The 143356-nt window shown below is 48.2% G+C and overlaps 2 protein-coding genes and 1 long non-coding RNA gene across 5 annotated transcripts; 1 reads left to right on the top strand and 2 right to left on the bottom strand.

The window, feature by feature from the left end:
- The first annotated feature begins 14254 nt into the window (after nucleotides 1-14254).
- LOC131509700 (uncharacterized) lies at nucleotides 14255-36630 on the top strand. Of its 2 annotated transcripts, XR_009260655.1 has the most exons (4): nucleotides 14255-14467; nucleotides 15153-15318; nucleotides 32839-32877; nucleotides 36521-36630. It is a non-coding gene; the product is annotated as an uncharacterized LOC131509700 (long non-coding RNA). The 2 variants fall into 2 exon arrangements; XR_009260654.1 differs by lacking the exon at nucleotides 14255-14467 and having other exon boundaries at nucleotides 14968-15318.
- Nucleotides 36631-70556: 33926 nt separating this feature from the next.
- On the bottom strand, nucleotides 70557-87848 carry LOC131508574 (tubulin polymerization-promoting protein-like). Its single transcript, XM_058723561.1, has 3 exons — nucleotides 87640-87848; nucleotides 75125-75278; nucleotides 70557-74955 (listed from the first exon to the last, which is right to left on the bottom strand). Exons 1-3 carry the CDS (start codon nucleotides 87846-87848, stop codon nucleotides 74761-74763), a joined length of 558 nt encoding a protein of 185 aa, XP_058579544.1. The 3' UTR covers nucleotides 70557-74760.
- Nucleotides 87849-93619: 5771 nt separating this feature from the next.
- LOC131509698 (palmitoyltransferase ZDHHC11-like) lies at nucleotides 93620-133595 on the bottom strand. 2 transcript variants are annotated; one of them, XM_058725721.1, is made up of 16 exons: nucleotides 133509-133595; nucleotides 132221-132486; nucleotides 130604-130816; nucleotides 126289-126464; nucleotides 125744-125845; nucleotides 122742-122866; nucleotides 120448-120600; nucleotides 117896-118005; nucleotides 116605-116636; nucleotides 113823-113910; nucleotides 111601-111635; nucleotides 109799-109883; nucleotides 105254-105288; nucleotides 103675-103768; nucleotides 98197-98269; nucleotides 93620-94477 (listed from the first exon to the last, which is right to left on the bottom strand). In XM_058725721.1, the coding sequence occupies exons 3-16, from the start codon at nucleotides 130814-130816 to the stop codon at nucleotides 94182-94184; spliced, it is 1617 nt and encodes a 538-aa protein (XP_058581704.1). In that variant the 5' UTR covers nucleotides 132221-132486; nucleotides 133509-133595; the 3' UTR covers nucleotides 93620-94181. The 2 variants fall into 2 exon arrangements, with proteins under 2 accessions (XP_058581704.1, XP_058581705.1); XM_058725722.1 differs by lacking the exons at nucleotides 132221-132486; nucleotides 133509-133595 and having other exon boundaries at nucleotides 130604-131385.
- Nucleotides 133596-143356: the final 9761 nt, after the last annotated feature.

Below are 143356 nucleotides of genomic sequence, written 5' to 3'. Positions count from 1 at the left end.
CTCAGGATCCACATAAGAGTGAAACCATATGGTATCTGTCTTTCTCTGTACGGCTTATTTCACTTAGCATCACACTCTCCAGTTCCATCCACGTTGCTACAAAAGGCCATATTTCATTCTTTCTCATTGCCACGTAGTATTCCATTGTGTATATAAACCACAATTTCTTTATCCATTCATCAGTTGATGGACGTTTAGGCTCTTTCCATAATTTGGCTATTGTTGAGAGTGCTGCTATAAACATTGGGGTACAAGTGCCCCTATGCATCAGTACTCCTGTATCTCTTGGGTAAATTCCTAGCAGTGCTATTGCTGGGTCATAGGGTAGGTCTATTTTTAATTTTCTGAGGAACCTCCACACTGCTTTCCAGAGCGGCTGCACCAGTTTGCATTCCCACCAACAGTGCAAGAGGGTTCCCGTTTCTCCACATCCTCTCCAGCATCTATAGTCTCCTGATTTGTTCATTTTGGTCACTCTGACTGGCGTGAGGTGATATCTGAGTGTGGTTTTGATTTGTATTTCCCTGATGAGGAGAGACGTTGAACATCTTTTCATGTGCCTGTTGGCCATCCGGATGTCTTCTTTAGAGAAGTGTCTATTCATGTTTTCTGCCCATTTCTTCACTGGGTTATTTGTTTTTCGGGTGTGGAGTTTGGTGAGCTCTTTATAGATTTTGGATACTAGCCCTTTGTCCCATATGTCATTTGCAAATATCTTTTCCCATTCCGTTGGTTGCCTTTTAGTTTTGTTGGTTATTTCCTTTGCTGTGCAGAAGCTTTTTATCTTCATAAGGTCCCAGTAATTCACTTTTGCTTTTAATTCCCTTGCCTTTGGGGATGTGTCGAGTAAGAGATTGCTACAGCTGAGGTCAGAGAGGTCTTTTCCTGGTTTCTCCTCTAGGGTTTTGATGGTTTCCTGTGTCACATTCAGGCCCTTTATCCATTTTGAGTTTATTTTTGTGAATGGTGTGAGAAAGTGGTCTAGTTTCAACCTTCTGCATGTTGCTGTCCAGGTCTCCCAGCACCATTTGTTAAAGAGACTGTCTTTTTTCCGTTGGATGTTCTTTCCTGCTTTGTCAAAGATGAGTTGGCCATATGTTTTTGGGTCTAGTTCTGGGGTTTCTATTCTATTCCATTGGTCTATGTGTCTGTTTTTGTGCCAATACCATGCTGTCTTGATGATGACAGCTTTGTAGTAGAGGCTAAAGTCTGGGATTGTGATGCCTCCTGCTTTGGTCTTCTTCTTCAAAATTACTTTGGCTATTCGGGGCCTTTTGTGTTTCCATATGAATTTTAGAATTGCTTGTTCTAGCTTCGAGAAGAACGCTGGTGCAATTTTGATTGGGATTGCATTGAATGTGTAGATAGCTTTGGGTAGTATTGACATTTTGACAATATTTATTCTTCCAATCCATGAGCAGGGAATGTCTTTCCATTTCTTTATATCTTCTTCAATTACCTTCATAAGCTTTCTATAGTTTTCAGCATACAGATCTTTTACATCTTTGGTTAGATTTATTCCTAGGTATTTTATGCTTCTTGGTGCAATTGTGAATGGGATCAGTTTCTTTATTTGTCTTTCTGATGCTTCATTGTTAATGTATAAGAATGCAACTGATTTCTGTACATTGATTTTGTATCCTGCAACTTTGCTGAAAACATGTATCAGTTCTAGCAGACTTTTGGTGGAGTCTATCGGATTTTCCGTGTATAATATCATGTCATCTGCAAAAAGCGAAAGCTTGACTTCATCTTTGCCAATTTTGATGCCTTTGATTTCCTTTTGTTGTCTGATTGCTGATGCTAGAACTTCCAACACTATGTTAAACAACAGCGGTGAGAGTGGGCATCCCTGTCGTGTTCCTGATCTCAGGGAAAAAGCTCTCAGTTTTTCCCCGTTGAGGATGATGTTAGCTGTGGGCTTTTCATAAATGGCTTTTAGGATCTTTAAGTATGTTCCTTCTATCCCGACTTTCTCAAGGGTTTTTATTAAGAAACGGTGCTGGATTTTGTCAAAGGCCTTTTCTGCATCGGTTGACAGGACCATATGGTTCTTATCTTTTCTTTTATTAATGTGATGTATCACGTTGATTGATTTGCGAATGTTGAACCAGCCCTGCATCCCAGGAATGAATCCCACTTGATCATGGTGAATAATTCTTTTTATATGCTGTTGAATTCGATTTGCTAGTATCTTATTGAGAATTTTTGCATCCATATTCATCAAGGATATTGGCCTGTAGTTCTCTTTTTTTACTGGGTCTCTGTCTGGTTTGGGAATCAAAGTAATACTGGCTTCATAGAATGAGTCTGGAAGTTTTCCTTCCCTTTCTATTTCTTGGAATAGCTTGAGAAGGATAGGTGTTATCTCTGCTTTAAACGTCTGGTAGAACTCCCCTGGGAAGCCATCTGGTCCTTGACTCTTATTTGTTGGGAGATTTTTGATAACCGATTCAATTTCTTCGCTGGTTATGGGTATGTTCAAGCTTTCTATTTCCTCCTGATTGAGTTTTGGAAGAGTGTGGGTGTTTAGGAATTTGTCCATTTCTTCCAGGTTGTCCAATTTGTTGGCATATAATTTTTCATAGTATTCCCTGATAATTGTTTGTATCTCTGAGGGATTGGTTGTAATAATTCCATTTTCATTCATGATTTTATCTATTTGGGTCATCTCCCTTTTCTTTTTGAGAAGCCTGGCTAGAGGTTTGTCAATTTTGTTTATTTTTTCAAAAAACCAACTCTTGGTTTCGTTGATCTGCTCCACAGTTTTTTTAGATTCTATATTGTTTATTTCTGTTCTGATCTTTATTATTTCTCTTCTTCTGCTGGGTTTAGGCTGCCTTTGCTGTTCTGCTTCTATCTCCTTTAGGTGTGCTGTTAGATTTTGTATTTGGGATTTTTCTTGTTTCTTGAGATAGGCCTGGATTGCAATGTATTTTCCTCTCAGGACTGCCTTCGCTGCGTCCCAAAGCGTTTGGATTGTTGTATTTTCATTTTCGTTTGTTTCCATATATTTTTTAATTTCTTCTCTAATTGCCTGGTTGACCCACTCATTCGTTAGTAGGGTGTTCTTTAACCTCCATGCTTTTGGAGGTTTTCCAGACTTTTTCCTGTGGTTGATTTCAAGCTTCATAGTATTGTGGTCTGAAAGTATGCATGGTATAATATCAATTCTTGTATACTTATGAAGGGCTGTTTTGTGACCCAGTATATGATCTATCTTGGAGAATGTTCCATGTGCACTCGAGAAGAAAGTATATTCTGTTGCTTTGGGATGCAGAGTTCTACATATATCTGTCAAGTCCATCTGATCCAATGTGTCATTCAGGGCCCTTGTTTCTTTATTGACCGTGTGTCTAGATGATCTATCCATTTCTGTAAGTGGAGTGTTAAAGTCCCCTGCAATTATCACATTCTTATCAATAAGGTTGCTTATGTTTGTGAGTAATTGTTTTATATATTTGGGGGCTCCGGTATTCGGCGCATAGACATTTATAATTGTTACCTCTTCCTGATGGATAGACCCTGTAATTATTATATAATGCCCTTCTTCATCTCTTGTTACAGCCGTTAAAGTCTAGTTTGTCTGATATAAGTATGGCTACTCCAGCTTTCTTTTGGCTTCCAGTAGCATGATAAATAGTTCTCCATCCCCTCACTCTCAATCTAAAGGTGTCCTCAGATCTCAAATGAGTCTCTTGTAGACAGCAAATAGATGGGTCTTGTTTTTTTATCCATTCTGATATCCTATGTCTTTTGGTTGGTGCATTTAATCCATTTACATTCAGTGTTCTTATAGAAAGATACGGGTTTAGAGTCATTGCGATGTCTGTATGTTTTATGCTTGTAGTGATGTCTCTGGTACTTTGTCGCACAGGATCCCCCTTAGGATCTCTTGTAGGGCTGGTTTAGTGGTGACAAATTCCTTCAGTTTTTGTTTGGGAAGATCTTTATCTCTCCTTCTATTCTAAATGATAGACTTGCTGGATAAAGGATTCTCGGCTGCATATTTTTTCTGTTCAATACATTGAAGATCTCGTGCCAATCCTTTCTGGCCTGCCAAGTTTCAAAAGAGAGATCAGTCATGAGTCTTATAGGTCTCCCTTTATAAGTTAGGGCACGTTTATCCCTTGCTGCTTTCAGAATTTTCTCTTTATCCTTGTATTTTGCCAGTTTGACTATGATATGTCGTGCAGAAGATCGATTCAAGTTACGTCTGAAGGGAGTTCTCTGTGCCTCTTGGATTTCAATGCCTTTTTCCTTCCCCAGTTCAGGAAAGTTCTCAGCTATTATTTCTTCAAGTACCCCTTCAGCACCTTTCCCTCTCTCTTCCTCCTCTGGGATACCAATTATGCGTATATTATTTCTTTTTAGTGTGTCACTTAGTTCTCTAATTTTCCCCTCATACTCCTGGATTTTTTTAATCTCTCTTTTTCTCACCTTCCTCTTTTTCCATAACTTTATCTTCTAGTTCACCTATTCTCTCCTCTGCCTCTTCAATCCAAGCCGTCGTTGTTTCCATTTTGTTTTGCATTTAGTTTAAAGCGTTTTTCAGGTCCTCCTGACTGTTCCTTAGTCCCTTGATCTCTGTAGCAAGAGATTCTCTGCTGTCCTCTATACTGTTTTCAAGCCCAGCGATTAATTTTATGACTATTATTCTAAATTCACTTTCTGTTATATTATTTAAATCCTTTTTGATCAGTTCATTAGCTGTTGTTATTTCCTGGAGATTCTTCTGAGGGGAATTCTTCCGTTTGGTCATTTTGGATAGTCCCTGGAGTGGTGCGGACCTGCAGGGCACTTCCCCTGTGCTGTGGTGTATAACTGGAGCTGGTGGGCAGAGTCGCAGTCAGACCTGATGTCTGCCCCCAGCCCACCACTGGGGCCACAGTCAGACTGGTGAGTGCCTTCTCTTCCCCTCTCCTAGGGGCAGGATTCACTGTGGGGTGGTGTGGCCCATCTGGGCTACTTGCACACTGCCAGGCTTGTGGAGCTGGAGATCTGGCGTATTAGCTGAGGTGGGTAGGCAAGGTGCACGGGGGCAGGAGGGACAGGCTTAGCTCGCTTCTCCTTAGGTGATCCACTTCAGGAGGGGCCCTGTGGCAGCGGGAGGGAGTCAGACCCGCTGCTGCAGGGGTGGCTCCGCAGAAGCACCACGTTGGGTGTTTGCGTGGAGCAAGCAAGTTCCCTGGCAGGGACTGGTTCCCTTTGGGATTTTGGCTGGGGGATGGGCGAGGGAGATGGCGCTGGCGAGCACCTTTGTTCCCTGCCAAACTGAGCTCTGTCGTCCCGGGGCTCAGCAACTCTCCCTCCCTTTGTCCTCCAGGCTTCCCGCTTTCTGAGCAGAGCTGTTAACTTATGACCTCCCAGATGCTAAGAAAGTCCCGCTTGCTGTCGGAACACACTTCGTCCGGCTCCTCCGCTTTTGCGAGCCAGACTCCGGGTCTCTGCTTGGCCGGCGGGCCGCCCCTCCGCCCCGGCTCCCTCCCTCCAGTCCGTGGAGCGCGCACCGCCTCTCCGCCCTTCCTACCCTCTTCCTTGGGCCTCTCGTCTGCGCTTGGCTCCAGAGACTCCGTTCTGCTAGTTTCTGGTGGTTTTCTGGGTTAGTTAGGCAGGTGTAGGTGGAATCTAAGTGATCAGCAGGATGCGCGGTGAGCCCAGCGTCCTCCTAAGCCACTATCTTCCCTAAACCTCGCTTACCAGTTCTTGAGAGTATCTGCAGTGTGTGACATTTTCTAATTTTCTCAGCTTTAAAGTCCTGTCCTCACCACTAAATAAATAGATCTTCAAGAGGTAGTTCTTATGGGGTAGTAACTACTCTCAGCAAGCCCAATCTTAAATCACATCAACACAAAATTACTTTAATTAAAAAGAAAACTAAAACACAAACACTACAGACACATATCCATATCCATATATATATATATATACACACACACACACATACCTGCAGTTCTCTAGAGATCACCCACTTAAACTTTCCTTAAAGTTCAAATAATATATTCCTGAATTTAACGTGGATCATATGATACAAAAATCTTTGGTTTCATTCATCTCATTATTTACAAGTCAGTCTTTTCCAGCAAACAGTTAAATAATTTTTTAAAATTAACTGACAATTCTAATGACATATTCACAGTTGCCTAATAGGCTAAAGAAAAAAAGACTCCAAGGAAAAGCAAATAGAGGCCCATTCAACCTCCTTTTAACAACAGTAAAACTCCAGTACTTTCTCACAGTTGAGTCTCCAAGCATTTATTTCCCTTCCTTCTAATTTTAACCACACAGCCAACGTTGCCTTATCTTCCTTTACATTTGTTGTGAAATCTTCTGCCACTTTTCTTTTCCCTCTCTTGTTGAAGTTGTCAGTCTCTATTTTCCCTTCAGTATTTCACTCAGCCTTAATGAAAATTAACCTCACAGTCAAAATAAAATGGAGCTTAATGGGAGAAAAGAAGAAGGTAATACGTTTGTAAGAAAACTGATGCCATACTTAGGAAAATCAGTGTCAAAAGCTGTGATCATGGTATCACTTAATGATACAACGTAACGCAGCTGATGTAAAGTGATCCTGAGTATAAGTAATTGTGTCTGAGAGAACACAGGTGTGAGTGTACATAACCACCCACTGGATTCTACTCAGGATCTGGGAAGGTCATATGTGGTCATCACATTCAGGACCTCATACCAAAATAGCAGCACCTTTGATGATAAAAGATAAGGCTGGAGCATGAACAGAAAACCAATTGTCTTCTTTATAATGCAGAAAGCTCACACTGCAAGGCATTTCCATTCTAATAGAAATACACTTCACGCTTTCCACAGATCAAAAGATATTTGAGTCTCTCATATCTGGCATATGAGGATATTTCACTTTATGTTCCAGACAATTCTTCCTCTCTCTCTTCTTCTCCCTTCACTCCCCTTCCCTGTTCTCTCCTCCTTGACCCCAGACCATGTTTCCTTACTAAATCACACCACAAGCAATAGTTTCAACTTTACCTAATCAAATACACATAAACTGATCACAGTGATTAAATGATGAAGCACCAACCAAAGATTTACAGTAGGCTCTATAGAAAATGAAGGATACAACATCTCCAGTAAAGCTTATACTTTCAAACTGGTAAACTTTCTGTCTATTCACTTTTGGTTCCCTGGATTTTGATAATTTTTTGTAAATCTGAAGTTCAAGAAACCAAAGAAAATCCACGAGAGATCTTTAGGGTACAATGATAATCTGGTGTCGAAGTTTTACCTCTTCCTAAACAATAAAAAAAAAAAAAACCTGAAACTACATATAAAATGTAATTAAAAATCATCCATATTTCTCTAGTAATCCAGTGTTCAGAAACAGTTGATTCTGGAATAAATAGGTTTGTAAATTTTTTAGTGTGATTAATTATGATTTAGTAAGAGTAACTAAGTTTTATTAGTTTGCCTGAATTTATGATCTTTTTCTTTTTTAAAAGCAGTATCTTCGGGGCACATGGTAGCTCAGCTGGTTAAATGTCAAACTCTTGGGTTCAAGTCTGGGTCAACTCCCGGCTGGACATGAAGACTGCTTGGGATTCTCTCTCTCTCTCCCTCTGCCCCTCTCCTCTACTCATGCTCTTTCTAAATTTACAAAAAATTAAAAACTGAAAAACAAATAAAAAATAAAAGTGCTCTCTTCGCTGACAGTCAATTCTATTTGTGGCCATAACATTCAAGATTCTGAATGCTTCTTCAGTCTCCATTTTCGTATTTATTGTTTTTTTTTTTTGTAGACACATTGTTTTTTTCTTATTTGAGGGAAAGAATGCATGCACAAGCAGAAAGAAGGGGCGGATGGAGAGAGACAGAGAGAGAGAATCTTAAGCAGGCTTCACACTCAGCAGGGAGCCTGATGTGGGGTTCCATTCCACGACCCTGGGATCATCACCTGAGCCAGTATCAAGAGTTGGATGTTCAGTCAACTGAGCCATCCACGTGTCCCTCCATTCTCTTATTTATTAAAGAGTCATGGCCATCCATTCTTAAAGGCAAAACTATCCGAGGCTCCTGTATAAAAGTACCCAGGTGATTCTAGATCTATCATTTAGTGGTTAATACATGTTTTTTGGCTATTGACTCCCTTTTGCGGAAATATTCATCTCCTACTCTCAATTCATGTGGTTCCTATGAAACTGATTCCATTCATAGGTACAGGCCTGGCATATGACTCAAACCTGGCCAACAAAAGCCTCACATTTGTCTACCTCAGTGATTGGCTCAAGGATACACACTGACCTCATGAGAACCAACTAAAGCAGGTTTTACTAAGATTTCCCACAGAGAATTCATCTGCTTTCTTTGCAGTCGTTGGCCTAGTGGTACCCAACTTGCAAACACAAGAAGTCTACCTGACAATGGAGCTTATATGAAAGAGAACCAGGGTCTGGAGAGAACAAATGGATTGAGGGACATTGTTTGATCCTCTGAATTAAGCAGCTAATGAGTTTATATATATTGCTGGAAGTCTCAGTTTCCAGGGATAATGATTCTGACTTTTGTTTAAAGCAATTTGAGTTAAATTTTATGTACCTTGCAACCAAAATAGTCTTAACGGACACACAGCAATGATCACTCTCACTTCATATATTCTGTAGAAATTAAAACTGTACAAACTGTCAATGTAATAATATACAGGTTTAAATTACTTAGCATATATTAAGGAAGGCTTGTTTTTAATCTCTCTGATAGGATTTAATTTCTACAAAGAATATTTTATCTTATAATTAGCCATGTTCTCCCATATGAAAAGGAAAACTGAGAAGCACCTGGGTGGCTGAGTTGGTTAAGTGTCAGACCCTTGGTTTAGACTCCGATCATGATCTCGCAGGTTCATAGGTTTGAGTCCTGCATCAGCTCAGCTCTGACAATGCAGCCCTGCTAAGGATTAGCTCTCCTTCTCTCCCTCTCTCCCTCTCTCGCTCTCCCAAAATAATTAAACTTAAAAAAAAAAAAAGGAAGACTGAGATAGATAAATTTTTCAAGAGCTTATTTGATCACACTTCTAATGGAATTGCAGGGCAAACCAAGAATAGTTGGAAGCATTCCACCCACAGAAGCTAGGGGCAAGGTTTTTATAGAGGAGAAAAAGAAGCAAAGCAATTATTTGACTGGTTATAGCTTAAGCAGTTGTCTGATTTGGGAAAGCCTAGGTGGCTGTTTGTGACTGGCTGTCCTCAGGGTTCATTTTCTTGAATTCAAATGCACGGACTCAGGCTTAGTGTTTGGTTTGCTTAATGAAGCATTAGAGCCACCCCTGTCTAGTGGCCTCCTGCTTTAAATATTTTCACACCAGCATATATTCTCCATAGGTTTAAGTTTAAATATAATGAGCAGGGACAGAAACAAACCTTGCTGAAGCAAAACTGTTAGGGATACTTCCTTTTCTTTTAAGTTTATTTATTTATTGAGAGAAAGAGAGAGACAAAGAGCTTGAGTGGGGGAGGGCCAGAGAGAGAGGGAATAGAGAGACCCAAGCAGGCTCTGTGCTGATAGCAGCACACGCTGAGAGCAGCATGGAGTCTGACTTGGGGCTTGATCCTTCGAACCGTGAGATCATGACCTGAGCCAAAATCAAGAGTTAGACGCTTAAAAGACTGAGCCACCCTCGTATACCATTAGGGATGATTCCAACCTGACCTTCTCAATTTAACTTTAATACTAACAGAGACAAGGATGGTTCACACTGTACAAATATCTTTCTTATTCAATTATTAGATGGATTTTTTATGAATGAATTTTATCAGAACTGCTAATGGATTAGATAATTGCTCATCGTTTAGCAATAACAGAACTCCATAATATTTTATTTCATTTATGGGGTTATTTACTTAAAGCATAATTATATTTATTGTCATGATAAAAAGATTTCTGGTTTTTTTTTCTTTTTTCTTTGAGAGAGACAGAACACAAGTTGGGGAGACGGGCAGTTGGAGAGAGAAAGAATCTCAGGCAGCCTCCACATTCATCATGGAGCCTGATGCGGGGCTCAGTCCCACCAACCTGGGATCATAAACTGAGCCAAATCAAGAGTCTGACGATCAGTCACCTGAGCCACCCAGGAGCCCCAAAGTGGGTTTCTGATATGATTTCTCAGTACCTTAAGTATTGGAAATCTTCAAACTGGTCTTTCTAACGATTATTTTCAGGCTATCAGGCCAAATTTTCTCTCTATATCACCTGCTTTGTGCTATATGCTATATTGCTCTGGGTATTACAATCATAATTTATGCCAGTGTGTGTTGAGATGTCACTTTTATGTATTTGGTCTTAATTATTAATTGCATAAATGCCTGTTTGCATGTATTTGTCAAAAATTGACTTTTAGGGAGAGTAGTATTGGTTTTTACATTTTTCTAACGCTTTCAAACACATTTCTGTCTCAGTTATCATCACCTAGGACGTTTTTCTTCTTAATTAGATTGCTGTGAATGTGCTAAGGTACTATCTCTCCACCTCAAGCCCCCATCTTCTCAGTTCTCTGATTACATGGCAACACGTTCTCTAACTTTTGCTTCAGTTGCTTCAGTTTTATGACATTATCTAAGTCACACCTCTTAACTGAAAGAACCTTTTCACCAGAAAATGCAGATCCCACTAAGAGTCAAAAACCCTCGATATTGAGTTACTTTCTATGAACTACATTAAGCGTTTCCTCCACCTCAAAGTCACAAGTATTTTGTTGTTATTTAAATACCATATGATACGTGTTCACCAGAGCCTTGCAGTTAAGATACACTCAATGATTATGTTGAGTCATAAGAAAACCCATTGACTGACAGAGGTAATGGACACCATACATTTTTGCTTCTCAGTCTTTTCAATTGTGGCATTCGACATAAGTCTGTTAGCTGAAATAAGAATTTCTAGGCTGATCAGTAATTCAATAAATTATTAACTTCAGTTGAATACATGTGTCAACACGTAATTAAGAAGGTCATCAACTCAACAAGAATGATGCTACCATCTTCATTGTGTATTAACAACCTCTCAAAGAGTAGCTCTTCAGTCTTCGGGGTTTGCGCTGAATTCATGTTTTGAATACAATTCTTAATCCAAGATTAATTCATTTAAACTTTACCTTTGTGTACAACCTATCTTCTTCAAGCAGGCTTTAGTGGGACTATTGGAACTCAGGGCCTCTATAATGCCAAAGTGTAAGACTAAAGGAGTTTAATATGAGAACATTTATATTTTATCAGAACATGTGAAAAGTCATCTTCTCCATTTGTATTTTGGTCTACCACATTATTTCATGAAACTATTTTCTCCTGAAAATCAATTTGGCACAAAGCTTTATTGTATAACCTGTTATATACAATGCATTAGGTAATAAGAATTTCAAGTTAGAATGGTTACTTCTTTTGAGAAATGTCCATTATTATTTACAAATATTTTAAAATCTCTAACAACATACAATGAGATATGATAATAACTGTATGTGGTCAACTCCCCTAATGGTACAATGGGAAGAATGTAGATACTGATGAAGGCTGAGAAAATGTTTCAAAAAGTAGAATTCGAAATTTTAGGATTGATAAACAGCACTTTTATAAAAGGGTGAAATTAAAGGAAATAAAAAGTGATCACAAGGATGAAGTATCAGCACTACATCATTACAGAGCAGTCAGGAAACTAACCTTAGTTTGTCAATGAGGTGGATGACATAAAACATTAAAATCCAGGGATGTCTGGGCGGCTCAGTCCGTTAAGTGTCTGACTTCAGCTCAGGTCATAATCTCGCGGTTCCTGGGTTCAACCCCACATCAGGCTTTGTACTGACAGATCAGAGCCTGGAGCCTGCTTTGGATTCTGTGTCTCCCTCTTTCACTGCCCCTCCCCCACTCACACTCTGTCCCTCTCCCTCTCAAAAAAATAAACATTAAAAAAAATTAAAATCCAGACAGATATTTTCAAAACATTATTGTGCAGACAGTAGATTCACAAAAATACAAGTATTATCAATTGACAATTATGGGGATTTCTTTAGAAACTCTGAGCTGTTTCTTTAGAAACAACTCAGTTGTTCCTGTCATCACTCCTCTGATTTGTAAACGAAAATAACAATACAGTATTCAGTAGCAATAATTTAGAGAGAAAATAATCAAATAAACTTTGAACTTGAGGTGAGAAGCATAGTTAAATAAGAAGAGAACCCAAAGCAGTTAAACAAAATACATTTTAAAAATTAAAAATCAGATGAAGAGAGACAGGAGAAAAACTAGGATGCAAGAGTTTTATGAAAACAAAGGGAAGAAAGTATGTTTCCTCCCCTGTTTTTTTTCTTGTATGAGAATGCACACTTAAGGCTTTATCACAACTTGTTATTTTTAGTTCACAGTTCTTAATAGACAAGCTAACCTATAATTACCAAAGAATCACTAGGAGTAGTTCTTCAGATAACAGGACACTGAAAACACATTTCCACTTAACAGGAGGGGATTAGTTGGTAGAATGTGTTAGAAAAGCTGCAAATCTCCTACAACAAATATCAATCCTCTCATTCGGGGGTTGTTTTTCATCACTGACTAAAAAATATAGTCAATCCATTAAACTTTCTTTCAAGTTCTAAAATTGTCCCAGGTGAATTATCAGGGTTTTTTCCCCATCATGTCACTCTGGTGGGCTGATAAAGACCCAAAAACAACATATGGTCAAATGTTTACTGTCAAACAGCAATCTCGTAACGTTAAAAGAAAATGGGTTTTGGATTCAAAACTACATTAAAGAAACACTTTTGTTCGTTTGTTGTTAGTTTATTATGTGCCAAAAACTGAGGTGGGCACAAGCACCCCCCCCTCAAAACAAAACAAAAACCCACAAAACTAAAAAACAGAAAAACAAATGTATTACCATTTAGTGATAAAATTAAACAACAACAACAAAAGAACACACAAATACCAACAACACGATATGATGTGGTAAAACATTCTGAAAAGACAGAAGGGAAAGTGACTTTTTGTAAGGTGAGAAAAAGGCAAGTAGTTAACTAACTTGGATCTTAAAAGAGAAGTTGTTTTCCTTTTGTTGTTATTGATTTTTGTCTTTTTTTTTTCTGAAAAGAAGTAGAGGAAGGCAAAGGGGAATAAGTGTTAAGGTATGAACCCTATTCATGTTTGAGTAGCATCAAGCTTTCTCTGAGATTGGAATTTAGACACACACACACACACACACACACACACACACACAGACGGAGGTAGTAAATGATTGGTAAGGCTGTTCTACTAGAAATCATCCCTGTATTAGCCAGGGTTCTCTAGAAAAAGAGAACTAATAGGATGTAGACACACAGATTAGAAAGATAAGGAAGGGAGGGAGATTTACTATAGGAATTGACTCATGCAGTTGCAGAGATCTAAAAGTCCCATAATCTTCCCTCCACAAATTGGTATAATTCAATCCATGTCCAAAGGCCCTTGTACCAGGGGCTCTGATATTTGAACACAGGAAAAGATGAATATCCAAGCTCAAGAGAAAGAGTGAATTTGCCCTTCCTTTGTCTTTTGGTTCTATTCAGGCCCTCAACAGATTGGATGAGGTCTACTCACATTGGTGAGGGCACACGTCTTTATTCAGTCTCCTGAATGAAATGCTAATCTCTTCCACAAATACCCTCACTGACCACCCAGATATAATGTTTTCCCAGATGTTTGCATTCTATAGCTCAGTTAACACATAAAATCAACCAATACCGTCGCCACTAGCTCCCAGACTTTTCACAAATCTGCAGCTATCCCATCATTTAAGTTCCAGTTCAGATAATGTAATTCCATTGTAATCCCTGATGCTCTAATCTAAATCAAAATTGCACCTCGTCTCCAGCCTGATCACATCATCCTGTTTCACTTGAGGCGCGAGGCTGTGGAGTCAGCGGCGTCAGCGGCTGCTCGAGGTGGGGGCGGCGTGAGGCGGCGGCGGTGGCGTTGGCGGCGCCAGGCGGTGTTGGCGGCGGCGGAGGCTTCAGGGAAGTTGCAAGGGCGGGGCGGTGCGAGGGAGCTGCGGCGTCGGTGGCGTCTGTGGCAGCGAGAGGCAAGGGCAGCTCGAGGCGGGGGCGGCGCGAGGCGGGGGCGTTGGCGGCGGGAGGCGGTGTGGGCGGTGTGGGAGGCTTCATGGGCGTTGCGAGGGAGCCGTGGCGTCGGTGTCGTCTGGCGGCGCGAGGCAAGGGCTGCTCCAGGCGGGAGCGGCACGAGCTGTCGCAGCGACCACGTGAGGCGAGGCGGCGGCGCGAGGCGAGGTTGGCGCGAGGCGGCGGCAAGGCAGCTGCGGAGGCGCGGGGTGACGCAGCGGCTCCAGGCGGCGAGGCGGCCACGCTCCGGCCGGGTCCCCACTGCTCCAGGCGGCGCCATGGATGAGGCCGTGGGCCACCTTAAGCAAGCGCCGCCCTGCGTTGCCGAGGCGCCGAATGTCCACTTGGAGGTGCACCAGAGGAGCACAGGTGAGCCTGGGCACCGCACCCAAGCGGAGCCTGACGGCCCTGGGATGAAGGGGCGTGTGTGCCAGTTATCCTCAGAGCTGGCGTTTGTCGGGCTGTTCGGTCACCCTAGCTGCCCACCACCTGACGTCTCAGGACCCCAGGCGAATCCGCGTGGTCCGCAGTTTTCAGAGGGGTCTGGGTGTGGCTTGTGTGGGGCAGGCGCCCGGGACGGTGGACCCTCCCGGGCCTGCCTGCCGCAGAGGGCGAGGCCGAGGGGGAGGCCGGCTGGGGCAGTGTGGGAGGTGGAGCGGAGGCAGGTATGGTCCAGAACCGGTCAGCGTCCTGGAAGCCTTGAAGGCCAGTCGGAAAGTGTCAGAGTTTTCCCACGTGAATCAGAGGCCTCGGGCTTTTGTTAAAATGCGGACTCGAGCTGCAACCCCACGGCTGTGGGAGCTTTGCGCCTTGGTTCCTAACAGTAGCAGCACTAGCGAGAGCTCGCGGCACGCGCCAGGCCTGTGTGTCCGGGCTGATCTTCCGTTGGGGCAGCCGCGGGTGGCAGGAGCTGTTGCTGTGGCCTCTTGGCGTATGGAGAGCAGGGCTTGGCTTGGGGCTGAACCCCCAGGCGAGCCCACGGCTGTGCTCTGAAAGGTCTGACTTTGTAGAAGGCACTTGTTACCATCCTGACCTCTGTGTCTTGTGTTTCCAGCCCTGCCAAAAAAGAACATACTAAGCTGAGCGTTAGAAAGCTGATCAACAGACATAACATTTTGTTTGGTGACTACATGTGGACCGAGTTTGATGATCCTTTTCTGAGCAGAAACGTGCAGTGTGTGTCTATTGTTGCCACAGAGTTGAAGGTTCAAGACCCACAGGTGACTAATTCATATTGCCAAGAAATCGCTAATTCATAGCCGAATACAAAGTCAGTGTCATGGGGGCACCAGGCTGGCTCATCTAGCAGATCATGCGATCTTGATTTTGGGTTCCTGGGTTCAAGCCCCACATCGGGTGGAGTTTACTTTAAAAAAATTTTAACAATATTTATTCTTCCAATCCATTAGCACGGATTGTTTTTCCTTTTCTTTATATCTTCTTCAATTTCCTTCATAAGCTTTCTATACTTTTCAGCATACAGATCTTTTACATCTTTGGTTAGGTTTATTCCTAGGTATTTTATGCTTCTAGGTGCAATTGTGAATGGGATCAGTTTCTCCATTTGTCTTTCTGTTGCCTCATTATTAGTGTATAAGAATGCAATTGATTTTTATACATTGGTTTAGTATCCTGCAACTTTGCTGAATTCATGTATCAGTTCTAGCAGACTTTTGGTGGAGTCTGTTGGGGTTTCCACGTATAATATCATGTCATCTGCAGAAAGGGAAAGCTTGACTTCATCCTTGCCAATTTTGATGCCTTTGATTTCCTTTTGGTGTCTGACTGCTGATGCTAGTGTTATGCCCAGAATTCGTGATCCCCAAATACCGCCAGGGAGCCGAGTCCGATGTAAAAGCAAAAGAGCCTTTATTCGAGCTAGCTCGAGCTCAATCCCCTACCTGCACTGACGCAGCGGTGAGATACCGGGGAGAGAGAGAGCGAGTTTCCAAAGCCCAAAGGTTTTATTGGGGCCTAGGGGCAGTTGGTGAGGTAATAGCTATGGCCTCAGCTGATTGGCTGGGGAAGGGTCCCAGTTCTGTTGGGCAGGTGGGGGAGGGGGTTGCTCAAGGGGAGCACCAACTCCCCTAAGGGCAGTTGGTGAGGTCCGAGTTCTGTTAGGCAGGTGGGGGAGGGGGTGGCTCAAGGGGAGGAGGTGTGCCCTAAGGGCAGTTGGTGAGGTCTGAGTTCTGTTAGGCAGGTGGGGGAGGGGGTGGCTCAAGGGGAGGAGGTGTGGTCAAGGTGAAGGACACAGAACAAGATGGAGTCGGCTGGCGTAGGCCTGCCCTTTCATTCCCCCCTTGTCATGTAGCTTACGGACCCAATCATGGGACTGGCTGCATTTATGGTGACAAGGGGAACAGAGTTGGAGGTTTACGCAAAGTTCTGGGAAGCAAGTGTCCCTGGGGTGGCTCTGGGAGGTCTGAAAAGTATTGTCCACAAGCTGGTGTCTATGATCTGCCAGGTGATGTTTGGGGGGGCGTGGGGACTCCCGGCAGCATGAGCAATGACAAGCAGAGTTAACAGAGTTATCAATATTAGGTGGGTCGAATGGGCTGTAGCTTGAGCTTGAGCGGGTTGTGTTGGTCCTGACTGATGGCCCATCGCGTGACAAAGTCCTTCCGGATCGAGGAGGGGTCTGCTGGCCGAACGTGGGTGTGATGGACCCACGTCGCGATGCCGTCTACTTTGAGAGCGGTGGGGGTTAACACCACGATGTAGGGTCCCTTCCAGCGCGGCTCGAGGGTCTCTCGGTGGTGCCTCTTGACGTAGACCCAGTTCTCCCGGCCTGTACTGGTGAGGTGTTGGGGTCGGGCCAGCCTCGTAGATGGGATGGAGGCGCGGCCAAATGTCCTTGTGCGCCCTCTGGAGCCCTCTCAAGGAAAGAAAAAGTTCTCGATCTTTAAACTCAGCAATAAGTTCAGCTCGAAGGCTGGGAATAACAGGGGGTGGCCTGCCAAACATGATCTCGTAGGGAGTAAAACCCAGAGTGTAAGGAGTGTTTCTAACCCGGTAAAGGGAGTACGGTAGGAGAGTCACCCAGTCCCCGCCAGTCTCCATGGTTAATTTGGTAAGGGTCTCTTTTAGGGTTCTATTCATTCTTTCTACCTGTCCTGAGCTCTGGGGCCTATAAGCACAATGTAATTTCCAGTTTGCCTCCACGGCCTTGGCTACTGCCTGTGTTATCTGTGAGATAAAAGCTGGTCCATTGTCTGATCCTACCATGGCAGGAAAACCATACCTGGGTAAAATGTCTTCTAGTAGCTTCTTAGCCACCGTCTGAGCCGTTTCATGCTTGGTTGGGTATGCCTCCACCCAGCCAGAGAAGGTGTCTGAAAATACTAAAAGATATTTATAACCATACTTTCCTGGTTTGACTTCAGTGAAGTCGACTTCCCATTGGGCTCCCGGTCTGGTGCCTCTGAGCCTGGTTCCTTTTTTATTTGATGTGGCTCTCGCGTTGGTGAGTTGGCAGGTCTTGCAGGCAGATACAACTTGCTGTATTTTGGTGTCCTGTTGGTGAATCTTGATTCCGGCATGTCGGATTAAGTCTTTTAATTTTCGGGCCCCCATGTGAGTAGACCGATGCATGTGCTCTAATATTGAGACTCCGAGCCGGTCTGGCAGCACGAGCTCCTTGTTAGGTGTATACCACCATCCCTTTATCTCCTGGGCCATGGGGAGTTTCTTGATCCACTGTAACTCCTCCTGGGAGTATTTGGGCTGGTCTGGTAAAACTGGGTCTCCCGGGCCCGGTAGTTGTATGGTCCTGGTGGGGACTGAAGTAAGGGCGACTGCCTTGGCTGCCTGGTCAGCCTTTCGATTACCTGTAGCTACTGGGTTATCAGCTTTTTGGTGCCCTTGGCAGTGGATAATTGCTAGCTTGGCAGGAAGCCATAAGGCCGTAAGCAGGTTAAGTATCTCCTGCTTATTTTTTATAGTCCGTCCTTCTGCTGTCAGTAACCCCCTCTCCTGATAAATTGCCCCATGAATATGAGCTGTGGCAAACGCATAACAGCTGTCTGTGTAGATGTTAAGCCGTTTTCCAGCTCCCAGCATCAGCGCCTTGGGGAGGGCTATGAGCTCTGCTCGCTGGGCTGACATTCCGGAGGGTAGAGCCTCCGCCCATACAGTGTCTGTTTCGGTGACCACCGCTGCACCCGCATACCTGTGTCCGTCTTGCACAAAGCTGCTGCCATCAGTGAACCAAGTAGCCTCAGCATCGGGGAGGGGCCGGTCGGTCAGGTCCGTCTGGAATCCATGTACTTGTTCCAGAATTCCCACACAGTCATGTAATGGAGTACCTAGGTCAGGGTCGGGCAGCAGGGTTGCAGGATTGAGGGCTGGACTGGGGTGGAACTGCACTCGTGGAGGGTTGAGTAGGAGGCTCTGGTAATGAGTCATACGTGTATTGCTCATCCATCTATCCGGAGGCTGTTTCAGGACCCCTTCAATGGTGTGTGGTGTCGTGATCCAGATCTCCTGTCCTAGGGTCAGCTTGTCTGCATCCTTGACTAGGAGTGCTGTCGCCGCAATAATTCTTAGGCATGGCGGCCAGCCGGCAGCCACTGGATCTAGTTTCTTAGACAGGTAAGCCACTGGGCGGTTCCAGGGGCCTAAGGCTTGAGTTAGAACCCCTTTTGCTATTCCCTTATGTTCGTCTACAAAGAGGTGGAAGGGTTTCGTAATGTCTGGTAAGCCCAGGGCTGGGGCACTTAGGAGGGCCTTTTTTAACTGATTAAAGGCAATTTCTTCTTTTTCAGTCCATTTAAATGTTTTCCCCTGTTTGGTAGCTTCATATAGGGGCCTGGCAATCTCAGCAAAACCTGGAACCCAGAGGCGGCAGTAGCCGGCTGATCCTAGGAATTCCGTCACTTCTCTTCGGGAGGTAGGAGTAGGGATCTTTAGGACAGTTTCTTTTCTGGCATCTGATAACCGCCGCTGTCCGCCCTCCAGGATATATCCCAGGTAACTTACCCTCTCCCTGCATATCTGAGCCTTCTTCGCAGATGCCCGGTACCCTAAGGCCCCCAGAGTAGCCAGCAGGTCCTGGGTCCCTCGCTCGCAGTCTTTGGCCGTGTCGGCAGCAATCAGGATGTCATCTACGTACTGTAGAAGGGTGAGGCCAGGGTGCTCCCTTCTGTACTCACCCAGGCCCTCGTGTAGTGCCTCGTCGAAGATGGTGGGTGAATTTTTGAATCCCTGAGGTAGCCGTGTCCAGGTGAGCTGCCCACTGTAGCCCTCCTCCGGATCATGCCACTCGAAGGCGAACAAGGGTTGGCTCTGGGGTGCCAGCGGCAGACTGAAGAAGGCATCCTTTAAATCTAGTACAGTATACCAGACCCTGGAGGGCGCCAAGGAGCTCAAGAGATTATATGGGTTGGGAACAGTTGGGTGTATGTCCGCGACCCTCTTATTTACTTCCCAGAGTTCTTGTACCGGTCGGTAGTCATTTGTGTGAGGCTTTTTGACCAGCAGTAGGGGGGTGTTCCAGGCAGACTGGCAAGGAACTAGTACCCCTAGGCTTCGTAGTCTCCGGATGTGTGTCTGGATCCCCTTCCGGGCCTCCTGAGACATGGGGTATTATTTGATCCTTACCGGACTCTGTCCTGGCTTGACCTCTACCAGGACTGGGGTCCTGTGAGCGGCTAGTCCCATCCCCCCCTGTCTCTGCCCAAACCGAGGGGAATTCTTGTAGCCATCTGTCTATATTATCCTCTCTCGGGAGCGCCTCCTGGTGGAGGAGGTATTCATCCTCCAGTTTCATGGTCAGGACCTGGATGGGGTGGCCCTTGCCATCGGTGACCTGAGGCCCCCCTTGTCCGAAAGTTATCTGAGCTCCAATCTTGGTCAGTAAGTCCTGTCCTAACAGCGGGTAGGGGCATTCTGGTATTACCATAAAGGAGTGGGATACCCGGCCCGTTCCCAAATCTACCGTTCTTCGGGTAGTCCATGAATACTGGCTCATACCAGTTGCCCCTTGTACCCAGGACTTCTTGCTAGCTAGTTTTCCTTGTGGGGTGCGGAGGACCGAATGTTGTGCTCCGGTGTCGACAAGGAAGTCGACAGGGGTCCCCTCCACTTTAAGAGTTACCCTGGGTTCGGGGAGAGGGTCCGAACCCCGACTCCCCTAATCACTTAGTTCATCTAGCTCTAGGACTTTTACTCGATCAGTCTTGCTTCCCTTCCCGCCAGCACTTTTTGGACAATCTCGGGCCCAATGCCCTATCTGCTTGCAGTATGCGCACTGATCCTTCTGCAGCCTCTGCTTCCCCACCTTGGTGGTTCCTTTACCTTTTCTTGCATTGTCTGCCAGCTGCCGGAGACGGCGGTCTCGTTCCTCGGGGGAGTCAGCAGTGGTAGCTAGTAGTATTCTGGCCAGGTCTCGAGTCTGCTTACTGCTGGCAGCCGCCATGGCGCGAGCCTGCTTGTCCTCAGGAGGCTCCGGTTATTATATACCTTTTTGGCTACCACCAGTAAGTCCTGCAGACTTTTTTCTCCTAGTCTACCTATTTTCTGTAATTTTCTCCTAATGTCTATGGCCGATTGGTTTACAAAGGCCATGATAACAGCTGCCTTGCTTTCTGGAGCCTCTGGATCCCTGGGGGTATAGGTACACAATGCCTCCATGATCCGTTCTAAAAAGGCAGCCGGAGATTCATCTTTTCCCTGTTGTCCATTTCCTACTTTGGCCAAATTGGTTGGCTTTCTAGCAGCCATTCGGAGACCCCCCCCCCCCCATTAGAGTCTGGAGGTAGACCCGGAGCCTCTCCTTACCTTCTGCCGTGTTGAAATCCCACTGGGGCCGAGTTAAGGGGAAGGAGGCATCTGTCTGAGCCTGGTTGGTGGTGGGATTCCCGTCTGCGCCTGGAACTAGTTTTCGGGCCCCATTGAGGATTCTTTCTCTTTCTTCAGTCGTGAACAGGACCTGCAAAAGCTTCTGGCAATCGTCCCACGTGGGCTGATGGGTAAAAAGAACAGAGTCTAATAAATCAATAAGCCCTGCCAGTTTCTCGGAAAACTTAGGATTCTGAGCTTTCCAATTGTAGAGGTCACTAGTGGCGAAAGGCCAAAAGTGATGGGGCTGATTCCCCTCTGCGTCTGGGGGTCCGGTGGCTCGCAGGGGCAGAACAGTGGAGTCGGCGGCGGCGGAGGCGGATTGCTCCCTCTGAGCCCTTTGTCTGGTAAAGGGCGGGCTTCCCACTGGAGCGTTTCTGCCTCCTGCTCTCGGAATAGCAATGCCTCCCCCGGACGGGGAGGATGGTGTTCTTCCGGCATCCTAGAGGGGTTATACAGGGGAGGAAAAATTAATTCTTCTTCAGTCCCCCCTTGTAGGACAGGGTAGAGGGGTGCTGAAGGCTGGGTAAGACTTTTCTTCTTTGTCCCCTGCAAAGCAAGAATGGGTTTTGGCTCCAGAAGGAGTGGGTCTAGGAAAGGCTTACGCCAAGAGGCTGGGTCTTCTACAAGGTCCTACCAAGTGATAATGTAAGGGAGCTGATCAAGATGGCCCATCTTAGGCTGAGAGATGATACTCCTGACTCGGTGGATGGTAGGGAGGTCGAAGGTCCCCTCTGGTGGCCGTCCGACATTGAAAGTTGGCCACACGCTAGAACAAAAAAACTGCCACCGACCCTCTCGGACTTCCACACTGAGGTTGTTAGCTCTTCCCCTCACATCCTTGAAGTGATCAATCATAATACTTAGAGGAGTAGTCTGAGTCCCATAACGTCCGTCCAGTAAGTCCACAGAGCAAAACAGAGAAACACAAAAACAGACAAACAGAGGGCCCCTAGAAAGTCTTCCAACTCCATGGAAGCAAAACTGAAAGCTAGCTTAGACCTTTGAGGGGATTCCACGTCCCTCCAAAACCGATGAGGGGATTCCACGTCCCTCCAAAACCGATGAGGGGATTCCATGTCCCTCCAAAACCGATGAGGGGATTCCAGGTCCCTCCAAAACAGATGAGGCGATTCCACGTCCCTCCAAAACCAATGAGGGGATTCCACGTCCCTCCAAAACCGATGAGGGGAAATCATGTCCCTCCAAAACAGATGAGGGGATTCCACGTCCCTCCAAAACCAATGAGGGGATTCCACGTCCCTCCAAAGACGATGGCCTCACGCCGACCAGCGGGAGCGACCCGCCTCGTCTCAGACCTTTGAGGGGATTCCACGTGCCTCCAAAACCGATGAGGGGATTCCACGTCCCTCCAAAACAGATGAGGGGATTCCACGTCCCTCCAAAACAGATGAGGGGATTCCACGTCCCTCCAGAAGGGAGAATCGGAACGTCTTCCAAAACTCCCAGCCCGTGGTCCTCCAGTGCGTCCACTTAGACCGCGTCGGGCACTACCAGAATTAAATGAGCTCACACGGAAAAGACAGAACAGACAGACACTAACCGTGGCCAGTCAGGCTCTCCGGGTCGGGGGTCCCTCGGGGGTCTTGGGGATCCCAGACGAGCCCCCAAATGTTATGCCCAGAATTCGTGATCCCCAAATACCGCCAGGGAGCCGAGTCCGATGTAAAAGCAAAAGAGCCTTTATTTGAGCTAGCTCAAGCTCAATCCCCTACCTGCACCGACGCAGCGGTGAGATACCAGGGAGAGAGAGAGCGAGTTTCCAAAGCCCAAAGGTTTTATTGGGGCCTAGGGGCAGTTGGTGAGGTAATAGCTATGGCCTCAGCTGATTGGCTGGGGAAGGGTCCCAGTTCTGTTGGGCAGGTGGGGGAGGGGGTTGCTCAAGGGGAGCACCAACTCCCCTAAGGGCAGTTGGTGAGGTCCGAGTTCTGTTAGGCAGGTGGGGGAGGGGGTGGCTCAAGGGGAGGTGGTGTGGTCAAGGTGAAGGACACAGAACAAGATGGAGTTGGCTGGTGTAGGCCCGCCCTTTCACTAGAACTTCCAACACTGTGTTAAACAACAGCAGTCAGAGTGGACATCCCTGTCATGTTCCTAATCTCAGGGGGAAAGCTCTCAGTTTTTCCCCACTGAGGATGATATTAGCTGTGGGCTTTTCATAAATGGCTTTTAGGATGCTTAACTATGTTCCTTCTATCCCAACTGTCTTGAGGGTTTTTATTATGAAAGCATGCTGAATTTTGTCATATGCTTTTTCTGCATGGATTGACAGGATCATATGGTTCTTATCTTTTCTTTTATTAAGGTGATGTATCACATTGATTGATTTGCGAATGTTGAACGAGCCCTGTAGCCCAGGAATGAATCCCACTTGATCATGGGGAAAATTCACTTTATATGCTGTTGAATTAGATTTGCTAGTATCTTATTGAGAAGTTTTGCATCCATATTCATCAGGGATATTGGCCTGTAGTTGTCTGTTTTTGCTGGGAGTCTGTCTGGTTTAGGAATCAAAGAAATGCTGGCTTCATAGAATGAGTCTGGAAGTTTTCCTTCCCTTTCTATTTTTTGGAACAGCTTCAGAAGGGTAGGTATTATCTCTGCTTTAAATGTCTGGTAGAATTCCCCAGGGAAGCCATCTGGTCCTGGACTCTTACTTGTTGGGAGATGCTTGATAACTGATTCAATTTCTTCGCTGGTTATGGGTCTGTTCAAGTTTTCCTTTTCTTTCTGTTTGAGTTTTGGATGTGTGTGGGTGCTGAGAAATTTGTCCATTTCTTCCAGGTTGTCCAGTTTGTTGGCATATAGTTTTTCATAGCATTCCCTGCTAATTGTTTGTACTTCTGAGGGATTGGTTGTAATCATTCCATTTTCATTCATGATTTTATCTATTTGGGTCATCTCCCTTTTCTTTTTGAGAAGCCTGGCTAGAGGTTTATCAATCTTGTTTGTTTTTTTCAAAAAACCAACTCTTGGTTTCATTGATCTGCTCTACAGGATTTTTTTGGTTCTATGTTGTTTATTTCTGCTCTGATCTTTATTATTTCTCTTCTTCTGCTGGGTTCTGGGTGTCTTTGCTGTTCTGCTTCTATTTCCTTTAGGTGTGCTGTTAGATTTTGTATTTGGGATTTTTCTTGTTTCTTGAGATAGGCCTGGATTGACATGTATTTTCCTCTCAGGACTGTCTTCGCTGCATCCCAAAGCGTTTGATTGCTGTATTTTCGTTTTCATTTATTTCCATGTATTTTTTAATTTCTTCTCTAATTGCCTGGTTGATCCATTCACTCTTTAGTAGGGTGTTCTTTAACCTCCGTGCCTTTGGAGGTTTTCCAGACTTTTTCCTGTGGTTGATTTCACGTTTCATAGCATTGTGGTCTAAAAGTGTGCATGGTATGATCTCAATTCTTGTATACTTATTAAGGTCTGTTTGGTGACCCAGTATGTGATCTATCTTGGAGAATGTTCCATGTACACTTGAGAAGAAAGTATATTCTGTTGCTTTGGGATGCAGAGTTCTAAATATATCTGTCAAGTCCATCTGATCCAATGTATCATTCAGGGCCCTTGTTTCTTTTTTTTTTTTTTTTTTTTTTTTTTTTTAATTTTTTTTTTTTCAACGTTTTTTATTTATTTTTGGGACAGAGAGAGACAGAGCATGAACGGGGGAGGGGCAGAGAGAGAGGGAGACACAGAATCGGAAACAGGCTCCAGGCTCCGAGCCATCAGCCCAGAGCCTGATGCGGGGCTCGAACTCACGGACCGCGAGATCGTGACCTGGCTGAAGTCGGACGCTTAACCGACTGCGCCACCCAGGCGCCCCAGGGCCCTTGTTTCTTTATTGATCCTGTGTCTAGATGACCTATCCATTGTTGTAAGTGGGGTATTAAAGTCCCCTGCAATTACTGCATTCTTATCAATAAGGTTGCATATGTTTGTGATTAATTGTTTTATATATTTGGGGGCTCCCAAATTTGGCGCATAGACACTTAACAATTGTTAGCTCTTCCTGATGGATAGACTCTGTAATTATTATATAATGCCCTTCTTCATCTCTTGTTATCCCCTTTAATTTAAAGTGTAGTTTGTCTGATAAATGTATGGCTACTCCAGCTTTCTTTTGACTTCCAGTAGCATGATAGATAGTTCTCCATCCCTTCACTTTCAATCTGAAGGTGTCCTCAGGTCTAAAATGAGTCTCTTGTAGACAGCAAACTGATGGGTCTTGTGTTTTTTTCTTTTTTTAATCCATTCTGATACCCTATGTCTGTTGGTTGGAGCATTTAGTCCATTTATATTCGGTGTTGTTATTGAAAGATATGGGTTTAGATTCATTGTGATGTCTGTAGTTTTCATGCTTGTAATGATGTCTCTGGTACTTTGTGGTCCTTGCAACATTTTACTCACTGAATCCCCTTAGGATCTCTTGTAGGGCTGGTTTAGTGGTGATGAATTCCTTCAGTTTTTGTTTGGGAAGACCTTTATCTGTCCTTCTATTCTGAGTGAGAGACTTGCTGGAGAAAGGATTCTTGGCTGCATATTTTTTCTGTTCATTATTACATTGAAGTATTCCTGCCATTCCTTTCTGGCCTGCCAGGTTTCAGTAGATAGATCTGTCATCAGTCTTATCGGTCTCCCTTTATATGTTGGAGCATGTTTATCCCTAGCTGCTTTCAGAATTTTCTCCCTATCCTTGTACTTGCCAGTTTCACTATGATATGTAGTGCAGAAGATCAATTGAAGTTACATCTGAATTGAGTCTCTGTGCCTCTTGGATTTCAATGCCTTTTTCCTTCCCCACATCAGGAAAGTTCTCAGCTATGATTTGTTCAAGTACACTTTCAGCCCCTTTCTCTCTCTCTTCCTCTTCTGAAATTCCTGTTATGCGGATATTGTTCTGTTTGATTGCCTCACTTAGTTCTCTAATTCTCCCCTCATACTCCTGGATTTTTTTCTCTCTCTTTTTGTCAGCTTCCTCTTTTCCAATAATTTTATCTTCTAATTCACCTATTCTCTCCTCTGCCTCTTCAATCCGTGCTATTGTCACCTCCATTTTATTTTACACCTTATTTATAGCATTTTTTAGCTCCTCATGACTATTTCTTAGTCCCTTGATCTCTGTAGTAATAGATTCTTTCCTGTCCTCTATGCTTTTTTCAAGCCCAAGGATTAATTTTATGACTATTATTCTAAATCCTTGTTCTGTTTTATTGCTTAAATCATGTTTGATCAATTCGTTAGCTGTCGCTACTTCCTGGGATTTCTTTTGAGGAGAATTCTTCCGTTTCATCATTTTGGATAGTCCCTGGGGTGGCGCCCAACTGCAGGGCACTTCCCCTGTGTTGTTTGGAGTAACTTGTGTTGGTGGGCAGGGCCGCAGTCAGACCCAATGTCTGTCCCCAGTCCACCGCTTGGGCCAGAGTCAGACTGGTGTGCACCTTACGTTCCCCTCTCCCAGGGGCAGGACTCATTGTGAACTGGTGTGGGCCCTCTCTGGGCTACTTGCACACTGCCAGGTTTGTGCTGCTTTGATGGGATCTGGCGTATTAGGCAGGGTGGATCTGCAACGTGCACAGGGGTGGGCGGGGCAGGCTTAGCTTCTTTGCTGTAAGTGGTCCCCTGCGGGAGGGGCCCTGTAGCACCTGGAGGGAGGTAGCAGACCCGTCGGAGGGATGGATCCACAGAAGCACAGCGTTGGGTGTTTGCATGGTGCAAGCAAGTTTGGTGAGGGGAACTGTTTCCCTTTGGGATTTCGGCCGGGAGATGGGAGAGGGAGATGGTGCTGGCCAGCACCTTTGTTCCCCGCCGAGCTAAGCTCCGTCTTCAGGGCTCATCAACTCTCCCGGGGTCCTCTCGCCCTCCCAGATCTCCGAGGGTAGAATTGTTGACTTTTAACATTCCAGATATTAAGTCCTGCTGGCTGTTAGAACTCACGCAGTCTGTCCCCTCCACTTTTGCAAGCCAGACGCAGGGGCTATGCCTTACTGGGCGGGCTGCCCCTCCACCACACCAGCCCCATCCCACCAGTCCGTGTAGCGCACACCGCCTCTCCGCCCTTCCTACCCTCTTCCGTGGGCCTCTTGTCTATGCTTGGCTCCGGAGGGTCCGTTCTGCTCGTCTTCTGGCGGTTTTGTGGCTTGTTTAGGCAGGTGTGGGTGGAATCCAAGCGATCAGCAGGACAAGGTGAGCCCAGCATCCTCCTACGCTGCCATCTTCTCCTCCCTTTCACTTCTGTATGTTTTAAAAGAAATTCCATTAAATAGTGTGAGCCTCTGAATTGTATTTAATAATGAAAGACAAAACAAAGTATCTCCCTTCAGGTTTTTTATTTCATAACTCCTTTCCTTGTCTAGCAGTAGGGAAGTTTTATTCTGGTTAAAGACTCAACTTTTATGAAAATAATGATTATGAATGAAAATGTTTAAATATGATCTGGAAGATAAAGTTGGGTATTTAAAATATGTGAAAATGCCAGTGGTGTTTGTTACATATTTTTAAAACCTGAATCATATCTTACTGGTTTGAAACACTTCATGGGATTTGGCGGAAGTTGTTTTTAATGTTTATTTCGAGAGAGAGCACGAGCGAGGGAGGGACAAAGAGAGAGGGAGACCCAGAATCTAAAGCTGACTTCAGGCTCTGAGCTGTCAGCACAGAGCTCGATGCAAGGCTTGAACTCATGAACCATGAGATCATGACCTAAGCCAAAGTCCAACACTTAATCGACTAAGCCACCGAGGTGCCTCTGGCAGAAATGTTTAACATGTGTGTTCTGGAATTTTTAGTTATTTTATGGAAATGATAAAAGTTATTTTGAAATAGAACATAAGAATTACATGTGTTAACTTGGAAAGCAAGGAAACCTACATCTATATGCATTAAGTCAAGAAGACAGAAACTACTGCAGGTTTTTCAGTTATTTTATTTTATAGTTAGGTGTTCTGAGAAAACTTGCTTAGTGCTTGCTTGTTTGTTTTAATGGCTAAAAGAAATGTTTAGAATAGTTGGTTTCATTTTTTTCCAGTATATTACCCTAGGTATGCGGTGACAAAGTCACTGATATTCCCTGGTCTGAAGTAGACCAGGACCTTTTTTAAAGTTTGTACTGAGTTCGTTCTCTCTCTCTCTCTCTCCCTCTCTCTCTCTCTCTCTCTCTCTCTCTGTATGTGTGTGTGTGTGTGTGTGTGTGTGTGTGTGTATACACATATACATACAGAAAAGTGCACATATTGTAGGAGTGAACCTCAATGATTTTTACCAAGTGAATATCCCTGTCCCTTGCATCCAGATAAAGAAACAGATCACCTGGCACCCCATTAGGCTGTCTCCTGCTTCCCCAAAAGGTAGTACATTGTCCTAACTTCTTACAGCATATGCTAGTCTTGTCTGCTGTAATTTCATATAAAAGGGATAATACAGTATGTGTACTTTCATGACTGACTACTTTAACTTAACATTGTTTGTATAATTCATCCATATCGTTGCATGTAGTTGTAGACAGCCATCATCATTGCTCTAAGTATCCCTATTATGTGAATATACCCCAATGTATCCTTCTGTTGTTACTGAAGATTTGAGTAATATCCAGGTTTCAGCGACCACAAGTAGTATGTTGTGAACATGTTATTCTGTGTCTTTTGGTAAACATTTGTACACATTTATGATGAGCATATGCCTAGAGAAATGGAGCTCTGGGACCATAGAGGTGGCCTAAGTTCACTTTCAGTAGAAACAGCCAGCTAGGCTCCTAAAGAGTTTGTGCCAAGTTTACAGCTCCAGAAGCTGTGTCTGAGAATTCTGGTTGTTGTCCATCCTCATCAACGCTTGGTATTTTCTCTTTCCTTTCTGTATTTTCTGTTTTTATTACTTTCTAAAATTTTATTGTATCTTTTCACTAATCTCTGCACCCAATGTGGGGCTCAGACTCAGAACCCTAAGATGAAGAGTCTCACGCTTTATCAACTGAGTCCGTCAGGAGCCCCTATTTCTGTACTTTCTAAATGGCTTGGGTGATTTATTGAAAGGTATTTCATTATGGTTTTAATTTGTATTTCCTTGATGGATTTTCGTCGGTTTAACGGCCCTTTGTGTCCCCTCAAAGAGAGGTTTTTTAAGGCAGAGGAATGTTTTCAAAAGTGATAGATGGGCAGGGAAAAGGATGAGTAGATATGACATGGAATCAGGGAGCTGCCCCTGCCTCTGTCCTAGAGAGCACTCCCAGTTAAGCTGAGGCACTGCTTCTGAAACGGAGCTTCCTCACCTGCTGCTGTGAGTACCTGCATATGCTGGAGTCTACACCCTCTTGGTAGTTGACTTTCTGCTACTTTGAGAGTTGAAAACAGAAGGATTTTTCCCTCACTTTTGCCTTTTAAATTCCTACCAGTGCCTCCCGTTTGAGGGACCTATCAGGAAACAAGGCCAGAGAATCTGCAAGTGTCCTTTTCAGCACACCACCTTTCCCTCAGAGCAAATAAAAAAGCTTGGGCAGTCAGAAAGTAAACTGCATCCTGACTATGTCGATCCCAGTGCTCTTTACCTTAGCCCTCTAAATATTAAGGAGCAAGGGGAGGTTTGTAAGGATGGTAGCCATAGCAATCTGCATATCAATGTGCACCAACATTTTCAGGCAAATATTTAACCAATAGATTTCATGTGTGTAAGCCTTTTATAAAGTGCTCTGGAGAAGTAAAAAGTAAAGTACTTGCCCTCATACCTTTATAACTTCTTAGGGAATAAAGAAAAATACACATGGAACATCGGCGAATAATAAAGAAAATTGGGAGGGTAAATTGTGATAGTAGACAATGAGTCCTGAATGATTTGTCTGAGAGCAGGAGAGAAGAAATGGCAGCTAAAGTAGTTGAGCATGCCATGGGGTTGACTTGATCTCAAAAGGTAAACGCTGTTTGTAGAGGTGAAGGAAAGAAAGAACAGCATTCTGGGCCACAGGAACAATATGAATGGAATAGAGAGCACAGGATTAAGCCGTGGCATCTTTCCAAAACATTAAGATCCTGTCTTATTTTGACCTCAAGTATGCTTTAGAAGAATAACACAGAGTTAACAACCTAAATTTTTATAGCAAGTTTGCTGTGAACTTAGAAATCTGGAAACCACACTGCAGTAGGAATAAGGGAACTAAGATGTTCACTTGAGAGGGTAGAAACCTAAAAGGAATGCCTATGAAGTGTTAGGTAGAAGAGAGTGTAAACTTTTTTAGTCATTTGGAGAGGAAGAGCTTGAATCAATGCACTGCAGTTAGAGGTGCTCAGTTATAAATTCAATGAAAAGGAATTTTTTAAGTTTATTTTGAGATAGGATACACAAGTGGAGGAGGGGCAGAAAGAAAGGGAGAGAGAATTTCAAGCAGGCACCACGCTGTCCATGAGGAGCCTGATGTGGGGTTCAAACTCAGGAACCACAAGACCATGAGCTGAGCTGAAGTCAGAAGCTTAACCAACTGAGCCACACAGGTGCCCCAGTGAAAAAGAATTTTTTGAACAATTGCTATCCAAAAATGAAACCCACTGCTCGTGTAGATGTAATATCTTGAGCCCTGAATTATTCTCACAGAAATTAAGTGACCAAGTATATCAGGGAATTCCTGTAATCAGAACGAAGAGGATGATCACCAAGTCCCTTTTCAAAAAATAGGGGCAGTTGGGGTGGCATTTATCAAGAAACCTGAAAGCCGGTTAGTTTACACTTTAAAAACTGATACAATTAGTTTTTCCTACCTGTCTACTTTGTGCCAGGTGCAGTCAAGAGTATGGTGAATAAAATAATTCTGTGTCCTCTAAAACAAATGTGAAGAAACTTTAGTCTTAGAAGGTGCTCCATGAAAAAAAAAAAATTAGTCTGAAGGAAAACAATTTTGAGAAATTCTGTACCCACTTACCTTTTTAATAGTAATTCACAGAATATAAAAGTTTCATGGCTCTGTGATGTCCTTTAATAAATGACTTTGCTTAATCTCTGAATCATGCAGCGTTCTCCAAATTTATCTCAAAAAATAATCTGTTTAAAGTGCATCAACATTCTGGATCTGGTGTTTCTACAGAATTAATTTTGGGGGTACAATTTAATTATAACCACAACTGCTGCCTATGGGTGCCTATGGTTCTAGCAAAGGAAATAGGTAAAACACAATCTGTTTCAACATTGGAGAGGGGCAGAAACTCATTTCTGGAAAAGGTAGTACATACCTAGAACCTATAGGATAGGTTATATTACTGGGAAAGAGGATGGGAAAAGAGTGTTTGAGACCTAGGAAACTCCAAATGTGAGGGGCTACTTGTGATTATGATACACTCTTGAACAGCATGGCACATTTTAAAGAAATGCTTAATATGGAATATATATTTAATGTATATTTAACACAGATTTGTTTTGTGTCTCACATTTTTTTGTAAGCCCACTACAAAGGTTATTGACACACAGAAATAATGGCCCAAATGTGGGAAAGAAATGTAGGGGCACTCTGGTCAGAAACCTTTGCTAGAATGGTCTAACATGAACCTCTTCTCTGTTTAAATGTTTTTAGTCACTGAAAACACTCTTATCTCATGATGTATTTTTTCCTCCTTATAGTAAGATGAAATCCACCTTTCTGGAACTTTCACCTGCCCCAGGTCTGCATTCTTGAGTTGCAGAGAAAGAACTCTGGGCTTTATTACTGTGGGAGTACCAGAGTCATTGTCTATTGGTGATGGAATTTAAAATAAGGATCTATTTAATGGAGTTTTCAGTTGCGCTGCACATTAATTTTAATACCAGACACTTCACCGCTTTTAATATGTGAAATATATCTGTATGTCTTAAAGTTTTCTTAAAGTTTTCTTGAGTTTTATAGAACCTGTATTTATCAAGGGAGTATTTTGGGGATTTGGTTTTGGCATCGTTTTGTAAAAATGTTAGATCTTAGGAATATTTTCATAATTCAGCAGGGTGTGCCATGTTAATGGACATGAGCAGCAGGATCCTTGGACCACATACTAGAATTACTCCTCAGAGTGCTTGTAATTTCAATTCCAGAGCCTAATGATAGCTGTAATCCATTTGTTTGTCTTCTCTTTTTGAAAGTGATTCATGGCAGCCCACTGATTTTGGAAATCTATTTCTTCTGCTCAATTCGAAGTTGGTAGTCAAAATTTAAATTAAAGTGGTATTGGAAAAAGACATGGTAGGGATTGAAAAAAAGGAATGGATAGAAAAATATTTTCTATGAGCAAAAGATGCTTTTAAAAACCACTTAAATCACTCAGGGACAAATTAGAATTTTCGTTCTTCTTTTTCATCTCAGGCTTCAGTGTTTAGAATTCTAAAGTTGAAGGAAAATATATTCTTCTCTTGGTTGAAATTAAATGGTTTTAAATTACTCAATAACTTCCAATTCTAGTTTAAACATGAGATATATGCAATATATCTTCACACGTTGTATGTATGTGGTATAATTGGTATTTCAAATTTAATATGTATAAAACTTTTCTTTAAATGAGTTAAAATTACTTTGGCTCAACTTTTAACAGAATTCAAATTTTAGATATGCTCTAATTCCATTGGAACAAATTCCATGATTTTATAAAATGAGGAAACTGAGTCGAGTAAAGGTTAAATAATTAATATTAGAATTAGACGTGGAAAGGTCTTGAGTATTTTCACTCTATATGGTTGGTGTGCTTTTTTTTTTTACTTACTAAGAGACAAATAGTGTTACAACAAATGTAAAATTGTTTTGATTATTCAAATAGTGATGGGAGTCTTACTTTAATAAATATGGTTCAGTTCAAGAAAAAAGAGAAATCAGAATATGAAAATAAAACTTAAACCTAAATCACATATGATGTGATACTCATATTTCTAATCTTCTTTTTTTTTTTTGTCATCAGGGAAATCATCTTTTGGGATCTTATGAAGAACTTCTTATGGTAAGAACATATAATCAACCAAATTTTTATAAAACGATCATAACATGTTTATTGCATGACATTCTCTGTGTTTTCAGATACAATGTCCAATAAACAAAGGGCTGAGAAAAAGTAGATGGCTCGTCTTTACATTCTTTTTTTCCAATTAACCTGATTTATTCATTTATTGACTTATTGATTTGAAACATAACCTGGTTTGTTTTATTATAGTACCTATCACCACCAGATTGTTAATTTGTTTATACCTTTGTTGACTGTCTTTATCACTAGAAGGTACTTCCAGGGGTGCTAAAATGCTTACTTACTGACAAACATCTGACCTATACTAGAATTTTGTTGAATGGATGGCTTATACCAATATAATGATCACCTATTATGTACCAGTCACTGAGCTAGATTGCTTCAAAGAAACATTTCCATTTATCCTGACAGTAAACCTAAGAGGTAGGTATTAGCTCCATTTTATAGTCAAGGAAGTCTGAGAGCAGGAAAATTATTTGCTCTAGGTTGTTATTATTAAGAAGGTGCTAGAACTTGAAGTTTCATTTAGCAATGTCAGATATCAAACTCTTATGGAGTAGATAGCCTGAAACTCAAAATTTGAAAATTATGTAAAGGAGAAAATGAACAGGAAACTTACACAAAGTCCAGAAGCAATGTTTAAACACAAATTCCATTTCAGAAAACCTCACGGATCACTGATCCTGGGATATCTGCATGTGATCCTGGATAACTGATTCCCTAGTTCCAACTTATTCATGCATATTTGACACATGTCTAGCAAAATGAATAAAATTTTTGAAATGGAATATAAGCTAGTTTTAATTATTTAGGTGCTTATTAACCACTTGATTCCATATTTGTCTTGTAAATAATAGAAACATTGGTAGACCGAGAGGGTATTATACCAAGTAAAATAAGTCAGAGAAAGACAAATACTATATAATTTCACTAATATGGGTAATCTAAAAAACAAAACAAATGAATAACAAACTGAAAAAATGGATAAATGGACAAAACATCAACTAACAAAGATTCTTAAATAGATAGAACAAAGTGATGGTTGCCAGAGGGGAGGTCGATGGCAGTAAAACTGATGTTGAAAGAGAGTGATATCCCTGAGTAGAGTGAAACCAAGAATTAGCTAAATCAAGGCAAGACGGAGATATAGAGTAAGTTAAAAGTAAATTAAATAATTGCTTTTTATTGATGTGTGTAAGCATCCTTACTCTTGTTGTTGTTGTTGTTGTTGTTGTTATGGTTAATGCTGGTATATCTCTGAAATTAGTAATCTTGCTTAGTGTATCTAAGAAACATATGCTTTCCCCATCATGTTCTCTTCCTTTTGAAATTTTTGTGAATTGAAATAAACCTTTGGTTTATTTACTACCTGTATGTATTGAAATGAGTGCCAGGTTTACATTCATAGATCAACTTGTAAAGGATTGGAAGCATAGTGTTTTCCTTAAGGACTAAGGACACCCGTCTAATTTGCTGGGCTATGGCACACCAAAGTGCCAGGGTATGTTTTATAGCATTGTTACTAATCTAATAATCTGCATTCCTCTGATGAGGTGTACATGCTGGCCTGGTACCTTACCTCCACTCATCTAACCTTAAACCCTGGGGAAAAACCCCAATATTTTGCAAGATAACCATGTGGGAAGGAGATTGTTCTGAGTAACCCAAAAGTATCATCAAATGTGTATTTATGTACAGAGATTGTGTGTGTATATGTATTTATATGTGCATGTATGTATATGACTACAAATAGTAAACTACTGCTGTATCATACAAAACTTGTAGGGTTGAAGGTCAAGACGGGGAGACTAAAAAGAGACTACATTTGCTGAGTTTTAAGGAATTATTAAGGAATCCTTTAAGATTCACATTCAAAAATTTGGAAAGAAACCAGTCTTCTCTCTTCTTTGTTCCATTCTCTCTTCTCCCCTCCTCTCCCTTCCACTCCCTCTCTCTCCCTAATATGTATGTACATGACCAGAAAGTAAATGTTTGAACTTGTGAATATGGAAATTTTATTGTCATTTACATGAAATTAGAATGTTGGAAGAATCACCTCCTATAAATTGGTATCTCTAAGATTTGTAAGATCTTTGAGAGAGTGATTGAAGTAGAAACTAAAATCTTCAAGAAATGAAGAGGAATAACCTGAGGGATAGGAGCTAACTCTCAAGAGTGGTATGCGGTAATATCTGATGACATGATTCAAAGCTAGAGTAATTCAGAGAGAAGGAAGAGGGAATAATCTAGAACTGGAGATGAGCTGTAAAGAGAACGAACACTTGTCCCCGTACAGTCTCAAGCATGTGAGGAAGGACGGTGTAAAACAAAATGATCCATTGGGAAAACACTTTTCTCAGAGAAGATCCAGGGCTCCTTTGAGCAAGGTGAGGAAGGGAACATTCAGAGTCAAGTGTCAAGATCCTGGGGACTTTGAAGATGATGCATTGTGAATTGCACAGAACACAGTGGGCAAGTTTTAGGAACTGTGGAAAGCTGAGAGAGGGGGAATAAACAGGAGCTGTGCAGAGTCTAAAGGGGTGAAAGTGTGGGAATTGAGAACAATGCCAGGAGGTTTTGATGATGATCTGAAAGAAGCCAGAACAGAGGGTGTGGGGGTAGTGGTCTTATAGAAGGGAGAAGTGGTGAGAACCTTTTTGTGTCTGGGGTACCCTGTGTAGTACTTGTGAAGGCAGTGGGAAGCAGGAAAAGTCCAGTACTGTACCCATACACCTCTCTTTTGACCATAGTTGTGGAAGCTTTTGACATCTGCTGAAGGGTTGGTTCTCTCTTAATCTGGGAGCGAAATGTTAGAATTTTGCAGTAAATTTCTAGTTCATATAATACTTATTTTTAAAGTGAGTAATAAAAAAATTACTTATATTCTGACCAGGCCAATTGTAATTTCTTGAGATTACGTGGGAAGAGATGGTGGGCATTATCTCAGGGTTTCCCACAAAATTTTACATTGAATAGGAATCTTGTTTAGATCAATCTCAAATTATTTTTCCTTATTTTCCCAAATTATTTTGCATTAAGCAATAGGTGGTTATGTTTAAAAGCTATCCCTTTTGTATTTAATTTCTCCCTTGACTTGATTAAGCTCAACAATTTTTCACTGCAAGATTTCTCTCACCAGGAGGTCTTTCACAGCTCTCCTTGTTATCCTTCCTCTTCTTTTGGTTGTCTGGTAATGAAATCATCATCCTATCTTTTACAGCATCACAGGCTGATAACAGCATGAACACAGTCAGGGGATTCTTGCTCTCATTAAGCTTTTAATTTCTTTATTGACTTTAAATTTGAGAGGCTTTTTTTAATAATGAGAAAGAAACATGTTTGTATGTTGGGTTAATAGCATTGTATTGAGTAGACTGTAGATGATATTTGGGGGGGGGGAGGATAAGCTTTTCTCTTATCCTAATTAGAAATGAGATGTTTTCCATTTCTGAACTCCTTGTTTTTAAAGGAGACCTTCCACCATATGAATTACACTATAAACATTGCACTACTTTCTAGAAGATTTTAATACTTCCTAGAAAGATTTTAAGAAGACAGTGACTCTTAGGTGAAGCTCTCTAAACACCATTTTAGCTGATTTGTCTATGTTTTTAAAATGCAGTGAACAAGTATTTATTGAACACCTCCATTGTGCTATGCACTCTTCTAAGCAATGAGCATCATTGGTGCTTCACGGAAAAAAAAAATGTGGTTGCTCTCAAAGAACCTATATTATAGTAGCAGAGATACACAATGAACAGGTAAACTGATTTAAATAATGTTCTTAAATTGTCAATAGTTATATGAAACATGAAAAAAATTAAGCAGGATTACATGATGGAGTGTCTGGTGGGATGGAGGGTGGGAACGCCCAAGAAGGTGGTTAGAGAAGGTTTCTCTGCACAGCTCATAATTCAGCCAAAAGAATTATTTATTACATTTAATATTTTTCTCACTAGGTTTGGAAAACTGATTACATCTGCATATTGAATTAGGGTAGCATATCAGTATTTGGCATTGAAACTAATGGGAAGAAATAAAGATTTATTTTAAATAGTAAATAACTTACATAAAAGGATACAATCAAATATATTTACTTTTATTTGAGGTTCTTGAAATAATTAGAGCCTTGCCATAAAGGGGAAAAATGAAACAGGTAAACGTGCACAAAACCTGGATGTAACTCCACTGTGGGTAATATTCTATAGCTCTCCAACTAGTTGACACTAGTCACATGTGACTACTGAACATTTGAAACAAGGCTTGTATCTCACACTGAGATGTGTGGTAACATAATCTATTTCAAAGACCTAGTACAGCAAAATATGTATATATGTATGTATATACATTACAGGTTGAAATATAATATTTGGACATATTAGGTTTAATTACGTATATAATTAAAAATTATATATAATTGTACATATTTAGTATATAAATATATAAATAAGTATATACACATATAGACTTAATTGATTTTACTGGCTTCTTTTTACTTTTTAAAATGTGGCTACTAGCAAATTTAAAATTCTTTTTTGTGGTCACATTTTATTTCTATTGGTCAACACTGTTCCATAGAATTGCTAGTACCTCAAGCATATTGCAGAGAATTTACAGCCTAGTCGTTTAGGTGAATTAAATGTTCGTGAAAGATGGCATATTTTCCAATTTACATGACAAAATCCAAGTAGAATTTATTTAAGACAAAATAATACTGAGGTTATATTATAACCAATGTCTATTAATGTTTGGAAATAATGTGCTAAAACAGAATAATCTTTGAAATCTAGTGATTTTTATATGCTTTTAGGAAAAAGAGCATTCTAATTTGTTGGGAGACATAGATTGTCGTCTAGAATACCTAGCTACATTGTCTAAGTTAAATGGATAATTTTTCAGTCTTCATGACCATGTACAGTCTGCACTAAAAGTTAGCTGTATTTTTTAGGGACCACCTTTGGGTATAAGTAAGTGTTAGCTTTCATAAATGAAGCGATTCTAACTGGAAATTGCATTGATAGTTTTCATCTCATGCAAATATCTTTGCACACAGACTTGGCCTAAGTAATTCAAGCAGTCATACCATCAGAAAAACATGTTCTCTAGGTTGAAATAGTTCTGATGAGAAAGAGGTTATCTTCTCTTGTCACTTGTTTGCTTGCTTGCTTGCTTGCTTGCTTGCTTGTTTTACACAGTCATTCCCCATGCTTGTAAGGCCTATTTTAAAGGCAAAAATACTCAGAATAAAATATTATACCTGTTCACAATGACCAGTTTAAGGTAAATAGAAAAGACAGACCCAGTTTTAAAGTCTTTAAGCACATAAAGTTTCTATAGAGTTCTTGACTTGACAGAGCACGATACTACCCAGTATGGTAAATATTTTTTTAGAATTTCCAAATGCTAGGGTTCTTCCAGGCCAAGTGGAATCCTCTTTAATAGTGACTAACTGCTTATTTGAGAATAAGCTCTTGTGATGGAGATTTTTCCTGAAGGATTACCTGTTTTTTATTCCATACATAGGGGAATCTCTTGTTGGTGTCGCTGAAATTTCTAGTCTTTGCATAGTGATCACTGTAATTGCCTAACAGTTACTCTAATACTTAGCGACCTGAAGCAACAGTTTTGTGAGCCTCACTGATTCTATGAGCTAAAATTTTAAGGCAGTCTGGAGCACCTGGATGGCTCAGTTGGTTAAGCGTCTGACTTCAGCTCAAGTCATGATACCGTGGTTCATGGGTTTGAGCCCCACCTCGGGCTGTGTGCTGACAGCTCCAAGCCTGGACCCTGCTTCAGATTCTGTGTCTCACTCTTTCTTTGCCCTTGTCCTGCTTATGCTCTGTCTTTCTCAAAAACAAATAAACATCAAAAAACAATGTAAAAAATTTTAGGGAAGCCATAGCAGACATAGATTTTCACTGTTTAGTGATGACGGGGTCCAGAGCTGGAGAGACTTCACACTTGCAGGTGAATGTACAGTTTCACCTGGAGTTGTCTTAATTCACAAATATGGCAGTTCATTTCCAATATTAGCTTGGACCTTAACCTGGATTCTCAAATGGCGCATCTACCTGTGGTGCTTTCATGGGTCTTAGGCTTCCTCATAGCATAGCTTCTTCAGATTGGTTAGATCCTTACATGTCATTTCAGAGTTGTGCAAATGAGTGTTAGGGTGAACAAGACAGAAACTGCACTGGTTTCTGTGACTTAGCTACAGAAATCTTACAGTGTCTCTGCTGCCCCTTGTATTTGTTGCAAGCAAATTACAAACCCACCCAGACTCAAGGGAAGGTGGGAGCATAGACTTTATCTCCTGATGGAAGACGTATCAGAACTTGCACGCATGTTTTGAAACCTTCAAATACTGGGGGACCAGGCTCTCTTCAGAATGAGTATTAGGCACCTAGGTGGCTCTGTCGGTTTAGCGCCCAACTTCATCCCAGATCAGGCTCTCATGGTTAGTGGGTTTGAGCCCCACATCGGGCTCTGTGCTGACAGCTCAGAGCCTGGAGCCTGCTTTATATACTGTGTCTCCATCTCTCTCTGCCCCTCCCTCCCCCACCCCCCCCCTCAAAAATGAATGAAAAAAAGGTTAAATAAATGAGTCTTGAAAGATAATTACAGAATTGCAAGGCAGGTTCTAACGAAACAGCTGTTTTTCTGGTAGTCTAATACAGATAATTAGACGATTTTTATTAATGGGTATTGGGGGTGGTAGGAGAAAAGTTCTTTGATCCATTAAGAAATTAACAGATAACTAATTTTTTGGAAACTTGAAAAGATTTGGAATTTAAACTTTCAGCAACAAATCTTTTTTTGATTTATCTATAATAACTTTCATTTTCCTCAAACTTTATCTTTTTTAATTCTGAAAATAAATGCATTAGTCTCATTTTTTGAATAAATATTATATGCATATACATAATAGAAAATTAACCCCTCCTGAATGAGACTGTGATCTTTGGATAATCATTACTTCTTTCATTCCTTAAGCTTTTGAAACTGATTTAGGATTATATGCTTTCTTATTTTTAAAATAATCACTCTCTGAAATGATCTTTGAAATACTGTGTGCTCATCTGTTGCTTTCATGCACATATAAGATGCATCTCTAATTACTCCCGCAGAATATTCCCGTGGGTACAAATACATGGACCCTACTTTTATGGAATTTACATTTTTAGTGGAAAGATACATAGAATAAATAAATATGTAAGTGACAAAAAACATCAGGAAGTCATAAGTTTTATGGGGAAGGAAAAATAGGGTAAAAACAAAAGACAGAGCAAGTATAACAAGATAATGTGACAGGACTGGAGAGAAGGTGCAATTTTGACTTAGATTAGAGCATCAGGGAAGATCTCAATGGAATTACAATATCTGAACTGGAACTTAAGTGATGGGATAGTTGCAGATTTGTGAAAAGTCTGGGAGCTAGTGGCGACGGTATTGGTTGATTTTATGTGTTAACTGAGCTATAGAATGCAAACAGCTGGGAAAACATTATATCTGGGTGGTCAGTGAGGGTATTTGTGGAAGAGATTAGCATTTCATTCAGGAGACTGAATAAAGACGTGCGCCCTCACCAATGTGAGTAGACCTCATCCAATCTGTTGAGGGCCTGAATAGAACCAAAAGACAAAGGAAGGGCAAATTCACTCTTTCTCTTGAGCTTGGATATTCATCTTTTCCTGTGTTCAAATATCAGAGCCCCTGGTACAAGGGCCTTTGGACATGGATTGAATTATACCAATTTGTGGAGGGAAGATTATGGGACTTTTAGATCTCTGCAACTGCATGAGTCAATTCCTATAGTAAATCTCCCTCCCTTCCTTATCTTTCTAATCTGTGTGTCTACATCCTATTAGTTCTCTTTTTCTAGAGAACCCTGGCTAATACAGGGATGATTTCTAGTAGAACAGCCTTACCAATCATTTACTACCTCCGTCTGTGTGTGTGTGTGTGTGTGTGTGTGTGTGTGTGTCTAAATTCCAATCTCAGAGAAAGCTTGATGCTACTCAAACATGAATAGGGTTCATACCTTAACACTTATTCCCCTTTGCCTTCCTCTACTTCTTTTCAGAAAAAAAAAAGACAAAAATCAATAACAACAAAAGGAAAACAACTTCTCTTTTAAGATCCAAGTTAGTTAACTACTTGCCTTTTTCTCACCTTACAAAAAGTCACTTTCCCTTCTGTCTTTTCAGAATGTTTTACCACATCATATCGTGTTGTTGGTATTTGTGTGTTCTTTTGTTGTTGTTGTTTAATTTTATCACTAAATGGTAATACATTTGTTTTTCTGTTTTTTAGTTTTGTGGGTTTTTGTTTTGTTTTGAGGGGGGGGTGCTTGTGCCCACCTCAGTTTTTGGCACATAATAAACTAACAACAAACGAACAAAAGTGTTTCTTTAATGTAGTTTTGAATCCAAAACCCATTTTCTTTTAACGTTACGAGATTGCTGTTTGACAGTAAACATTTGACCATATGTTGTTTTTGGGTCTTTATCAGCCCACCAGAGTGACATGATGGGGAAAAAACCCTGATAATTCACCTGGGACAATTTTAGAACTTGAAAGAAAGTTTAATGGATTGACTATATTTTTTAGTCAGTGATGAAAAACAACCCCCGAATGAGAGGATTGATATTTGTTGTAGGAGATTTGCAGCTTTTCTAACACATTCTACCAACTAATCCCCTCCTGTTAAGTGGAAATGTGTTTTCAGTGTCCTGTTATCTGAAGAACTACTCCTAGTGATTCTTTGGTAATTATAGGTTAGCTTGTCTATTAAGAACTGTGAACTAAAAATAACAAGTTGTGATAAAGCCTTAAGTGTGCATTCTCATACAAGAAAAAAAACAGGGGAGGAAACATACTTTCTTCCCTTTGTTTTCATAAAACTCTTGCATCCTAGTTTTTCTCCTGTCTCTCTTCATCTGATTTTTAATTTTTAAAATGTATTTTGTTTAACTGCTTTGGGTTCTCTTCTTATTTAACTATGCTTCTCACCTCAAGTTCAAAGTTTATTTGATTATTTTCTCTCTAAATTATTGCTACTGAATACTGTATTGTTATTTTCGTTTACAAATCAGAGGAGTGATGACAGGAACAACTGAGTTGTTTCTAAAGAAACAGCTCAGAGTTTCTAAAGAAATCCCCATAATTGTCAATTGATAATACTTGTATTTTTGTGAATCTACTGTCTGCACAATAATGTTTTGAAAATATCTGTCTGGATTTTAATTTTTTTTAATGTTTATTTTTTTGAGAGGGAGAGGGACAGAGTGTGAGTGGGGGAGGGGCAGTGAAAGAGGGAGACACAGAATCCAAAGCAGGCTCCAGGCTCTGATCTGTCAGTACAAAGCCTGATGTGGGGTTGAACCCAGGAACCGCGAGATTATGACCTGAGCTGAAGTCAGACACTTAACGGACTGAGCCGCCCAGACATCCCTGGATTTTAATGTTTTATGTCATCCACCTCATTGACAAACTAAGGTTAGTTTCCTGACTGCTCTGTAATGATGTAGTGCTGATACTTCATCCTTGTGATCACTTTTTATTTCCTTTAATTTCACCCTTTTATAAAAGTGCTGTTTATCAATCCTAAAATTTCGAATTCTACTTTTTGAAACATTTTCTCAGCCTTCATCAGTATCTACATTCTTCCCATTGTACCATTAGGGGAGTTGACCACATACAGTTATTATCATATCTCATTGTATGTTGTTAGAGATTTTAAAATATTTGTAAATAATAATGGACATTTCTCAAAAGAAGTAACCATTCTAACTTGAAATTCTTATTACCTAATGCATTGTATATAACAGGTTATACAATAAAGCTTTGTGCCAAATTGATTTTCAGGAGAAAATAGTTTCATGAAATAATGTGGTAGACCAAAATACAAATGGAGAAGATGACTTTTCACATGTTCTGATAAAATATAAATGTTCTCATATTAAACTCCTTTAGTCTTACACTTTGGCATTATAGAGTCCCTGAGTTCCAATAGTCCCACTAAAGCCTGCTTGAAGAAGATAGGTTGTACACAAAGGTAAAGTTTAAATGAATTAATCTTGGATTAAGAATTGTATTCAAAACATGAATTCAGCGCAAACCCCGAAGACTGAAGAGCTACTCTTTGAGAGGTTGTTAATACACAATGAAGATGGTAGCATCATTCTTGTTGAGTTGATGACCTTCTTAATTACGTGTTGACACATGTATTCAACTGAAGTTAATAATTTATTGAATTACTGATCAGCCTAGAAATTCTTATTTCAGCTAACAGACTTATGTCGAATGCCACAATTGAAAAGACTGAGAAGCAAAAATGTATGGTGTCCATTACCTCTGTCAGTCAATGGGTTTTCTTATGACTCAACATAATCATTGAGTGTATCTTAACTGCAAGGCTCTGGTGAACACGTATCATATGGTATTTAAATAACAACAAAATACTTGTGACTTTGAGGTGGAGGAAACGCTTAATGTAGTTCATAGAAAGTAACTCAATATCGAGGGTTTTTGACTCTTAGTGGGATCTGCATTTTCTGGTGAAAAGGTTCTTTCAGTTAAGAGGTGTGACTTAGATAATGTCATAAAACTGAAGCAACTGAAGCAAAAGTTAGAGAACGTGTTGCCATGTAATCAGAGAACTGAGAAGATGGGGGCTTGAGGTGGAGAGATAGTACCTTAGCACATTCACAGCAATCTAATTAAGAAGAAAAACGTCCTAGGTGATGATAACTGAGACAGAAATGTGTTTGAAAGCGTTAGAAAAATGTAAAAACCAATACTACTCTCCCTAAAAGTCAATTTTTGACAAATACATGCAAACAGGCATTTATGCAATTAATAATTAAGACCAAATACATAAAAGTGACATCTCAACACACACTGGCATAAATTATGATTGTAATACCCAGAGCAATATAGCATATAGCACAAAGCAGGTGATATAGAGAGAAAATTTGGCCTGATAGCCTGAAAATAATCGTTAGAAAGACCAGTTTGAAGATTTCCAATACTTAAGGTACTGAGAAATCATATCAGAAACCCACTTTGGGGCTCCTGGGTGGCTCAGGTGACTGATCGTCAGACTCTTGATTTGGCTCAGTTTATGATCCCAGGTTGGTGGGACTGAGCCCCGCATCAGGCTCCATGATGAATGTGGAGGCTGCCTGAGATTCTTTCTCTCTCCAACTGCCCGTCTCCCCAACTTGTGTTCTGTCTCTCTCAAAGAAAAAAGAAAAAAAAACCAGAAATCTTTTTATCATGACAATAAATATAATTATGCTTTAAGTAAATAACCCCATAAATGAAATAAAATATTATGGAGTTCTGTTATTGCTAAACGATGAGCAATTATCTAATCCATTAGCAGTTCTGATAAAATTCATTCATAAAAAATCCATCTAATAATTGAATAAGAAAGATATTTGTACAGTGTGAACCATCCTTGTCTCTGTTAGTATTAAAGTTAAATTGAGAAGGTCAGGTTGGAATCATCCCTAATGGTATACGAGGGTGGCTCAGTCTTTTAAGCGTCTAACTCTTGATTTTGGCTCAGGTCATGATCTCACGGTTCGAAGGATCAAGCCCCAAGTCAGACTCCATGCTGCTCTCAGCGTGTGCTGCTATCAGCACAGAGCCTGCTTGGGTCTCTCTATTCCCTCTCTCTCTGGCCCTCCCCCACTCAAGCTCTTTGTCTCTCTCTTTCTCTCAATAAATAAATAAACTTAAAAGAAAAGGAAGTATCCCTAACAGTTTTGCTTCAGCAAGGTTTGTTTCTGTCCCTGCTCATTATATTTAAACTTAAACCTATGGAGAATATATGCTGGTGTGAAAATATTTAAAGCAGGAGGCCACTAGACAGGGGTGGCTCTAATGCTTCATTAAGCAAACCAAACACTAAGGCTGAGTCCGTGCATTTGAATTCAAGAAAATGAACCCTGAGGACAGCCAGTCACAAACAGCCACCTAGGCTTTCCCAAATCAGACAACTGCTTAAGCTATAACCAGTCAAATAATTGCTTTGCTTCTTTTTCTCCTCTATAAAAACCTTGCCCCTAGCTTCTGTGGGTGGAATGCTTCCAACTATTCTTGGTTTGCCCTGCAATTCCATTAGAAGTGTGATCAAATAAGCTCTTGAAAAATTTATCTATCTCAGTCTTCCTTTTTTTTTTTTAAGTTTAATTATTTTGGGAGAGCGAGAGAGGGAGAGAGGGAGAGAAGGAGAGCTAATCCTTAGCAGGGCTGCATTGTCAGAGCTGAGCTGATGCAGGACTCAAACCTATGAACCTGCGAGATCATGATCGGAGTCTAAACCAAGGGTCTGACACTTAACCAACTCAGCCACCCAGGTGCTTCTCAGTTTTCCTTTTCATATGGGAGAACATGGCTAATTATAAGATAAAATATTCTTTGTAGAAATTAAATCCTATCAGAGAGATTAAAAACAAGCCTTCCTTAATATATGCTAAGTAATTTAAACCTGTATATTATTACATTGACAGTTTGTACAGTTTTAATTTCTACAGAATATATGAAGTGAGAGTGATCATTGCTGTGTGTCCGTTAAGACTATTTTGGTTGCAAGGTACATAAAATTTAACTCAAATTGCTTTAAACAAAAGTCAGAATCATTATCCCTGGAAACTGAGACTTCCAGCAATATATATAAACTCATTAGCTGCTTAATTCAGAGGATCAAACAATGTCCCTCAATCCATTTGTTCTCTCCAGACCCTGGTTCTCTTTCATATAAGCTCCATTGTCAGGTAGACTTCTTGTGTTTGCAAGTTGGGTACCACTAGGCCAACGACTGCAAAGAAAGCAGATGAATTCTCTGTGGGAAATCTTAGTAAAACCTGCTTTAGTTGGTTCTCATGAGGTCAGTGTGTATCCTTGAGCCAATCACTGAGGTAGACAAATGTGAGGCTTTTGTTGGCCAGGTTTGAGTCATATGCCAGGCCTGTACCTATGAATGGAATCAGTTTCATGGGAACCACATGAATTGAGAGTAGGAGATGAATATTTCCCCAAAAGGGAGTCAATAGCCAAAAAACATGTATTAACCACTAAATGATAGATCTAGAATCACCTGGGTACTTTTATACAGGAGCCTCGGATAGTTTTGCCTTTAAGAATGGATGGCCATGACTCTTTAATAAATAAGAGAATGGAGGGACACGTGGATGGCTCAGTTGACTGAACATCCAACTCTTGATACTGGCTCAGGTGATGATCCCAGGGTCGTGGAATGGAACCCCACATCAGGCTCCCTGCTGAGTGTGAAGCCTGCTTAAGATTCTCTCTCTCTGTCTCTCTCCATCCGCCCCTTCTTTCTGCTTGTGCATGCATTCTTTCCCTCAAATAAGAAAAAAACAATGTGTCTACAAAAAAAAAAACAATAAATACGAAAATGGAGACTGAAGAAGCATTCAGAATCTTGAATGTTATGGCCACAAATAGAATTAACTGTCAGCGAAGAGAGCACTTTTATTTTTTATTTGTTTTTCAGTTTTTAATTTTTTGTAAATTTAGAAAGAGCATGAGTAGAGGAGAGGGGCAGAGGGAGAGAGAGAGAGAATCCCAAGCAGTCTTCATGTCCAGCCGGGAGTTGACCCAGACTTGAACCCAAGAGTTTGACATTTAACCAGCTGAGCTACCATGTGCCCCGAAGATACTGCTTTTAAAAAAGAAAAAGATCATAAATTCAGCAAACTAATAAAACTTAGTTACTCTTACTAAATCATAATTAATCACACTAAAAAATTTACAAACCTATTTATTCCAGAATCAACTGTTTCTGAACACTGGATTACTAGAGAAATATGGATGATTTTTAATTACATTTTATATGTAGTTTCAGGTTTTTTTTTTTTTATTGTTTAGGAAGAGGTAAAACTTCGACACCAGATTATCATTGTACCCTAAAGATCTCTCGTGGATTTTCTTTGGTTTCTTGAACTTCAGATTTACAAAAAATTATCAAAATCCAGGGAACCAAAAGTGAATAGACAGAAAGTTTACCAGTTTGAAAGTATAAGCTTTACTGGAGATGTTGTATCCTTCATTTTCTATAGAGCCTACTGTAAATCTTTGGTTGGTGCTTCATCATTTAATCACTGTGATCAGTTTATGTGTATTTGATTAGGTAAAGTTGAAACTATTGCTTGTGGTGTGATTTAGTAAGGAAACATGGTCTGGGGTCAAGGAGGAGAGAACAGGGAAGGGGAGTGAAGGGAGAAGAAGAGAGAGAGGAAGAATTGTCTGGAACATAAAGTGAAATATCCTCATATGCCAGATATGAGAGACTCAAATATCTTTTGATCTGTGGAAAGCGTGAAGTGTATTTCTATTAGAATGGAAATGCCTTGCAGTGTGAGCTTTCTGCATTATAAAGAAGACAATTGGTTTTCTGTTCATGCTCCAGCCTTATCTTTTATCATCAAAGGTGCTGCTATTTTGGTATGAGGTCCTGAATGTGATGACCACATATGACCTTCCCAGATCCTGAGTAGAATCCAGTGGGTGGTTATGTACACTCACACCTGTGTTCTCTCAGACACAATTACTTATACTCAGGATCACTTTACATCAGCTGCGTTACGTTGTATCATTAAGTGATACCATGATCACAGCTTTTGACACTGATTTTCCTAAGTATGGCATCAGTTTTCTTACAAACGTATTACCTTCTTCTTTTCTCCCATTAAGCTCCATTTTATTTTGACTGTGAGGTTAATTTTCATTAAGGCTGAGTGAAATACTGAAGGGAAAATAGAGACTGACAACTTCAACAAGAGAGGGAAAAGAAAAGTGGCAGAAGATTTCACAACAAATGTAAAGGAAGATAAGGCAACGTTGGCTGTGTGGTTAAAATTAGAAGGAAGGGAAATAAATGCTTGGAGACTCAACTGTGAGAAAGTACTGGAGTTTTACTGTTGTTAAAAGGAGGTTGAATGGGCCTCTATTTGCTTTTCCTTGGAGTCTTTTTTTCTTTAGCCTATTAGGCAACTGTGAATATGTCATTAGAATTGTCAGTTAATTTTAAAAAATTATTTAACTGTTTGCTGGAAAAGACTGACTTGTAAATAATGAGATGAATGAAACCAAAGATTTTTGTATCATATGATCCACGTTAAATTCAGGAATATATTATTTGAACTTTAAGGAAAGTTTAAGTGGGTGATCTCTAGAGAACTGCAGGTATGTGTGTGTGTGTGTATATATATATATATATGGATATGGATATGTGTCTGTAGTGTTTGTGTTTTAGTTTTCTTTTTAATTAAAGTAATTTTGTGTTGATGTGATTTAAGATTGGGCTTGCTGAGAGTAGTTACTACCCCATAAGAACTACCTCTTGAAGATCTATTTATTTAGTGGTGAGGACAGGACTTTAAAGCTGAGAAAATTAGAAAATGTCACACACTGCAGATACTCTCAAGAACTGGTAAGCGAGGTTTAGGGAAGATAGTGGCTTAGGAGGACGCTGGGCTCACCGCGCATCCTGCTGATCACTTAGATTCCACCTACACCTGCCTAACTAACCCAGAAAACCACCAGAAACTAGCAGAACGGAGTCTCTGGAGCCAAGCGCAGATGAGAGGCCCAAGGAAGAGGGTAGGAAGGGCGGAGAGGCGGTGCGTGCTCCACGGACTGGAGGGAGGGAGCCGGGGCGGAGGGGCGGCCTGCCGGCCAAGCAGAGACCCCGAGTCTGGCTCGCAAAAGCGGAGGAGCCGGACGAAGTGTGTTCTGACAGCAAGCGGGACTTGCTTAGCATCTGGGAGGTCATAAGTTAACAGCTCTGCTCAGAAAGCGGGAAGCCTGGAGGACAAAGGGAGGGAGAGTTGCTGAGCCCCGGGACGACAGAGCTCAGTTTGGCAGGGAACAAAGGTGCTCGCCAGCGCCATCTCCCTCGCCCATCCCCCAGCCAAAATCCCAAAGGGAACCAGTCCCTGCCAGGGAACTTGCTTGCTCCGCGCAAACACCCAACGTGGTGCTTCTGCGGAGCCACCCCTCCAGCAGCGGGTCTGACTCCCTCCCGCTGCCACAGGGCCCCTCCTGAAGTGGATCACCTAAGGAGAAGCGAGCTAAGCCTGTCCCTCCTGCCCCCGTGCACCTTGCCTACCCACCTCAGCTAATATGCCAGATCTCCAGCTCCACAAGCCTGGCAGTGTGCAAGTAGCCCAGATGGGCCACACCACCCCACAGTGAATCCTGCCCCTAGGAGAGGGGAAGAGAAGGCACCAGTCTGACTGTGGCCCCAGTGGTGGGCTGGGGGCAGACATCAGGTCTGACTGCGACTCTGCCCACCAGCTCCAGTTATACACCACAGCACAGGGGAAGTGCCCTGCAGGTCCACACCACTCCAGGGACTATCCAAAATGACCAAACGGAAGAATTCCCCTCAGAAGAATCTCCAGGAAATAACAACAGCTAATGAACTGATCAAAAAGGATTTAAATAATATAACAGAAAGTGAATTTAGAATAATAGTCATAAAATTAATCGCTGGGCTTGAAAACAGTATAGAGGACAGCAGAGAATCTCTTGCTACAGAGATCAAGGGACTAAGGAACAGTCAGGAGGACCTGAAAAACGCTTTAAACTAAATGCAAAACAAAATGGAAACAACGACGGCTTGGATTGAAGAGGCAGAGGAGAGAATAGGTGAACTAGAAGATAAAGTTATGGAAAAAGAGGAAGCTGAGAAAAAGAGAGATAAAAAAATCCAGGAGTATGAGGGGAAAATTAGAGAACTAAGTGACACACTAAAAAGAAATAATATACGCATAATTGGTATCCCAGAGGAGGAAGAGAGAGGGAAAGGTGCTGAAGGGGTACTTGAAGAAATAATAGCTGAGAACTTTCCTGAACTGGGGAAGGAAAAAGGCATTGAAATCCAAGAGGCACAGAGAACTCCCTTCAGACGTAACTTGAATCGATCTTCTGCACGACATATCATAGTCAAACTGGCAAAATACAAGGATAAAGAGAAAATTCTGAAAGCAGCAAGGGATAAACGTGCCCTAACTTATAAAGGGAGACCTATAAGACTCATGACTGATCTCTCTTTTGAAACTTGGCAGGCCAGAAAGGATTGGCACGAGATCTTCAATGTATTGAACAGAAAAAAATATGCAGCTGAGAATCCTTTATCCAGCAAGTCTATCATTTAGAATAGAAGGAGAGATAAAGATCTTCCCAAACAAAAACTGAAGGAATTTGTCACCACTAAACCAGCCCTACAAGAGATCCTAAGGGGGATCCTGTGCGACAAAGTACCAGAGACATCACTACAAGCATAAAACATACAGACATCGCAATGACTCTAAACCCGTATCTTTCTATAAGAACACTGAATGTAAATGGATTAAATGCACCAACCAAAAGACATAGGATATCAGAATGGATAAAAAAACAAGACCCATCTATTTGCTGTCTACAAGAGACTCATTTGAGATCTGAGGACACCTTTAGATTGAGAGTGAGGGGATGGAGAACTATTTATCATGCTACTGGAAGCCAAAAGAAAGCTGGAGTAGCCATACTTATATCAGACAAACTAGACTTTAACGGCTGTAACAAGAGATGAAGAAGGGCATTATATAATAATTACAGGGTCTATCCATCAGGAAGAGGTAACAATTATAAATGTCTATGCGCCGAATACCGGAGCCCCCAAATATATAAAACAATTACTCACAAACATAAGCAACCTTATTGATAAGAATGTGATAATTGCAGGGGACTTTAACACTCCACTTACAGAAATGGATAGATCATCTAGACACACGGTCAATAAAGAAACAAGGGCCCTGAATGACACATTGGATCAGATGGACTTGACAGATATATGTAGAACTCTGCATCCCAAAGCAACAGAATATACTTTCTTCTCGAGTGCACATGGAACATTCTCCAAGATAGATCATATACTGGGTCACAAAACAGCCCTTCATAAGTATACAAGAATTGAAATTATACCATGCATACTTTCAGACCACAATGCTATGAAGCTTGAAATCAACCACAGGAAAAAGTCTGGAAAACCTCCAAAAGCATGGAGGTTAAAGAACACCCTACTAACGAATGAGTGGGTCAACCAGGCAATTAGAGAAGAAATTAAAAAATATATGGAAACAAACGAAAATGAAAATACAACAATCCAAACGCTTTGGGACGCAGCGAAGGCAGTCCTGAGAGGAAAATACATTGCAATCCAGGCCTATCTCAAGAAACAAGAAAAATCCCAAATACAAAATCTAACAGCACACCTAAAGGAGATAGAAGCAGAACAGCAAAGGCAGCCTAAACCCAGCAGAAGAAGAGAAATAATAAAGATCAGAACAGAAATAAACAATATAGAATCTAAAAAAACTGTAGAGCAGATCAACGAAACCAAGAGTTGGTTTTTTGAAAAAATAAACAAAATTGACAAACCTCTAGCCAGGCTTCTCAAAAAGAAAAGGGAGATGACCCAAATAGATAAAATCATGAATGAAAATGGAATTATTACAACCAATCCCTCAGAGATACAAACAATTATCAGGGAATACTATGAAAAATTATATGCCAACAAATTGGACAACCTGGAAGAAATGGACAAATTCCTAAACACCCACACTCTTCCAAAACTCAATCAGGAGGAAATAGAAAGCTTGAACAGACCCATAACCAGAGAAGAAATTGAATCGGTTATCAAAAATCTCCCAACAAATAAGAGTCCAGGACCAGATGGCTTCCCAGGGGAGTTCTACCAGACGTTTAAAGCAGAGATAACACCTATCCTTCTCAAGCTATTCCAAGAAATAGAAAGGGAAGGAAAACTTCCAGACTCATTCTATGAAGCCAGTATTACTTTGATTCCCAAACCAGACAGAGACCCAGTAAAAAAAGAGAACTACAGGCCAATATCCTTGATGAATATGGATGCAAAAATTCTCAATAAGATACTAGCAAATCGAATTCAACAGCATATAAAAAGAATTATTCACCATGATCAAGTGGGATTCATTCCTGGGATGCAGGGCTGGTTCAACATTCGCAAATCAATCAACGTGATACATCACATTAATAAAAGAAAAGATAAGAACCATATGGTCCTGTCAACCGATGCAGAAAAGGCCTTTGACAAAATCCAGCACTGTTTCTTAATAAAAACCCTCAAGAAAGTCGAGATAGAAGGAACATACTTAAAGATCCTAAAAGCCATTTATGAAAAGCCCACAGCTAACATCATCCTCAACGGGGAAAAACTGAGAGCTTTTCCCTGAGATCAGGAACACGACAGGGATGCCCACTCTCACCGCTGTTGTTTAACATAGTGTTGGAAGTTCTAGCATCAGCAATCAGACAACAAAAGGAAATCAAAGGCATCAAAATTGGCAAAGATGAAGTCAAGCTTTCGCTTTTTGCAGATGACATGATATTATACACGGAAAATCCGATAGACTCCACCAAAAGTCTGCTAGAACTGATACATGTTTTCAGCAAAGTTGCAGGATACAAAATCAATGTACAGAAATCAGTTGCATTCTTATACATTAACAATGAAGCATCAGAAAGACAAATAAAGAAACTGATCCCATTCACAATTGCACCAAGAAGCATAAAATACCTAGGAATAAATCTAACCAAAGATGTAAAAGATCTGTATGCTGAAAACTATAGAAAGCTTATGAAGGTAATTGAAGAAGATATAAAGAAATGGAAAGACATTCCCTGCTCATGGATTGGAAGAATAAATATTGTCAAAATGTCAATACTACCCAAAGCTATCTACACATTCAATGCAATCCCAATCAAAATTGCACCAGCGTTCTTCTCGAAGCTAGAAGAAGCAATTCTAAAATTCATATGGAAACACAAAAGGCCCCGAATAGCCAAAGTAATTTTGAAGAAGAAGACCAAAGCAGGAGGCATCACAATCCCAGACTTTAGCCTCTACTACAAAGCTGTCATCATCAAGACAGCATGGTATTGGCACAAAAACAGACACATAGACCAATGGAATAGAATAGAAACCCCAGAACTAGACCCACAAACGTATGGCCAACTCATCTTTGACAAAGCAGGAAAGAACATCCAACGGAAAAAAGACAGTCTCTTTAACAAATGGTGCTGGGAGACCTGGACAGCAACATGCAGAAGGTTGAAACTAGACCACTTTCTCACACCATTCACAAAAACAAACTCAAAATGGATAAAGGGACTCAATGTGACACAGGAAACCATCAAAACCCTAGAGGAGAAACCAGGAAAAGACCTCTCTGACCTCAGCTGTAGCAATCTCTTACTCGACACATCCCCAAAGGCAAGGGAATTAAAAGCAAAAGTGAATTACTGGGACCTTATGAAGATAAAAAGCTTCTGCACAGCAAAGGAAATAACCAACAAAACTAAAAGGCAACCAACGGAATGGGAAAAGATATTTGCAAATGACATATGGGACAAAGGGCTAGTATCCAAAATCTATAAAGAGCTCACCAAACTCCACACCCGAAAAACAAATAACCCAGTGAAGAAATGGGCAGAAAACATGAATAGACACTTCTCTAAAGAAGACATCCGGATGGCCAACAGGCACATGAAAAGATGTTCAACGTCTCTCCTCATCAGGGAAATACAAATCAAAACCACACTCAGATATCACCTCACGCCAGTCAGAGTGACCAAAATGAAGAAATCAGGAGACTATAGATGCTGGAGAGGATGTGGAGAAACGGGAACCCTCTTGCACTGTTGGTGGGAATGCAAACTGGTGCAGCCGCTCTGGAAAGCAGTGTGGAGGTTCCTCAGAAAATTAAAAATAGACCTACCCTATGACCCAGCAATAGCACTGCTAGGAATTTACCCAAGAGATACAGGAGTACTGATGCACAGGGGCACTTGTACCCCAATGTTTATAGCAGCACTCTCAACAATAGCCAAATTATGGAAAGAGCCTAAACGTCCATCAACTGATGAATGGATAAAGAAATTGTGGTTTATATACACAATGGAGTACTACATGGCAATGAGAAAGAACGAAATATGGCCCTTTGTAGCAACGTGGATGGAAGTGGAGAGTGTGATGCTAATTGAAATAAGCCATACAGAGAAAGACAGGTACCATATGTTTCCACTCTTATGTGGATCCTGAGAAACTTAACAGAAACCCATGGGGGAGGGGAAGGAAAAAAAAAAGAGGTTAGAGTGGGAGAGAGCCAAAGCATAAGAGACTCTTAAAAACTGAGAACAAACTGAGGGTTGATGGGGGGTGGGAGGGAGGGGAGGGTGGGTGATGGGTATTGAGGAGGGCACCTTTTGGGATGAGCACTGGGTGTTGTATGGAAACCAATTTGACAATAAATTTCATATATTGAAACAAAAAAAAGCACAGCTCCTATCCATGGGCTCAAGATGTGCTCTGAGAAGGACAGTGGGCACAGGACATTCACATCGGCAGTGTCACACTCAGGGACATGGCATCATGAGTGGAGCCAGCCAGACATTTGAATTACAATTTTTCTCTCTACTTCTGCATTTCGTTTAAACAGAGACCATAAAATTGATTTCCTATAAAAGAGACATCAACTGGGAGCATGGGACCAAACACTGTTACCATAAATTAGAATTCTAGGATGCCACCATTTCCTAAAGCCATCTTATTTTATACATAAAAGTACTTTTTATATCTTATCTACCTTAATTACCTTGACTTATTTAAGTAAAAAACCTGCATGCCCTTTCAAAAGCTTTTATATCACCGTACTAATGGGAAAAACTGGGTATACCCTAGATCCATCAGGATGACATTACTTGTATTATGACAATATCCACATATAGTGTAAGAAGAAAATATCCAGAACATTTAGGACAGGAAAGCAGATTTCTACATGAAGCAACATATTCAAGAATTACCATGTCAGGGGCACCTGGGTGGCTCAGTCGGTTAGTGTCTGATTCTTGGTTTTGGCTTAGGTCATGATTTCAGAGTCGTTGAGATCAAGTCCAGGTTGGGCTCTGTGATGACAGCATGGAGGCTGCTTAGAATTCTCTGTCTCCCTCCTCCCCCACTCACACACTCTCTCAAAATAAATACATGTTTTTTTAAACAAATAATCCAGTGAAGAAATGGGCAGAAGACATGAATAGACACTTTTCCAAAGACATCCAGACAGCCAACAGACACATGAAAAGATGCTCAATGTCGCTCTTCATCAGGGAAATACAAATTAAAACCACACTCAGATACCACCTCATGCCAGTTAGAGTGGCTAAAATGAACAAATCAGGAGACTACAGATGCTGGAGAGGATGTGGAGAAACGGGAACCCTCTTGCACTGTTGGTGGGAATGCAAAGTGGTGCAGCTGCTCTGGAAAACAGTATGGAAGTTCCTCAAAAAATTAAAAATAGAACTACCCTATGACACAGCAATAGCACTGTTAGGAATTTACCCAATGGATACAGGAGTGCTGATGCATAGGGGCACTTGTACCCCAATGTTTATAGCAGCACTTTCAAACAAAGGCCAAGTTATGGGGAGAGCCCAAATGTCCATCAACTGATGAATGGATAAAGGAGATGTGGTTTATGTTTACAACGGAATAGTACTTGGCAACAACAAAGAATGAAATCTGGCCATTTGCAGCAATGTGGATGGAACTGGAGGGTATTATGTTAAATGGAATATGTCAGACAAAGAAGGACAGATAGCATATGTTTTCACTCGTATGTGGATCCTGAGAAACTTAACAGAAGACCATGGGGGAGGGGAAGGGGAAGGGGAAAAAAAAAGTTACAGAGAGGGAGGGAGGCAAACCATAGGAGACTCTTAAATACAGAGAACAAGCAAATGGGTGGGGGGCAGGGAGGGGAAAGTGAGTGATGGGCAATGAGGAGGGCACGTGTTGGGGTGAGCACTGGATGTTTTATGGAAGCCAGTTTGACAAATTATATTTAAATAAATAAATAGGTTAAAAAAAAAAAGAACTGGTAAGCAAATGAATAGGTCTTTTACCTGGGACCTTAGAATCTCAAATCAAATTTGCCCAATTTTGGTGCATATTGAAAAATATTTTGTATGTTCTGTGCTTCTGGTATTTATATATTAATGTATTTGAAACAAACAAAACTTACATGTTTAAGTATTTTGAAACAAAAAAGTGCACTAGGCATAGAAGTTTCAGAGAATGTAAGGATCTACAGTGATGAAACCTTTAATATAATTAGAATTGTCAATTTTCCTTCTTCTCCCTGAAAATAGACTTGATAAAATTGGGAGAATACTTAAAGTTTACATGTCAGTCATATCATCATCATTGTTCAGAGACTTCAGTATATAAACTGTCTCATCATTTGATCTGATTAGATTTGTCCTAATCTGTTTTTTAAAGGGTGATTTTTTTTGTATTTTTATAATTTAAAAAAAATTGGAAAACTTGAAAATTAAATTGTTAAAATAATATTTAAAGCATCCATAATCCTGCTATTCAGAGAAAACATTTTGTATATTTTAATTTACTCTAGTCTTTCTATAAATATCATTGTTTTTAATTGAGTATATCAGGGTTTTTGACTTTTATTTTAAAATTTTATTATAGATAATTTCCTATATTAGAATACTCTCAAGATAAGTTTGATGCATACTTGATATTTCAGTCTTTGAATATGCTGTAATTTATTTAAAATTTCCACATAATTCAAGTATGTTCTTTTTTCCATTTCAGACAAAATTGTAAGTATCTGTATACATTAGTCTTCGCAAATTAGATCATTTATAATATATATACATATATTTATTTATTTTTTTTCAATATATGAAATTTATTGTCAAATTGGTTTCCATACAACACCCAGTGCTCATCCCAAAAGGTGCCCTCTTCAATACCCATCACCCACCCTCCCCTCCCTCCCACCCCCCATCAACCCTCAGTTTGTTCTCAGTTTTTAAGAGTCTCTTATGCTTTGGCTCTCTCCCACTCTAACCTCTTTTTTTTTTTTTTCCTTCCCCTCCCCCATGGGTTTCTGTTAAGTTTCTCAGGATCCACATAAGAGTGAAACCATATGGTATCTGTCTTTCTCTGTACGGCTTATTTCACTTAGCATCACACTCTCCAGTTCCATCCACGTTGCTACAAAAGGCCATATTTCATTCTTTCTCATTGCCACGTAGTATTCCATTGTGTATATAAACCACAATTTCTTTATCCATTCATCAGTTGATGGACGTTTAGGCTCTTTCCATAATTTGGCTATTGTTGAGAGTGCTGCTATAAACATTGGGGTACAAGTGCCCCTATGCATCAGTACTCCTGTATCTCTTGGGTAAATTCCTAGCAGTGCTATTGCTGGGTCATAGGGTAGGTCTATTTTTAATTTTCTGAGGAACCTCCACACTGCTTTCCAGAGCGGCTGCACCAGTTTGCATTCCCACCAACAGTGCAAGAGGGTTCCCGTTTCTCCACATCCTCTCCAGCATCTATAGTCTCCTGATTTGTTCATTTTGGTCACTCTGACTGGCATGAGGTGATATCTGAGTGTGGTTTTGATTTGTATTTCCCTGATAAGGAGCGACGTTGAACATCTTTTCATGTGCCTGTTGGCCATCCGGATGTCTTCTTTAGAGAAGTGTCTATTCATGTTTTCTGCCCATTTCTTCACTGGGTTATTTGTTTTTCGGGTGTGGAGTTTGGTGAGCTCTTTATAGATTTTGGATACTAGCCCTTTGTCCCATATGTCATTTGCAAATATCTTTTCCCATTCCGTTGGTTGCCTTTTAGTTTTGTTGGTTGTTTCCTTTGCTGTGCAGAAGCTTTTTATCTTCATAAGGTCCCAGTACTTCACTTTTGCTTTTAATTCCCTTGCCTTTGGGGATGTGTCGAGTAAGAGATTGCTACAGCTGAGGTCAGAGAGGTCTTTTCCTGGTTTCTCCTCTAGGGTTTTGATGGTTTCCTGTGTCACATTCAGGTCCTTTATCCATTTTGAGTTTGTTTTTGTGAATGGTGTGAGAAAGTGGTCTAGTTTCAACCTTCTGCATGTTGCTGTCCAGGTCTCCCAGCACCATTTGTTAAAGAGACTGTCTTTTTTCCGTTGGATGTTCTTTCCTGCTTTGTCAAAGATGAGTTGGCCATACGTTTGTGGGTCTAGTTCTGGGGTTTCTATTCTATTCCATTGGTCTTTGTGTCTGTTTTTGTGCCAATACCATGCTGTCTTGATGATGACAGCTTTGTAGTAGAGGCTAAAGTCTGGGATTGTGATGCCTCCTGCTTTGGTCTTTTTTTTTTTTTTTTAATTTTTTTTTCAACGTTTTTTATTTATTTTTGGGACAGAGAGAGACAGAGCATGAACGGGGGAGGGGCAGAGAGAGAGGGAGACACAGAATCGGAAACAGGCTCCAGGCTCCGAGCCATCAGCCCAGAGCCTGACGCGGGGCTCGAACTCATGGACCACGAGATCGTGACCTGGCTGAAGTCGGACGCTTAACCGACTGCGCCACCCAGGCGCCCCTCCTGCTTTGGTCTTCTTCTTCAAAATTACTTTGGCTATTCGGGGCCTTATGTGGTTCCATATGGATTTTAGGATTGCTTGTTCTAGTTTCGAGAAGAACGCTGGTGCAATTTTGATTGGGATTGCACTGAATGTGTAGATAGCTTTGGGTAGTATTGACATTTTGTCAATATTTATTCTTCCAATCCATGAGCAGGGAATGTCTTTCCATTTCTTTATATCTTCTTCAATTACCTTCATAAGCTTTCTATAGTTTTCAGCATACAGATCTTTTACATCTTTGGTTAGATTTATTCCTAGGTATATATACATATATTTAAAAGATGCTACCTGGTAATGACTTTGTAGATACAACACTAAAGACACCATCCATGAAAGAAATAAATGACAAACTGGATAAAAATTGAAATTAAAGCCTTTTGCTCTGTGAAAGATAATGTCAAGAGAATGAGAAGATAAGTAAAACATTGGGAGAAAATAATTAAAAATACATTCTCATAAACGACTGTTTTCTAAAATATGCAAAGAACACTTAAATCTCAACAATAAGAAAACAAAAAACTTAATTAAAATATGGACCAAAGACCTGAATAGACACTTCACCAAAGAAGATAGAAAGATGGCAAGTAAGTATCTAAACGGATGCTTCACATTATATGTCATCAGGGAATTACAAATGAAAACAATGTTCCACTACACACCTATTAGAATGGCCAAAATCCAAAACGCCAAATGCTAGCAAGGATGTGGAACAATGGGAACTCTGATTTATTGCTAGTAAGAATGTAAAATGATGCAGCCACTGTGGAACCCAGTTTGGTGTTTTCTTACAAAACTAATTGTAGTGGGGCACCTGGGTGGCTCAATCAGTTAGGTATCCGAGTTCATCTTAGGTCATAATCTTATAGATCATGGGTTCAAGCCTTAAGTTGGGCTCTGTGCTGACACCTCAGAGCCTGGAGCCTGCTTCAGGTTCTGCTGCCCTTTCCCTGATCACACTCTGTCTCTCTCATAAAATAATAAACATTTAAAATAATTAAAAAAAAAAAGAATCACAGTCTCCAGCAATATACTGCTTGGTATTTTTCCAAAGGAGTTCAATGTTTATGTTAAAGATTTACACCCACACAAAAACCTGTACTTGGATGTTTGTAGCACATTTACTCTAATTCAGCAAAACGTGCAAGCCACCTTATAATATTATCCAGCGCTGAAAAAACAAAAACAAAAACAAAAACAAAAACAAAAACAAAAACCTATCATGCCATGAAAAGACATGGAGGAAACATACATGCATATTACTAAGTGGAAGAGGCCAATCTGAAAAGGCTATGTACCGGGTGATTCCAACTCTATGACATTGTGGAAAAATCAAAATTATGTAGACAATAAAATGATCTGTGGTTGCCAAGGGTTCTGGGCAGGGAAGGATGAATAGGAAGATCATAGAGGATTTTTAGGGCAATGAAAATACTCTTTATGATACTGTACTGATGGATATATGTCATTATATATTTGTTCAGACCCATACAATATGTAACTAAGATAAGCCCTGTAGTTTGTATGAATCTAAAACTTCTGTATAAAAATAAAGGTCAAATTTTAAAAAATGCTGACTAGATTGACAAAAATCATATCATATTTTAATTTGCATTTCATTTCTAGTAAATGAGGAAAGAACTTTATTTATTTATTTATTTATTTATTTAATTTATTTTTTAAGGTTTATTTTTATTTATTTTGAAAAAGAAAGAGCAAGTGGGGGAGGGGCACAGAGAGAGAGAATCCCAAGCAGGCTCCAAGCTGTCAGAGCAGAGGTGGATACGGGGCTTGAACCCATTAACCATGAGAACATGACCTGAGGTTGAAGTCAAGAGTCAGATGCTTAACCGACTGAGCTACCCAGGCACCATGAAAAAAAGAACTTTTAAAACAAATGTATTATTCCTTCTGAATTTTGTTTCTTAATTGCATATTTATATAATTTGCCTTATTTTTTATTGCTTTTTAGTATTTTTTTTTTCAGTATCCGTATTCAATTCTGTGATCTACTAGGACTTTGAGGCTTGATGAAGACTATAAGCATTCTTTAAATAAAAAATGATTAACTGGCATTCATACCCAATTTGTGAGCTAGTAGCCACTTTACTCTTTTTCTTAAAGACAGCATTTATAAAACATGACCCTGTCCAAGCTGTATCCCATGGTTGTAGTGTTATTGGTAGGGACAAGTCATTATTAGTTATTGAGGAGGTAATGTAAGGTAAGCTTCTGTTTCTATACATGTGGACAGTACTGCCTGGGGAATGATTGCACATTTGTGACCAGAGGAGTAAATATGTGAGAGCCTTGGTTTTTTAAATGTTGTCTGCCTATGCATAACTGTTTTACTGTCTAAAGAATGCTAGAGATAGAAGATGCAGAGGTTCTATTCAACTTCATACCTCCTCGGATATTTTGAATGTTATGACTACAGAATAACACATGACATTGTGAGCAGTAGAAAGACTACAATTATTGGCTTACACTCTAAAACACTTTAAAACTTGGTTCTTGTCAATCCATACTTTTAAACAGCTGTTTTAAAATCTTGCTATTTGTTGGTATACCTTTAAACAGCTGTTTGAAAATCTTGGTTATTTTGGGGGCACCTGGGTGGCTCAGTAGGTTAAGCATCTAACTCTTGATTTGGGCTCATGTCATGATCTCACAGTCATGCTACTGAGCCCCATGCTATGCTCAGCTCTGACAGCCTGGAGCCTGCTTAGGATTCTCTCTATCCCTCCCTCTTCCCCTCTCTCAAAAGAAATACACATTAAAAAAGAAAAAAAAAATCTTGGTTATTTTCAAAGAGAAAGAATGAGCCCAACTCATGAGAAATGGTGCAGCAGATAGTAGGGTGTCCTGTAACATTTTCCAAATCTGCTTTCTTTTGTAGGATACAACATTTACTGAGAATGCTAATTTCAAACTTTGTGCTAGGGCAGTATTGTCCAATAAAATTGTAATGGGAAACGGAAATGTGAATCTCATATGTAATTTAAAAATTTTTATAGCCAGACTACTATACTATATACACTATAAAATATTTCAATGTTGTATTTTAGCAAATATATAAAACTATTACTATGTCAACATCAAACCATTATAAAAATTAATGAGGTTTTTACCTATTTTTGTACTAGGACCTAAATACCTGCTTTATATTTTAAACTTACAGCACATCTCAGTTCAGAGTAGTGACACATTTCAAGGGCCCAATAACTATACATGACTGGTGACTGGTGGCTGTTAAATGACATGCAGAGAGTTCTAGGTTCTCAAACATGACCTATTCCTAACTTCTGATTATGCCAATAGATATGTGGAAGTTGAGAGACAAGAGTAAGGGATTGGGTTTGAATTCTAAATTCTAACAATATACCAAAATCAAAAGGAGTGGTTGGTTAATAGCTAAGAATGTAAAACCCATCATTGGTTACATATGAAATCAATAAATGATTTTTTTGTGTGTGAATAAGACAGAGTGTAATGGTAGATAAGAACTGACAAGTTTTTCAGCTTTGCAGGTAAATTCTAAGTTTGAAATAAGAGTTATTCCTATTGATAGTGAAAGAAGCAAGCAGAACTCTTAATCACCCATGGTAGATGTGGGGTCAGAATGGTATGTAGATCTAAGGGAAATTAGTTAGAAGTAAGAAGTCTCAAAAATTAGCCAAAAAATATCCTTAGGAGTTTGGATCGCACCTTCATTTAATTTTCTCCAGTTCCCAGGAGAAACTAGAGACGATTGGTCCACCTTTGAGAGCTTATTAAAAACTAATTCAGATGAGTTAAATGAGTCAGTTATAATATTGCCTGAGGATTCCAGAAGAAAAATAAAATTTAAAAAAATGTTGATTTTCCCTATCTTTTAGTTGTAAACACCACTCAAAATCACCTAATCTTTGTAAAAGAAAATTCTACATATCACAGTAAGACTTCCCAGAAAAAACAAGTTTTTTGTTTGTTTGTTTGTTTGTTTGTTTGTTTTCCTGGTATATCTTATGTAAGTATTTGTTTATGGCATTTCTTTGTCATCTTATGTTAGTGGTTCTGATTATTGTCTTCATGTCTATGATCAGCAGCAGGAAAAAGTCAAACCTTAAAATAAGGTCTTCCCAAATGTAGAGTTAAGATGTTAAGAATTAACACACATGTATTTTCTCAAGGAGATAATCTGGTAACTGCTCTCTTTGGAAATATGATTTAATGTTTCACGATACAGACAGAGAGTACAATCTTATTTGTAGCAAGTAATCTGTGAGTATATTTTATTTAGTGTCCTACTAAATTACCTCTAACAGCCAGACGTTCTGGAAGAACAATTAGGTCTAATGAGTGATTCTTCAAAATTTAACCAAGAGAGAACACTGAATTTCTTTTCAGGGCTAAATATAGCTTCAGTGTAACCAAGTATTTCCTAGCATCACGAGATTTATGCAGTTACTTTTTAAATTAAGAATCTTATGCCTAGAGGGGCACTTGGGTGGCTCAGTTGGTTAAGCATTGGACTTCAGCTCAGGTCATGATCTCGCGGTCCATGAGTTCAAGCCCTGTGTAGGGCTGTGTGCTGACAGCTCAGAGCCTGGAGCCTACTTTGAATTCTGTGTCTCCCTCTCTGTGCACTTCCCCTGTTTGCGTCGTGTGTCTCTCTCTGTCAAAAATAAATAAACATCGGGGCGCCTGGGTGGCGCAGTCGGTTAAGCGTCCGACTTCAGCCAGGTCACGATCTCGCGGTCCGTGAGTTCGAGCCCCGCGTCGGGCTCTGGGCTGATGGCTCGGAGCCTGGAGCCTGTTTCCGATTCTGTGTCTCCCTCTCTCTCTGCCCCTCCCCCGTTCATGCTCTGTCTCTCTCTGTCCCAAAAATAAAAAAAAATAAAAAACGTTGAAAAAAAATTTTTTTAAAAATAAAAAATAAAAAATAAATAAACATCAACAATTTTTTTTAGAAAAGAATCTCATACATAAAGAAGCACAAGAATTATATACCATTCTTTTAACAATGTAGCTTCTTATATCTTTTGAATCTGTTTTAAATTCCATCAGTAGTGACCACCAATTTGTTCAGCTCTTTTAGATACTGTAGTGGATGTGTGAGGCTTTTTCTACATATGTGGCTTCTCTGGTGTAAACAAGTCTATTTGACATCTTCTTCAGAAGGTAATGTCTATCTGTAGCATATGAGCATTCTGTAAAAATAAATCTCACTGCAGTTTAATGAAATTGTTATACAATAATGTAAGTTTTCTGAACTATAATATGAAACATTAAAGGGGTTTTCTTCTTCTTCCTTCTTTTTATAGTATACTAGAAATCTTATTTGGCCTGAGAAAATAGGACAACTAATATTTAGTAATCTTTTTAAAGTTTATCTCCTGTTAACATGTAACACCTTTCCTGGCCACTAGGGTCTTGGAACTCTTCTCTAGTTACTTCCCTCCATAACACTGCCCAACTTCAAGGACAAATTTCTAGATCATTGTCTGCATCTCACTATCTTTTATAATTGTTTGTTTTCCAAATCTTAAAACCCTTTATCTGAAACCATCTATCTTTCCAACCTCAGTGGCACGGCCATTGAGCGTAGCTGCCATCCCCCACCGCACCCCACCCTTACATCTCCACCTGCCTCCTCCATTCCCTACCTCCAGTGACCTAGAAATTGAGCTCCTTTAATGGGTCATTCTGTAGCAGGCTTTGTTTTCCTGTTTATGTGGCCTGGACACAGTCATCGCTCATTTCAAATGTGCTCGCTTAAGACTTTTTATTCTTTTGTTCCTCTTCACCTTTCACCACAGAAAACTTGCCATTGATAACAGGGATTGGTCCAAGAATTTTGTGTGTCTCCTTGTCATCTCAGATGCTTAGGACTTCTACAGAAACATGACATAGCTATACTGATCAGGTCCATTAGGGTTATGAGTGTAGAATCTTCTGCCTTAACTGCATTCTCTCTCTCTCTCTTTTTGTTTTGTTTTGTTGTGTTTAGGTTTTTTGTTTGTTTGTTTGTTGGCTTTTTTGGGTTTTTGGTTTTCCCAAGGCATTTCTTTGGGCAGACCTAGGGACAGGGAAGCTCTTTTGATGCTACTTTTTTTCTCTTTCAGGACTTGAAACAAGTGTGAAGAGGCTCTCTGGTGAGATCGTGGAGTTGAAGCAGCATCTGGAGCATTATGACAAGGTCCGGGAGCTGACCCAGATGCTGCGGGAGAGCCACAGGTGCCTGTCCGGGGCAGCGGGGGTGGGCAGGGGGAAGCAGGGCCAGCCCCAGTGACAGCAGGGTACGCAGAGGAGTCGCCTGGTGGCTTCGCAGCATGCAGGCCCTGTGCCACACGCATCACGCGTCTCCGGTTGACTTACAACTCCCCTGAGCTCCCCTTTCTTCAGGAAAAGCAAGTCCCTTCTTGCTGCTGCATCTGTGAGGGGCAGGTGAGAGCTGCTGAGAGACTCTGGGCTGTCTTGGTCCACCCTGCGTGGTTCCTGTCAGTTCTCCTAGTGCGCGGGGCCTCCCCCTTTACTCCCAGCTGTGTGCTGGGTGGTGAGAAGGGAGCAGGCAGTGTGGGGGCTGTCCAGGTGGAGCCTCAGTTTCTATCCAGAGAATCGTGTGCTGGGAAGCAGGTGCAGGGAGGAGGCATGCCGCCCACTGGGTGGTGTGAGGTGTACTTTGTGGAGGTGCAGAGCATGAGCCCAACTCACCCCTACTCCCCCACTTTGGGCTGAATCCCACACACCTCCCCCAGGCTCGAGTGCAGCACGGCCCTAGGTGGAGCCAGGCTGTGACGCTGGGGGGTCAGCAGGCCTACCCCAAGCACGAGGTACAGAGGGGAAGGGGCTCCTGGGAGATGAGCTGGAGCATAGATGGAGCAGCGGAAGGGAGCAAAAGGTAGCTGTCATGGGTGTAGGGGGGGGATAGGTGAGGCAGGATGGCTCCCAGAACCCGATGGGCCCCCATCTGCAGCACTGTGGGCTCCGTGTGGACTGGGCTGCCATGCAGTGGGTGGAGGTGGGGGGCAGTGGTGGTCCACACTGACTTCATCCACTCTGGGCCTTAGCCTGGCCGGAGCAGATGGCTGGTGCCTGCACAGGAGGTCTGTCTTCGGGGGCATGCGTCTGTGGGAAGACGGCCCCGCTCCCATCTATCCCTGGTCGCTGCCGACTGGAGGGCGAGGGCACTTCGCAGATGGCCGAGTGGGCAGTACAGGGCCGCTTCTTCCCTGAAGTCCTTCCAAAGGCAACCGTGGTCAACACTGTAAAACCAGGATTCTTCAGTTACGCAGTCACTATTGTCAGAATTATTCAGGGAGCCCCTTTACATTGGACCGGGAGATAGAAATATGTCAGTCTTTGGATCTGTTCCAGAATGAGAACATTGTTCTGCTAGCTGGGAAGATGATGATGGTTTTTTCAGAAAACAGGTGTGGCTGGAGTAGCGAGGCACCCCTCCGTCATCTGTTGCCTTCACCCGTCCGTCTGGGTGCTGAGCCTGCACGTGGCCTGGTGGCCGAGGGCTCGGGTCACGCGTAGCCTCATGCCATCTGGAGGCCAGGGGTGGATGGCAGGAGCCGGAGCCGGTGGGAGACGGGAGGGTGTTGGCTGCGGGGACGGTGTGGACGGGGAGGGCCCCGGCCAGGTGAGGGAGGATGCTGCTGGAGAGGAGGCGGCAGGCGGTCCTCAGGAGTCACTCCCCCGAGCCCTCCTCCAGCTCCCTGGTCAGCACCAAGGAGGAACAACACCTCCTGCAGGAACTGAGCCAGGCACGCGCGCAACACAAGGCCCAGGTGGAGCAGCTGCACTGGAGCTACAAGGAGCTCAAGAAGATGCTGGGCCTGTTTCCACGCGGCGGCTGCTAGGCCGCGTCTGGGTCGCCTCCACGCACCTAGTAAACCGCGGAAGCTCTTTTCTACCTGGTACGATTGTGGGGCAGAGCTGTGCCTCCCGTTCATAATCAGCTGAAGTTTTGAAACGTGTTCAGGGCCTACAGCTCAGTTTTCTAAAACACCCTGAAAAGATGGGATTGATCTGCCAGTAGGCGAGTCTGCGAACAAGGACATGTAGGGGTAGTATTTGCAGGGAGGTGCTAACCAGGGTGGCTCCCTCTGAATCCACGCTGCTCCTGCTCCTGAGATTGCAAAAAAAAAAAAAAAGGATTAATCCAAGCCCTTCACATGTTTTGAGACAAGACATATTGATGTTTTTTGAGACCAGCATCATTAATTTTCCATGAAATATCTTGAGATAAAATGCAGTATTTTTCTCCCTAATGTAAGAGCACTGTGTGTGATTAAATAATTTTGTGTGGCAAGATAAACTAACATTCTAAAAAGTGACTTTTTATAAATTGTGACTGAGATCTTCTCACTGAATTCTTTCATGAAGCAAGCTAGGCGCAGGTGGGACAGGTACGTTCCAAGATTCAATAAAAAAGTAACACATTTTGGGGAAACATTAAAAATACCATTTTGTGACATCACTGCCTCACAGTGGAAGTATTTCCCCAGGCGCTCTCTTGCTTACAATTACAGTGCATTTCTGAAAATTAGAGCGCACACAGACAAAATACTAGATTTTTAGTTTGGAAACTTCTTATCTTATTTAAATACTTGGCTTCTAGGTAAAACAAAGTACTTTTTTAAACCAATGCCTACTTAATTTATGGAGAAGAGCAGGCAGGCCTACAGGTGCCTGGAACACCAGTCGGGCTCTGCCACTGGTGTTCGGGGGTCGGGCGTTTCCCTCAGGAACCGGGTGGTCTCCCTGGTTCCCTCCTGTCTGGTCCTGGCTGTGTCCTTTGGCATCAGTTTCTCTGCAACTTAGCAGGAAAACATGTTACAGCAAATATGGTTTTTGTGGGGGAGTGCAATTTCTTTCATCATACCATTTTTTTTTTTTTTTATTGAAAAGATTTTAGCATTCAACCATTTTAGGCTTGTTGGAAACGCTCACCATGCTATTACTTTATGTTCCTCTTGTTTGGGTTTTGTTGAGCTTCTTAGACCTGTGACTTTATAATTTTCATCAAATCTGGGAAAGTTTTGCCACCATTTCTTCAACATGGTTATTCGATCCAGCTTCTGTCCCACCCTCCCTCCCGGACCCCAGTTACACCCAGACCACTTGGTAGCATCCCCACGGGTCCCCAGACTTCGGGTCTTTTTTCCCATCTTTTGTTCTTGCCCTCCGTTGGGTCATTTCTGCTGCCTTGTCACAGGCCTCACCCATTCTGCAGTTGGGCCTGTGTAGACAATGGATTTTTAATTTCAGAAATTACGCATGTTTTTAGTTCTAAAATCCCATTTGGTTCTTTCTTATTAACTTTGTGTCCCATTATGTTCATGTTTCACTTAACTCCTGAACCATGTTCTTAACGCCTTTGCTTGCAGGTAATTTCAGATGATTTCTAGAATGGTTACACTGATGCTCTGTTAGAAGTGTATTAGTTTCTGTCGGTCCATGTTTCCAGCACTTACTGTCAAAGTTTTAATGTTTTCATTCTAGAGGGTGTGTGATGCATAGTGTTTCTGTAGATAGACTTTATCAAGTTAAAGAAGCTCCTTGTAGTGTTAATTTGCCAAGACATTTTTTATCGTGAATGGGTGAATTTTATCACTTTTTCTGCAGCCATTGAAGATGACCATGTGGTTTTTCTCCTTTATTCTGTTCATGTGGTTAATTTCGGTAATTTGATAACGTAAAACAACCGAAATTTTCTGGGTTAAGCACAGCCTAGTAATGATGGGTTTTCCTTTGCAAACATACTTTTGGATTTGGTTACTATTTTGTTTAGGATTTTGTATTCTGGGTACCCCACTTAATGTCTGACATTTAATTATTGGAATTCTCTGGGTCTCCATTTCCTCATCTGTAGAAAGGGGTAATAAGTGCCTGCCCCCGCTGTCGTGAAGAGGAAGCGGTAGCTAGAGTCTGGTCCCAGGACCCCGCTGATGCGGCACCACATGGTGTGGTTGTTGGCTGGGACGGCAGCAGGAACCAGTCCTGTCCCCGCGGTGACACCACCTACGGTCCTCTCTTAAGATGCCGCTATCCTCAGCGTTCGCACCGCCACGCCATGCCCGTGATAGAAGTTCAGCTGTGCACCCTTCTCTGCTTTCTAGGAGAATTCAGGACAGGTTGTAACTCTCTCTTCCCTGCGTGTGTGATGGAACTTGCTGAGGAAGCCAGTCGGGCCTGAAATGCTCTTTGTGGGAGACTTCTGGCCACGGGTTTAGTTCCCTTAAGCCTCTTCTCACAGAGCACCGTCCACCCCTCCATTCGCCAGCCCCCCGCAGCGGGTTTGGGGCCATGTGGTTCATTCTGAGTGGGACAGAGAAGAGCTGCCAGGCCACCAGGGTGGCCACCATCCCCTCCGTAGCCTGCTGGCGGTGCCACTGACCAGCGGGCCTGTTTCTCTCCTGGGGGCAGAGAGCCCTCCTTGACCTCTGCTGGACTCCGTGTGCATAAGAAAGGAATGTCACTGTGTCAGCCACTAGGTTTGGGGGTTTTTCTACTTTGCCAGTAGTTACTCGGCCTAAGCCCTGGGATGGCGCAGGCTGTCCCTTTCTTCCTGAGTTCTCATAAGGGCTGTATCTCGAATTCGCTTGTATTGCCTAATTGTCCAAGTTTTTGGCCTAACAGTCTTTTAATGGCATTTCCATGGCCTCAGCATCTGGAGCTGTGTCCCTAAGGCAGACCTGTCGGGGTGGTGGTTGCTTCAAGCAAGTCCTTGACATTCGGGGAAGGGAAGGGACGTGGGTGAGCGATGGCCACGGGTTGCTCCCGACCTCAAGCTCCACTTCCGCTTTCAAGCCAAGGACACGCCAGGGCGGCCCTGGCCGGTGACAGAGCAGGCAGAACACCAGGGCCAGCTGCGGGGCTCTGGCGGGGCCGGCGAGGCTTGGTCCGCACCTGCGTCCTCCCCACAGTGCTGGGGCCACCCCGTCTCCCTGGCCGTGGTTCATGCTGGTCCATGGCGCCGCGTTCTCTCTCACTTCCTCTCCTGCACCACAGCTTCTGTTCCTTTCCATCTTTAATGGAAATTACTGATGCATTCGGCTCTAAAACCTTTACTTTATCGCTTTTCTCTCTTTTCTCTTGCCATATCGCCTGACATAATCGATACGCTTTTGTTTCTTCTTGTTTTGTATTCTGTTTCTTCTGTGATTGTCCCCTTCTATACTGTAGCCATTTTCACCTCTGCTGGTTTTGGAAGCTATGCGTTCTTTCTGGCATATTATCACAGCTGGTGTTCATCTAATCAGGGCTTCTGCTCCCCCGGTAGCGTACAGGAGCCATGAGCATGTACCTCCCTGGGCACCCTTCGGCTTCCATGTGATGGTTTTTAAGGGTTTTTTGGTTTTTGGTTTAGTATTTTTTTGTTTTGTTTTGTTTTTGAGAGAGAACGACAGAGAGAGAGAGAGAGAGAGAGAGAGAGAGAGAGAGAGAGAGAGAATCCCAACCAAGTAGGTTCCACCCCCAGCACAGAGGCTCACTCTGGGCTAGAACTCACAAACTGTGGGATCATGACCTGAGCTGAAATAAAGAGTCGGACACTTAACTGACTGGGCCACCCAGGTGCCCCAGTGTTCGAGTATTTTAGTGAAATATTTTTTTCCCACAGAAATCATTTATTTATAGGGTTTTTGTATGGTTACTTACTGCCCATTTTTTGAGCCACTTCCCTGCAGACATTCTGTCTGTGGTCATGTTCTTGCTGCAATTAGACTTACTTTTAATGTCTGCTGGTGCAGTTTTCCTTGTTGTAGTCTTAGAATGAATGCCTTTATCTTCAGTTTTGAAAACTATTTCACAGAGGATTTCATGTTGGTACTTACTCGAGGACATCATTGCTATGTCTGGGCCCCCACCCGGGGCTGCACCAGGGCAAGATTGGAACGAGCCTGGGACTACGAGGCAGGTGGCCTGGGGTCAGGCCAGGAGTCACCCTGTCTAAATGAGGAAGCAAAAGTTTCCTCCCTGTGGGGAGGTGACGTGAGACCCTGTGAGCTGTGGCTCCCATCCCTCCCACAGCCCCTCCCACAGCCCGTCCATGTTAGATGTTAGTGCCTGTGTGCGACTGCTGGTGTAGGTGGTGCACCTTGAGGACAACAGATCCACATTTCAACACCTTTATTTATCACTTTACCAATTTGACACACAATGTTAACAGCAAACACAGGAGGAGCAGTATGGAGACAGACACGAGCTGCTTCACTACAGGTTTGCAGGTCAGGCCTTGACGGCAGCTCTGACCGGGGACACAGTGCCTCATGCTCTGGGGAGGGAGAGGAGGGCCACCCCGATCCCATACATATCCCTGGTTGAGTGCGGCTTTGAGACGCCAGCAGACGTGCCTTTCTGAGTCAGAACACCCAAGACGTCGACTCTACTCTTCACTATCACACTGATAAAGTGATACACTCAGGACTCCCTAATGGTAACAAAACAGTGTAAAAATATATTTCCCTTTCCTGAAAAAAACTTAGTACAAACTAGTAGTATACGATCCCTTTCAAGTTTCTTTTAAGTTGTGCGGGTTTCCTTTCTGTTTGGCTTGGTTTGGGTTTTCAAGAGTCTAGAGGGAGAGAAAAAAACCTCTCGAAGCTCAGGGTGGCCACTGCCCAGCCCACCTGGGGCCATGCCCTCCACATGCCCAGGGACAGAGGCCATACCCTGAACCACCAGGTTCCACAGTGTTCAGTAGTCAATCAGTGGAGGGGAACTGTTCACGGTCAGTGTTTTAAGGATATTCTAGCCTATTGGTAACTTCACAGTACAGCTGAATTTTCAACCTGGCCTGCATGGAACAGGTGACCACAGGGTGTCCCATGTGGCGTGGACTGCAAGACGGGGGAGCCGCCAACTTGTGTATGAAGAGAGCTGGGCTGGGTCCCCAGGGCAGGGCCAGCACATGCTTTTCCCGTAAAGGGCCAGATGGTGAAAATTTTAGGTGTCCCCTCCTACCACCACCAGGCGACATAGCGCAAAACCGGCCATACGTCATGCCCGACTGAGCACACGGGCACAGCTGGGCGCCAAAAAACTATTCACAGAAGCAGTCTGGGGTGGGGGCATGAGCCCGCTGCCGCAGGCCCTGTCCACGAGCAGCCAGAGGGACGCCCGTGGCCTGTCCTGAGCGCTGAGCACGGGGACGCAGACGCAGAGCCACACCAACAGGAAGTGGTGCCAGCGAGCCGCCTGTGCGCACTGTTCCCCGGCTTCTCGCATCGGCTGTGATTTTCATCTGCCGCAAACGTAGGACTGGGGACACTAGAGGTGTGAAAATACTCCGGTATAAATATATATCTTCTGCGATAACATCCTAAACTTACATGATTTGAACTTCACTTTGGTAAAGCTGACTGTTACCGCCACCTAGTTGCCTATCCTATCACGTTAAATAGAAATAAATAAGTGTTCTGGTGTGATCAGTGTTAAGCACCCTCCTCCAGTTCTCCTGACACTCACATGCTGTCAGCCCTGCCCTCCCTGGCAGAACGTGTCCTGTCTCCTCGTGCTGTGCGGTCTCTCGCTCACAGATAGACGCTGGATTTCTGGGTAACCACAGTTAGTAGAAGATAATTGGCATTGCATATAACATGCAGCAAAGACACACACCCTGCCTGTGTGTTCTCAGTGTTCAGACGCCGATGGAGGAGCACGCGTGTGCGTGTGTGTGCGCGCGCATGCACACATGTTCTGTGTGCGGGGGCCACACACATGCGGGGACACGTTTAGCAGATTATTTTAAGCTGATGGAATGGAGAGCACTGAGGACTCGTGATGGAGTCTTTGCCACCTCCCCCTCCTTTTGAGGGAACGTCCAGGCTTTGTCTGGGGACGGGTACCATCTGAAGAGGCTTTGGGGTTGGGCAGGGGAGGCAGGGGAGACTGTAGCCCCTGTGGGGCCAACCGGACCTCCCTGCTGTGGGACGGGGTGGACCGCCAAGGGGACCCATTCACAAACCCCATGGGAAGGTGCTGTGAGAACAGTCAGGAGCACATTGGGAAACACTGGTCACAAGTGAGCAGCTCAGCTCCACCAGACTGTGGCACTGGTGCCTTCCACTAAGAAGAGGGCTCCTGCTCTGGGGAAGGGCGTGACAGCAGGGGTCCCCGTGGGCAGGCAGATGTGTGGTTTCTCTTGCTTAGACCCCAATCTCCCAGGGTTGTCCTGGGGAGGCTGTTTTGCCTGGAGACCACGCTCTGGCACAGAAGATGGCCTCCTGGGAGTGAGAGGGGCTGAGAAGGGCCGGTGGAAGGGGGTTGTGCATTCCCGGTACAGGCTGTGGCATGGGGACCCTCGTCCCTCGGCTCACTGGGGCATGCACACTGTGGGGGCCAAGGTCCTGCTGGACTCCAGTGTCCACGCTGTGTCATGGCTGTGACGGGGGGGCCCAGGCGGTAATGGCAGGAGGCGGAGCCCCACCGCCTCAGACGGTGCTCCCCAACATGGTGCCCAAGAGGATCTGGGAGGAGGTCTGGTTTGTGATCTGCTCGTTGTTGAGAAACATTTGTCATGTTCAGAGTCGCCTTCCAACATTTCCCACGTCCTCCCCTTGCCTCCAGATCCTCACCGCAGTCCAGCCGGGGATACTGTGTCCTGCTTGCTTGTCCCTCCTCCAGCACTCAGTCCTTGGTTTCCCCACCTTCCCCCACCATGGGGTGGAGAGGCCTGGCTGGGCAGCTCAGGATCGCCAAGGTAGAAACTAGAGACTGCAGTGAGCACAGGTGACTCAAGGCCTGCAACCATCTCAGATTTTTCCCTGCACTGGGAAGTCTCAGAACCTCGGAAGGAAGCTGCTGGCGAGGCCCCACCGTGGGGGCGAGGGGGAGGACCACATCCCTTTGGAGGGGCCATGCTGGATGGGAGCTCGAGCCCCAAGCCCCACCACACAGACGAGGGACCATCCCTAGCTCTAGCGATGACCAGCATGCCCTTTGGGCACAGGGAGACGGGTGCGTGTGCCACCCCAATGCTGGTATTTATTTCAACAGCCTGTGCTGTGCGCCAGGGAGTGCCCCCAACCAGCCAGCTGCCACGGACACAGAACAGTGGCCAGGGTGGACGGGCTCCAAGAAGCATTTCCCTGAGGCTCCCATGGGCTTTTCCCAAGACCAGCGCCAGGACCACACAGCCCCACCAGTCACTTGCCAGGCTTGGTGGCACTTCTGCAAGGGGACATGTCCCCATGAAGCCACTGTGATAAGAGTCCCAATGCTTGGCTCCCCTGTCCAGCCTCATGGAGAAACCAAATGCCAACAAATGCTGCTGGCCTCGGAGCCCTTTGTGGGCCTGCCTCTCTTGTGTGGTTTTCTGCATTTGCAGGGGTTGGGAGAGGTTAGGGAACACTCATGCAGAGACTGAACCACTGAGATCTGTGCCACGTGCCAGTGAACAGGGAGCAGCCACAGGGACCCACAGCCCGAAGGCCCTGAGTGCAGAGTGGGGCCCTGGACAGAAGACACCATCATGCCAGCAAAGTGACTGCATGGGAAGCCTTAGCCAGCAGGGTCTCCTGGCCTAGAGACACAAACGGCAGGAGAGAAAGGGGCAGAAATGGTATTCTGTCTTTGCTGAACCATTCTGGGAACAAATACATTTCCAGTTTATTCTTAGAAAAACACAATAAAGTGAACGGTCTTGTCCTTGGTTTCCATTTTGACAACTTCAGACCGTGTTCCTCTGGTCCACTGAGGAGCCCCTTCCACTGGCTCACCTTCCTCCAGCTCCACAACGTGTGTGCGTGTGTGTGTGTGAGCATGTGCGTGTGTGCAAGCACACACATCACATGTAGGTATGTGTGAGTGTGTGTGCACATGCAAGCACCTGTCCCACCTCTCCACACCTTCATGATGTCCTGTTAGCAGCTCACTTCTGTCTTCTTGGTGCTGCTGGTTAGTGCGTTAGCTTGTGCTGCCCTCAAGGTTCCAGGGAGGGGTTTGCAGGTCAGCAGGGGGCCAGCTTCTGACAGGGTCTGTCCCACTCACCCCTTATGGCCCACCGGCCCCTTTAAAATGGACTTTTCGCCTGTAAGCCAGGTAGTTAGTGTGGTCTGGTCCCAGGAGACGCTCTGAAAAAGGCCATTTGTTGTCGGCCAGCACTGGACGCGGCAGGTGTGTTCAAAATGGTCAGTGATTTCGGGGCCTCACTTGGGGGTCAGAGAGAAGCATGCCAGGCCCCAAGCAGGGGGAGGCCTGACTGCCACCCCCACGGTCCCCCGGGGCCCCAGCCTTGAGTTCTTCCCCAGGGAGCAAGGGAATGTAATGAAGTGTGAGGTGGCATGGGCCCCAGCGGGAAGGGCTGCTCCTGGGCTGGCTACTTGCCACCCTGTACCTTCTGGTCATAGGTGCCCGCGTGCTTATAGCCCGGTACGTAGCCTGACTCATCCACCAGGTCCACACGGCCCACCTTGCTTTTGCCCTTGCCTGATGGGTCGAAGCATTCCTTGTGGGAGCCCGTGAACTTGGTCATGTCCGTGAGCTGGGACACAGTGGGCGACGAGATGGCCTTCTGTAGAGGGAGAGAATGGGGCGCGCCCATGTGAGCGCAAGGGGCCAAGTGAGCACGTGAGGCTGTCGGCAGCTGGGTCGGCACACCCCCAGGGAGTAACACGTCCCCTGTCCCACCCCAGACCCCATGGGCTGCTGCCCTCCAGGGAGTCCCTGCTAGCCATGCTCACCATCACCCCTGAGATGATGGGGGCCTTGCCCTCAATGAGCCTGTGCACCTCACGGACGGCCCCCTCGCTGCTCTTGTCTTTGAATCTCTTCTTGGAGAGCTCTTCAAGTGCCTCCTTGAACTGCTCGAATGTGATGGTCCAGCAGGATTTCCCTCTGAGGGAGGAGAGCGCTCAGGGCCCAGGCCAGGGCCACTCCCCTCCATAACTCACAGCCCCACCAAGTAGCGCCCCCAGAACCTGCTGACATCCGGGGACCAGGTGATGTCAGGGGACCCCTTCCCAGGGACCTGGTGGCATCAGGAGACCCCTGCCCAGGGACCAAGTGACATTGGGGAAACCCTGGCCCTGCCCAGGGACCTGATGACATCGGGAGACTACCTCCCAGGGACCTGGTGACATCGGGGGACCCCTGCCCCTGTCTGGGCACCCAGTGACATCGGGGTAACCCTCCCCCCACCCAGGGACCAGTGACATCAGGGGATCCCTACCCAGGAACCTGGTGGGGGCCCAGTGGCCTTGGGGAACCCCCACCTCTCTCCCACAGCAGAAATCAAGTCTAACGTTAAAATACAGAATATGCCCCTCCCCCGCCCTGGTGTGCACTGTTTTTGCCCAACAGTCAGCCGCCATGGGCTACGGCAGCAAATATAAATTGTCTTGGAAAAAAGCTTAAAGGAACTATATCCTTTATGAACTGGACATTAAAACAAAGCTGCTGTCTGGTTCTAAAATGGGGCGTGTGTGGCGTCCACTCAGAGAAGGAGGGAAAAAGTCAGGTCAAGAAGCTCGTCCCATCTGAACCACACAGAGGCCAAGTCCTGCCTGGGGCCACCGTGGCCCGATGTCCCTGTCATCATACAGGGACGGAGTCGGGTGGCGGCCTCACCAATACGCCCAGCAAAGTGGTCCCAGGGCCTGTCCCTCCTCCCAGGACCCCCACTGCCCCCACCTGAAAGCCACCTGCCTAAGGGGCACAAGGTGGCTAGGGGCAGATGCAGCCCTATTCACTCCTTGCCGCAGGCCACTCACAAAATTTCAGGAAGATTCTAAACTGTGCACTTTTTATAATTTTTACTAAAAAACCATTTTTACCACTTTGACTGGATCTCTCCTGCTAATCCATGGAGTGAGTTGTCAGGGTTTTAGAACAAGAGGTCCTGTGGGGGCGGCTCCCTGCCATTCAGGGACACCCTGTGGGTGCAGAGGCCTGAGTGGGACGGCCCTGCAGATGTCCACGAGCAGATGGCCCAGAACAGCCACAATAACCACGAAGGCACAGGGACAGACCCACACGAGGGTTTCCACGGAAGAGCAAAGAAAGGCAGCCCAGCAGAGAAAGGGCCGTCTCTAAACAGCTGATGCTGGTACAGTGGGGACCCAGCCCTGCACTGTGCCTCGAAGTGCCTACAGAGACTCACTCAAAATGGGCCATCGTCCTAAGTTCAGCACAAAACCTAGAACTATAAACTTCTGGAAGAATACCTAAGAGAAAAACTTTGTGATCTTGGGTGAAGCAAAGATTTCTTAGAAACAACACCAAAAAAGTCCATAAAAGAGACAAGGAATTGGAATGCACCGAAATTTAAAACACCACACCCTTGAAAAGATGCTGTTTTGAGGAATACAAAATGAGCCACAGATGGGGAGAAAATACGGGCAAACAGACACCTGAAAGAGAAAGCTTTTCAAACTTAACAACAGGGAGAATCCCGCATAGAAAACAGGGCAAAATACCCGAACCAGACACTGTCCAGGAAGACCCCTGGGTGGCCCGCGCAGAGCACACAAAGCACCACCCCACATGGCGAGTCTTACCAGACTGGACGGCCAGCGTGGCTGAAGCCAGTGAAATGGCCACACCGGGAGGATGTGGTCAGCTGGGCACTCCGACGTGGCGTCCACCCGGGGAGGCAGTTTGGCAGTTACGGCTCTGAGCCCCCAAGTCTGGGCTCGACACAGGACAGACGCACCATAGTCCCACGTAAACCATGTAGTCAGGTGTCCTTCAGCAGTGAACAGATGGACACCACACGCAGGGACTCAGAGGCACTTGACGTGCCCGTTGGAAGACACGGGACACAGCCCACAGTCGGGGATTGGGGCTGGGAAGCCTGAGCCCCCACGGGGCCTGCACTCAGAACACAAATGCCCCTTCTGTCCTCGGGTGCTGGTCCCGACCACGACCGCACAGCAGGGGCTGGTGACCTGGTGGGTGCAGGGCTTCCTCAGACCCAGTGGTGGGCAGTGGGCTCTGCCCCCGCAGCAGTTGGCCTCGACCCCCCCACCCAGCCTCTGGGGAAACGTTCCTCGGCAGCAAGGTTCCTCACAGCAGCCGCCCCACATGGAGATCCCTGCCCTGCTGCCTGGCCAAGGCCCTGTTTGTTTGTCCTGGGCCGTCAAAGGCACTCCTGTCTCCTATTCACGCCCTGCCCGGGTGGCATGTGGATACCAGGCCTGACGGCCAGCCCCGGGACTGGCCGCCGGAGCACGCAGCCCTCTCTGGGCACCGCGGCACCAGGCGCCACCAGTGGGAGTCACTTGAGCTGGGGGTGGGGGGAAAGGCTGACGGGGGCTCCCATCAGAGGGCCACATTCAGAGCTGGTGGACACGGGCCTAAGGCCGACTCTCCCACTCCACCTGGCTGGGCCAGGTGTCCCCAAGTGTCCCCATCGTGATTGCCCATCAGGGAGTTCTCCCCAGGGGACCCGGCACCCTGCTGCTGAGAGCAATGCACAGCGAGTTCTAGAATGACAATGCCCGTCTCTTCCCCAGAGACACTGATCACATTACACTGCTCTCTGGACACAGAGTGAGCCTGTTCTCCAGAGTCCACAGAACTGGAGGGTGTCCCCACACTGAAACCCCCTCTCCCAGCTCCAGGCCTGGCTGGCCAGTGCCCTGCCTGCAGGCCCGCCCAGCAGTAATGGGGTCACTGATCACACACAAGGCCCCATGAGCTGGGGTTTCACTTTGCTTCCCAAGCCTTGTGTCCCCTAGGCCTCCAGACCCAACTCAGGGTGGGCAGGGGGCTAAACCCTGCCAGTGCCAAAGGTCACCTGGGGACACTGGGGCTGGCGGGGGCCCGGGCAGCCCTCCAGAGACAGGCGTATGTCCCTCCAGGGCCAACAGCAGGAAAGCTCCCGGGCTTCGGGCCAAAATGTGCCAGCACCTCCATGATTCAAGACCGATGGCACTCCCAGGGACACCTCTCCAAGAGGTGGCAGGCAGCATGCTGGGTCTTCACGGAGAACTTGGCATTCATGTGGGAAGAAGCTACTGGCCCCCCATGCCCCGCCCCGCAGCAAAGCCAGGGCCCTGGGTGACCTGTCCAGAGGGCAGCCTGGCTGGCCAGGATGCCCGTGCAGGCAGGAAGTGGGGTGTCAAGGGGCCACTTAAGGCCCTGATGAGGCTCAGTGAGAAGGAGGGGCCTGTGGGGAATTCCTTTGGGCTGGCAGGAGTGAGGGGCTCCTGGGGGAGCTGTCATTGTGGCTGTGATGTAGCGGCGATGCCCTCACATCATGCCTGACCTGGGGCAGTTCCCAGGCCAGACCAGCAGCTCCAACTGCACGCTGTGCCCAAGGAGGACCGCCGGTGGGACGCCTGGGGGGCTCTGTCCATCAAGTGTCTGACTTTAGCTCAGGTCATGGTCTCAACGGTACCCGAAGCCCGGCTTTGGGTCTGTGCTGACAGCTCGGAGCCTGCTACCGACCCTCTGTCCTCTCTCTCTGCCCCTCCCCTGCGTTCGCTTGCTCTTGCCCTCTCTCTTAAAAAAAATAAACAACAGAAAAAGGAGGACCAATTGAAGCCAGACCTTCCTGGCAGACAGTGGCCGCCCTGCTCCTACCCAGGGCTCCCCATTGCTGCTGATCCACCCGCCTATCAGGGCCTGGGCACAACCATGATGCTGTGGGGCTGTAGGGGCCGCGGGGAGGCCCTGACCTGCCTGAAGGGGCAGCTGTGGCCCCGACTCTTCCCGGCCAAGTAGGAAAAAGCCACCCTAGCGTGCTTGCTTCATGCAGGTGCCTGGGGCTGGGCTTGCCCTGTGAGGGGCAGGGGCGGGGTCCCTGGGGGCTCCAGCCACCACCCCCACCCACAACCTGCACCCCTAATTGCCATCGTGGCTATGGCAGGGGATGGGCTATGAAACAGACCCACTGAGGTCACTGAAACCATTTCTGAGCATTTGGGGAAGGCCACCTTAAAAGGACAAAAGGTGTGCTAAGACCCAGCATCCACATCAACCCAGCAAGGGGCCAAGTGTCAGCAACTCCCCAATTCCAGACACACCAGGCTGCCCATTGTGGAGGCCCTACATGGCCTCAGGCCAGGAGAGGGCCCCCACAGAGAAGGCCTCAGCCACATGGCCATCCTGACCCCGCCGCTGACCCCAAATGCCCACGCTCACTTGCCCCCTGCCTGGAGAGTGTGGGCCCTGGGCAGACCCAGCACAGGGGAGCCCTTGTCCCTGGTGTCTCTGGGATGTGTCCGCACGCACAGGGCCCTGCCAACCTCAACCAGACCTCCCGTGGATGCCCCTGCCCCACAATCGTGCTGGACCGGCGGCAGGCAGCATCTGGACTGTGTTCCGTGGAGAAGGCTTAGCTCTGTTATTCCCGCTTCCTGCCTCGGACAAATCCCACCATGTCCGGGCCGTGGCCACGTCCTGGCTGGGGCCACAGGGTGTGTGGCAAGAATGGAGCCGGTCAGTGGCCAACAGGCCCCAGGGAGCCCCACCAAGGTGCTTCTTCCTAACCTGAGACCCAGACACCAGCATCATGTTGCAGGAAACATGGCCCCTCACTCTGAACACACAGCAACCCCAAAATAGGCGCATGCATGGGCCAGGAGGCCGCCCTCTGCCCCCCTTGGCCGGGCCCTCCACCTGCACCCCACGCGAGCACACAGGCCTAACTGAGGGGACGCTGTCGTCCAGGCTCCCCACATGGGGCTGTCAGGGTGCTATTTGTGCAGGATAGCACACAGAGTCTGGATTAATTAGTATTTCAGACCCACCGAGGTCTGCCCCTCGGGGCGGAGAGGGTGCCAGAAGGCTTTGTCTTGGTAACAATAGCGTTCAATCGAGATCCGGTGTGGAGCTGCAAGAAATTTTTTTAAACAACCTCCTTAAGCCTCAACTGCCTAAAGCAAAACTTACAGAAAAGGTGACACAGGACAGACCCCGACAGACCACTGTCAGCTGCCACATGGACATCAGCACACAGAATTCCTGACCAGGAACACTGGAATTCCCTGTTAGTGATGTTCCTGCAACAGAAGCAGGTGTGTCTGTGAGCATGACCAGGTGTGTCTGTGAACAGAGCCAGGTGTGTCTGTGAGCAGGACCAGGTGTCTGTGCGCAGGCTCTGTGGAAGAGCTGCACTTACACTAGAATCGGAGACCAGGGATGGTGTGCAGAGTGGGGTAAGGTGGGGGCCGGCAGGACACATGTGTCTGGGAATCTGGACAGGCCACAGGGAAGCCAGAGCTCACCCAGACCCCCATCCCCCAGTCCTCCACATGCTGCTGGCTTCTGTCATTCTTCCTGGGGGCTGCATGAGCCCCTCCTCTGGCACCATCTCCCTGGGAACCTCTGGCCTGGAGGTGAGCAGCCTCCCAGAGACCCTCTCTGAGAAATGCCAGCCCCTCCTCCTGCCTACCTGCCCCTGGGCCCCCGCTCTGAGAGGGGGGAGAGCCCACCAGTGTGACCCCAAGTCCCCCAGCACACTTCCCAGGCTCTGTCCTGACTCCTGAAACTCCATGTTGGTGTCCTTGAAGGAGCCAGGTCCTGCCAAGCTGGTACCCAGGTGTCCTGCACTGGCCTCCCCGTGCTGCTGGGGTGCGGTGTGAGTCTAGGCCCCTGAAACAGGGGGAGCCAGTGTCCTCCTCAGGGATACCCTGCGGCCACAAACCCAGAAGAGGCAGATATTCTTTGCTAAATAACAGGGCTGGAGTGTCCTGAAGCCTTGGAACCTATAGCGTTCCCTGGAGAATTCCCTATTTGCGTGCAGGGAGAATTCCCTATTTGCGCAGGCCTGTGTGGGGCTGCTCACCCCGCCAAGCCCCTCGGCTCCCAGAAGTACCCGCCCACGAAAGGCAGGATCTTGTTCTGGGCTCTTGCCTTAACCTCTTCCGCTAAAGGCACAGCGCCAGCCCCTCTGGGTACAGTGGAGTCTGCACGGGACACACTGTGTTGCAAGTGGGATTGAGAACCAGGCTCTGGGCCCCTGAGGGACACCACAGGCCCTGTAGGGGGATAGGGCTCCTGGGGGCAGGCGCATCAGAGGGAAGCTTCTGGAAGCCACTCTGGCTCTCCCTGAGCCCCTGCTCAGTGTCCCTGCTGTTCACTCCCACGTCTCCCGGATCTTGACACCTGGGCCCAGGCCAGCAAAAGCTCTAGGTGCTGAAGCCCTTGGGATGGTCGCTGGGCCCACCGATGGGACGCCGGGGCCCAGGGTCCAGACCGAGACCCCATTTCTGTGCAAGAACCCTCGGCATGAGGACACCACAGCATGAGGGGCACCACGGCACACCCCCAATCACGAAAGAGGGCCTCAGAACCAAGGAGAGCAGAGTGGCATGGGAGGGTGGCCCCGGGTTACCAGCAGGGACAGAGGAGAAGGGGGTTCAGCCCACCTGGGCCCTCTGGGGCCCCCTGGCTCTGAGATGGCTGCCCAGGCCCACACTAGCCCGTGGCTCACCGTCTGGGCCACAGGTTCTCTAAGACCTGTCCTAAGATGCTCTGCCCACAAGTCCCAGCCATGACACAGAAAACACTGAAGCCCTGAGGGTGCGGGTGCCGCATTTCCCACACTTTACACTCTGGTCTTGGTGGGCTGAACCAGAGGGAGACTTGAGGCTCCCGGACAGATGTCCCCGGGCAGGTGGTGCCCTACGGGCTGGATGAGGACACAGGTAGAAACTTCTAGCCGCTCAGTCACCCAGCACCTGGCCCCACAAGTGCACGGCCAGGGGTCTCTGTCAGCGCCTGCAGGCAGCCTGAGGGCAAGTGGAGTGGGCTGAAAGGTGGCCCCGAGAAAGGAACGGCCACATCCTAACCCCCAGAACTGTGAATGTGACCTTGTTTGGAGAAAGGGTCTTTGCAGGTGTCATCAAGCTGAAGGTATCAAGGCAAGGTCTGATTTGCCTGGCGGCCCTGAACCCAATGACAAGTGTGGGGGTGGGGGGCGTGGGGGGGCAGGTCCTACACAGCCCTGCTGCAGGGGCAAGGCAGCCAGGTCCCAGCCTCGGTGGGAGCCAGAGTCACTCCACATCGCAGGCAGACCTGAGGAGCTGCCCATGGATACAAAAACTGTCCTTCACAATCCTAAACAAAACATTAACCAACAGAATCCCGTCATACTAATGCCACCGTCATAAACGCAGGGAGAGCATCTGACAGAAGTCAGCATCTATGCATCATGCGAATTCTTAGTAAATCGAAAAAAGAGGAAACTCCTTAATCTGAGAAAAAGGGCCACTTGAAAAAAACTGAAAAATGCCGCCACACTTGAAATATTGAAAGCGTTTGTTTTTAAGTTGGGCAAGTACTATATTCCCCATGTCAGTACAGTAAGGCAAGAAAAGGAAATGAAGATATAAAAATTGTTAGGGAAAAAAACTCATCATCTGCAGTTTCTAGGGTTGTGCACACACCAAACCCAAAGGGATCCCAGGACGATTATTAGCATCAATAAGTGAGTCTAGTGGTGTTTCTGGATACGTGGTCAACACACAAAAGGCCATTTCATTTCTGCATAACAGCAAAGATGCACAGTAAAAAGCATTTAGAAATGCAACATTTAAAATATGAAGAAATACAAGTTCCTAGGAACACCGCTCACAGAGGACGCACAGTCAACACAGAAAACTCGGCCACTGAAGGAAACAAAAGGCCTAAATGATGACGTTATGAACATGGGTTGGAATCTACATACAGAAAGATGTCAGCTGTCCCTAAATTTAACCAGCCTTAACTTAATCTGGATAAAAACTCCGACAACTTTTGTGTCTAGTATCCAGATGCACTGAGCTGGGAGAAGGGCTGTGAATACACAGTGATTTTAAAAGGACAAGATTTGCTCCACGGGCATGGAGACTCAAGAGAAAGGTCTGGAAGCAAAGACAGCACCAATGGGACAGAATCAACAATGGGAGGGATGCCAGAGCCCAAACACATGTGCACACGTGTGTGACAAGGTGGCCCTGCAGAAAAAAGGGAGGAGCATATTTTCAGTAAATGGCAGACGCAGGGGAGACGGGGCATCGACACCACCCTTCAGGCGCTCCGAGGACTGAAGTAGGAAAGGCAAAATCCTCACGAAGGTGAGGGCTGAGGGTATCTGACGTCCTGGGGATAGAGAAAGATCCACTGCACAAGCCTCAAAAATCACTGCCCTTAAAGGAAACAATTCTAGGATGGCACCAGGCTGAAATCAAGAACTTCTGTTCATCAAAAAATATCACCGATGGAGAGAAAAGGGAAGCCATGGGGTAGGAGAAGATACAAATATGGGCTTGTCTCCAGAACCTGCAAAGGACCCTACAACTCAATGAGAAAAAGGCAGCAAGTCCAGAGAAGCAGGCAGGGGCCCCTGCCAGGGTGGAAGGCCCAGTGGGGCAGGGCCTGCAGGGTGTCAGGAGAATGGAGCCTCAGACCCCAAGGACGCGGGGGACAACTGACCAAGCAGCAGGAATCAGAACCAGGGCGCAGCGGGCCACGCGGCCGAGGGGGCCGTCCACCCACAGACGTGCGACCTGCTGCCAGGGAAAGGGTGCAGCGAGTCCTGAGGGAGCAGGCCAGGGGCCGTCAAAGGCCGAGGGGCACAGGGCCAGGGGCCCCAGGGGCTGCCACAACTGGTCCTCCGAAGCACCGAGAAGGGGGCCACCCTAGAGCGTCTCCCACCCACCAGCTCCTGCCCCTCAAGCCAGGGGCCCTTCCAGCTGGCCGGACCATGGGACACAGCCAAATGACAAAGAACCAGCCTCCCCTGTTCCCTCAGGGGACAGGCAAACGTTCTGGAGAGACCCCACACAGAGACAGGGGAGCCTCGTGCCAGCCACTCAACCCAGACTCAACTAAGCAGGGCAGCCTCGGGTGGTCCTGTCTGGCCAGCAAACCCCTAGCCGAGGTCAGGGAGTGGGGACCACTGTCTGTGCCAAGCCCTGCTGGGTGGCAGAGTCATGAGCAAAAGCAAATGGGGTCACTGTCTTAAAGCCCTGGTTTGGGGACAGTCTGTCCTACGGTATTAAATGACGGGAGCGGGGTCGAGGGTCAGTGAGTGCACGAAGTGCGTACACCTGGATGGAGAAGGAGGGTGTGGGTGGGCTTTCTACAGACAGCTTGTGACGCAGCGCCGCAGGCACACTCGAGGAGCACCTGACTTAACCTGACTTAACGTCGGTTCTGGGCCCAGACCCACACCTGCACTGCACGCCCCACACCCTGCCCACCTGGCGCCCCCTGCCCCCCCCACCCCCCTGTGCAGGTGAGACAGCGGGGCATGTGGGGACTGCACGAGGTGACCCGGGGGCACCGGCTGCTGGGTACTGTCCCCAGTGCAGTGGGGCTTCCCACCTGGCAGGTGCTCAGCAGACATGCAGTCACACAGGTGTGACAGGGAGAGATCTGGGGAAACGTGGCTCAGGGCCGGAGGTCACATGGAGCCCACGCAGGGGCACTGCACTTATGCCAAGAGAACCAGAGACACAGGCACCCTGGGGACATGCTGGAGACATGCAGGGACACGTGGGGACACACAGGGACATACGCTGGGGACACATGGGTGCGCCCCACCACAGAGGCAGCAGGAGGAGTGGAAAAGGCTCCAGGTGGTTTTAACATCTAGGCTTGAGCAAAGGTAAGAATCCATCATTCCTCACCACAAACCTAATTAAAAACAAGAAAAAGTCGGTGTGAACGTGCTCCTCCCAGGACCGGCTGGCAGGTCCCCCTGCTGAGAGAAGCTAGGGCTGGGGGCGAAGGCTGGGAAGGCAGAAAACTGTCACTGCTTTACACTCTATGCAAGACTTTAGACTCTTCACCAAGAAGGTCCTGTGTTTGAATGCTAAATTACACCTCCCGGCTGACGGCCGTCCTGTGCTATTGCACAGTTCCAGGGAATAAGGAGCTTGGAAGCAGACTGACACCCCACATCAGATGAGAGGTGGGGAGGAGGGAGGAGCAGCCCCCCCCCCACAGGCCGCTCCTGGGGCTCACACAGGGCCGCACCCTCACCCGAGGCCCCAGCAGGGCCAACCCCGCACCCCGCACTCTCCGCTGCTGCAAAGGGTCCCCCTGAAGACGCACTGCTGAGGGCAGACACCAGGGCTCTGTCCTCACCCAGAAAGGCTGGAGACCACGTCTGAGCCCCAGGTGCAGGTGCGCTCCATCCCCCCACCCCCTTGAGGTAAGGCTGCTGCTTACACACAGGCAAGTGTCTGCCAGGTCCAGGGTCTGTGGGCTCAGGGGCACACCGCCCCGGCCCCACCGCCCTCCAGCTGGAGCCACGCTGAGCCCAGAGAGGACCTGACACTTCAAGGTGCAGCAGGGCCCTTGCCTTGTGGTCCCAAGATCCCCAGACATGCTCCTCCTGCCTCACCAGCAACATCACCAGCTATAAACAGGCCTGGCTTCCAGGCAGCACAGCCTCTCCCAGAGGAAGCTTTTCATTCTCAATCTCTCCTGCCTGGAGCACTCTGCGGCCCTGAGGACCGTCTGGCTGCTAAAAGCCTTCTCTGCATCCTCAAGCAGTGATGAGTGATTTAATTTTCTTTAAATTCTCCTGTGATTTACACATTTTCCACCATGAGTATTTATAACCTTGTATACACTTTTACAACAGTTATTTACTGAGACTTCAAAGGATTCGGGAAGAGGAGCCAAACAGCACCAGGGAGATAAGAATACAGCCAAGAGAACTTCCCATGATCTCCATCACTTCATCCTTCTGTACTCACGGAGAGGGATTTTCTAATGTAGCACTTAAGTTAGGGTACCTTTCTGACTCATGGAACCCTCTGGAAATCAGGAAAGCGGCAGACCCTTCCGCCAGGAGAATGCACATACCCTCCTACCGCAGGCAATTTGCAGACAAATTCACCAGCACCCCTCCCCCCAGAACCCTCGAGGAGCCCTGTGATTTGGACCATGTGATGGGAAGAGTGGCTGGTACCAGAGACAGGGTCACAGAATCCAGCTTAATTAAGGCATCAGTCAAGCCGCTGTTTCGCTGCCCCACCCCCATTTCCTGCTTGTTCCAAGCCTCTGTGGTCCCAGGGCACTCAGGATCCAGATTGGCCTTTACCAATCACCTCCTAGGAGTGTGGGGCTGCCCTGGATTGTGCAGAGCTCCCCCCGCGCCCCCCCCCCCCCACCTCCATTGGGTCCTCCCTGAGAGGCTGGCCATGGGGAGTCAGGACAGGCCTGCAGAGTGGGACATGGGAGCTGGGTCCTTTATCCAGCGTCCCCGGGACCCTGCCGAGACCCTGCTGGTATCCAAAAAATGCCAGGTAAATTAACCACTAAATACGCAGATAGATGGCCACACTGTCAGCTTACCCTAAACGGTGTCTCATCTTCAGAGACACCAAACGCCTGTCGAAATAGTCATGAGCAGAGTGGCAGGAATGGATATTCTCCCCAGCTCATTTCGAGGCTGCATTTGTGTAACTGAAACCGCAGAATAAAGGGTTTCTCTGGTCCTGCTGCACAGGTGGGGCACTGCTCCCCAGAGGTGTGTGAGCAAACCTACTGGCAGCAGATCTCTTCATCCTGACTGCCAGGTTCTGTGCTCACAGGCGATAAGTGAATGTGTCACCCTCCGTGGAGGCTGCTGGAGTCGCACAGTGAGCGGCAGACACTGTCACCTGGCATGATAATGGTGAAGCAAATATGACCAGAGAGGGGCCTAGGACCCCGAGGGGGCGGCGCGGTCTTTGTCAAGGGACCACGCTCACTCTGGGCTCTCTGTGTGGCCCCGGGTCTCCCGGAATTGGGGCTGCAGGGCACTGGCTTCATTACACACCCTCTAAGTCCTAATTCCCTTCGGTCTTGCCGGCGGCGACCACCTCAGGCCCGGGCGTCCCCGTAGCGGGACGTGGGGAGGCAGCAGCGGCGGCTACGGCGGCGGGGAAAGGGGCTGCCCGGAGGGGGGGGAGGGGGGGGGAGGGGGGGGAGGGGGGGGGCGGGGCACGGCTTCGTCGCGTGAAGCGCTGCCGCCCAGACAGGCCTCAGCGCCTCATCCGGGGCCCACGCACCAACCACCTGTCCCTTGCGGCGCGGTCGCCCCCGCCCGCGCCCCTCGCGCCCCCGGACCCACGCCCCCGACGCAGCCCCCCGGGGCCTCAGCGCGCAGCACCGACCGCCAGGCAGCCCAGGGCCTGGGATGGGGGCGCAGGGACGCAGGGGGCCGCAGCCAGGAGGGGGCGTGGTGGGCGCAGGTGGCAGGCGGGGCGGGCCCGGGCGGGGTGGGTGGTCCTGCGTCCAGCGCCCGGGACCTAGCTCTGCGGACGCTTACCTCGGAGATGCGGCCACTGCAGCGAGCGCCTCCGCGACTCGGCCGCGGGCGACCGGGTGTCCGGCGAGCTCCCGCACCTCCGCCGCCCCGGGCTCGCCAGCCCCGCACCGCGCGCCCCGATGGCCCGCCACGCACCGCGCGCTCATTGGCCCGCCACGCCCCACGCGCTCATTGTCCCGCCCCCGGCCCGGCCCGCCCCGCACGCTCATTGGCCCGTCCCCGGCCCTGCCACACTCCGGGCCCCTCCTGGCCCGGGGAACGCGCGGGGTGCCTTACAAGGCCGGCGCGGCGCAGGGGCGTGGGAACCCCGCAAAGGAGGCGAGCCCGGGGCGGTGGGCTAGGGGCGGCCGCACCTGGCCCTCCGGGACCTCGGGAGGCTCGCCCGCATCCCCACGGCAGACAGCACGGGAGCGAACGGGCCTCCGGCGAGGGGCGGGGGGACGGCGGGGCGCTGGCCTCTCCGCTGAGACTCGGGCCAACGAGGTGGCCCAATGTGGAGTGGGGTCGGGGTCGGCGGTGCGGGCTGGGACCTCACGCAGGGGGCGCAGGGAGGGCCGGCGGGGAATGGGCCTCGTCCCGGAGATTGGGAGCAGCCGGAACGTGCAGCCGCGCCTGGGTGCGGTCAGGCCATGCTGGGCCCCGGTGCAGCCAGGGCCGCCCTCCCAGGGACAAGCAGCGGTTGCATTCCCAGCGCAGCCAGGAGACCCTTTTCTTCCTGCGCTCGAGGTGGGCCCGTCCTGCCTACCTGCGCACGCAGATCCGGAAATCTTCCAATGTCTCCTCTTTTCTGGCTGAGGCCTGCTGCCCTTCCCCTCCAGGCTGGCCCCACTTGCTTAGTGCTGGGGCTTGGGGTAAGGGTCTCCCTGTCTGTCCTGCAGGACACCCTCCAGAAGAGAAGGCCGGTCGGGGGGCGGGGTGTGACCCTTCTTCCAGTTTCATTGCTGTGGCTCCCTTGGACCTCGCCAAGGAACCACTATCCCAGGTTCTGCCCTCCCCTCCTGGCTACAGAACCCCCACCCACATGCCCACCCAGTCTCTGTCCTTGGTCCATCTGGCACCAGACCCCCGCCCCCACCCAGGCTCTGTCCTTAACTCTCCCAGCTGCAGAGACCCCCCCCCCCACACACACACACACATACACCCCCTCCAGACTCTGCCCTGCGCTCAGAGCCCCATGAATCACAAGTGCCAGACTCTGCAGGTGGGATGCAGCTTTGGGGCTCACCTCAGAGATTCCAGCCTGCTCAGAGCCTGCACAGGCAGCTCACGAACCAGAGAGGGGGCTATGGTGCAGGCTCTGCCGCAGACCACTAGGCCACGGTGGGGAGGACGTGCTTTTCCTGACATTTTGGGAGCCAGGGACAGGCAGCCCTAGGGGCTCAGCCCCACCCCAGCCCCACAGAGGTCCTGGGTTCCACATGCCTCCTTTCAACCCTCTAGTTTCTACTTCTGCTACAAACTGGTAGAAGATGGGCGACCGTCTAGAGGTCTGTTCGTTGAGACTCAGGGTTCTGTTTGTTCAGGTCGGAGCTGGACAGCGTCTTCGCTGCATCCCACTCAGGCCTGAGCACTGCTTTCTCCTGGACATCACTACTAATGATGCAAGAGGAAGAAAGAAAAACATTGCACACTATGTTCCCACTGTCGTATCGGCCAAAGGTGACCGTTGAATCCATTTTGCAAGACCTGTTAGAGCTCTGACATAGACACAGGGTAATCTGCCAACGGAGGTGGGCACCAGGTTTCAGGAGCATAAATGTTCAAGGAGCATTTTCCCTGGGAAGGAGAGGCAAGGCCTCGGGAGATGGGGACACCCTCAGGGCCAGATGGGCAGAGTCACGGCCCGCGGAGGTCCTGCCCCCACATTTCAGGCTGGCTGGCGCCCTGCTTCTGGAGGGTGGAGACAGCATCACTGTCAGGGCCAGCTATACATACGGGGCCTGGTCAGAATTCAAACTTGGGGCCCCTTGTGTAAAAATTAGTAGCACCCCCAAGATGGCAACAACAGCGTATTGAACAGAGCTCAGGGTCCTCCTTGGGGTCCTCAGCACACACAGCCCTGACTGCAGTCCTGCTGCCAGGCAACTCTTGGGACTCAGAGAGGTTGGGTAGTTGACACGAGGACACACAGAGGCATAGGGCAGGGCTGGCGCCCACAGCCCGTGCGTGTGATGCTTACTTCAGAAACTTGCCTTTTCATCTTTATTTTTAAATGCAAATTTATTTAGTTTGAGAGAGAGAGGTGGGAAGGGGCAGAGAGAGAGGGGGGTGGAGACAGAGAATCCCAAGCAGGCCCCGCACCGTCAGCGCAGAGCCCGATACGGGGCTCGATCTCATGGATTGTGACATCATGACCTGAGCCAAAATTAACAGTTGGATGCTCAACTGACGGAGCCACCCAGGAAGCCCAAAACTTGCTTTTTTAGCTTATGAATTTATCCTTGCAATCATAAAACTGGGCCTGGAGTGTGCACCAGAGGAGGCGTGTGAACAAGGTGGCTCTCTGGCTGCCCCTCTGGGAGGACGCGGTCCACCACCAAGTTATCGGGTGATGAAAACAGAAACAATCTGCCACCACTGAGATCCAAGCCCTTCGAGGAGCTGCTCCCACATGTGCATGAAAACCTGTCAGAAGGCAGCCGTGGGACAGAGAGGTGCCACAGCCTCCCAGGAAGCCTCCACATGGTAACAAAATCTGTCCCTTAGTACGGTCCAGATCTGCCCCCAGTTAATCTAAGCCAGAGTTCCTCTGCAGCGTTCCATGCACAGGACCGCGTGCGCACCTCCTGGTTAGCGCAGCCATGCCCTCTGCCCTGACACAGTGCTCCCCTCGAGAGTTCCGGGATTGGGTTCATCCCAGTGCCTCTCCACCTCCTGGGGACACAGCAGCTGAGCCTTTTAAGGTCCGGCAGACTCTGCTTCCATGATTGCATTTTCTGCTTTTGCAGAGGAAAATGGGCCTTTGTGCAGCAGCACGTACCATCTGTCCCATTGTTACAGTTTTTTGCGTCCAGATGAGGCAGAGTGACAGAAATTAGGTGTGCTCTCTCACATGGAGCAAAGGCAGCAAAGCACAGGACCCCTGAGTGGCAGGGTCCCCAGCAAGTGCCTGGGTAGTAGCCTCCAAGCGCCATGCAGGGTGACAGAACTCAAAGATGGACCCAGAGCCCCGCAGGAGCCCGTGAGAATGCAGCTGGGTCTGGCCAGCGTGTGCAGCAAGTGTGGAGGCCGAGCTCAAGACTCAGCATCCGTGGAGTGCCGACTGAGGCAACAGGGGAAGGAGACAACTTAGTGGGGGACTATTAGCCCCAACCAAGACACAAAGATCAAAGTCTTTAACTGTATCTCGGAATAAATTTCAAGAATATTCATAAAAATACAGGAATACTCAGCACCCCAAAAGGTGAACATAATGATTCCATGTAGCAGTACCAGGGGTGCAAACCAGCAGGAAAATCAGATCCATGTGACAAGACCAGTCATCTGGGACTGACCCAGGACTGATACGAGGTATTAGCACAGCTAACTGCATTCCACAGGGCCTGAAATTTAAGTTGAGACATGGGAGTCACAGCAGCACCACAGACTGAATTAGTAGGACTGAAAAACTACAGTGTGTGACATGGAAAATACCCTGGACAGGCCAATGGCAGATTAGGCACGGAACAAATGTAGCAACAGAAGCTACCCAAAGTGAAACAGGAAGAAGAGAATTAGAAAACCCGGATCGTCAGTGATCTGTGGGACAGCTTTAGGTAGCCTACTGTGTGCTTAATTGGGGTTCCCCCAAAAGCAGAGAGAATACTTGGGACAAGGGTGCAGAAAAGGTGTTAGAAAAATAATGGCCAAATGTTTCCAAGTTTGACGTAAGCTATAACCCACAGACGCAAGAGGCTGGATGCTCCCCAACCATAAGGAGCACAAGGGGAACGCTGCTGGCAGTGAGCAGGAAGGGACAGGAACAGCCAGAAGACTGGCACAGTGTGAAGGGGCAGAGGAACAGAGGGGGCGGCACGCCGAGGGTCCCTGGGTGAAGTGTGCTGAGGTGAGGCAGGGCAGCCCAAGCTCCGTTTCTAGAAAAGGTCCACGAGCCCCGGGAGAACACACACCTCCCAACAAGTGAGCCTGGGGTCCGCAGCCATCCCGTGAATCAGGCTCGTTACTTGTGTCGTCCAAATCTGTGTCTTCACTCTGTGAAAACCTGGTGAGCTGACAGGAAGCACGAGAGGGTCAGGGTGAATGTCGCACCTGTTCCCCGTGCCTCCTGTCCATGTTTGCTTCGCGCACTTCTCTCCCTTCTGCCTTCTCCAGTCACAGCACTATGTGTTTGGTGGTAGTAAGCACAGTTCTCTGTCATCTACAAATGTGTTTTTACTTTTTCCTACGTGTAGCACTTCTGGGTATGTGACTCCAGGTCAACAGCTATTTTCTGTCACGCTTTGTGGAAGTTGTTTCCTCCCTCTGTCCTTACGGCCAGAATGTCTGCTGTCTGTCTGCTCTTCCTCTGTTGGTGGTCTTTCCTCTGGCTGTCCTTAAGGTCAGAGTGTCTCCGGTGCCCCATGCTTCCGTACAGGAGGTCGAGGTGTAGATCTCCTCACCTGTGCAGCTGGCTGGACAAGAAGCCACTGGCACGTGTTTTGTGAGTCCTGGGAGACCCGGCCACTACAGTAAGTCCCTCCTCGTGGGCTTTGTGGACGCGTCTGAGGCCCACCTGCCCTCCGCACCTGCCAGCCCTCCCTCCACGTGGCCCTCACGGCTGCATCCACATTCCGACAACTTCTTCAGATTACTTTCCAGTTCAAGAACTCTCTCTTTGGCTATGTTTAATCTGGTGTTTAATTTATCCAAGTTTTAACAAGTATATTTTTTATTTCTAAAAATTCTTTTCAGTCTTTTTACGTACCTTCCTGATCATTTAGAACATCCTCTCCTTGCTTACTTATTGTCATTCTGTTTCACATTAAAATATTTTGGTTTAAAAAAAATTTTTTTAACATTGATTCTTGAGAGACAGAGAGCGTGAGCAGGGGAGGGGCAGAGACAGACACACAGAATCTGAAGCAGACTCCAGGCTCCGAGCTGTCAGCACAGAGCCCGATGTGGGGCTCGAACTCACGAGCTGTGAGATCGTGACCAGAGCCGCAGTCAGTCGCCCAACCGACTGAGCCACCCACGCGCCCCAACATTAAAATATCTTGTGCATCCTCCTTAATATCCCGTATTTCTAGTCCTTGAGGTTTCTGGGGGTCTGAATTCTCTTTTACTGTTTCTTGGCTCTCTCATGTGTGATGGTTTGTGATCTTTGGTTGTGAGCTTATCTGGACTGATCTCAAGCTCTGAAAATGTAGCTTCTTAACTTGGGCCAGTTTAGCTCAGTTTATTTTTGCCTGAGACTGGATTCATCCCGGATCCTTGCCCCCAGCTCTGTTCCTGGCTTCTGGATCAAGGCCTGGTTTCAAAGGAGCCCCTGGCCCTGGACCACCTACCTATCAGCTCACTTTTGTTCTCCAGTGTTGTGGGGATTTTCTCACTTTGTATGAATCCAGGATGCAATGAAATTACATTTTCATGAGAGCACTAATTATCTTGTGGTGAAAAGTTCACCATAAAGCCAGAAGCCCTGGGGCGCCTGGGGGGTTCAGTGGGTTAAGCGTCTGATTCTTGGTTTGGGCTCAGGTCATGATCTCACTGTTTCTGAGTTCAAGACCCATATCCGGCCCTGTGCTGGTGGCATGGGGCCTGCTTGGGATTCCCTCTCTCTCTCCTTCTCTCTGCCCCTCCCTTGCTTGCTGTCTTTCTCTCTCTCTTTCAAAATAAATAAACTTAAAAAAAAAAAAAAAAAGCCAGAATCCCCTCCTCTGTATCACACCCCTCGGCCTCACTCTGGCCAGGACTCAGGTGGCCCCCAGGCTGGGTGGGGGCAGGAGGGGCTTTGAAAAGGCCACTTGAAACCCAAGAATTTAAAGTTTACCAAGACTGATTTCAAGCTTATTGCCAGTGAAATTATTTTTTATTATTTCGTATAACTTTCTAAGAAATTCTGAAGAATTTCCTTAAAGGCTACTTAGGTTCATAACAGTTGTCAACATTCCTAAGTAACACAAGTGAAAACATCACACCAAGTCTGTCCTGAATCTTGGAGCACGATGGGGACGTGTTTGAAAAATTATGAATGGCTTTCAAGTATGGCTTCCAGGTGGAGTGAGGCGCAGGGGTGGTCAAAGTCTTTCCATTTAGCACAAGTCAGGGTGCGCACAGGCTCCCTTCTTCCCTTGACTCTGGATGCAGGACCCAGCACTCCGCTTGGAAGAAGCCGGGCCATCGGATGCCACTGGTGCCTGCATAGAGTCGAGGGCTGCACTGCATCATGAACACGGAGGGAGCGCCTGCCGGCCTCAGGCCAGTCAGGCATCATGGGAGTCGGGGTGAGCGCCTGCCCTGGACTCAGGGGCTTCCGTGGCAGGGTGGACACAAGTTGTGCTGACAGAGATATCCAGGTTGACCCTGGTCTCTCCCTGAGCATCGAGCGGGCTCTCTGCTTCCTAGCTGGGTGGCGATGCCCGGCCCCAAGTCTCCTCTTTTATCTGTCCTGGAAGCTGGATGTCCTCTCCATTGCACACCTGCCCATCTGCAGGCTTCCTGGTGGTGATGACAGTGGCAGGCTCCATGCCGTAGACCTGCTGCCTCTCCAAGGGGACATCCATGTGCGGCACATTCTGGCTGCTGGAGGGCAGTGTGTGCGGGAGCCTGAGTTTCTTCAGGGCTGCTTCCCGAGCCCGGATCTCTAAGGCCATTGGTGTGTGGACAGCCCATTTGGCCAGTGTGGGCTCCTCGTCTCCTGCAGAGCAAAAGAAAGTGCCATGAGCACCTGAGGGCGGTGAGCAGAAGGCGTGCCCAGTCCTTGGCCCCAGGTGCAGAACCGGCCCTCTGCAAGGAAGGCCAAGGACAGGTTCCTGGTGCAGTCCGTCCTGACATCTTGCCGGGAGGGCAGCTGCTTCTGCACAGAACATCTGTGTCTGCACACACAGCCCTGCTCAGCGGGTCAGCGGGAACCCTCCTCCACCTATCCCCCATGCTGGGATCCCCGTACTGGGCATCTCCTCAGACCCAGCAGCAATGCTCATGGCTCCTGGTGCAGCGGGCAGGCATTTCCCCACCCACACCCAGGATGACTGGCGGTGCCGACGGCCTTGTCCACCAGCTGTGGGTGCAGCGCTGGCCCAGCCCACCAGCCACGTGCACGTCCCAGGCCCACCTGTGCCAGTCCTCAGTGATGTCAGACTCACACCTGCTCATGTGACAGGGACCTCACCCCACCACATGTGGTTTTCAGTCACATTTCCCAGAGGATGGCAGCAGGTACACACTTGTTTGTGGGTCTTCTGGGTTCCTTGTTCCCTGAAGTGCCTAGTCATCATGTGTCTACGTTTTTCCTGCTGGTGTCATAGTACTTTGTGTCCTGGACACCAATTTTTGTCAGCTATGTGTTACAAATATTTTCCCAATTTTTGACAGCCTCCCTTTGTATCTGGGTGTGATCTAATTTCTGTGTATCTTCCTTTAGGGACAGTGCCTTAAAGAAAATCTTGCTTAAGGACCCTCAGTCACCATGAGGACATAAGGACAGTACCAGGAGTGCCCGGGGGGGGGGCTCAGTCTGTGAAGCATCGGACTCTGGGTCTCGGTTCAGGTCAAAATCTCACGGTTTCCTGGGATCGAGCCCCGCATCGGGCTCTGTGCTGACAGTGCTAAGCCTGCTTGGGATTCTCTCTTTCCCTGGCTCTCTACCCCTCCCCTATTCTCCGTCTCTCCCAAAATAAATAAATAAATTTAAAAAAAGAAGATAGTACCAAATATTATCTTCCAGTTTGTATAGTTGTCCCTTCACGCATTATGTCTTTAGTCCACGTGGAATTAATTTGTGTAAACGGTACAAGGTGGGGTCTGGTTTCATTAGTGTTATTCCCACACGGCACCAAATGTTTCCGCGTTTATGAAACAATCTACCCACCCCTGCTCGTCAGTCGCCCCACACCAGAAACAGTGTCCCTGTGCCCACTGACGTGCTCGCGGCCCCTGCAAGCCACCACACCAGGCCCTGTGCTTATTTCTGCACAGACACCACTCTGTCTTTGATTCACAAGCTTCGTGGAAGCAGCCCAGCCAGACATCCTAAATTGCTCCTTTTCTGCTTCTTGGCATTCTTGATCCTTTGCAGTTCCATACACATCTCAGACGCAGGGTTTCGAGCTGGCATCCTGCACTGGCCTCTCTGGGAGGCCTGGCACGCACTCTGTGAACTGTGTCTGTCCGCACTCATCAGGCTCCTTAAAACGTCCCTCTGCAAGTTTTATCATTTTCTCCATGAGTCCGGCATGTCTTTTGTTAGGTCTGTTCCTAGGGACATTGCTTTCTAAAAATGCTACAAAAATGGTCTATTTTTCACTCCCTAACATTCCTTACTTCTGTGTGAAGTGCCTGTTTCACTTTCACCTTAAAACGTGCATCAGCCAGGAGGGCAGCCCTGGGCTGATGGCCCCCTGTACTGCAGGCAGGACTCCACTCTGCTATAGCTTCCATTGCAACGAGTGTAGCTAGTCGATATTCCCTGGAAGGACTCCCCTTTTTTATCGCCAAATATTTAAAAATACGCATTTTATTTGTCTCTGGAGTGTGCCAGCTTGCTCACGACATATCTACAGTCTCATTTGCTGTTCCTGGACTCATTGGACCCGAGTGTGTGCGGGTTTGCAGTGCAGGGCCCTCAGCCCCACTGCCTCGCACAATGCCCCCCGAGCAGCCCTCCTTGCAGGGGACCCCGCTCACACCACAGACCCAAGCCCCACCTCCGGTCACGCTCTCCGCCTGTCGTCCCTTCTTTGAGTGTCAGGTAACTTCTCCAGTTCCAGCTTCGAGCTCACGAACTCCAACTGTGACCCGTGTGCTACAAAACCCTCAGTCAGCTGCCCCACGTCAGTGGTATTTTCTGCAGCTCTAAGTTTTATTTGGTTTCTCTTCAAATACACATGCAATTTAAACAAGTTTTCTGTTCTCTTCAGATGTTTTCCCCTTTGCCTGTTGTTTCCCCAAACAACAACCACAGTTACTTTGCATTTGGTCCTTGAGCCCAACTCCCAACATGTGTCTTTTTCGGTGGTGGCCTTGGCCTCCATGAGGGCGTGGCCATGTGGGATGAGAGCGGCTGGTATCTTCCCAGCTCCTGCGAGGGGAGCGCCTCTCGGCACCTGCAAACGGCTGGTCCAGAATCACTTGGTGTTAATCCTCAGCTTGAGGAGTTTGGGGATTTTCTCAGCTCCTTTCGGCTCCAAGGTTCATTCTTGTGTCTTGTGGGAGCGGAGCACGGGGTTCCTCCGAGCTCACCACTACAATGCACGTGTAGCCATTTGAGTCCCGATTTTACAGGATGACTTATCGGCCTTCCATTCTGGCTGCGCCCTGAGCTTGGGCCTGTCTCTCCCTTATGTGAGGCCGTGAGAACCCGGCTCACCAGGGAGGCAGGGGCTCTTGGGACATAGGCTGCAGGTGCCCACGGGGCTCTCTGTGGGTTTTTTCTTTGCCTCTGTCCCTGGCCGAGGACCCCTTGTTCTTACCTGTCCACAAGCACCACACCCACATGGACAGCGTGCACATGCATGTGCCCGTGGTGTCAGTCCACTCAGGAGCCAACCTGCCATGTACCCAGACCTGAGGCTCAGGCTCCCTGTCACTTATACCACTTGCTTGTATTTTATGTTTCTTAAAATCCAGCTTTGGCCCTTTCTGGAATCACGCAGAAATCAAACTCACCCTCTCAGCCTCCACCTCTTTTCTAGAAACAGGAGCCACTGACTCCTGCGGCCACAGGTGTGTTGAAAGGTCAGCCTCCACCTCTTTTCTAGAAACAGGAGCACTGGAGAATTGCACTGTGAGCTCTGAAGTGATGGTGGCAGCAGGAGGCGTCATCGTGGCCAAGGGTAGGTAGTTGTTTAAAAGCTGAGTGGGGAACATTTCCTTAGATGAGGTGGGGCCGTCTCAGAAGGACTCTGGAAGGGTCAGGCGAGTGAACAACGAAATCACCGTGCATTTCGGCAGACAGCGTGCGGGTGGTGGAGTCTGAGCCTCTAACAGAGCACATCAGGCCTTTGGTTCCAGTCACTAGTCAAACTCTCCGTGGCCCTCGCTCTGGTGCCATCATTAGGCTGGCCACCCCTGCACGTCAGGGTCCATGGCTCACATCGGCAGCCACAGCAACGCCATCCAGGGCCAGCTCCTACCTTGCCGGCACTCTGCCAGCGGGGCGTTCAGCCCCACGTCTTGCACCTGCTGCTTTGTGGCACACAGAGCAGGTGGTGGGGCTAGCGTGGGGACGCCAGGCACCATTGGCAGACACTACGTGAGCCCAAGCTTGTCCTCCTTGCCACTGAGACAACAAGCGTCCTGGCCTTTGACTCCCCACCGGTGATTTCTCCCTCTCCTTGTTTTTCTGGAGAAAACATTTTCCTCTTTAGGGAATCAAACTTGGGTGGATGTCAACTCCCACACTGTGTGATGTCTTACCTGAAGCTGGGCCTTTGCCCTCAGCACTGTCTCCTTCCACAGGCAAACTCATTTCCTGTTGGTCCTTTAAGACCTGCAGAGAAATAACAGGAAATACGTGACATGGCATCTCTCGCACTGCCAAAGGGGACAGAATGTAGCAGCAAGAGCACAATTTGGAGATGGAGCCATGACGGGCTCTGGGACACTGGCAGCCATCTCGCCTCTTGAGTTCAGAGCACTCACTTGTATGTGGGGCTGCTGATGAGGCTGCGCTGGGGGGGTGGCTTTTCCCTCTGCATGCGCATCAGGACAGAGACAAGTGGTGCTTTTCCTGATGAGCAGGAGGGTCTCCTGGGGGCCAGCAAAGCCTATTTGGACCATTGGCATGGGGGGAAGACACAACACAGGCCGCCTCATCTTGCTTGGCACCTTCTCTGCACAATCTGCTTGCTGGTGGTGAGTTCTGGTTACCCAGGGGCCCCGAATGTCTTCACACCATCTCTCGAAAGCAGGAGGTTTCTCCCTTGCCCTGGTGCTACTGGGCCTGCTGACGGTGACTTCAAATCCCCTGCACAGATGACAGGGGAGAGCCTGGCTCTTGCCAGATGGCCAGGGACGGTGCTCCTTCTGACTTACAGGGCTGCGGTGGGACTGGACTGTGCAGCTGTGCACAACTTTCCTTGGAAGGTTCTGCAAGTCCAGTGTCTCTAGGAGATCTCTAAACCCGTACATGCCTTTGTCCTCCTCCCAGAGCTAGCTCTTGAGAATTAGTCAAGATACAAACTGAGGCATGAATGAGGTTAAATAGGAAGGAAATGAAAGGGGAGCCTCATGAACAATGGCTCCCTGAAGAAGAGGAAGCAAACGGGAACAGACTGCAGAAAAGCCAGGCGTGAGGACAATGCTGTTGAGATGGACAGGCCCCCAGGAGACCCAACGCAGAGGCAGTTGTGGGAGCTGAGGTGGGGGCAGGGCTCTGACGGGTAAGAGGTGGGGGCGCTGGCCACAGAGGGCCACAGAGTAGGCAGCAACCTGATAGAGGCAGGACGTGTAAGAAAACCCCACAGAAGGAGGTGATGGAGCTTGGAAGCAAAGGTGATCAAGGTATTACTGAAATGATGCCCCAGGGAAACGCAATGGAGCCGGGCAGTGGAACAGTGGAGGCCTGCCTGCGGGGTAGAGATTTGTGGGGAGGTGGTGACACGTGTTCTCAGAGTGCACATCGGCATCCTTCACCTGAGGACAAAGCCAGGGAACAGGAAGCATGACCAGATGTGACCACTGTGCTAAAGAGAGCCTTTGGGGTCAACTATTCCAGACTCTGAAGCCAGACCAGACATGGTGCACAGCACCAGGGAAGGGATGCTGCCCAAGTCTCCCGAGTGAGTGGTGTCAACAAAGCAGCGACAAACCCACCCTTGGTCGTCCTGTGGCTACAGGCCAACAGCCTTCATTCCTGTGCAGGCAGTAGGGACTCTGTACTCCAAAACTTGTCTGTTGTGCCTTTGGTTGGTCTGGTCTGGTCATGTCCCAAGGGGCCGGCACAAGGGCTCGCTTGCCCTGGCCCCCTTGGCAGCAGTAGCTGTCTTTGGGAGCATCTAATGGGACACTTATTCCCCTTATTTGCAGCCAGACATTGAAGGAAAACACTGGCTGACCACAGAGATAATGAGAGAAACTTTGCAACAACAAATACATGTTTTGCAAAAGTAGCTTGGGAGAGTCACAAACTGATAGTTCAACAAGCAAAGATCTACAATCCCAAGCAGTGGGAGAATCTAATGTCCAGACTTAACCACATTATAATACTCAGGATATACAGTTCTCAACAAAAAATTATAAAACATCCAGAGAAACAGGAAAATATGGCGCATTCAAAGGAGAAAAATAATTTGACAGAATTTCCTGGAAGAAGCCCAGACATTTGAATTAGTAGTCAAGGACATTAGGTCAGTTATCTTAAATGTGCTCAATGAGCCAAGGTGAAGAATTAAAGGAAGTCATGAAAATACCGAATGAACAAAAAAGAAAATCAATAAAGAGATAGAATTACAAAAAAGAACCAAATTCTGCCACCAAAAAGTGTGAAATTAAAAATTCACTAGAAGAGTTCACAACAGAGCAGGAGAAGAAAGGATCGGTGAGGCTGAAGACAATTGAAATTCTCCAACCTGAGGACCAGGGAGAAAAATGGAACAAAGGAAAATGAAGAGCACCTGGCGGACCTGAGGCCCAGAAGGAGAAGAGAGGGGGCAGAGAGAAAAAGTATCTGAAGAAACACAGCCTGCACGCTTTCCAAATCCGATGGAAGATATGGATCTACACATCCAAGAAGCTCAACAAACTCCAAGCAAGACAAACTCAGAAGGGTTCACACCAAGACACAGCACTGCCAGATTCTCAGAACCCAAAGAGAGGAGTCTGAAAGCATTGAGAGAGAAGTGGTTAATCACATACAAGGGGCCTCAGTAAGATCAACAGCTGATTTCTCATCAGAAACCATGGAGTCCAGAGGGCACCTTTCAAGTCCTGGAAGGAAAATCAATCTGCCAACCAAAAATTCTAAATCCGGCAAAACCATATTTTGGGAATAAAGAAGAAATTAAGATGTTCTTAGATAAACAAAAGCTGAGAGAACTCATGAGCAACAGACCTCCCCTACAAGAAATGCTAAAGGGAGATATTTAGGCTAAAACAGAGGCTCTAGACAGTAGATGAAATAAAGTACGCTCAGAAAGATAACCACACAGGTTGAGACATAAGCCAGGATTGTCGTACTTTGGTTTGTAACTCCTCTTCTTCTCTAGGTGACTTAAAAGACCAATTCACAGAATAATTATAAATCTTTCTTAATGGGCACACAATGTGTAAAGATGTAACAATATAAAGGAAGAGGTAGGAAGATGTATAGGATCAGAGTATATATTACCGAAATTAATGTAGTATTATTCAAACTAGACTCTTATAAGTTTAAGGTATTAATTGTAATCCCCAAGGTAACCAGTAAGAAGGTAACTAAAAAGTATAAGCAAAAGGAAAGAAGATGGGGATCACAATGGCACAGTATGCAAATTCAACTAAATACAGAAAGGCAGTAGTGGAGGAAGTATGGAATAAAAAGTATACGAGACATACCAAAAATAAATCAGTGGGGGAAAGAAGGTCCATTTGATGTTTAGCGAAAGCAGCTGGAACAACAGAAACCCACCTGGAACGGATGAAGCTGGATCCCTACCTCACACTAAACACACCAATGATCCGCAGAGTGAGGACTCAACTCTCAAAATCAAATGTTGAAAATTAGTAGTGGAAAGTATAGATGACTGTCTTTTAGAAGATTGGGTTCAAGATTAAACGAGACCAAAAAGCATTATCATAAAATATGCACAAGTGTGAGTGTGACTCTGACTCATCAAATGTTGAGTTCAGCTAAGCATCGAGTCGAGTTGCTGTGACACTCTATCTGTAATTCACCCAACTAATGAGGCGTTTGTATCAAGCATATATAAAGAACACAAGTATATCTATAAGAAAAGCAGAAACAGGCCAGGAGGAAAATGGGCCAACGACAAGAGCAAGCACTTCCCACAGAAGGAAATTCACGTGGCTAATTCACATTCAGCACCATCGGTGGTGAGGGGAAGGCTGGGAGGGATCATGAGCCGCCAGCTGCACCACTAGGTGCCCCGGGTGTTGGGGACGACACGGACCCACGGGGCTCCGAATATGCATATGCTTCTGCGGGACTGCAGACCGAGCACCCCTGTAGAAGAGTCTGGCCTTGTAGAAGAGATGGCCTACTGCTCATCACAGAGACCTGCACGGGGGCACACGTCCTGCTGGCCACAGCAGAGGGGAGTTACAAGAAGCAGTCGCAGAAGGAAGGCAAATGAGCTCCGCCACCCGGAACAGGGAACCACCGTTTTGACCGAGAGGTGATTCCCCCAAATTCCAAACATCACATGCACACTATGTCCTTTCTGTGAAGTAAAGAGTAACCGATGTGTTGTGAGCATCTATTTTTTAGGAATACGTATGATGTGAAACACTGAAGTGAAAGGAAAACATGAGAACAAAGAGCATGGCCAAGCCACACACACAGAAGCAGACCACATGTGGCTGGGCCACACAGAAGCTGACCACATCAGGACCCTGCCTTTTTCTGGGGGGGTGGGGTGATGCTTCATCTGTTACCAAAAATAAATAAAATACTGAGTAAACTTAGGAAGCAGGTAATGCAGAGATCAGTGATGAGTCTGTGTCCTCAGATGAGGATTATAATTAATGGGCAGCAAGGTCCAAAGCAGGTGTGATGGGGGACGGGGGTTACCATTTACTGAGCACCAGTCCCAGCTGGACACCGGCAGCGGGACTCGGGACCCCACACAGAGTCCATGCATATCTTGCAAGCGTGCAGACCCAGGCACTCCAGGAGGTTAAAGAACTTACTCTGGGCTGTGGAACCAGTCACGCTTGCACACCAGAGTGGACTCCAAGTCCAAGTGTGTCTTATGGTGCCCATTTTTCTCTAATGACTCTGCTAAGAGCTACGGGCCTTGGGATCACCCGCAGAGGGGTGGGCCTGGTGTGAAGTGGGGCACACAGGGTGTCAGGATTAAACGCGGGTTCCAGAATGAGCAGAGAGGAAGCCCCAGCCCGGGGAACGGTGTGAGTTCAGTGAATGTGCATGGGCGGCTGAGCACCAGGGTCTGAGGGGCCCTCTCAAGTGCAGTCAAGCTCGAAGCCGAGGCTTCCAGCACATTGTCTGGAGCCTCGTGCTGTTACAGAAGCAACTCAGGCCCCACTGGCTGGGTGGCCTCGTGAGCCACTCTGGAAGGGAGCACACAGAAGGATGGACGGTGGGACCCGGGTCCTCCACAGCCCTGCCTTGCTGGGTTCTACACTCACCTGCTGGTGAGGCTGCCACCATACTGTGTCTACTTGCGTCTCCTGCCTGGCCACACAGGCCACCCCACACGCCCTGTCCTGGGGCCATGAGCGTATCATCTGCAGGCTTCCTCACTCAACCCCATGTGTGGCTCACACGCTCTGTGTTGACCGTCAGTTATACACACCCCTTCTCTATCCCAACATTTATCCCCAACATTTATTATGAAAAACTCCAAACACACAGAAAGTTGAAGGGATTACACAGGACACCCTGAAAACACCCACTGCTGAGAGTCTATCACAGCGGGCGTTCTGCTCTGTGTCACCTACCACGTGGCCATCACCAACATGTGGCACCAGAGCACACATACGAGGCTTGTTTTAGGGACACCTGTCTGGGGACTCCACTTCTCACACACACGGGCCCCTGTCAGGAGCGTGATCTGCTCTCGCTTCTCCTCCTACTCCACACACACCGTCGGTGCTCTTTGTGTAGTGGCCCAGGCACCCAGTAAATGCAGAACACCAGTGCGACCAGCATCCAGGTATGGTGCTGAGCCCAGTTTACGAGGGAGCCCCAAGCCCTACATCTGAGCACAGGCTCACCTTCAGTGGCAGGTGGTCCTCTGTGCCGGCGGCCAAGGTGGGGTGTGTGGTGAAGTCACTGGATAGCGACAAGGACACCTTGCTCCCAGGTAGGCTAGGGCAGAGCAGGGAAGGAGGAACACATTACAGAGCAGGCCCTCGCTGGGCGGGCTAGCACGTGGGGACCCTGCAGGCTCCACGGTGTCCGTGGACATCTCCCCGCTGGGGCCCCCTCTTATCTGCAGGCTCGGGAGCAGGCAGCGCCTGGAGGCTGAGTGCCAGAGGGGGTCCCGCGCCATAAACATGCAGAAGGTTCATGCGAGAAGGACACTGCAGGCTTCCACCACCAGCGGAAAATTAAAACATGCCACCCGGTGGATTTCTGCTGACAGAAATGCCTTTAAAACCAGACAGAAGCAGCTTCACCTGCATGATGGACCCTCCCCCTTATTCATATATTCACTGTTTGGCTGATTTGTACATAACCAGCAGACCATACACCCTAGACAGATAAACAGCCGGAAAGAAGTACTCCCAATAAGTTTGTCTGCCAGCGACCGCCAGGAACACAAGCTGCATTAAGTCCTACAAGGTTTCCCAGTGATCGACGTCCCAGGGAGGCCCTGGGTAGGTGGGCCTCGAGGACTAAGACTCGGGTGAGGCCTCAGGAGCAGGCCACGGAAGGTGTCTAAAGCGCTAGCTGCTCAACTGGGTCCAAACTCTTTGGTTACCAAAGAAACATTTTCTGCAACAATCCCTGCGGGCCAGAGCAGGAGGTGTGTGTGTGTGTGTGTGTGTGTGTGTGTGTGTGTGGTGGGTGACATTCAAGTAAATAACTTGCCCTTTTTAATTTTACTTCAAATGCATTAAAGGGCACTTGGTACAAAGTTACTGAGGTTGTGAAGTCAGGATACAATATTCAGACACTTACAACTGCGAAATATTCCCCAGAACCATCCTTCCAGGCACAGAGGGAGCCTGTGCTCACCGTGTGCTCAGGGAAATGTAGGGGAGACAGCACAGACCTCGCTGACACGGGTGCTGTGAAGCCTCCTGTTACTCATACTCCAGGAGAAGATGACGTCTTGTCAAGGGGACGGTGGTCACCGTGTTTCGCTACACCTGATTTATTCTCTAAAATGTGTGCTTGAAGCTGGGCCATGATGTGAAAGGGGCCACTCTCTGTCTCTGTGGCACAGGAGGGGCAGAGGCCGTGTGCTCCCCAGGGGCCTGCGAGGTGCGGTCACCCACCTGGCACATGGTGAGCCCTGCCACTGCTGCACACGGTCATGGACCGCGGTGTCCTCTGCAAGCGGCACATGCTCACAGACAGAAAGTAGACGGGCATCACTTACACCTGTGCACTAGCTCACATGTTACTTGTGAAGAACCTAGAGAGGTCTCATCGCAAGCTCCAGTGAGCGGAGTATGGCGAGCCCTTCGGGGGGCAGTCCGCATCTGTGACGTCAAGGGAAACTGGTTTGTCTTCGATCACGTCATCACAGTACCCCAAGGTTTCCCACAAAAGACTGTGTTCCTCGGGAATCGTGGTGAAGGCTTTGAGACACGGGAAGCACCTGCAGGAGGCTCAGAGACTCACCTGAGGGCAGATAAAGTCAGGCTGTTGTCTATTTCCTGTGAGAGAAGAAATGATTGTTCACGACAGGAAACAAGATGGAGTGGTCAATGTCGAGCTTATTGTTAAACGAAACCCACATTCTTTATTACCCGATTTGGAGCAAATATCCTCAGGGTCCCAGGGTCAGGGAAGGGGTCTGTGAGGGAGCGCACTCCACAGCCAGTGCCCACACTGGCCAAGGGGCCCGCTCAGGACCGGTATGTGTCACACGCGGCCACCGGCGGGCCCTGACCTCTGTGGCAGGTCTGCATGCGGGCAGCTGCCAAGACTGAGGCGCACAGAAGAGGGGCCGCCTGAGGACTTGGAGGGCTGAGGGGAGACACCCCAGGAGAGTCTGACCTTGACAGCACCTGGGTCTCAGGGCAGTCAATACCTAAGTACGGTATTTTTTTTTTTATTTTTTTTATTTTTTTTAAATATACATCCAAATTAGCATATAGTGCAACAATGATTTCAGGAGTAGATTCCTTAGTGCCCCTTACCCATTTAGCCCATCCCCTCTCCCACAACCCCTTCCATAACCCTCTGTTTGTTCTCCATATTTATGAGTCTCTTCTGTTTTGTCCCCCTCCCTGTTTTTATATTATTTTTGCTTCCCTTCCTTTGTATTCATCTGTTTTGTGTCTTAAAGTCCTCATATAAGTGAAGTCCTATGATTTTTGTCTTTCTCTGACTGACTATTTCACTTAGCATAATACCCTCCAGTTCCATCCACGTAGTTGCAAATGGCAAGATTTCATTCTTTTTGATTGCCAAGTAATACTCCATTGTATATACCACATTTTCTTTATCCATTCATCCATTGATGGACATTTGGGCTCTTTCCATACTTTGGCTATTGTTGATAGTGCTGCTATAAACATTGGGGTGGATGTGTCCCTTTGAAGCAGCACACCTGTATCCCCTGGATAAATACCTAGTAGTGCAATTGCTGGGTCATAGGGTAGTTCTATTTTTAGCTTTTTTTTTTTTTTTTTTTTAATTTTTATTTTTATTTTTGGGACAGAGAGAGACAGAGCACGAACGGGGGAGGGGCAGAGAGAGAGGGAGACACAGAATCGGAAACAGGCTCCAGGCTCCGAGCCATCAGCCCAGAGCCCGACGCGGGGCTCGAACTCACAGACCGCGAGATCGTGACCTGGCTGAAGTCGGACGCTTAACCGACTGCGCCACCCAGGCGCCCCTATTTTTAGCTTTTTGAGGAAGCTCCATACTATTTTCCCGAGCGGCTGCACCAGCTTGCATTCCCAGTACGGTGTTATTTTTATTTCACAATGGATATCTGGTTGTTCCAGGACCATTTGTTGAAATTTTCACTTCTCCCCAAAGGATTGCCTTGGCCATAAATGTGAAGGCTTACTTCTAGAATTTGTATTCTATTCCATTGACTACACTAACCTGATTACTATAGCTTTTTAGTAAATTTTGAAGTCAGATTGTATAATTCTTCCAATTTTGTTCTCTTTTCAAAATTGTTCTGGCTACTCTAGGTACTCTGAATTTCCATGTACATTTTATGATCAGCTTGTTGGTTAAACAACAACAACAACAACAACACACAAAAAAACAGAACCTCCTAGGAATTCAATAGGGATTGTACTATGTCCATAGATCAGTTTTGGGGGAAATGCTATCTTAACAATATTGAGTGTTCATATCCATGAACGTTGTATATCTTTCCATTATTTTAAATGTCTTCAGTTTCTCTCAGCAATGACTTATAACTTTCAATGTATAGACTTTACTACAGTTTTGTTAAATTCATTATTGTTAATGCTATTGTTAATAAAATAACTAATATTATTTTCAGTGGCATTTTTGCCAAATACAGAAATATGATTGGACTTGCTATTTTTTTTTAACAATACAAAGTCAAAAGATTTATTTTTTAACAACTGTTTCCATTCCAGATAATGGCAAATTACATAAAACATTTCTAGGTCAGCCAAGGCAATGGAGAAATTTTTACTTTGACCACGTGGTGGCAATTTGCTGTGGAGCTAGCTGGAGGCACACAGAGGTTCCTGACGCCAGGTAGGGACTGTATTTGATTTCAGGTGTGCTCTGGATAACACTGAAGATAAATGTCCCAGAGCTTACTGGAGAGCACTTTACCTGCCTCTTGCAAAGCTATTTCATTACTAGTAGTTTTGTTTTTTGTTTTGTTTGTATTTTAGAATCATGTTGTCTGTGATCAACACAGTTTCACTTTCTATTCTTTATTCCTTTTTCTTGTCTTATTGCACCAGCTGGAACTTCAGTACATCCTTGCCTTGATCCCGGTTTTAAGAGGGATGTACTCAGTCTTTCACCAGGAAGTATGTTAGTTGTATTTAATAGGTGTATTGCATAGGTCAGAATGAAGATCTTTTCTTTTTTTTTTTTTCATTTCTATTTATTTATTCTTTAAACATATATTTATTTTTGAGAAGAAGTACAAACAGGGGAAGTGCAGAGAGAAGGGGGTGTATGGAGGATCTGAAGTGGACTCTGTGCTGACAGCAGTAAGCCCAATGCAAGGTTTGAACTCACAAACTGCAAGATCATGACCTGAGCCAAGTCATACCCTCAACCAATGGAGCCACCCGAGCATCGTCCATTTATTTTTATTTTATTTTATTTTATTTTATTTTTTTATTTTTTAATATATGAAATTTACTGTCAAATTGGTTTCCATACAACACCCAGTGCTCATCCCAAAAGGTGCCCTCCTCAATACCCATCACCCACCCTGCCCTCCCTCCCACCCCCCAGCAACCCTCAGTTTGTTCTCAGTTTTTAACAGTCAGAATGAAGATCTTTTCATTTCATTCCTAATTTGTTGAGAATATTTTTTGATCACACGTAAGAGTTTCTTATTGGCAACTCCCTTTCTGAATTGACATCGCCATATTATTGTCATTTATTGTTGGTATTTTGTATAATGTCAAATAATTTTCACATAGCCATGGTACTTAATCCTGTATGCTGCTAGATTCGGTTTGCTAACACTTAATCAATGGTGTCTGTCTGTGTTTTCTTGAAGGATTTTGCCTCGTGATATTCTTTTGGGATGACATTGTCTGGCTTTGGTATCAGGTTGGAACTGGCCTCACAGAACAGGTCTCCCTTCTTCTATATTCTGAGAGGGTTTGTGTCATTATTTTTTAAAAATTCAGTAGAATTCGACAGTGTTGGTAATTTGTGTAAATTGGCTGGAAAGGTAACTACCTTTCTTAAGTGAGAAATGCATTTTTCAACACTGGAAGATTTAGAATGAATATACAAATGTTTAAAAGCTCCAGACCCCATGCTATTACTACTGTGGCACTAGAAAGCCATATGACCATATCTGGCATATACAGTTTTGAAAACAGAAGAAAATGTATCCTCAGGGGTGTGGGGTGGGGAGGGTTTAAGCCGGTGGGATCCTAAAGCTCCACGCACACCAAGAGGCGAGCCCAGCCATCAAAGTGGGATGATGATCTATCTCAGATAATCCACAGAGGGATTAAACGTGATGATGGATGACAAGTGTCCAGCAGAGTGACAATGAACGGTCACAGCTTCCTTGGATTCCTGAGACAGGATGGGAATAAGGTGGCCCTGAGACTGCTCTACTACACATTCTAGAGGCGAGCTCCAGAGCCACACACCAGAGAGAGGGCTTCCATATGTTCGCCTGGACACACGTTATAACCAGCGGGGGTACATGGCCCTCACGGTCATACATGGTCAACACCCACATGGTCATCACATCTTTGCTTCTTGAGATGTGTCCTTCATGTCACTCAGAAGCTGTGTGGCCACCACCACCCAAGAAGGGATGGCAGGGATGGGGCGCCAATAGATGCTATCACTGCCACAGCCACCACTGTGACCCCTGGAATGGAGCATCAGCCTGGTCTCCATGCATGTAAAGTGTGTACTTGTTGGAAGGCTTGATGGGAGCGAGTGGCAGGGAGGGGTCATGCCATAATTGTGTTGGCTACGGTTTAAGCTGTGACTTGGCCAGTCACACACAGTCCCCACTGAAGACCGGCCTCCAGCATCTCCAACACGGAGCTCTGACTCCAGGCTCTGCAATGAACGCAGTGGACCAGATATGTCCCTCCTCCCCGCTGACCTGGGAGATGAGCAGGGGCACCCTTCTGCCGTCACAGTAAGTGGGTCACTGAGCCCTTCCTGGCCAGAATCCCGCCAGCTTGCTGGAGTGCACACATGTCACCCAAGCACACGTGTGATGCTTCCGTTCCAGTAGCACCCATTTTTCCGTCATGTTTCTCTGCTCACACACATGCCCTGTGTTTTAGATCGTTTGTGCTGCCCGCCTTGTTTCCCTTTATCCCCCTCCCACCACTGTCCTGTTCAAGCAGTGTCCCCGGAGGACACCATAAATGCCTTAAACCAGCCAGACAAGCAGGTCCAAATACTGTCCTGCCCTTGCTCTTGTGGGGAGCTTAGACTCAGCACTGGACCCCACCCCTGTGTTTGAGGCTCACTCACGCACGGCCGTGCCTCACTTACCATCACCCACGAGTCCTCCATGAACGTGTTGGTGGAGGAGGGTGGACCTGAGTGCACATCCAGCAGCAGGTGGTTGAACTTCACTCTGTGGGATGGCAGGGGGAAGGGGAGACACTCATCAACAAGGACGGCCACTGCTTCCTGGAGGGGATACTGATGGCTGCCGGAAACCACAGGCCACAGCATCACACAGCCTCCTTACCACCCTTTCCCCTCAGGTCCACTGCATGGTGGGAGACCCCGGGAGGGCAGGGGAGGAGCACCTAAAGGGAGAGCTGCAGGAGCAGCAGGGGGTGTCAGGAAGAAGGGGTGCCCCTGCAGATCAGGAGGGGATTTGGGAAGAGACCCTGGGTTTGGAAGGAAAGAGATGTTCAGGAATTACCAAGAGCAATGGTGGGGATGTAGGTCGTGGGACACTCAGCTAACTGAACTGTGCAAGTGGATTGAACAGTGTCCACCAATGACCTCACATTGCTGTAAGGGGGGTTTTCAGATGCAGCGACTCTAGCAGCTCAAGGTGTCATCACCTGAGACCAGCGTCAGCCCGACGACCGCGTCCGTGCAAGAGGACAGGCCCTCAGCCCAACGACCGTGTCCGTGCAAGAGGACAGGCCAGCCCTCGGCCCGACGACCGAGTCTGTGCAAGAAGACAGGCCTTCGGCCTGACTACCACGTCCATACAAGAGGACAGGCCTTTAGCCCAATGACCGCATCTGTGCAAGAAGACAGGCCCTTAGCCCAATGGCCGCGTCCATGCAAGAGGACAGGTCAGCCCTCGGCCCGACAACCATGTCCGTGCAAGAGGACAGGCCCTAGCCCGACGACTGCGTCCATGCAAGAGGACAGGTAGGCCCTCAGCGGGATGACCACTTCCATGCCAGAAGACAGTCAGGCCCTTGGCCTGACGACCGCATCCGTGCAAGAGGACAGGCAGGCCCTCCTGGTTCGTTAATTTTCAATCATTCTTGCCAGAAAGGGGCAAAATGGGAAAACTGAAGAGACAAAGGGAAAACAGCATCAGGTTCGAGCCAAGGAGAGAAGCCAAGTGCAGGTCCTATGACTGGGGACATGTCGAGGTGAGTCCGGCTCCAGCCTCCAGAGCAGTGAGACGGTACATTTCTATTTTTTAAGCCACCTGTTTTGTGGTCCTTTGTCAGGGCAGCCCTGGCAGACCGAGACCCTCACCCTAACGTGAGCATATTTCTCATTTCTCCATGTTCTGAGGTGACTTTCCACGCTGGTACAGTTTCAAAGTGGAGACCAAGTGCACGTTTTAAAATGTGTGCTTACCCTGGGTTGTGACCTTCATAATGGGCCACTTTCTGCTTCTGTGACTTTGCAGGGGTGCACTTTGGGTGCGTGTGTGCCTGCAGGGCTGTCCTCTGTGTGACTCCTCCATGAGCAGGCATGTCCTCTGTGTGACTCCTCCATGAGCAAGCATGGCTCAGGAGCGACGGGAAACTAGGTATTATCAGAGGTCATAAAAAGGAGGCTGGGACCCGCTCCCCACACGTTCTCCGACTGACACACCGAATAAATGAGCGCTGACGCTGGTGTGCTAGTTCAGATGCAAGTTGTCCACAGGGAGAGAATTACTGCATTTCCCCAAGCACGTGGAGCGCAAAAGGTCCCTGCGTAGCTGTACGTGGTACTGTTACGTTAAGCAGAGCTATTTCCTACTGTGTTGTCACATTATTTAAAAATATCCCATCAGAGATGAGTCACTTTCCAAAGCAATTTGACTTAAGATCGCGTAGCCATTTTCATTCAGAGAGAACAAGTCCAACAAGCTTACAACCTACCTGTGTGAGGGTGATTTCAGGTCACCTGTGGCTGCCTGTGGGGGTAAAGGAAAAAGAAGAAGAAATTGTTGGTACTGAGGCTATTCGTAGGAAATCAAGTCCGTCATTAGTTTCAGGTGCGTGTGGCTCAGAGACTTCCCAGGAAGGGGTCTCTGTGTCAGAGGTTAAGAATACATTGAAGATTTTAAGAAACTGTCAAACTACTTTCCACAGTGGTATCACTGTAAACCCCCGACGACTTTGCACACCTAGCTACGGGCCTCCGGTTCCTCTGTGTCTCCCGCTCCTGGTGCTGGTACCCTTTCTCAGGGAGCCGTTCCAACTGTCTTACCGTGGCTTTAGTTGCACTTTCCTAGTGGTGAATGATGTTGAACATCTTGTCAGGTGATTATCTGCCACCCATATATCCTATTTGGTAAAGTTTATTAGAATCTTTTCCCCATTTTAAAAATGGGGCCGTTTTTCCCTATTAAGTGTTGAGAGTTGTTTATTTATTCTGGATTTAAGTATAGGGTTTGCAAATATTTATTCCAACCTGTGACTTACATTTTTATTTTTGCAGTGGTGAATTCTGAACAGGAAATGCTTTCTTTTATAAAAAAGTCAAAATTTCCACTTTCTTCATAGTGGTTTTGGTGCCCATATTAAAGAAAACTTTGTCTACCTCAAGATCACAAAGGTTTTCTTCTGTTTTCTTCCTAAAGTGTTATAGGTTAGCCCCTAAATTCAGAACTGTGGTTGATTTTGAGTTATTTTTGTGTGTATGGTGAGAAGCAGCTATTAAGCTCTTCCCCGCCCTCTTTTTTTACATATGGTCATCCAATTGTTCTGGCACAGCTTATTAAAGATACTCTCATCTCTCCCTGTTTAATTATCCTGGCACCTCTGTTTAACACCCACTGATCAGGTTTTATTTCTGGACTTTCTATTCTGTTCCCTTGACCTGCATGTCTACCCTCACTGGGCACACCACCCTCATGGCTCACACTGTCCTGACTACTGTAGCTTGATAGTTCATTTTTAAGTCAGATTGAGTAAGTCCTCCAATTTGCTGCTTCTTTTTCTAAATTCTTTTGGTCACTCTACGTCCTTTGGATTTCTGTATCTATTTTAGGGTTGGCTTGCTATTTCCTTAAAGAAAAAAGCTTGTTGGAAACTCAATAGGGCTCGTGGTAATTATGTAGATCAATTTTGGGGGGAGTTTTCTATCATGACAATATTTTGCGTTCCAGTCCACAAATATTCTAAATCTTTCCGTTTATTTGGATTGTGTTCAGTTTCTCTCATCGATAGTTTGTAGCTTTAAGTATACACATTTGGTGCTTGTTTTATTTTATTTTATTATTTTCAATGCTATTACAGATGGAATGGTTTTCTTAATATCATTTTGAGATTTTTCATTGTTAGTATACAGAAATATAATGGGGGTTATTATATTCATTTTGTATTCTACCACCTTGCTGAGCTATCTTATTATTTCTACTATATTTTTTGCAGATTTGTTAGAAGCATGTTTCCTGCAAATAAAATCAGGTTCATTTTCAAATCTATATGTCTTTGTATTTCTTGCTGTATTACACTGGCTGGAACTTTAGTAAAATGTCAAATAGAAGTTTGAGGTGGACATTCTTGCCTCAGTCTCAATCTGTGAAGAGCAGACATAAACAGACACACAGACACACACCCCTTACTCCACGTCTGTGTCCTATAGTTATTCGGTAACACTTTTTTAAGAATGGACAATTTCAAACACCCAGAAAAGTGGAAAGGATTGTACAAGAATGCCCAAACACTCAACTTCTAGGTTCTATCATCATTAAAATTTTGCTGTGAATATTTCTTTTTAACCATGTGACTATCCATCCATCATTTTATTTTCTGGTGCTTTTCAAAGCCAGCAGGACACAGACATCAATACCCTTCATTAAAGCACACGGATGCCACTTCAGTCTTCGCACACCCAGATTGCATTGGATTTATCTCTTTCTCCCCCCTTACACACACACACACACACACACACACACACACACACTATAAGCCCTACAGTTAAGGATATTTTCTGTCAGTTTTTCTTCTCTTCTCCCTCCACCTTTGTTCCCATACGAGTAGCATGCCTGGGTACTAAGTAAATGCTTCAAACCAGTCAAACAAGCAATCCCAAGCGTTTTCTGTCCTCATTCCGGGGGCAGCCTGAGACCTTTCACATGCCCAGCGGCTCTCACCTGCAGCGGGGAGCTCTCCTCACACGTGGTGATGGTGGAACGCAGACCCGGGCGCCTCAGCTGCGGCGGGGCCTCCTTGCGCTGCTCTCTACAGGGATGGGGCAAAAGGGAGGACAGACTTCCATGAGCAAAGAAGGGCCTTGCTTTGTGTAGTGAGCTCAGAGAGCACCGCTGACGGCTGCAAAGCTCCATGCACTGGCCGCCATCGTGACCTGCTCATCTGCAGAGCCTCAGAGCCAGGAGCTCCTGGGAGGCCGTCCGTGTGCCCTCGGGTTGGCTGCACAACGGAGGACACGGCGCAGGAGCACCATCCATAAAGGTCTATGACTGCTTGCCGGTGGGAGGCCACAGGGGCGCTTCTTCCTGCTGCGGCACCCCCACGCTGGGCCACTGCGTTCTTGAGTCTGTGGGTGCAGCAGGGCTCAGTTACAAATGGACAAAGTGACCTGCCTTGGAGACCATGGCATTGTCACTTTGTGCTCATTCCTTGCAGCAACTGTAGGAAACTGAGGACTGTCCTTGATTACCCAAGTAGGTCCAATGCAATCACACGAATCCTTAAAAACTGAGAAATGAGGAAAAGGAGGAAGTCCGAGAGATCTAAAATATGAAGAGACTAGACCCACCATTACCAACTTAGAGATGGAAGGGCCACATAGCAAGAGTGGGAAAGCAACAGCTGCACTGGCATTCTCTATCTGCCCCGAAGCAGACTCTTCCCCATAACCTCCAGAAGGGAGGGCTGACCTGGTGAGCCGTGACTGTTGCCTTGGGAGGCACCAATCAGGGACCCAGCTGAGCTTGCCAGGCACATGACCCACAAGCGCTTTCAGACGAGTCTTAGTTCAAGCCACTACATTTGTGGGAATTTGCCAGATAGCAATAAAAAATTAATACAAGCCACTTGATGGACATTAGCTGAGCAGAACACTTGTAGAATTAGGCAAGAAGTATCTTCACACGTGTGATCCTACTTTTGCAGCAGATTAATGGTCCAGAGGAAATACTCCCAATAAATTGGTCTGATACCTACTAATAGAGAGAAGCACCTTAGAGAGTGCTACACTAAGTTCTCCCCTAAAATATACCAGTGATTTACATCATGGAACTCCACAGGCACTTACTGAGTGGATTTTTCTTTTGGGGGGATTGACAGAGTGCCACGTGATTTAAAGATACTCTTTGATCTCTTGGAGCTGACATTCTGACAGTGGGCTTTGCCTAACATGTAAGTTACACGTGGGTGTACAGGTCAAACTAGGGACACTTCTGCAGGAAAGAGAGGCCACTGGGACAGATGGCCCAGCGCATTGAGAGGGCTTGTCTCTCAACACAATCGACCTTTCAATACAAAGGTTAGCAGCTCCCTTTCCAGTTGGAGAAGGGAACACTATAGTGATTGAAAATAAGAAATAACATTCCAGAAATGAGGAATATGGTCCCTCCCAAAGGTGAAGTAACTTATATTCATAAAAATTATGTTTCTTTTTCTTTTAACTATGTCCACAATGTATGGAATTTTTTAAAGTGTATTTATTTATTTTGACAGAGAGAGGCCTTGGGGAGAAGGGACAGAGAGAGAGGCAGAGAGAGTCCCAAGCAGGCTCACTGCTGCCAGCACAGAGCCCAACGTGGGGCTCAACCCCACAAACCGTGAGATCATGACCTCAGTAGAAACCAAGTGTCCCATGCTTAACCGCCTGAGCCACCCAGTGGCACCACAATATATGGAATTTTTAAAAGGGGCTCTAAAGAGTTGAACAATGTGATTACAATTTTATAAAAACAAAGCATTGTGAGTATAACTCACAAAATAATACTAAAACGGAACTTGGAAGACAGTCCTCGGAGCACCAGCAGTGACTGCAGTGCGTGGGGCGGCCAGAGACTTGAGGTCCCCAGTTCCTGCGCAGTGTCCACACCGACTGCCCAAAAACGGGGTTAGTCTCAGTTGCTTCTAGAGGCGGCTGGCCCCCAGGCTGGACAGGGCGAGGGGCACGTGCTCAGATTGTACCTAAAGGACCGCAGTGTGGCAATGCTTCAAGTGAAACTCCAAACGACCCGGGTTTTCCCAGAAGCATGGCTACCGGGTGTCTAAGGAAACAAATGCAAAAGGAATGAGCGGATTCTTTGGAGGAATTCCCGATCCTCGGTCGAGAACCAGCACCAGCCCTGCGACCTGCCCAGCTCCACCAGAACATGGGAGTCGCCCCCCACCCGTTTCTGCGAGGGCCGAACTTCCGAGAGCACCACAGAACTGGGGCACTTACGGCCCGCTCCCCCAGGGGAGACCGACTTCTGGGGCAGTTTCAGGGCTTGGAGCTGAGACCATGCGGCTCCGCTCGCTCCCGCCTCTAAGGAATGTTTCCTGTAACTCCACTTGGAACTCTGCCTTTCTCAGAACTGCATGAAAACTATTTTAAAAATTATACGGAAACTAAAAACGTGGAGGAATTGTCAACAACTATGAAAACTAAAGAATGCCAAGGGCGTTCCCCTGCTGGACATTCAGGGTGAGGCACGGCCGGAAGAGGGTCTCCTGGGGGAGCCGGGGGCACCAGGTCCTGGGCAAATCCACCTTAGCCCCTGTCTCCGTGAACACACAAATTCAGGACGGCTTGGAAATCAAAATGCAAAGCGAATAAAGCTGGTGAAAACACTAGCAAAGAATGTGGGTATTTGTATAACCTTGGAGTAACGAAGACTTTTTAAAGCAAGACTATTGAGAGCATATAGTATTTGTCAGACAGATAAAACAACTCTAGTAAGCTTACACACTTACCTACGAGCAGACGGACTCAGGTCATCTGCTTGCTGTGAGCAATAAAAATTCATAACGTGAAAAAGTTGTTGACACTGGGCTTAGTCTTATACACGATTCAAGTCAGTTATTAGTTAATTTTGAGTAATGGTGCCTCAGAGTCCCTGGGTCCTAGGAAAGGATCTCACTGGGGGATAGCACCCCTGTCACATGAAGAATACCTGTGTCTTCACTTCTAATAGTTAAGAAACTGGAAGTGGGATTGCTGACTTCAACGCTGACTATACATTTCACTTTTTAAGAAAACACCAAACTGCTGATCAAAGTGATATAATTTGGTATCTGCACTAGTAACGTAGGAGCCTTTCGATCTACAGCTTCACCAACGCTTTTTATTATTGGTTCTTTTGATTATAGCCAGTCTACTGGGTGTGTAATGGTATCTTACTGTGGTTTTGTGTTTTCTTAATGGTAAGTGATGTCGATGTGCTTATCTGCCACCGTGGATCCTCCTTGGTGAACAGTTGGTTCAAATCTTTTGCGCATTTAAAAAGTTAAAACACTGGGTCATTTTTCTTATAATTAAATTTTGAATTCTTTATATATTCTGGGCACAAGTATATGATTTGCAAATATTTCTGCCTTTGGCTTATGTTTTCATTTTCTTAGTGGTGCTCGTTTGAAAAGCAAATGTTTTTAATTTTGATGAGAAACAGCTGCGTTAATATATGGGCCTAAAAGGAGTCAGCCCTGCTGGCTTGATTCTGTGGACAGTGAACGTACAAATGATATAACACACATGCACACCACACACCAAACACACATGTACTGCGCTGCACACACACACATACACTGCATCACACACACCACGTACACATGCACACATACACATGCACTGCATCACACACATGTACTCAGTCACACACACACGCACCGTATCTCACACTAACACACACACACACACACACACACACAACCACACACACATGCACTGCATCACATACTATGCACACATAACCACACACGTGCATCACATTATACACATCATGCACTCACACGTGCAAACATGCAGTGCATCTCACACCAAACACACGCACACACACACACTGCATCACACACACCACATACACATACACACATACACCTGCACTGCATCACACAACGTGCACACACACACACACACACACATGGAATCAGAGAATTGTGCCAACACAGAAGCAAAGGACTGTGAGAAGTTCCAGCTGCAAGGTGACACTGGGCGCTGCCCCAGGCCTGGATAGTGCAGATGGTGAAGCAGAGGGGCACCCGATACCTGTGGCATGCTTATTTTGAAGGACAGCTCTTTCCTCCCTGCTGGAACTTTTGGAATATTTTGATAGCGGTTCTGTGTCACATACTCATATGTGCTCAACTTCTTGAACACTAGAGAGGAGAAAGGCGGAAACAGGCAGTTACAGTTACGCAAGCGGGCAGAGTGGCCCACCGGCCACAACCCGGTCTTCCAGGGCTTCCCCCCCAGGGTGCCGGGAGCTGCCTCCTAACCTGGGGCGCTGGGGGGCTGCTGCATGGCCACCCCGGGGCCCACCTGGCCTGTGGGAGGCAAGCAGTAGCTCGTCACAGCCCCAAGGCTGCTGGCGCCCCGTCCCAGGAACAGCTACCCTGCAGCCTTCCAGGCCCACAAAGCCAGTGTGGACCCGGATGCTGGCTCCGGCACTGTGGCAGAAGCACCCCAGGTCACTGAAAGGACATCTGAGACCCGGGTCTGTCAACAGACAGCACCGTCCACGAAACGGGTTCTGTGCCTGCTTCAGCAGACGCACCAATCCTCCCACTTCTCTCCCTAAAACCAACAAACACGAGGACAGATGGCTTCTAATTATTTCTGGAAAGGGATAAGGGCCACCCACAGAAGCCTAATTGCAGCTGGAAGGGCAGACGGAAGGTGGGCTGCCCCCCACACCCGCGTGGAGCCCGTTCCCTTCCCTGGGTGGTTTGTACAAGGGCATCTGTCTGTGTTTGCTTTGGCTTCCTGATGAACTACACCTGGCTCTTACTGGTTCTCCCACCTCCCCCAGAACCTGTGTGAGGGCATAATTTGCATCTGGCCACATGCTCGCAAAAACACTAGTTCTCTGGCAGGGATTGCAGGGATGGCTGCCATCACCATCAGGTGGCAAGTACACACTGTGTGTTCCCCAGAGCTCACACTCGTCCTGAGTTTTGAGTAGACACCTTCATCTGACAGTAACGAGAGGAGATGTGGCTGGGGAGGGAGGCCAGAGTGCGGTGTGCACTGAATGAGTGTCTGCCGTGTCCCCTCCTGCGACACTAGGCATCAACACAGCAGCCCGGGGCCCCTGGTCTTTGGGATGCTCTGTCCCCCGCTTGTGTGGAGGCGGCTTTCCCCACACCCCTGCTGCTGGTACCAGACATCTGTGCATCTTCCTGGGAGGTCTTGCCCTCACCAATGCTGCACTCCACTCGTGCTGCAGTGTCAGGATGTCCTTCCCCCAAACTTCAAAGAGGCATCCAGCTGCCCACAGCTTCTGACAGGCCCCCCAGCAGCCCCTACCCCCCACCTCAGGGTGTTTGTGTCACGCCATCCCTTGGAGAGTGGGTGGCCCCAGCGCCTTGCACAAGAGGTGAGGGGCGTCACTTCCATGACTGGGCTACAAAAGGCCGGCTGCCCCTTCATGCTGGGGTGTCCTGGTGGGAGGAGGCACCAGCCAACAACTCACGGGGAACTGAGGCCAGGAACTGGCCTGCCAACACCCTGGTGTTGAACCTAAACGTGGGTCCCAGTCGGATGAGACCACAGCCCTTCCTCACACCTGGCGGAAGCCTTGTGGCCGAGCAGGGCCAGTGGACCCAGCTAAGCTATGCTGAACCCATGACCCACAGAGACTGCAAGGTGATAACTCTGTTACTTCAAGCAGGGTAAGTTTATTATAACAATAGCTAATATCCCAACTACTTCTGGAAGTCTGTGCTTTGCTGTCCAAATACCCTGTAAACAGCACCTTGAGCCATAAGCTCCGTGTGCATCTCCCTCCCCTACCCCCACAGTGAGTGTGGCACCACCACCCTCCCTGTTGCTTGGGTTGGGGCCCTCTGGTCCCTGTGCCTGGATCTCCCATTGGCCATCTGTCCCGTGGACCTGTTCTCCAGTCTCACATCTGTCTGTCCTGAGTGGCCGCAGTGGACTTCTGGACCTGCCCAGCTTGCCACCTGCTGGCTGTACTGTATGCTGCAGCTGGGGCACTGTCCCCAAATTCACCCTTGTCCCCATTGGCCAGTGAGTGGAAGCTTTAGGATAAGGGCCTGGGCTGACCCACCTCTGGCTCCGGGTGCTGATTCCGGCCCTGGCTCTGCTGAGGACACTCCCTGTGCCAGACCCGCTCTGGCAGCCACATAGGGCCCCCGCTGCCACCTTCTCCCTTGCAGAAGCCACAGAGAGAATTCATGCCCTCCCCTGGGCCACTGCGTGGTGGGGCCTGCTGCACGCAGTGCCGCGTGGACTCCAGGAAACGGCCAGTGTCCCTGCAGCAAGCTGGGTCAGCAGATACCCTGTCGCTGGCTCACTATTTTTCATTGTTAGGACTTGGTGCTTCTCTAAATCCCCTGTTCTTTTTTTAATGGTGCCTGTTCCTGCCTCGCATGTTCTGCTCCCTTATCTAACTTACTCCTAGTCCCTCTCGTGTCCTCTGCAGGCCTCAGAGCAGAATGAGCCCTGCTGTCCCTCTAGGGGTGTCTCTTCCTGTCATTTGTCTGATGTGCTCGTTTCTAGCAGGGGCCGGCAGACCTTGTCTTGGGCCACGTGGGAACGCAAGGGACAAAGACTGGAGTGGGGGTCAGGACACATACTTAAGAAGAGGTGGAAGATGAACAGGTATCCAGGCAGCAGGAAGCTGAGGGCAGACAGCAGCAGGACGAACACCCCAATGCCCAGGACCACCAGGGCCTTCGTCTTTACAGGGAAAAAAGGAAGGAACAGCAGCCAAGTGTCCTTGGAGACACCTGCGGAGGCAAGGGAGACATGCATGCATCCAGCACCTGGGGCATGGCCAGCCCCTCCTTGGGAGGTGGGGGAGGGTGAGCAGCCCAAGGAAGCCCCTCCCCCACCCCAGTGTGTGCCCTACCTCACCCAGGTGCCCTTGCAGCCCCCTGACTGAGGTGGGTGTCACAGCCCCACTTTACGGGTCTGGAAGGTGAGGCTGGGAGAGGATAACTAAGGGTCCGGGTTGCAGAGCCTGACCCCCTGCCTGGCTGAACCCCCACCCTGTCCCAAGGGCCATGCCACTGTGCCAGGCCCTCCCCGTTCTCAGTCAGCCGCCCTCACAGGGAACTGCAAGGCAGCAGCCAGCGCCTTGGGACATTTCCAGGACTTGGTCATCTGGGCCCCAAGGGCTGTTGACACTTCCAAACTTCGGTGTGAGGAAAGCACTGAGGAATCTGCAGGCAGGCCCATGGAAATGGAATCCAGCTGAAATGCTCTCATCCCACCACAGAGTCTGGGAGGTACTGATTCCAGTCCTTTACGTGGCATGGAAAGTGGCTGCCAGGCCTGCTGTGTGCCTTGGGGGCTGCAGCACAGTGTGCATGAGGCTGGATGTACCATGGGGTGGCTGGCCACATGCTTGTCCCCTTAGCCGGTGATGTCTTGATGAATTCCCACCAATGAGACCAAAGTGCCCCAGGGAACTGGCGGGTAAGCAGCCCCATGGAATCTTCTGGAACAGCAAACCCAGGAGATTGCCTCAGTCATCAGGCATTCATGTGCAGCACATCCACGATGGTTCTGGAGCGAGCAAGTTCCCAGAGAGAAGCACCTTCGGAGACCAGGCTGCCCTCTGTTCTGCCAGCGCGTGGCAGCGAGGGCCCAGCCGACGCCCACATTGGAAGGAAGTAAGGACACGTGCTATGGAACTCGGGTGCGCTGAGGCTGCTGCTTACCATGTGCGAGCCGCATTTCAGAGTGTGTTGGGGCAATGAGAGGCCCCGTGGCCGGGAGGACCTTCGCAGGGAATCCCCAGTGCCCACCGGTGACTGTTCTGAGGCGGCAGTCACCGGCCAGCCCCTCTGTTCAGGCCATGTGTGGGGAATGTCAGGAAGGATGGCAGGTGGAGGCCTCCAGCTGGCTGTGTGCAGAGCGCAGGCGGCTCTTCTGCTGAGCAGGGCCGGGTCTCGCTGAGACTCCCACTGTTCCCTTTTACCATGGAAATATCCAGGATGCACTCCGGAGCAGGTGCAGGTCAGATAGCCCATCCCACCAGGGCTCATCCAGCCCAGGTGCACTGAAGGCCTTGGGATGAAGGTGCACAGGGCATGGTGCCCTTCCAGGAAGAGGGCATGGCCGTGACGTGCTCTGGAGAGAGGCCTGGACCGGGAAAGGAAGCTTTGCTCTGAACCCTGAGGGCTGAGGTCCCCAAACACTCAGGACAGACACATGAGGTGCTCCGCTTGGGGTTCTCCCTGTGTCAGTGTCCAGGGCTGCTGTGACTGATGGCCATAGACCAGGCAGTTTCAACAGCAGAGATGAAGCCCCGAAGTCAGGGTGTTGCAGGGCCCGTCTCCCTCCGAGGCCATGGGGGAGGATCTGTCCTTGGATCTTCCAGCTTCCGGGGCTCCAGGCACCCCTTGGCTTGTGGCCATGTCCCTCCAGTCTCTTATAAGGATGTTTTCACTGGATCCAGGATCCCACACATTGCCAGGTAACCCATGATCATCTCAGGATCCTTAATCACATCTGGGAGGACCCTCTCTCCAAATAAGGTCACGGTCACAGGCCCGGGGTTGCGCAGTGATGGACAGACCTTTGAGGCACATGTGTTCCCAAGGCCAGGTTCCTGGAGCCGCTCAGCAGACACCTACAGCCACACACCACCCAGCACCTTCCCCAGGCAGCCCTGCCCTCCCGCCCCACCCTGCTCCCTGCCAAGACCAACTACTGGGTGATGGGCACGGGGCCCCAAACCTGCCTTCTGGTCCCTGGGGGACTGCTGCCCTCCTGCCCGGCCCCACAGCTCACCCAGCTAGGGGCGGGCCAGACTGACGTCCCCCAGAAGGAGAGCTTTCCCTGAAAGACAGCTGGAGGGAGAGGCTACCACCACGAGTGACCCGAGAGAAAGCAACGCCAGAGAGGGCCCCCCGCCCCGTACCTTCATAGAGCGGATGAGTGCGCAGCACCTCCGGGTTGACTGAGTACTGGATGAAGATGTACAGCAGGATGCTGATCAGGCAGAGCAGGCTGGCCGAGGCGGAGACCAAAGAGCAAAAGAAATACCTGCGGGGGGCAGAGCCAGACTCAGGGCTGGGCAAGGTGCCCCTGACCCCGAACCCAAGGCCCAGGCTTCTTCCTGTCTCCTGGCACCCGAGCTCCCCAAGGGATGCCCTGAGGGCACCTCCAGTTTCTGTGCCCCCCTCCCACCCCCACGCGGCAGTGAGAAGGGCCTGGCCTGGCTCCCAGGTGGGTACACGGAGGCTCCAGGCGGGTCGGGCTGCCCGCAGCTTCCTCCACACGCCGCCACTGCTCACCAGGGCTCTGCCGGGTCGGGATCAGGACCACCACCCCTGCCCCCCATGTTGCACGGGATCCTGGGTGCTGTGCTTCATCCATAAGCATGGAAGCCCAGCAGGTCGGGGAAGCAGGGGTGCTGGGACAGGAGCCTGGCCGGCCAGCGGCCCACAGTGCATCATCTCCACACACCCTCCCGGGGCCTGTGCACACTTCTGTGCACAAGTGACATCTTGTGCTTTGGCATTAGACCAGAATCACTCCTGTCCTCTTGCCTGTGCTCAGGACACAGAGAACAATCTAACCATCAAAAAATTAAATTCTGGTCAGCAATTCTTGGAATAATCTTCTGCAGCAAGGTCTTCCTTTGGGCTTTCTACCGTGGTGATATTTAAGGAAACTGTTTCTTTAGCATTTTCAATCTTCAGCAGTGTCTTTTATCCAGCTGAAATTTATCTGACTCCATTATTCTTTTCCAGAACATCTTGAGGTTTGTTTTTGTTTTTTTAACACATCTTTAGGCAGAGAGCTAAAACGAGAATGTCCTCAAAGGGTCATGTGGATGTGGAGGGCAGCCTGCATTGTGGCCCCTTGTCAAAGGCCCTGGAGGGCACGTGTCCTGTGTGTCCCCGAGGTGCAGGGGGCACAAACCTGGCCCCACACCTGGCTCTGGTTCCCAGGGAGCCTGTGGTGTGCGGTGTAGCTGTTCCAGCCGATGGGCCCACCCCGCAGCAGAAGGCCCTCGGCCATCCGGTGCTGCTGGCACCAGGCCAGAGGCGGCCCTCCCGGCAGGGTGAGGGCCAAAGCCTGTCCAACTGCATGTTCGGGGCCAGAAACGTCGCTGTCGTCTCTGACTCCTGCGTCTGTGGTGCCTCAGCGCCCAGTCCGGGCACTTCCCCTGTGAAGGCACGTCCTCTCAGGAGCTTATCACACTTTGCCAACTGTTTTGGCCAACTCGTCTTGTAAATGTAGGCATTTCCTCTTGCTTTCTCTGCCTGACGGTGGAAGGGACAGGAGGGAGTCTGGGACTCCACGTGGACAGGGGTGGCCATGCCCTCACCAAGACCCCCGCGCACATGGTGCCCTCCCTCACTTCTGCACACACTCCTTGCTGCTGCCACTGCCCAGTGGATAGGAGGGCTCCTGGGGCCCAGCCGTCCCCACCAGGAACTTCTGCAGCCTTTTGTGCCCGGAGGCCACTGTCAGGACCTCGGAACTCCACCCTGTGTGCCCTGTGGGGCCCGGTCAGCTTGGTCCTCCTCAGTGGCAGGGCCACACACCCTCGCCCATCCCAGACAGCCGACCAGACCTCAAGGCGACCAGCCTGTGGCACCAAGACCTTAAGAGGAGCATCTGGGGGAGAGAAGAGAGCCCTGCTACCGTGAGGAGGCAGCCCCCCCACCCCGACTCCAGCTGGCCTGGGGCTCCTCCTCTGTAGTGGAGAGGGCGACATGGGGGCTCCCAGGCCCCCAATTCTCATTTGACTTTTCTAATGATGACGGCTTTGCATTTCCTTCTGCTCAAAGCAGCAACGCTTTTGAAGCCTGAACAAGTGGAGCATTTCTTGACTGGGCTGCACGGAGCATGGCCCTCCTGAACCAGGCTGCCCGGAGCACAGACCACAACGCTCCTGGACCGGGCTGCCCGGAGCACAGACCACGACGCTCCTGGACCAGGCTTCCCAGAGCACAGACCACAACCCTCCTGGACCGGGCTGCCCGGAGCATAACCCTCCTGGACCAGGCTGCATGGAGCACAACCCTCCTGGACCGGGCTGCATGGAGCACAACCCTCCTGGACCGGGCTGCATGGAGCACAACCCTCCTAAACCAGGCTGCCCGTAGCACAGACCACAACGCTCCTGGACTGGGCTGCACAGAGCACAGACCATGACGCTCCATGACCAGGCTGCACGGAGCACACCTGCTATGAGTGGTGGGTGAGCAGTGGAACCCCTTGCAGCGCCATGAGCCGGCGAAGGCCACTCTGAACTAGCTGGGGGAGCCCCTGCGACTTTCTTGGCCACTCACAGCCTGGGCCCTAGCACATGGGGTCCTGGCAAAGCCCGTGCAGGACTGAACACCTGCTCCCAGTGCAGCCTCGACCCACATCCTCTGTGCTCTGATGGCCTCCCAGGAGAAAGCACCCGGGTCCAGGCCAGCGAGCGGGTCAAGGACAAGTCAGCTCAGCCTGAGCCCCTCTGGATGGGGCTGGGCCTCCACATTCGGAAGGGGCTCCAGGCCAACACATTTCAGAGCCAGACAAGGAGAACAGAAAGACGTTAAGGACCGCTGTGCTGGGGACAGCACGTGACTCCCCCCACTGCCTGTGGCCCCCACCCTCTTACCCATGAGGCCCCCAGCCTGCAGGACCCCTCTCTCCAGGCCCCCTCACCCTTCCCCCTGACCAATCCCCCTCCCTCCCCCAGTCCTTTCACCTTCTCCTTCCCTAGCACCCCACCCCTCCCCCCTGCCAAGGACCTCCTCTCTCTCCACCAGGACCTCACCCCTCCCCACTTCGAGGTCCCTCCTCCCTTCCCCACCCCCGGCCCCTGCAATGCCCTTTTCCCTCTTCCCTGCTTGGTCTCCCTCTCCCTCCCCCAGGACTCTGCCCCTCCCTCCCGGACCTCCCCCTCCAGCCCCTCACCTGTAATTCCTGCCCCCTACACAGTTGTTAAGCCATTTGCAATGGTGGTCAAAGTCAGAGACACACTTGTTGCAGGCCCCACAGTGTTTAGCCTTCTGGCTCCTAGCAGGAAGAATTCACATGAGCAGCCCGTTAGCAGCATGTGCGGGAGGAAGACAGGGTCAGAAAGGAGAGACAGGTGGCAGGGAAGACCAGGCCCCAGGCGGGTTATCTTCCCTCAGCCACGCCTGCCACACTGTGCCACCAGCTCCCATCCTGAGCCACAGGCCTCCCTCCCAGGCTGCCTGCTGAGCCCTCAGGGCTCTGACTAGCCCAGGTGGGGTTCCGGTGGGGGGGCTGGGACTCATCTGAGCCCTTAGATGGGTGAGGGGTCCTGCATGTCTCAGGGCCACTGCTGGTCATTCAAGGAAAGCAGCACCGGTCAGCTGCGTGAAAACAGAAAGGCCGGGGCAGGACCTGCCTGTGCACAGCACGGAGAGGGGATGGGTCCACACGGCAGGGGCCGTGCCCTCGGGGCTGCCTGCTCCCACACCCTGGGCACTTACACGGCGACCTCACACAGGTGGCAATATTGGTTCTCGATGACACGTGTGTGTTTTGATGGGTCAAAAGTGGGTATGGGCTCCAAGTATTTCTTGAGCCGTACGTTGGTTTCAGCAGGATCGATGGAAATTCCAAGCAAGTGGACCACGAAGTGGAAACAGAAAAGCCCACCAGTCACCTGGGCGTGAGTGTGTCAAGGAACGTGCAGGCAGGCCTGGTCAACACGGCGAAGGTGCCCGCTCAAACTAGAAGCAGGACCCTGGAGGCGCCTACTTACGGCCTGAGGGTGTGGACCCCGCGCTTCACCAAGGCAGCAAGGGAAGGCCTTCAGGGGCCAGTGGACACCACGCTGGGTGCCGAAGTCGTGAGGGTTCTTTGGGCAGCAGAGATGCTCAGAGCACGTGCGTCGGGGGAACAAGACGGTGTATCATCAAAAAATGAAGGAGGGGAGCAGGGAGGGCTCACACGGCCAGTCTGCACGGTCTGTCTGGGTCCCATCTTGTTGTCTCTCCTCGCCCCTAGGCCCCTCAGGCTCTCTGGCACCCACTCCCGCCGTGGCACCCAGGGTAAAACCAGTCCCCGGGCTCCCACCCTCATCCTCCCCTTCGGGACCAACACACTGTCTGTCCCCTTGGAAACCAAACAGAAGAGGTGGAAGCCGCCTCCCTGTCAGCCCTGCCCTGCTTCCCAGGACCAGTGCTGAATGGGAGGCTTCAGGGTTTACCGGTTGGGTTCCCGGGTGTGGTAGGGGGAAATGACCCAGCCTGGGAGGCGAGGCCATGGGTGCACGGGGTTCTGCCGGGATTTGACAGGGGTGGGGGTTCGGAGCAGGGGGTTGGGGCTACTGCTCAGTCCTGCGGGAAGCCCCTTGGGGGGTCCTCCTCAGACCTGCCAGCAGCCTCTGCTTCCGCCTCTGAACAGCCTGGAGCTGACAGGCGGGGTCCTGCCTCCACAATGCACTAGCCTGAGTGGGAGGCTGCTTCTGGCCCAAATCGCTCATTCCTCCCTCGCCCTCCAGCCTCTAGGCACCACGTGCAGACCCAGGGCTCAGGCTGCCAGATGAAGGCATGGAGGCGATGGGGACCCAGCCCTGCTGGGGGAGGAGGGCAGGAGGAGGGCAGATGAGAATGAGCTGAGGGCCACGAGGATCAGCCCAGGAAGCTGGTGCCCAGGCCAGGGGTGAGTGGAAGGGTGGCTGAGAACCAGCCGGGCCCTGGGGGACCTGCACGGGGGCACGAGACTGACCAGATCCCTCAGTGCCACATAAGGGTTGTGGTGACACCAAGGCCCTTCCTGTGGCCACCGGACCCTGCAGGGCTGGGTAAGGCCTGAGCCTCCCCTGCTCTGCTGTCCCATTCAGGGTATGGGGCCGTGGCCGGGTGGTCAGGGGTCTGGTCAGGCTTTGCCATCACAGCTGGAGACACCAACACAGTGCTGGTATGCCATCTCCCTGCACCTATTCCCTGAAGCCTGAGGCGCTGGCTGGAGGCAAACACTGTTTGTGTGGTTACTGGGGCAGCGGGAGCAGGTCCTGAGCAGAGGGGTCCAGCCCAGGACAAGAGGTGCAACAGGAAGGCCCCTTCCTCTGTCACATCAGAAATAGGCAGGCAAAGTATGGGGGAGGGACTGAGGCGTTGGGGCCCTTGGAGACATTGTAGGGGCAGCGTGGTCTACACCATAGCCTCAAACTGGAGGCAGCAAGGCCCCTGACCTGAGCCTGATTTTCCCCACATGTCCCAACCCTGCAGGTGCCGTGGCCAGGCCACTCCCAGGACGTGTTCCCCAGGAACAGAGGGGCAGCCCCCCGCCATGTGGTAGGCAAGCCCCCTTAAGCACGAACACAGGTTCATGACAGGTTACCCGTGGGAGTGACACGGGTGAGCAAAAGGCCACCGCGTTTTGCCTGGCCGTTCACACCATCAGCCACTTGGCTGAGAAGTGTCAGCAGGTGGGCACCACACCAAAGTTCTGCCCCCACATTCAGATGCCCTGGTTATGGGTGTCTCTCAGGTTGCAGATAATAACAAAAGTAAAAGGGACAGGGTAGGAGGTCTCCAGATGCAGAAGGCCAGGCCCTGCCCTCGAGGCCTCATCCCTTAGAGACAATCTGTGTTTGGTAAACACAGCTCCGCCAGCCCAGGACACATGCCCTCCTGACCTTCCTTTTGGGTCCTTCAGGTTCTGCGGCAGGAAGGGGTGAGGCGCCCCCCAGAGCTCCCACCACCCGCCACCAGCCCTGCAGTCACTGAGGCTAACCTAACCAGGGGTTTTGCCTGGCCATGGCGCAGGCCCTGGGACTAAGACGGGTCACATCAGAGGCCAATCCCTCAGCACAGGGACCCTCTGGGCCCTTCACAGGGGCAGGGCGGTGGGGGAAGCTGGCCTCTGAGGTCAGCAGGGAACCAGGGGTCCGCCTCCTCTGCTTTGTCTTCTGGAGGTGCAACCGAGACCTTGCCTTCCCTCCTGGGGCAGCAGCCCCTGCAGCGCCGAATGATGCTGGCGCCCCCCTCCCCCCCCCCCCCCCCGGTGGCCAAGCGCTTCGGAGCCTGGGGGAAAGGAAGCCAGCCAGAACCTGAGACTTGGGGCCAGCCAGGGGCTCCTGGGAGAAAGGGTGTGCAAGTGAGCTTAGGGCGCCCTCTGGGCCCAAAAGCAGGTGAGTTCTCAGAGTGCTCCCTGCATAGAGGACACGAGGCAGCTCGAGAAGGCCCCAGAACAGGCTGAGCCACAGCGAAGGGAGAAGGGAGACAACGGATTAGAACCCAGAACGCAAACAAACCCACGGTCAGGGACGGAGGTTAGGATACAGATAGAGGGGCAGCTGGAGGCTGCAAGGAGGCCAGGAACTGGCCCTCCCCGGAGCTGGCCCCTGCCGACACTGAGGGCTTCTGGTCCCAGAACAAGAGAGGGCTCCCTCTCAGAACTGGGAGATGTTTCGCTGTGGTGTGAGTCCCAGTGAGAGCGCCATTCTGACCAGGAAGTCGTGGGTCGGGCACTGCAGGCCTTTGTGCTGGGACAGAGAGGAGACCCCTTGCCACATGCAAAGCGTGAATTGTGACTGGATTCTGGATTTAAAAAACCCGACAAAGCAGGTTTTGGGGACCAGTGGAGAAATCTACAAGGCTGGCCGACTTCTGCCCATCCTCTTGTGTGTGAAAGACACAAGTTACACGGGGTGATGTGGGGCGTGGGATGTTGGCTTTGGAGGCCCCACCTAGCGTCGCCAACCCTGGGCCACAGGCCTAGAAGTGGGGCAGCTGCATTCAGACACACAGGACCCACATTCCCGGCTCTGTGCCGCTGGATCAGACACCCTGAGGGCCCCACAGGGGGAGGCCGGCCAGATCAGGGGCTGCGTGGCGCTGGGCAGGGGGCAGCAGGCTTGCACATCAGGCCATGGGGGACGCCCAGGCTCACTGGTGGGGTTGGCCAGCGGTGGCCCCCGGAGCACGGATGCGCTGGCAGAACTGAGGTCCGTCACTCACAGAGTGAGGTGTGAGGAGGGGGCTAGGCTGGCGATGCCCGCCTGGCCAGGGGAGGAGCACTCGGCTGCACCTGCCACGCTCCACCACGGGGCCTGCGCGTCAGCCCCAAGTGCGTCCCTGATGCCTGCCTACCTGGCCTGAAGCCTACTCTGGTGACATGTCTGGAACCTCCTTTCAAGGCCACCACGGGGTTCACAGTCCCCACTGTGTGGCTCCTAGCAGCTGGCAGGTTTTCTCTCTGGCCTCGGCCACTCCAGGCCCGGCCAACACCCTCCACCAGACTCACTTGTTGCAAGAAGGGACACGGTTATAATCGGTGTCTTCCTTGCACCCCTGGCGTGGTTCCCCCACCAGCCAGCCTGACCCACCCCACTGCAGACCTGCAGACAAGTGGGGCCCGCATGGGGCACCCCAGACCCTGAGAACGAACGCCATGTGAATCCCTGGGACTCAGCCTTCAGTTTCTGAGCCAGCCCTGTGACCCCTCTGCGACCCTTTCCTGTCGTCCAGGCTGCCTGCCTCACCCCAAAGACCCTGGACCCCAGGCGTGCTCTCCCTGCACTGACAGCAGGCAAGCAGCAGACACTCCTGTGCTTTTAGCCCCAGCCCCAAGCCAGTGAGCCACACAGAGAACAAACGTAAGATTTCAGGCAGCGTGGCCATGGCGGGTGTCTGGGGTAAAGAGGGGGAGTGGGGTCGCAGAACAGGGTGCGGACCCGTGGGTGACTCAGGTGTGGGGGCTGGTAGGCATGGCAGGGCCCCAAGCCAGATCTGGGGCAGGGCCCGCAGGGAGCCTCCCTGGGACAGCAGGCACTGCTCCCACAGTGAAGGATACACCATACATGATCAAGTTCCAGTTAGGTGGCAGCAAGGGGACGAAGATACAGAAGTTGGTGAAGGCCAAGATGAACAGTATGGTCCAGGCCACCACCTGGAAGGTGTGCAGGGGCCACGACCAGCCATTCACTCTGGACCAGCGGCGGGGCGAGGCCGGTTTCCTGCTGGCTTCCCGCAGGGCCCCTTTCTGGCACCAGCTGCACAGATCCATCTGCAAGACAGGTGGAGGGCCACCCCCACCCCCAGGGACACTGAGGAAAAGGTTGCAGGAAAAGCAGACCCTATGACCACGCGACACTTCTGTGTGCTGAAATCCTCAGGAAATCTTCTGCAAGTTTCCCTTGAGGACGATCCTGCTCCAGAACAAAGGCCTGCTGACCAAGGGGCTTCTGGGGTCTCTGGGCACTCTGGGGACACCCAGGTCGAGCTGAGGGGCTGGGAGGGAGCTGTGGCCACTTCTGGCCAGGTGTCAGTCCGTTGGAGAAGGTGAGCCACATCACAGCTGCCCCCGGCAGAGCCGAGGGTCCTGCGGACTTTGCCTCATTAGGGCGGATTTCTGCCACTCTTCTCGGGGTGTGGGGCCAGGCCGGGCTTACCTGATCAGTGAGACCCCTGGGGGACCACAGAGACCATCCCACATGGACGGCGAGGCCAGCACCCCGGGGGTTGGAGCACAGAAAGGCACCCTGTGTTACAAACGACACAATTCCCGCACGAAAACAACATTTGGATGGAAGTACCGGCCAATGGGAAGGATGCTTCTGAAAACCAAACCCCATAAAACGGGGAGCTGGTGGGGCGCCTGGGTGGCGCAGTCGGTTAAGCGTCCGACTTCAGCCAGGTCACAATCTCGCGGTCCGTGAGTTCGAGCCCCGCGTCGGGCTCTGGGCTGATGGCTCGGAGCCTGGAGCCTGTTTCTGATTCTGTGTCTCCCTCTCTCTGTGCCCCTCCCCCGTTCATGCTCTGTCTCTCTCTGTCCCAAAAATAAATAAAAAAAAAAAAAAAAAAAAAAAAAACGTTGAAAACGGGGAGCTGGATTCTAGGGTGTAACCACAGACCTTGGCACAAGGAGGTGAAGCAGGGACGTGGGAGAAATTGGAAGTGCCATGGAGGATGGCAGTGGAGACAGCACTTATCTTGTCGAAGGAACGAGGGGGTGCGGAGAGGACACGAGGGCACAGGGAAGGCACGGGAGGGCGCATGTCAGCCCAGGAGCCCGAGGAAGGCAAGGGTGGGCCACATCCTACGGGGCTTCCCAGGACAGAAATGGTATCACTGACATGTGGAAACACTGAGGTTGCAGCTGGCATTGGATTTGGTAAAACTTGAAACAGAGCGAGTTTTCAAGTTCTGAAAGTACTTTGAACCCGAACAGAGACAGCCAAAGTGTCACGGAAACATGGGACCGAGAGTGCACGTGTGGGGGCACCGCAGTAGCACTCCTCAGAGGCCCCCCGAAAGCTTCCCTGCAGCCAATCTCAAAGTGGCACCAAGAGCAACACTCTACGGAGGGTGAGCGCAGCCTTGGTCCCTGGGGCAGGACCACAGCACCATGAGTGTGAGGTCACAACCACGCACACGGCCCAAGCAGCCGCAGCGGGAGGTGCACACTTACCCAGTCACCAGGAGTGGCTGTGGTGGGCACCACCAAAGTCGGGCCCCACAGGATCCATAGTCACGTGGGCTCTGGTGAGCCGGGGGGTCTGGAGAGAACAGCTGCAGGTGGTAGCAGGGGCCTCGCCCCGGACCCCCTGGTGGGGCAGGTGTTCGGCTCCAACACCCCCTTGGATCTTCTGGTTCGGTTTTTCAGTCTCAGAAGATTCCAGCAGTTCTCACCAGGACAAATACACAGTTACCAACAAACGAACGGGCTTCTGACTCCTGCCGAGACCAGACGGCACAGTTAACGTGGGCTCCGTGTATGCACAAGACACCCGTGCGGACACGTCCATCCACGTGCTCACACTCACACACCACACACAGAACACACGTGCACACGCAACACACCTCACATACCACGTACATGACGTACCACACACATACACCATAGAGCGCATATACATGTGGAACACACACCACAGAGACATACACATGCACCACACGTACAGCACACACACAAGACACACACGCAACATAGACACACACCACAAACACACACACACACACACACACACACAGCATACGCACACAAGATTTCTCGACTCATTTCTCGTTCCTCACCTTTCTCGTGCTATTTCCTCGGCCTGGAGCCACGTCGTTCCCCACCTCCTCCGCCGATGGCCATCTCTTGCCTTTGGAGCCTGTGCTGGTGTCACTCCCTAGACGACCTCCTAACCACCCCCCCACCCCCACCAGATCTGAGCCAGGCCCCCGTCTACTCCTTCCACAAATGCCAGGACTGTTCCCCTGGATTCAGCCTGCAGGAAAGGAACCTAACGATCTCCCTCTTGGGCAGACTCGGTGGGACCTGGGTCCCCTCTTAGCCCAAGCTCAGTTCCTGACATTCGTTTTTCGTTACTCCTAAGGGTTTAGTCCAGGTTTTGGTGTGAGATGTGTTGGAGCCGCAATGCTCCCACAAGGCCATCGTCACCTCCACGTCCCCAACACAAACATGGCCGACTCACAGAAGCTTCGAGCAGAGGCTGCTGCACTGGCCCAGTGTGACTGTGGACGGTGACCCTGCCCCCTGCCAGACAGACACCGTCACACCATGCTCTCTGAACAGGGCGTCCTGGGCACACCTGCGTGTTTATGATATCATAGCCTGGCAAACGTGACCTTCTGAAACCTGACACAGGTCCTGACAGCCCCTGAATCATTATTTCATTCTGTGTCCTGCTTGGGGATGCGCACAGGTTGTGCTTCTGAGTTCTCTGGTCACAGTAGAAGCAGGAGACACCTACCTCGCTGGGAGACAGAACCCGCTCCATTTCTTCCTGGTTAACAGTCCAGGCAGGACCGAGGATCCCAGTCTCACTCGGCCCAGGCCTGAGAAACAACAAAGGCCCAGTTGCCGTGGCAATGATGGAGCCCAAGGCGCCTCATAAAGCCAGGGCCGGCCTCACCCTGGGGCCCCCACAGCCAATGGGGGGCAGGGCGGGTCCAGCTACCGACACCCTGTAGAGAAGGCCCGGGGCCCCCACAGCCAGCTGGGGACACCCTGCAGAGAAGGCCCCCGTGGCCAGGGCAGGGCCAACTTCTGGTCTGGGTCATTCCTACATCCAGCCTGACTACCTGGGCTTCCACGTCTTCAACACATACCCCCTTTGGCCCAACACACCATGCGGAGCGATCTTCAGGAGCAAAGAGTCCCTGGGGATGATAGGGACGCTGATCCTGGCAGCTTTGTCTGACCACAGGCGGGCGAGAGGAGATGGGGCCCAGGATGAGGGGCCGCAGGGAATGAGGGTGCTGGAGGCCAGTGGCCGGGCGGGGGAGGGGAGAGCGGCTGCCCCTTATGGGCCCTGCACACCAGCACCCGCCCGTGGGCAGCCCCGGGCTGGGGCCCGCACAGCTCTGCGTGCTAACCTCCACCTGGAACCACATCCCAGGGAATCCCGTGCCCAGGCCTGCCAGCCACCACTGTCCACAGCGCTACCCCAGGCCAGGCCAACATGCCACCAGAGACCCAGGGCAGACGACAGGCTGCTTGACCAGGGTCTCAGACCCCCAAGAGCCCAGCCATCGGCACAGCAGAGGCCGCGGATGGTGGGAGATGCCAGTAACTGAACACAGTTCAAGTTCAGGGCAGGGCACCCACCAGAGTGCAGGCCTCCCACAGTGCACTCACTTTTGAGCCACCACGTCTGACACGGCATGTGAGTGCTGGCTGTGAGGCCACCACTCCCACTGGCAGAGCTCAAGCTGCGGCAAAGTTTAGTCTTTACAGCGCTTGAAAGTGCTTTTCGGTAAATGAAGACGAGCAAGGTCTCGGCCTTCTGCATAGAACGGGCTTCCCCAGATATGCCTGTGTGCAGGCTGCTGGCCCCTCGCTGGGGTTTTTCTGGGGCCTGGGGCCTCAACCCCTCCACTCGGCAGACCCTGAAAGAGGCACCAGGGAGTGGAGCAGGGGAGGCACTACCCCAGGGGTCCCCCGAGTCTGCAGGTGGTCGGGCCTCCTGGCTGACCTGGAGCCACGGTGACCTCAGCCACTCACACCTATGAGAAATGTGCCTCCAAAAGAGACATCTTCGCTCCATGAGAAAAACTTCAGAAGCTACAACACTAAGAAACAGACTAAAAACCAGAGCCGTAACCCCCGCCCGGGACAACCAGGACTTTTCCCACACACAACTGCATGCCCTAAAGTTCTAATGGGCCCCACTCTGTGCTGTGGGCCCCACTCTGTGGGCCCCACTCTGCAACCCACTCTTGTCCCCTCTACTGCAGCCCAGTGTCCCCTTCCCTCAACACAGACTCCCCCCTAGTTTTAGGGTGCACAGAGCACTCCACCGAGTGTGATCCTCAACCTGCCTGACAGGAAGGTCATTCACAAGCTCTGTTACGGGCCTGCTGCAATCCCGCTGCGCACACACCTAAGCACCCAACCCCCAAAGGATCAGCACTGGGGCTAGGGGCAGGGATGGTGGAGGAGTGAGGTGGGAGTGCAGGACAGGTAGGCGCTGGCACTCACGTGCATACACACAGGCACCAACACACACACGCCAACACGTGCTCACACGTGTACGGACATTGACTCACACACATGCTCACACACGTGCTCACACATGCACTAGCACAATGTGCATGTGCACACCTGTGCACCAGAATAAACATGTGCACACGCGTGCTCACACATATGCTCACGTCACACGTACTCATGTGCACACAGATGCACATACGAGACTGCACAAGCGTGCAACACTCACACATGTGCACACTCTCCATCTCACTGGTCTTGTTTGGAGTGTGGCTTCCCACAGAAAAGGCAGCAAGTTGGACCCCCATCACCTGGCACTGTCTGCCCAGACAGCCCCTTCCTGGAGAGTCAAAAGCATGGTTGAGGTGCTGTGGTGCTCCCATGCATCCGTGGCTGACACGTGGCCACTGTGGCTCTGAGGGACACTCCCCCTCTCAGGCCACCTGCCCCCAGTTATTCTGACCACCAAGAGCACCTGTGGGTTCTGACCTGGATCCTGCCAGCTTCCTGGGGCAGCAAGCCCAGGGAGGCGCCCCAAGCCCCAGGTCCCCCCTTCACGGCTGTGTGTGACACACCCAGGAAGGAGCAGCCTGACCGTGGGGTCTGTCCTCCTGGGGACTTGCTCCTTTGCTGGCACCTGCCACGGCTTCCTGACGCCTCAGCTATGCAATGTTTTGCTCCCCTTCTCCTGAGGTTCCCAAGGCGCCCTACCAGTGCAGCAGGCAGTGGTAGCAGGGCTGGCCCACCCCGTGGCACTTGTGGGCCGGGGGACGTCGTGCTGTCCACTGCCTCCGTCACACATACCCCCTTCCCCCAGGATTCACTCTGCCCTGTGAGGTGACAGAAGCACCAATCTTGTTTTGTTTTAATATTTTGAAGTTTATTTATTTTGAGAGAGAAAGAAGTGTGCGCATGTGTGTACAAGTAGGGGAGGAGCAGAGGGGGAAAGAGAGACTCCCAAGCAGGCTCCACACTGTCAGCACAGAGCTCGACATGGGGCTTGAACCCACGAACTGGGAGATCATGACCAGAGCCAAGATCAAGAGTGGGACGCTTAGACGACAGAGCCGCCCAGGCGCCCTTCCAATTCTGTTTTCAAAAAGGAAGCCACCTGGAAGTTGTGCAGGGTGGGTAAGAGAGACACACTGCGGGCGGAGAACGGGGCCAGACACAGAGTAAACGCGAGAGGGTGAGCAGCCAGAACGGACGCTGCTGACCTCCTGTGACAAAGGTTCTTGCTGAAAAGTCACTTGGAAGTGGATACTTACAGGGGCGCCTGGGGGGCTCAGGGTGGTTGAGCGTCCGACTGCGGCTCAGGTCATGATCCCACGGTTTGTAAGTTCCAGCCCCATGTCGGGCTCTTAGCTGGCAGCTCGGAGCCTGGAGCTGCTTCCGTTTCTGTGTCTCCCTCTCTCTCGGCCCCTCCCTCTCTTGTGCTCTCTCTCAAATATAAACGTTGAAGAAAATTTAAAAAAACAAACAAAGAAGTGGACACCTATGGGGCTGCAAACAATTACATGCAATCGCTCTGTATTTTATTGAGATCTCTACATTTTGCAAATGTAAACAAGCATCCAGTAAACACAACCAGATTAAAAAAGTCTATGGACACAGCACATCACTGTTGTCAGGGGGCAGTGTCAGCTTCCAGCAGAAGGCAGGCCTCGCCCAGCACAGAGCCTATCCCAGGCCAGGAGGGTGCAGCCCCACCATGACCTGCTTCGGAAATGTGGGGACTGCGGGGAGGGCGGGCAGGGCAAACAAGCACACAGGACCCTCAACGTGGGCATCTCTTGCCTCCCAGGGGGTGCTCAGGAAGGAAGCTGGGGCAGGATGGTATGTCCCGGCCAGCCACAGAGAGGAGCTTTACAGATCCCTCAAAGCTCAAGAGACAAAGCACAACGGCTCAACCCCACCCGGTCACACACCTGTATGTGTGCTGTCCACTGTCCAGGATTCATGGGGCTACCCACAGAAACACGGGATCCGCGTGTGGCTGACATGATGCCAGAGACACCTCCCCACCTCCCCGGGGCTGCTTCCTGCACGCCAGAGGGGACAAAACGAAAGTCTCTGTCTCACGACAAAAACTCTGTACACACAAATAAAAAAATAAAAAACTAACGGAAGTCTATCTACAAGGCTAGCTCTTTGCAGAGGCTGCAGGTTCTGGAAACTGAAGAAATTCGTATGGGTCGTGGGTCACCTCTGGCTGCTCCCCGATGCTGAGGCCAGAAGGACTTCCTGCAATTGTGGGAAAGACAGGTGTTCACACAGTGGATCCACACACACGTCGCGGTTCACACCGGGCCGAAAACGTGTCCTAGTGATGGCGGTTAGTGAAACCACAACTCAGCCATAGAGCCCGCTTGTTACTCAGCCAAACCTCCACCATGGACGAGCACCCCCGAGCCCACAACGTCAAGACGTATTTCGCGAGCCCGACCTTCTATCTGGGAACTACAACAGCAGCATGGGGAAGTAAGGGAGTAAATTCAAGGAGCCAGGAAGCGTTTGGTTCCCTTCCTGGTGGGACTGAAATCCCTGTGGGGCCCACAGACCTGCCCGCTCTGTCTCAGTAAACACAGAAGGCCCCAGGCCACCTGCTCTCCCCTCAGGGCCCCGGAGGATCGACACACTCGTTGACACTCTGTGTTAGGACTAAAAACGGGAATGGCAGAAAGAAACAAACGTTCCCCGAGTTGAACTCAGCGTCTGAGGCTCGTTCTGCCCCTTCCAAGGTCCCTGGGGTGTAGCCAGCTGGGGCTCCTCATGACGCAGGGCCGGCCATGTCTCACGGCCACTCCCCACGATTCCTAACCCCAAGTGACTTCCACTCACACGCTTCAGCCCCGTGCAGCTGCCCGACTAGAGGGCGGTCTCAGCGCCCCAGGGGCAGGGGCACCCTGCAGAGGGAGCAGCCCACAAAGTCCCGGGGCCACCTTACCCAGGTGGTGCTGTCCCTATTGGAGGGGGAGGTGTTGGACAGGGAGCTGAGGTTGGAGGACAGCCAGGAGCCCCCGTGCTCTGCCTGTGCCTCGTGTAGGTCCTGCAGAGGCGTACAGAGACACAAGCAACCAGGAGAAGAGGGAGGCTGCAGAGCAGATGACTGGCAGGCCTGACGTCCAGCCGCCGGTGGGCAACATCCCCACTACGGGGCGAGCCTGCCTGCAGCGACCCCGTAACACATGCCACTTCTGGGAGGGTCCTGCTCGCGAGGCACCCCAGAGATGGAGCTGGTGACAGGACCCAAAGAGAGCCTGCGGGACACGAGCTCTGCCCAGACACCCCTGACGCTACCTTGCCCCCTGTGAGAGCCGGCTGATCCTGTCCCGAGCCTCGTCAGCTGCGTGCTCCACCAAGGCTAGCACGTGCTCCTCTGCCGTGCTGTCAGTCAGGCTGCAGGCATTTCCTTCCGGCTCAAACGTGCAGCTGCGAGGCAAGAACACCACACACGTCACCGGGGCATGTGCTGCTCCCACCTCACCACGGTCAGTCCCTACCACTCCCCAAGGTCACCATGGGCTGGGAGCAGGGGCACGAAGTACTCCTTGGCCCTGTCCTCATGGCTGTAACTGCAGCAATACGCGAGGCCTCCACGAACAGCAAGGGAGACCCGAACGGCCGCTGGAGGTGTCTCGTGTCTCAGCTGCACACCTGAGTCGATCTAAGAGCAACCTGACGGCAACCTCACTACTCACAATGTCATTCGAGGCACCGTTGGAAAAAGAGGCAAAGCTCCATGGAGCGTGGAGACACCAGAAACAAGGGTGAGCAGGGAGCACAGGTCATGAGGCAAAAGGGGCGTCCCGAGGCTTCGGCAGGTGGCCTCAGACCCCACAAGAGAAGAGCTTTATTTGAACAGCCAAGGGTCGCTGGGTGTAGCACCCAAGGGATGTGGTCTCTCCTGTGGAAGGTTCCAGAAGCATATGGACAGATTCCATCCAAGGAGCTGTGGGAGCAAATTCTGCCTGCAGATCCCAAGCCTGCAAGAAGCCCCCCCCCTGCCCCGGCCCAGGGTGGATGGCTGCAGGAATTGGGGGGTCGGGTATGATGAGAATGAAGCCCCCCCCCCAAAGCGTGTCACTTGCCTAACACAGCACAGCTATGTCCCCCACTCAGGGACAGCCAAGCCAGGCCACCAACAAGTGTCCTGCATAGGAGGGAACTTCTTCAGAGTGAAGGGCCAACAATCACTGCAACACACATATGGGAACAGCAGTGTCACACCTGGAACAGAGCCTGCGTATGGCTGGCAGGGGCGGTCCAGCCCTTGTGCCCCTAGGTCCGTTAGCGTGACAAGGCCCGGCTGGTCCAGGTTGCCGGCCAGCTGCCTGGAAACACCTGAGACCAGAGCTCACATGCAGCCTCTGGGGACCAGGCTCCTTCCAGCAGGTTGGGGGGGGGGGGGGCGGTCCACGAGCTACTCCGCAGACACAGGCGCCAGCACAGGCTCACCCTCACTCACATTCCTGAGGTGCGTTTCCCGATACCTGATAACTTCTCTACTTCCTTTTGGATTTCTTGGCAGTTTCAACTTGTACAGGTGCCGCTTCAGGAACGAGCTCCTCAAAAGCTGTGTCTTCGTTGCCCAGAAGATCTGCCTGCTGAGAAAAATCCATGTCCTGCATAAACGACATGCTGTGCTTCAGAGCTAACAGCCGCTCCTAGAATCAAAAAGGACAGAGCAGCAGGCCTTTACCTCTGCCTCGCAGCCAAGGCGCCATGGCGATGGGTTGGATGTGGACAGCTGCAGCCTCGCCTGGCCTAACAGCGGGCTCCCATGGCACTACCGAGGCAGGTGTAGGTGGGAGTCAGCACCACAGGCGCGGCCGACTGGCTGGGAGCACTCGGGGCTGGCAGAGGGGGACGGGCCAGAGGGCACAGTGGCCCTCACCTCACCTACAGGCCGATCAGGTACAAGGCACTGGTCCTAGATGCGTGACACATGCAACCTGGCTCGTGGGACAGATCTGGGAAGCCACTCTGGATGGCCAAGACGTCCTGTCCGGACTCAGTGAGGCAGCCACGTAAAACAAATCACAGGCTGGCTGCAATCCATCAGACACCCACACTTAGATCAACAGATCCAGCACTTTCCACCAACCCTAAAGGAGACGTTCCAGCTGGCACAGGAGCAAAGAGAGAGAGAGAGAGAGAGAGAGAGCTTACCTGGAGGGGAGGGTGGCCTGGGATGTGTACCCTAGAGCAGAAGCTCCGTGCCACTGCCAGTGATGGACTGGTGGAAGCATGTCAGTCAGTGGGGGTGGGGCTCTGCGTAGGCATCGAGACAGAGGGGAACTCACGTCTCTGTGGCTCCCTGCTGCCGCGGGTTTCTTACTTTGCTCATCTTAAAGCCTGCGTGAAGGATCTTCTTGGTCTACTTGTAGTACACGGTGTCTGGTCTGTTGTAGGTCATCGCGTTATCACACATCAGTTTGAAATCAGCCTGAAAGGGAAAAAAATAGAATCTGTCGAATTTGAACCACTAAGATGCCAGCGAAAACCGGATTCCTGTCAAGAGGCTAAAACTGAGTGGCAAGCAACTAAACCAGGCTCTTCAGCTTCACAAATGGTTTTTAGCGACTCTTTGAGGAAAGTTTCAGACCTTACAGTGAGAAGCCTGCCAAACCTGGAGCTTCCTCTTGAGCACGACACATGCTTGCTTTCTGTTTCTGTTGTTTTATTCTGAGAAAGAGAATGTGTGTGTGAGCAGGGGAGAGACAGAATCCCAAGCAGGCTCCACGCTGTCATCACAGAGCCTGACGTGGGGCCTGAACTCGCGAACCATGAGATCATGACCTAAGCCAAAACCGAGAATTGGACGCTTAACCGACGGAGCCTCCCAGCTGCCCCAACAGGTGCACGTTCTAAGAACACCGCAGCTCCCTCTCTCCATCTCCAACTCCCCCGCTTTGGGAGAAATCAGGTGTAAATAGGAACAAGAAATGACAGCCAGGTCCTTTTAAGTAAAAGCTGAGGGATGAGCAGAGACCTGAGCACGTTCACGTCCTCTCTCTGGGATTTTGCCACAGAATTCAAAACTTGGGTCTCTCGGCGATTACTCTAAAAGCATCAGCAAAAAGGCTTTCCGTAAGATAGGAAAATCTTGCTGAACAGCTTACATTAAAAGCAAGCTATTGGACATTTCCATATATCATCACCCCAACCAAATTACAGACAGCACACACCTGTCACAGGTGCGCTGGCCATGAGGACGCATAAGGACAGCTGAAGCCAGCCAGACCCTGACTGAACCCCAGCACTGGCCCCACGGCCAAGGTCCCCAGGGCTGGGCCTGTGGCCCTCAAGTCCCCACCCTCTGCAGGCCTTGATGTAGCAGTCTTGAGGACAAGGCAGAGGGGGGACACTGCTCACATCCAGGACTGTCACTGGGCAGCAGAGCAAACCAGCGCCCGACAAGGAAGGTGGAGGACTGAGGGCCGCCCGCCCCAATACCCTTTCATGTGGCACAGCCTCTGAGGCTCAGCAAACACGCTCAGTCATGTCACCAGAAAATGACAGTGATAGAGCTAAGCCTTCCAAATTGAATAGAAACTAAGAAAGAAACCCGATGCCTTTTCCTAAATGACATCATTACCAAAGTGTCAAGCACTCATCTTGATCCGCCCCTGGTTTCAAAGCCAACAAACAATTCCTACCTCGCAGTTGTACCAAGAAACAGAGTTCAGAACTACACGCTAGAGAGTCATAGCGGCAGTGGTGGCGAGGTGGCATTGGCGGCGTGAGTAATTTATTAGGAATATTATTATTAAGTGTTAGCATATAAATTTTATTATAATAAAACATATTAAAATAAAGATGTTTCTGTAAAGAAAGAAACACCAAATAAGCTTCTTATGGAAAAATCACATAACATTAAGTAGGTAGTTTACAGCCATCTGATATGAATCCTGGGATATTCTCATTTCATACAAACAGAAGTTTTTAATTGTATGCAGAATATATGCACTAAGACCATTTTGTTAAGTATTTTCACTGAATACTCTACATAAGTTACAACTACATATCCCCTTAATTATAACAGGAAAAAAAATTTACTTACAATAACTTTACGGTAAACATTGAATATAATATTAAGTATAAATATAATGCATAAATATACGTTTTATTTCATAAAAACTGAAAATGAAAGTGAGGGACTCATGTCTGTTATATTCCTCAGTTTTCCCAATTTACAAATGCTTAAACAATCCTATCATACTGAGGATGATACCGAGGATCCACTAGATCAAATATTGATTCCCATTATAAACAGAAATCATTTCAAAATACAATTATGATCACAAAATGAAAATTTTAGAACTTTATCCTACATAGATTTCTCTAAAGAATGGTTGGATTGACGTCAGCTTCATTAGAAGACAACTTATGTTTAAAGCCATCATATCTTTCCATACTATTCTTCTTTTGCATCCTTAATTACTTGTATGATATATTCCTTTTGCTACATAACTAGCCGTCCCAAAGGACTTATTCTAATGGTACTCACCTGCATCCTTGAACATATATACCATCTTACGCTGACTGTAAATAGCCAAACCACCTACTTTGTCAGTTCAGAGACAACAAATCAATGCATGATAAATAACACCACTCCACTTTGGACTAAAAAACAGGAGGTTAAAGTGTTTCCCATTATTGCTACCAAGAAAAAAAGAAAATTTTCTGCCTTTGAAAATAGGCGTTGACTTCTCTTGACAGAATGTAAGTTTATCTACAGAAAAGATCCACGAATTCTTAACACATTTTTTTCATAATAATATAGTCTGTCCTTTAAAAAATAAATGTAAGAAAAAACTGTATATATTCTCTATAACAAGTAGGTAAACCATTTCACATACCAACAAAGAGTTATGTAGTGTATATTTCTATACGCTACTGTATAGATATAGGTATATTCCTATATTGAGGTTCTTATAAGGCAGACAGACACATATGAATACATATATCACAAGGTATTGTGCATTTACAATAGTATAGGAACAAACATAAAAAAATAGCCATTAATTATGGTATGTCCCCATGGTGGTAGTAGATGGTGGGCAAGGGTGCTGAGAAAAAAGTATAAATGAAGAGAAAAAAGTTATG

The sequence above is a fragment of the Neofelis nebulosa genome, chromosome 4 (genome assembly GCF_028018385.1).
Source record: "Neofelis nebulosa isolate mNeoNeb1 chromosome 4, mNeoNeb1.pri, whole genome shotgun sequence".
NCBI classification, from domain to species: Eukaryota; Metazoa; Chordata; class Mammalia; order Carnivora; family Felidae; genus Neofelis; species Neofelis nebulosa.
Note: the sequence above shows the minus strand (reverse complement) of the source record. Positions and strands in the feature narration are given on the sequence as shown.

Bases quoted from the DNA above. Each gene is read 5' to 3' on its own strand.
- LOC131509698 (XM_058725721.1), bottom strand. From the start codon at position 130,816: ATGGATCTGTGCAGCTGGTGCCAGAAAGGGGCCCTGCGGGAAGCCAGC. The intron at 122,867-125,743 runs GTGAGGGGCTGG...TGCCCCCCGCAG, and splicing joins GTAGGGGGCAGGAATTACAG to GTATTTCTTTTGCTCTTTGG. The intron at 116,637-117,895 runs GTATCGGGTGCC...TATTGCTCACAG, and splicing joins TCAAAATAAGCATGCCACAG to CAAGCAGATGACCTGAGTCC.
- LOC131508574 (XM_058723561.1), bottom strand. From the start codon at position 87,848: ATGAGCGTGCGGGGCGGGCCGGGCCGGGGGCGGGACAATGAGCGCGTG. The intron at 75,279-87,639 runs GTAAGCGTCCGC...CTCCTCCCTCAG, and splicing joins GCAGTGGCCGCATCTCCGAG to AGGGAAATCCTGCTGGACCA. The intron at 74,956-75,124 runs GTGAGCATGGCT...CTCCCTCTACAG, and splicing joins CCATCATCTCAGGGGTGATG to AAGGCCATCTCGTCGCCCAC.